The following is a 144179-nucleotide window of genomic DNA, read 5'->3' as shown; positions in this document are numbered from 1 at the left end:
TCCCTTGGAAAGGGGATGTGCTCACAGGGAAACCATACTTGGGAATGCTGGATCATTCCAAGTTTTGAGACTTTTGATGGCATTGTCTGCAAGGGAGTGGATGATCCATCTGTGTGCAATTACAGCGACTTCCTTTTGGTCTCATGACAGACAGACACTGTGTCACAGACCTGTCACAGGCTTTCCCTGGGTGGAGGAAACTTATTTACAGGCAGGATACAGATCAGGCTTTGGCTAGTGCATTTCATGGGCCTTTTTCCTTTTTTCTTTTTTTTTTTTTTTTTTTAGCAGTTTAGGCTGCAAGCAGCCCCTGGTGGTTCCAGGTCTCACCTCAGCCCATCCTGAGCAATGTGCTGGGGGCCACCCTCTGTCAGGTGCCACATGTCTGCAAGGATGGAGGGGCTCCATCCCTCTGATCAACTAGTATTGTTAAAAAAGCTAGCAGTTTTCCTAAATAGAGCAGCCTTGCATCCCATCCACCAAGAATCTTCCTTTACAGTCTCCTTGCATTTATTCTGTGAGGAAGGAGAGCAAAGAGTTAAAACAAGATTGGTTTTAAGAAATCCCAGACTCAGAATCTGGGACATTCAGAGCTCTGCCAAGCTCTGCTGCTGCTCCTGCAGCCTGCCCTGAGCACAGAGCTGAAACCTCACTCACCCAGCTCACCTCTTCCTTGTGAGTCAGCCCCATCCTGTTTTCTACAGCAGTGAGAACTGGTTTTAATTATTAGACAGTAATGAATGCAAGTAAATATTACTCTCAGGATTGCTCATGGACAATTCCCTTGGAATAGTCACTGGTTGGGTGTAAGCTTTGTTGGCTTTGCCAAATGATGTCCTTTCTACTCAGCAAAGTTCTGGACACAGGAGTGTAATAAATGTTCAGTATCAAACAAGTCTGTTCTGGCAGAGTATTTGTGAACAACCATTTTGTGCTAACACCAATGGAAGCTGTGGCATCAGAAAGTCCAACTGCCATTCAAATATTTGCAAATAATGAATATGTGATCCCACAAATAACAACAAACCAAGCTGGTTGCTTTCATTGAGGAAAATGATTATGAATCACTGTGTACTGTGGGCTCAATCCAACAACCACCAGCGTCAAAAGAAGTTTTTCCACAACTTCAAACAAGCAGGGAGCTGAGCTGTGTTTGCTCAGCTTTACCTGGTGTATCCAACACTCTCATATTGCACCATCAAATAATAGGATTTATCAGGCCAGTAAGTATTTCCTAGAACAGCCAAGAGTGGGCACATTTCACCTCCTGACTGAGAATGTGCAGCTCCCACTGATGTCAGCAGGGTTATGTATGGGCAAAATGAGGTCAGACTCTGTTGCCCTACTTTATGTGCCCTGTGGTATTACACTCAATTAAGTTTTGTCTCCCAGGACACAGCCTCTCTCCCACTTAAGTCACCAGGAACTTTGTCACTGCACAACAGTGCAGGAGGAGGCACGAAATACCAGTCTTTGATGCAGAGTGCAGTGAGTTTTAACCCGTGTGTTCAGGAACTTTCAGCTGCACTTCAAAAAGGGAGGGTTAAATTCAGTAAAAAAATTATTAGATCCATGAAAATCCAACATGGGGAATCTTCAGGAGAAGGTAACAGCTTTGCAAACTCACCCAGAGCCTTGCAGAGTGTAGCAGACTCAGCAAGAGCTGCTTCCCAAGGCAGCAGTGCATCTTTCCTGCCCTCTGCCAACAGCTCCCCCTGATCCCTGCAGAAAGATCCTGAATATCATGGGCAACACCTCTTAGGCAGCAGAGAATCAGTCACATCTTCTGTGTGGGTGACCACATGCTTGACTACTTTGAAAATATTAACCACTGCTTATGAACTGAAACTATAAATAGCTGTAGGAAGGAGAAAACAGTAAAAAAAATTCCTCATTGCAGACAAACAAGTTGCCAACAATTCCAGACTTTGAGTGAAGCAGGTTTGGTCCTTGTCCCTTTGATGGGGTTTCTTCTGATTTTGAGCAAGTAGCTTGTTGTCCCCTTGGCTTTACCAGAGATGGGCAGAAAAAACATTTCTGAAGATATTTTTCCACAGTCTGTGGGGCCAACATGATGGGAAACACAGTGGATCAGATATCAGATATCTACTGCCCATGTGCCACTCTGAGGGTTCTCCTCTGTGGTGGTGTGCTTCTTGCCAGTGTGCTTCCTGCCAGATTTTTAATTCCATTCTAAATACCTTTGGAAAAGAGGACAGATGATTTTATACATGATGCTAAACTCTGCATTACATACATACATCACAAGGAGGACCAACAAGGCTTTAGTCAGATCAAGAGTAAGAAATAATTTTGGCTTCTGATTGTGTCTCCGCCATGGAGAGGAGGTCCCTGCTGACTGGACAGGATCTCCCTGGACTGACGAGTGAGCTGAGACACCAAGAGCTCACAGAGAGAGTTGCAAATATGTCTGAATGTAGGTGTCCTAACTTTGCTTCTGAATTCTCCCTAAAATGTCATGTCAGCCTTCTGCAGAGGCTCCCCATGGAGTCCAGGCTACATTGGGAGCATCTTGGTCTCATCCAGTGGTCCTCATGTGAGGTGCATATAGACTTTCCTTAGCTCTGCACAGTGACCAAGCTCTGGGCCCACATCTTCACCCCTCTCTGTTCTGGGCTGGGGTAAGCCCAGTGCAGCCCAAACCCAGAGCTTTCTCTGCATCTGGCTCTCCACTGAGGGATTAGAATTTCAGAGAGGCCACAAACCTCAGTGCCTCTCTTTCCAAGAGCAGGGCACACTTGTTCAGCCTTGCCTGTGTAGGTATAAACACTGTGCACATACAGCCCAGTTAATTAAAAACTATTCCCACTCAATTCTCCCTCAGGGGAAGGAAGGGAGAAGATAGATGCTCATGGGAGGGGTGCTCATCACATTGCTTAATGTGATTTGGAGTGGGACATGCTGTGCTGTGGGGGGCTGAGGGAACACCATGGAGAGCTGTCCCTGGAGAGAAATTTCCCCTAATCTCTGCAGTGTGGAAGGGAAGGAGTGATGTGTTTCCAGGAGAGAGAGCAGGAGACCAAAAACCTGCTCCCCAAGGCAAGGAGGCACGGATGGAGGCTTGCCCTGACATTTACCCAACACAGGATTCTTGCTTGGGACTTTTGGGGGTCTTGGGAACCTCCCAAGTTCCCAGGTTTTGGGCAGCTCATGGAAAGGAGAGGAGAAATCCCCAGCACCTGAGTGTGGGCAGGACACAGCCTGGTCTGTGCTCTGGTGTGTCTGAGTGGCTCAGCTCTGCCACCAGGAGCTGTCCTGGGCACCAGACACAGAACAGCCACAGCCACAGCTCTCCACCCTCTGCTCCCAAGTCACTCATGGGAGTCACTGATGGACACTCCAGGAGACACTGGGGACGCACCAGCAGTCACTCACAGACACACCAGTGGTCACTGATGGACACACCAGGAGTCACTGATGGACACTCCAGGAGACACTGGGGACGCACCAGCAGTCACTCACAGACACACCAGTGGTCACTGATGGACACACCAGGAGTCACTGGGGACACTCCAGGAGTCACTGGGGCCTGACTTAGCGGTGTGTGGATGTGCAAGGGCTCCCAGGGAGCAAGTGCAGATGCCTCAGGAGCTCTGGTGCCTTCCAGCAGGTGCTGAACAACACCAGGGGCAGAAGAAAAGCTGCAGCTTTGTGGGATCTGCTGGCTGCAGCCAAAGTTGACCTACATGCACCACCAAGGTTCTGGGCATGCCAAGTGTTTGTGCCTTTCCCAAACCAGGATTAAACCAACTGCATTTAGAAACAGGCAGGATGCTGCCACTCCTCAGGGCAGGGGGATGTCTCTGTGCAGCCCCTGCCCCACCAGGGACTCAGCATGGAGACATCTGGACAGCAGTGGTGCCACTCCTGAGGGAGATGTGCCATGGGTTCCACACCTGGGCCTCAGGCTCCTGTGAACCTGTGACTAAAGAAGCTTGCTGGGTAGGGCCAGAGTGTTCCAAATGTTCAAAATGAGAGAAAAGTCATATTTCATCCTATAGGTCCCCAAATTGCTGCTTTACAAATGTAAAAAAGGCCAAGTCAGGACTCCCTTTTGAGTTGCTCCTTGCACCAGGGAAGTGTTTTGTCTGATCACAAGATGTTCCTTTTTAGGGGTGTTTTTTTCTCTTAGCAAGGAAATACCTGAACATTGTTTATCAACTGAAGCAAGGAATGAAATACACCTAAACATTTCTTCTCATTTGGGTGCAACTGAATATGCAGGAAAATTGGAATATCTTCCTGCAGATTATACATTGGAGCTATTTTTTTCCTATTTATATGGATCTTGACAGGACAGAACTCTTTATTGAGAGTTCAATAATGACATCTGCTATCAGGAATATCAAATCCAGTAGAAGATGTTTCACATTAAAATAGAAACCCATGGCCAAATTTCCTCTTGATGAATACAGACACGGCTTTATAAACTTCTTCAAAGTTTCACTCTTTGCACCAGAATAAAATTCAGCTCAGGGAGTTTCTATGAACACTTATCCACATGTGCAAAAAGAGTCTGCTTTTAAAAAGTGTCTCACAACAACAACAAGAAAAAAAGGCAGAAACAAACCCTCAGACCTTTCAGGCTTTGTTGCATTAGGTGGAATCGAAGTGACCTCTAGTGATTCCCTGCTAACCGTGCAGCTTGGCAGCTGCCTGCGCTGAGCTCAGGGCTGAGAGGGGATGTGCGCTGCTCTCTCAGCTGGTAAAAATGCAATCAATACCTGATTAATGCAAAATTACGGCAATTAACAGCCTTCACAATAGCAATTCTTACAATTCAAGTGTAGAATGTTTTCCCAATCTCTACCGTTCCTTTCCATGCAAGCTGTGCATTGTTAAAAGGAGTGTTTTTATCAGTCGGCTTAAAAATCAGCAACACAATGAATTTATTAGTAACTTATCATCCATGTGTCTTCTGGCAGTGCTGACATGCTGTTCTGTAGGAATAGACAGGATAGGAAGTGCATTAGATTTGTGATTTAACTCATTTGTTCCTATTTTTTGGAACAGTCACAGGCTGATCACAAAATTATTACCAGTTGTGTAGGGAGTGTTGCTGTGGGGCTAAGCCATCCCCATCCCCAGGTTCAACCAGAGATTATCACCTCTGCAAGGTCATCTTCCCTCTCCCAGACTATTAAGGGTTTTTTTTTTTTTTTTTTTTAAAAAGAGCATAGAGAGAGAGGATGTTACAATTCATCAGCGGTGGGGGAAATGAAAATTGTGTATCAGCCAAATTATGTCAGTTTACCACGAAAATCAATACCAAAGGGGGCTAGAAATGGGATGTCATCATTCAGAGGCAATGCAGGAGAAGATCTGTCAGCAGCAAGACGGCTGTGAGCTCTGTCCCTGCATTCCCCAGGGATATCTCAGGGTTGGGGAAGGCAGAAAAAAATCATTGATTCCTCTGGCACAGGAGATTGGGATGGGCACAAAGGAGATGCTCAGGAGATGCTGAGCTCTGCTAGGACTCAGAATATAGATATTTAAAAAAACAAGCTTTCCATAGATCAGATGTGTCAATCTCTGAATCAGAGCTGGGTGAAAACCAGGACCCTATTCCTACCAGAAGAAAACCCACTGAGCTGCTTTGGTTTCCTTCATGTTTTGAAGAATTAATCTCTGACCTCTATTCTTTCCTGCCCTATCTCTACGTCCATTAAAGACCATGAGGTGTGATATCTGCAGAAAAGAGGATAGGAACGCTACTTCTGTCTTGCTCTCTCTCCCTGCTGTCAGCTCTCCAGAACAAAATGCAATTTAAATCATTCCCAGGGCTGATTTTGCATTCCCTGTAATTTTCATGGAGGCTGAGCCACAGCCACTGCAATGGAATGAGCTCCCTTGTTGGGGTCAGTGCTGCACTATTTGAGACATTCCTCAGACACACTTCAGAAGGACTTCACATGGAAATGAGGAGTTCTGCAATGGGAGCTTCCAGACTCACTGTCTCAGCCTGACCCTCTGCCTGCCCCACCAGCCCTGTCAGGGATTCTGGGGACCCTCCTGCCTCTCTGGGGTGTCCATGGTGTAAAACCAGGCTGTATTCCCAAAAACCTTCTGCTTTCTACTCCCAAAATGCAAGGCTGGACCTGAGTGTTGGGCTGTTGGGCTGTTATTGTCAGACTATGATTTCACCTGCCACTGCTCAGGAGCATCTTCTGAGTTCAGCCTCCTCCATCCTGAGGCATGAAAGAACTAAAATGATGCATGTGTTTGTCCAGGGCTAGAAATCAGCCAGAGAAAACCTATTTGTCTCCCCAAAATGAATCCAGCCACCAGAGAGTGCCAGCCCAAGCTCTGCTCTGCCTGGGCAAACCTGCAGAGCCATGACTGGGGCCAAGCAACAGGTCCCATCCACATTTCTGTGTGAAGGCAAATATGGCTCAATCTCTGTTTGCTTTTAAGGCTTAGAGACTGAAGGGAAACATTTTTATTTGTTGTGAGCAGCAAAACAAATAAAAACAGGTGGATGGGAAAAAGCAGGGGGCTCAGCATGGGATGATCTGGTGCTAACCCTGAATTATCTTTTAGGCTGAGGCATCTTTATTGGTGTTAAACCAAAACAGAATCTTCTGTGCATCAGCTAATTTCTTTCACAAAGAAACATGCACATTTTATTAAGCTCCTTATAAATTTCATTTTCATTTTGGATTAAATGATATCATTTTAATGAAAGGCAGTAGCTAGAAAAATGCATTTTGTCTTTAAAGAATCACTTTCTGGTAAAGCACCATTTCCTATTTTTTAAAGCCAGGACTGTGATAATCCAAATACTTGCATAGCCTTTGGTTACCAGCCCTGAAAGCTGTAAAAATATGATTTATTTTACACGTGCATGCTGTGGGTTTATTTTTCCAGCTAAGGAATGAGAATACAGAAGCTAGTTTCACTTTTGTGGTCTAATAGGTCAGTGCAGATTTACCATTTTAAACATGTGCAGCCATAAATACAAAACAAAACAAATTGTTGCTGCTGCTGTGATTCAAACCCCAAATTAAAAACAAATACAAATTAGAAATCCCCTTTAAAACCTCATCTGTCTAAAGCTGCTGAAATATTGTCTTGATGACAGAACTTCTCACATAACAACACTGCATAATAGGTTGACCATTTAGAGTATTTTCACTAAACTTTTGTTTGTTTTGAATATCCTCAGAGGCCTTTTCAAATTTGACTCTGTGAGCATATGTTTGCATGTCAATCCCAGATTGTGTTGGTTTTTTCAAGTTATCTTCCAGCCTTCATTATCTTCAGCAAAAATGTTAAACATGTGAACCTCAAATGTTAAAAAAAAAAAATAAAATAAGGAAATTTAGATAAAACTTGCTCATGTATTTATGTCATAGTAAAGTTTGCACAGTTGAAATTGGGATCAGGAGATGATTCAAAAGTAGCAGAGTGGAACATTTAAATTTTTTTATACTGGAAACCATAGAAAAGTGTAAAGCAGCCAGCTGGGTACCAGCCCACCCAGCTCAGCCTGTTCTCACCGCAGCCCTCCATGGGCACTTGCTTGCAGAAGGAGAAACACAGTGAATATTTGGAATATTGACATAGTGAATATAATGAATATTTTACAAAAGGTTCACTGCTGCCTGAAGGAAAGCTTTCCTAAGGGAAGGAGTATGACAATCTGTTCCTTAGAAAATACCTGGCTGAATTCATTGGGACTGGAAGCAATGGTGGGTGCAGGATCAGAGGCTGCCCAAACAGCCTGGAGAAACCAGTGCTGCACATTGTGCTCCTGCAGATTCCTCACAGCCATCTCTGCAGACCTGGCTTTTCTGCCTCGGTAGCCCAGAGTGGATTTAGGAATGCCAAGGGAGAAGCAGGAGAGAGGAGGAGCAGCCCTGGGGCTGAGGAGTCCCCTCAGCTCCTCCCCAGCATCTCCTGCAGGGCTTTCCAAGGGGAGGAACCTCCAGACTTCCCTCATGCCAGAGGGAAATGAGTCAAAATGTTATAACTACACAAGGTTCCCTGGGCCTGGTGGGGCTGCACAAGCTGCCAGGGTCCAAAAGCAAAAAAAAAAAGTTACCAACAAAACCTAACAGTGATGAAAAGGACAATGTCTGAAAGCACAGTGAACGCCTTTGAAGGTGTTGAGATTAATGGCTCTTCTTGCTGTATCTTCCTGTGATTTAGCCAACATTCTGAAAGCTGTAAAATGTTGAATTTTCATTTTCAGGCCCCCTTGCACAGGGCAGAACCTGACACATGACTGCAGGCAGACCTCACTCCTGGAGAGCAGCTGGAAAGCCCCTGAGTAGCAAAGAAACCAATGTTTTTGGAGTTTCACAAGGAAAATGACTATAAACCAGATTTTGTAGCTCGATTTTGCATAGGAATAACCTGAAGGCTGTTGAAATGTCCAGGTAAAGATGAAGCTGTGCAGGGAAAGCTTCATTCACCCTGCAGAGAGGAGCAAGCCAAAGCTAACTGAAGCACAGCTAAAAAGCACTTTGCTGTAGCTTCCAGGAAAATGCTGATACTGGACAAGGGAGGAAGAGAGAAATGGCTCATGGATACATCTGGAAAATTACTGGATCCACCACAGAAATTCAATTTGTCCCTTTAAGCCCTTAACCAAGCTGCTCTGCACCCAAAGCAGATGGGAAGCAGCACTTGGGATGACACATCCAGAGGGGATGATGTTCCACAGGTCCATCACATCAGCTGTGCTGGCAGGGCAGCTGGGAAAGGAGAAACTCGAATTTGTGGTAGGAGCAGAGTGCCTGAGCAAGCACAAGCCAAATGTCTCGAGCTTGGTATTGTACAAAAAAAAAAAGCCAGAGCAGGTTTTAGGTGAAAAAGGGATCAAAGACTGAGAGCCAGACAGAGAATGGGATTTATGGTACCAGACTGGGTCAGTTAATGTAGAACTGTTCTTTGATAAAGTCAGCGATTTTATTTTTAGAGAGAACAATTGATCTCAGGTGAGTTTGCAATGATGTTACATTAGTGTGTGCCACCTCAGCCTGGGAGGGTGGAAACAAGCAGGGCTGATGTGCAGGCTGGGGCTTGGCAGTGAGGGGCTCTGCAGAGCTCACTGTGAAAATGGAAGGAGGAGACAAATGGATTTCCTCACACATTGTTTCACTTATCTGCTCCAATGTCCTGGCAGAACTTTAGGACTGTGTGAAGGTGGGTGACAAGAGCTGGCACAGTCAATAAATGTGACCAAAATACTCGCCAGGAAGCCTGAGACTACCTTGACCAAATAATAGAAATTATGAAAAAATGATAATCAGAGGTGTTCCTTGTGAGTAAAAACAGTTATTCCTGTTATAAATGCAAGGCAAGAAGGGAGACCAGAGTCCCTCAGGCATTAACCACATCCATGTAACCATCAGGAATGCAGCATGCCTGTGCAAAAATCCAGCATGATGCTAGGAGGTGTCAGGTGAGGCATTTCCACCAGAGCTGGGGGAAAGCTTTGGGAAGAAGCACATAGGCACAGGAAAAAAGGGGGGTTGAAGTTGAATTGTTTTGCTTAGAATTCAAGTGAGTCTGATGATGATAGAGATATACTATACTATAATTATATTACATTACACTACATTATATTATATTATATTATATTATATTATATTATATTATATTATATTATATTATATTATATTATATTATATTATATTATATTATATTATATTATATTATATTATATTATATTATATTATATTATATTATATTATATTATATTATATTATATTATGGAGATATAGAAGGAAGTCAGGGGTTGTGTGCTCTGAAAGAGGAAGGATTGGAGAAGGGCCCTCTGCTGGAAGACTGCTCATCTTTATGTACATTTACACTGGTCAGTCACACCACCCATGGAAAAACAAACATTCAGCAACATATCACATCTCTCCAGGAATTTCAACAGGTTTCACACCTGTCTCTACAGCTAATTATTTGTTACTTAAAGCAGTGATTTTTCACCATGATATTTTATGAAAAATTCCTTCGCCAGGATTTCTTTTCCTGGGAAGCTGGGAAGCTTCAGCTTCTCCATGTTTTCCTGTTTTGGAATGTGATTTGGAGAATTGTTTTTAATTAATAACCGATCCCAGTCCAGCTGTGTCAATACTCTGGTCAGTCATGGGTTTTTATTACTCATTCTTGTCCAGCCTTCTTTAGGTATCCTTTCTAATTCTTTAGTATATAGAACATAACATAACATATCATATCATAACGGTGCACAGGGCAGCCACTGGTGCAGGGTCCAATTTTGGGTGATTCCTTCATGGACAGATTGCACAGCTCAGAGCCAGGGCCCAGTTTCTTCCCAGTATGATGAAGGGACTTTTGCCTGGTCAAACTTGAAGCCCACACCCAGCTTTTCCCTTGTCCAGTTTGGTGCCCAATTGACTATTTCTTATAGCAAATTTCCTTCAATATTAATATAATATCAATATAATATTAATTATATATTATAATATATATTATATATTATAATATATGTTATAATATATTATAAAATAATATATATTATATTATTGTATATTATAAGATATAATTTCTATTTGATTATACATAAAAATATTTATATTTATAATTAAATACAAATGAATATATCTCTTTAATATATCCACAGTTATGATTGAACTAAAACCTTCCCTTTTTCCAGCTTCATTGCAGGTAAAGAAACTGACAATTAACCTGATTCAGTTGTGAGTTAATTCATTTAATCTCCAGGTGCCCTTAATCTTGAAATTAATACCCCTAAAACATGGCTAAGTAGCATTCAACCTTCTTCCTTTAATTATGTGTATAATGAAGCTCATTTAGAGAGCAGCCAGCAGTATGGAGACCACACTGCAGGTGCTGCCCCTCTTTCCCACTCCAATCCAAATCCCCTTTTCCAGGTTAGTGTGAGTCAGGACTTCACTCAGCACCAGCTGACAACATTGGTCCAAAAATGTCTCACATGGCACAAGGGCTTGGTGAGTTTTGGTCCTGTGAAATATGAAGAAGAATCAATCTCAGTGGACCCACCTTGTGGAATGTTATGGTTTTGGCTGCCCTGTGACAGCAGGTAAAGAAGTTTCAGTGGCAGCAGTCTCGTCCTGCTCCTCCCTGCATTCATCTGCTCTGCCACCCTGGCATCCCTCAAACACTGCAACTGAGCAAGAAACTGGAGTTAAACTATTGTCTTCTACCTGATCTCCTGAATCTGGAGGAAAGGAGGCTCAGGAGAGACCTTATCACTCTCATAGCAGGTGGGAGTCAGTCCTCTCCCAAGGAACAAGTGATAGGACAAAGGCAATGGCCTCCAGTTCCACCAGGGAAGGTTTATATTGGATTTTAAGAAAAATTGCTTCACAGAGAGAGCTGCCAAGCACTGGAACAGGCTGCCCATGGCAGTTGTGAAGTCCCATCCCTGCAGGTATTTATAAGACATGTAGATGTGGCACTTGGGGATATGGTTTAGTGCTGGGCTTGGCAGTGCTGGGTTAACCTGGACTTGGCATCTTGGGGGTCTTTTCCAAGCTAAGCCATTCTGTGGTTCTGTGACACTTTGATTTACACCAGGAGGAGGGCTGGCATGGCACATGAGCATGGCAGGAGTTGTGTCCTGCAAGGAGTGCCCTCCCAGCAGCCCAGCCTGCAGCAGGCTGCCTTTCCAGAGCTGCTGTTCCCTTGCCTGTTCATTCTGCTCCTGTCTAGAGACTGCTGGGGATGCCAGGAGGAAAAATAAATAAAAAACCCACCCAAAGCACTGGTAATTAGTTCCTGTAAATGGGTTTCAGTCTGGTTACTTCTCTGGTTCAGTCTGATGTTAAGATTTTTTTCATGCCCTTTCCAAAATCACAAGTTAAAACTGGTTCTTTGAGAGTATTCTGGGACATTTGGTATAAACAATTCTGATGTAAAACTGCAAGAAGCTGTTCTTTGGGGTGGTTTTTTTTTTGTGTATTTCCTTAGGGTGCTTCAAATCACGGCACAAGGACCACACTCCTGTGGGAAACATGATCTTGCTCTCCCTGGGCAGCTGGGCAGCTCATCCAGCACTGCACAGCTCCCAGCACACCTGGCACCTCTCCTGGCACCTCTGGGCTTGGCATGGGCAGCCAAAACTCCAGCACAACCAACACCTTGTTCAAATCACTCCTCCCCATGCTTGTGCCCACCCCATCACCCCATGTGGGCCCATGTCCCTCCATCACCAAATCTAACTGGACACAGGAGGAGGAAGGGGAAGGTGAGCTCTACCAATGGATCTCTAACCATAAAAGGGATTAGAGATGGGCACAGGCTCTTCCTGGGTCCCTTGTGAGGTGGGTCCAGGCTCCCCATCCCTGTGGCTGTGCTGGCAGAGGCAGCACAGGTTGGGTAGAGGGTCAGGGAGGGGACTGGGAGGTCCTGGGGGAAGAATTTCTCAGGGAATTGCATCATGGATTGCTGGCCTGGGGATGGGCAAAGGTGTGGCTGAAGGACATACACCAGAGTTATTTAATTTTATGGGGCTGAGGAAGAAGAAAAGCCCTTGTGCCTTCATGCCCAGCATGAGCTCTGGTAACCAGGGCCAAAAATATCACAGAACCGGCAAAAGTCATTCACTGTGTCACACTGGCTCATCCTCCTTCAGATTCACTCACAAACATAAAGAAACCTAAAAAAATCTGGGGACTTTTGTGATACTTGGCTTTCATGTGTCTTGTCATGGGTAACTTCTCACCTCCACTCAGGAAGCAACCCCAAATATTTTGTAAATAAACACCACCTTCATGGAGAAGGTTCCCATCCATCGTGTTGCCCTCTCTGCACTTTTAAATGAAACCCAGGAGATTTAACTAGAATGTGCCAGCATTTTTTAAATTTGCTTTGATGTTTCTGCTGTTTGAAAAATGCTTGCCTTCAATACCTTGACTCCATGGCTGTAGCATTGTGTGTTTTATACAGGTTTTGTTGTAAAGTTGGTTATTTTTTATAAGTTGAGATTATGGACCCTCGGTTTCCCCCATGTTCTCCCTCACAATGGCTTGTTCCTGACTTGTTTGGCACCACATGGCCTGCAAGGCCTCCTCACCCTCCCTCAGGTCTCCTCCTGATCCTTCGGATGAGCTTCACCTTCAACAGAGGCCTCCCTCACCCTCTGCCCTCCCTGTGATGGACACCCAGGCTCTGGTTTGTCCCCTCCATGGTAAAGGATCAGCTGCAGCTGAATATTCCCGAGTCCATTTGGGACCTGCTGGGATTCATCCTGGAGTTCAGCAGGAGCTGCCAGATGTCATGGCAGGACCCTTCATCTACCAAAAGTCCTGGAAGTCTCCCCTGATGGAGCTACTAAGTGTGAAAAAGGTGTGTGAGGGAAGGCCCAGGGAGCTACAGGGTTCAGCATCAGTTCCTGGAAAAGTTATGGGGAAGATTATACTGAGTGCTCCTGAAAGGCATTTCAGGGATGATACAATCACCAGGCACCATCCCTGTGGGGAAATCCTGTCCTCAGTGCTCAGTTTGAGCAGACAGTGAAGCTGAGGGAGCTGCTGGGCCACGCTGGTGAGCAGGAGCTCGTGAGGGGCTGATGGTGGGTGGGGAGGCTGAGGCCTTTCCAGGCTGGGGCTTTTCATTTGATGGGTTTGCTTGTGGGATTTTTGGGTTCTTTTAGGGTATTTTTAGGCTTTTGGGAGTATTTATTGGTGCTATTTTGATAAGACAAGTACTTCTGTGCTCAGTAAATCACTTGCTTAAGTGCCATGAGAGGAGGGGAAAGTGAGGATGCAGCAGCTGCCAGGTGTGAAGTGCTCAGAGGATGCTGCCTCTGGGCTCAGCAATCTCTCACACCCTGCTCTGTGTGCCCACCCTGTCAGGACCAGGACATTCCTCTGGCTGCCCTGGATGGCTCCAGACCACGGCAGGGGCTCAGAGACCTTGGCATGGAGTCAAAAACACCTGTGCCTTTGATTTTAGCCCTTGGAAAAAATTATCAACTTTGTATGAAGTGTTACAAGCCACAAGAGTTTGAGTAGAATGATAGTGAATTTATCACAGGGTGAAAAAATAGAATTTTGGGGTTTTAGAATGGGGGTTCAAGAGGCAGGATGGAGGAATCTGGGCATGTCCTGTGCCACTTCTCCTTCTTGCCCTCCATCTTCTGCTGGGATGGTGACACTTCTGGATTGGTTTAGAGTAGAGACAGACTGTCTAACATAAGTGATGGTATTGGAAAATTATTGTAAATAAAGTACACGTAGTTTTTAGTATTAAAATCTAACACCACCCTAAGGGCAGACACCCTAAGGCCACAACCCAACCTGCTGGACAGACCTCAGCAGATCAGAGAAAGAATGGAATAGATCAGAGAAAATAAACAACCTTGAAAGGCAGAGCTGAGGAATCTCGATTTCTTCAGTCAGGGGGCTGGGAAAAAGAGACCTTCTAACACCTCAAAAGTCATCTCAGCCACAGAAACCTGAGACACCCCCCCCCCCCCCCCATCTCCTTCTGAGGCCAAATGAGGGGGAGAAGTTGAGAAGGCAGAACCACTGAGCAGGAGGAACCCAAACTGGTGACATCCTGCACTCACTGTGACAACCCACAGGACCTCGGACACTTCATGGGTTAAATTCTCATCTCAAAAGGCAGAGTCTCACCAGAAACAGCCACAGGAAAGAGGAGCAATGAAACAGAGACTGATGCAGAGCCTCCCTGAGCTGATCCCCCACTGCTGAGGCTCCCTGAAGCTCTGTTGCACCACAGTGGCTCATGGCAGCCAACTGGTGAGCACAGCCACCACCTCTACAGACAGGAGAGGGATGGCAATGACAGGGACAGAGCTGCCAGCAGAGCCTCCTCCCACCCTCCTGAGCTGCCCTGAGATGGTGCCTGTTTCCCTCGGGCAGCACAGCACAACCCTGGCTGAGCTCTTGCACAGTAACAATTAAATTAGATTTCAGATATGTCATTTTCAACATATCCAAAGCGTTTGCATTGTCATCAAACCAGTGACAGAGCTAATAAAACCAGGGAAATATAGAGGCATTCAAGCCATTGCCATCATGCTCTTGTGTTTGACTTCATGTTTCTTGCACACTCAAAATATTTGGGGTTTGGTGTGTGTGTTTTAAGGCTCCAGCACAATTAGTGAAGATGCAGGTTTAAGGCTGGAGCACCACAAGCTTCCTTTCCTCTTTCCTCTTTCCTTTCCCCTTTTTCCTTTCCTTTCCCCTTTTTCCTTTCCTTTCCCTTTTTTCCTTTCCCCTTTTTCCTTTCCCCTTTTTCCTTTCCCCTTTTTCCTTTCCCCTTTTTCCTTTCCCCTTTTTCCTTTCCTTTCCTTTCCTTTCCTTTCCTTTCCTTTCCTTTCCTTTCCTTTCCTTTCCCCATTTTCCTTTCCTTTCCCCCTTTTCCCTTCCTTTCCCCCTTTTCCCTTCCTTTCCCCCTTTTCCTTTCCTTTCCCCTTTTTCCTTTCCTTTCCCCTTTTTCCTTTCCTTTCCTTTCCTTTCCTTTCCTTTCCTTTCCTTTCCTTTCCTTTCCTTTCCTTTCCTTTCCTTTCCTTTCCTTTCCTTTCCTTTCCTTTCCTTTCCTTTCCTTTCCTTTCCTTTCCTTTCCCTTCCTTTCCTTTCCTTTCCTTTCCTTTCCTTTCCCCCTCTCCAACTTTCAAACAAATGCACCCATCATATCTGTTCCTTGCAGACAAGAATTGGACAAGAATTAAAAAAAGCCAGGTGCTTTCATATTTAATGCACATCTCTGCAATAAGAGATTCTCTTGCTTTGAAATAAAACAGGCTGAGAGACACTTGCCAGTTTTAATCAATAACGCAGGGAACATCTTTGCTCTGGACTCATCCCTGCAGGAAGTTGTGCCAGGGTTTTGAAGCTCCCCGGGAGCAGAAGGGCAGGAGGGATGTGCTGAGTCACTGAAGAGCATCACCCTGTGCAAGGAAACCCTGGAGCAGGATGCTGGCGCGGGGCTCAGGCTGCCAAGATGTGGCACAAAATCTGCAGAGAGGATCCTGCCTGCTCCGGGACAGCCCCTTCATCAGCAGCATTCACAGAGCGAGGAGCCATTTCACCTCCCTGAGAGGGGTAATTATTTCTTGTCAGTCAGACTCAATCACTGAGCTCCCCACAGCTGGTGGCAGAGAAGCATTTAGCCTCATTTACCACCCTGATGGCCTTTTAGCTCTCCCACACTTCACACGGGCTCTGCCATTTCGCCCATAAATTCTTCTTTAAAAAAAAATCATAAAAATGTATGAGGGGGGGAAAAAAAGGGCAGAAAATGGAGGCAGCTAGGAGAAAAGGTACTAAAATTTTCAAATGAAGATGAGGTTATGTACCCCCAGCTGTTTCAAGTGCAGTGATTGAGGGGCTGCCTGATGAGGGATGATTACATTCCTCCTGCCCCTCACCCCCATTAGAAGCAGTGTGCATCCTCCCCCTGGATAGGCTGATTAACAGTAGCACAGGAAAGCTTGGAAACAACCTCATCTTCCCCATTTTGATGCAATCCTTGAATTTTCCTGACCCAAATTAACAAACACAAGCCTTTTGCAATAAGCCAGCACCTTTAAACAGTCTGAAAGGTTTAAAGCAGGAGGAACTGTGGGTATCACTTGGCAGAGAGACCCTTTTGTGGCAGTATTTTAATGGAAAATATACAGAGAAATTATCTTCTCATCAGTTAATTGGGATTTGGCTTCCAGGACTGGTTTTGCCACACAAAAGTCCAGGCTAGAAGCAGAAAAGGACATAGTTACAATTCTAGGTTCTCAAACTGCATTTAGTCCCCAGGACTCAGATTTTGCATCCAGCTACTGTTTGCAGAAGTGCCAGTTTCAATAATAATGTTAATAATGATAGCTATAATAATTTTTTTAATAAGCAAATTATAAAAAGTGATGAAGAATTGACTGAGGGCTGAAAGAGCAGCCAGGCATCCCAAACCCCTGAATATCTTTTGAATCTCATCAGAACAAATGAAAGAGCTGCCTTCCACTTTTTCCTTTGAAGCTTTTAGCTATTTCCCCATTTCTCAGGTCCTGCAGTGGGATCCATGATGATGAAGGCTGTGGAAGGCACCTGACTCACTGCACAGATAAATGTAGGAAAAAGTCTCCCAATCCCCCCTCCCTCTGCTCTTACTGCAAGTAAAGATTGTGTGCTGCTGTACAGGAGCACCACACTTACAGAAGGCACAGCCTGATTTGTTTGAGACCCTGGAAATCAGGATTGGAAAAGGCTGTGGGGCTATTCAGTCCATCCTCATGCTGTCTAAAAATCCTTCTTATGAAAGGAGAATCCTCTCATCAGTAATTTAATGAAAAGATTGTTAATTAGCTAACAATCAGTGGCATACAGGACTGGAATCGGAAGAAACAAATGCTTAATTCCCATGTTCTCCCCACAGCATCCCCAGTGCCAACAGCATCTCCAGAGAACAATTTTCCTGGTCAGCATCTTTAATTTTTCACCAGTTGAAGGCACACATTCCCCTGGGATCTTTTCAGAACAGCACAGATGGGTGAAAATATTGAATGCATATTCAGCAGTTACCAGAACTGACATCTGAACCCAAGGAGCAGTGGCACCGTGTGACCAGTCAATTCTCATTGAACCCAACTAAGGATGTTTTCTGTAGCTTAAGCCCTGGTCTTTGAAAGGCTGAATGTGTAGAGCAAAAGCAGAGGAAATCTTTGATGGATGAATCATTCAAAAAAATCTTCCCAAAATAAATATTCACGGGGTGTTACTACTTAGGGCTGTAGGGAGGTGGTTGATTGGGCTGCAATTTTTGAAGTCCAGCATTAAATCTTCATGCCACACATCCACATGCTAATAACTCAATCCTGGAAGTGCCTGATGCATCCAGCCTAAAAAAGCTGTAGTCTTTTTCCTCATAGATCACCCCATCTATAGATCAGATATCTGCAATTAATTCACTGCTCTTCCTCTTTTCCCAGTGACTCTTACAGCAAAAATCCTTATTTATTAATACCAGAGTGCATCACTTTGCACTTTGCAAGATTAAATTTAATCTCACCTCTATTATTCTAATTCTCCACCTCATCCAATTCCTCTAAGATTCTCTGATCCTCCTCCTCAGCTGAGCCCTCCCTGATCTGTCTCCCAACACGTTTGGTGAGCACACTCCAGCTCATCCTGCCCAAATCATTCCAAATTAATTAAGGCTAATCAAGACCAATTTCTGAAGCACACAGCTAGGCATCTCAATATTTGATTTTAAAGGTTTGTTTGCACCTCCCTTGGTCACTCCCTTTTCATCCCCTCAGTAACCATTTTTTAGCCATACTGATTTCACCCCTCTCTCCCTGGCTGTCAGCCTTCCAGCTCCCAAAGAACATCCCCACATGAATCCTGCAATCCTAAATTACAAATTAATCGGCAGCACAACATTTTAACTTCTGAAGACCAACAGACTTCTATGCCCAATCCTCACCTGCCCCCTTGAAAAGGGACCTTGTTCTTCCTCTGTGCTGTGCAGTGTTCACTCATTCAGTTTAGGGCAGGAGTGAACAGGAGTCATTGCTCAGTGGTGCTTCAACTTCACTAAAACACAAATTCCTGCCCCAAGACTACAGACTGACAGAGGCAGAGGAAAGGTGGTCCAAGAAAGTGAGGAGATAGGACTCATTAAGTTTGGGTTTTGAGGGATTTTGGTGAGGTTTACTTTGGTTGGAGCCTTGTCCAAAGGAGGAGATGTGGAAGAGGTGATGCTGCAGTCAGATATTTACAGTGTGCCCCTACTGCTAATACATGACAAAATTAGGCTGAAAACTAAACTGTAACTTTGCTCACAAAGGTGACTATTACATATTTATTCTGAATTCCCTATTTATATCACTGAATCAGAGGCAATTTTTTAACCCTGATGAGTCCTCTGAGGTCACTGTGTGCCCTCCATCAGGCTACCAGCAGAACAATTTGGGGTGCCATTAGTCTGCCCATGTAACAAGGTTCTCCTGAGACCCACCACAGTGATTCTGTGACAAGCTAGCAATGCTTCCATGGAAGTGTATACACTGATCACAGGTGCCACTTGCAGTGATGCCAGGATATTTACATTTAACTTTGTGAATAATGTTAAAAAACCCCTATGAAGTGCAAAACAGCTGATTCTGACCTCTTTTCTGTAGATCTTCTCTTGATCTCCAGCAGACCAGTGGAATTAGCCTCCATTTATGTTGATATAAAAGTGTTCAGGAAGTAACTGATGGTTACCAAACTGGGCTTGCTAAGAGCTCCTCTTCATGTCATGAATTAAGATAAGCAATATTTGAAAGTAGGGATCTTTCATTAGACATGCCAGTATGGCTAAAAAGCATCAGAAAAGCTGCAACACTCACAGGCTTTCCTCCTGTACGTATGTTATCTCTAAAGAGAGACCCCTTTTGTTTTCCAGACCCTTTGAACCAGCCACACAAGCACAAGTTCTTTTTACCCTCAGCCACTTTTGTTTCCATGTGCGGCACCTTTGCACAGCTGGTGAAGAACCCTGTGCTACTCTGCTGATGTAAAAGCAAGCCCAGAGATGATGCCATAATAAAAATGGTCAAACAATCCAGTGTGTGAAGCCTTTTTTGACAAGTTTGAAGTTGTACACGAAGCAACAACAAGCAGGAAATTATAAATATCAGGTTTTATTGACATATTTTAGGTACAATAAATATGTTTACATGTTCACATTTCAAAACATTGAAATACATGTAAAAAAAACTTGTACAGGAGATCATCTTTGTGTTTCCATTTTTACATTCACCCAAATAGGTAAGACAAAGATCTCTTATGCAAGTGGAGGATTTGGTACAGTCCAGTTTTACACTCAAGCAACCAGCAGTTGCACACCTGGTGCAGATGATGCTGTAGGAAACATGAGGCAGATGCACTCCCAGTGCAGTCAGTATGATACAGTCGGCTGCTGAATTTATATCCTGAACTGCTAATAAACAAACTCTGCAATCCAGATTAGAGCAGTACATTTGAAATGATTCTCAAAACTCCCAGATACAGATAAATATGTATCTATATATATTTATATACACGCTGCTTAGGACTTTACAGGTTAGGAAGGATCACATTCAGTAATAGTAATAGGAGGTAGAATCGTGTCGACAGTGTTGGTATTTCTACGTGGCAAAACCAAAAAGTGCTATTACTATCACTGAATTCAAGAACAGAGCTCCTGAAAAAGTGAAAAGGATAAAACAGTTGTTAATCCTGTTTAGCCTGGCTAAATGCTCAAGCATGTAAAGGAAATGTCTACATTCCCCAGCATGGGTAAAACTGCAAAGCAAAAGTGTTAAGTGATGCTTCTCCAGTGCTCTGGGACGGGCAGCACGGCCTAAGGGGTGACACCTGTACCAAAGCAACCTCAACTTCAGGCACCAGAGTCTGCAAAGGAAAGTGTGGTAGGGTGGATTTCAGGGCAGGATAGCTTGGGTTCAATACCCTCAAAAGAGCTGGAAGAACAGAAAACAGAGCAAAAGACTGAATGCAATGCACTCAGGAAAAAAAGCAGAGAGATGAACAGGGAATGAAAAGGGCAGGAACATAACAAGGATACAAACGGAAATGGAAAATGGGAGCAAATGAGATGAAAATGAGGAAAAGCATAGCAGAGAGGCAAAGGGTACCACAGGAAAAAGGAAAGTTGACTTAATCCAAGGGCTCCTTTATAAATAAAATTATATGCAATGGTACAGAAGATCAGCTGTGAATAAATAAGGGTTAGCATCTGGTCTCTGCTGGATCTGTAAGTAAAAATGTCTATTAATTAGAAGTTAAACTGCTGAAAGAAGTTTCATCATCTGAAAAAGAAAACCTGCAAACAAATGGTTTTGTTATTCTCAAAATAGAGATAAAACTGTAAGGTTCCAATCTCAGCCTGACAGACACTAGGAAAAAAAATACCATGCACATTAAAATCCATTAGATGCACACAAAGAAAATCCTGAACAAACACAACATCAGTACAGCAGTGTTGGAAACTGTGATCTTCCATGTGACTACACACAACATTGCAATACAGCTACATTTAACTGTACACAGGTTCTTTTACAAAGTACTTTTAAACTGCAATACTCTTTAAAGTTTAGATGGTAAAAACCACTGAACAAAAGTGCTGTTACATAAAATAAAAGCAGTGTAACCTGTTGAAAAAGTGTATCTATAAAGCCCATTTCCAGTTAGAAAAATCAGTGAACCAAGAAAGCAGAGAGCAACACAAGCACCTAAAAGACCCTGTGAGATTTAACTTTCACCTCGAGGTTTTCTTTAGTGCAATAAGGACCACACTTTCCACCAAAGCAGAGAAATAGAAAAGGGAGTTTGTTTGTTTGTTTGAAATTAAAAAACCCAACCCTGCCAAAAGCAGCATTATAAAGAACAAAATGATCCTTCCCAACCATATTGTACCAGAAGTTGGCATACCCAAGGATCCAATATGAATCTGGTTTTGTACACAAGCCCCTGTGCTCATGTGGACAGTAAGTTATCTCCATGCTTAAAAATCAGGTTACAAAAAAACCTTACAGAAAATCCTTAGGATTTGATACTAATTTAAGATAAAATACTTTCAAGTATTATGGTTATGATTTAATTAGAGGACAAGGCATGATTTAAGGTAACATTGAAACAAAAACTCTATGTTACCCTAAATGACCTTTATAACACAGCTAACTTTCTGCAATGTGTTTAGGATTTGTGTCCTTCACAATTAATTTCTCATCTATCATGACGCTAAAAAAAAGAAACAAAACCAAAAGCACAAAAAATGCATTAAAAAAACCCAGGTTTATGTCTCTCTGAACAAAAAATGCCTTTTTGACAGTGAACAGGTGACACAGATTTCTACCTTCAAGTACCTTGACTCGAATCACAGACACAGTACTACACAAAGGACAGGAAAGCACAATAATACTATGCCAGAGGACAAATCCAGGGTATCTCCCAAGCAGACAAAAAAAAAAAAAAAAAAAAAAAAAGAAAAAAGAAAAAAAAAAAGGCAAAAAAAACTCTCAAAAGAACCCCCAGAGCCTCCCACCCCCTCTCAGCCCAGGTACAAGGGTGACACACCCACACACACATACAGCCACACAGATAATGGGTGCAGGAAGTGCCTGCAGCAGCTTCCAGGGAAACTGCATCATTTCAACCTACACAGATAAAAAATACTATGTTTAAAAAAAGATAAAAAATATAGCACCAAGTAAAAGGTTTTTTTTTATCCCCAGTAGCTGACGTTAAAAATAAAAAACAACTCTGAGGACCTCCAAGGTTATTCTGAAATAACCTTCAGTTTCACTCTCATCCGTGCCCTTGCAGAGGAAACCTAACATTAGTGAATTAAAATGCTCAATCTGCTTGGCATTTTAAAGGCTAGAAGGACTTTACAAAAAATCAGAAACCTGAAGCAAACCTTCACATTTAAATGGGGGGAATAAAATACATATCCAAGGATAGCATGCAGAGGGGGTGCCTGGATCCACTCCTCCTTGCCAAAGTCACACTGGGGATGTGTGTGGGCTGAGGACAGCACCCCTCTGGCTCTGGAAATGCTACAGAGCTGTCCTGGTGCCCTGCCTGCAGCAAGGACCCTGAGCACCACACCACAGGCTGGTGTGGCACTGATAAGGGGTGGCACTGATAACACTGGGATGCACCAACGTGCCACCAACCTGCCCCACATGTGAAACCCAAACTGTGCAACCAAAACAGCCCCAACTTTTGAGGACAGTATTACACCACAGACCTAAATTTGTACCTGCAAACAGCACAATGGAACAAACCCAGAGAGACCCCGTGCCTTGGTCTGACAGCGTTTCCCCTCAGAAGTTAAAAGGACAGAGCTGTTTTAGGGTTTTTTAATTAAAAAAAAAAAAAAAAAAAAAAAGTAGAACATTCAACTAAAATACCACAGATCATATGGGTACTTCAATATTTTAGTCAAGGCAAAATATGAATAGTTATAAAGTGAATTTTCCAGTGGTACAAGATGGAAATGAAATAATTAAAAAAAAAAAAAAGCTGACTTCATATAACCACCTACTGGAGTTGCCTATTTAAATAATTATAAAATTATGCTAATAAAAACTGAACAAATAATACACAGATCAGGATATATGTATTGACTTACTAGCATCTTTATAAAAATTTGAAGATATACACAAAAACACATCAACATTTATGGAACCATATCCATTTAAATTTAGATAAGACAACACAAAAAACTAACAAATAGCTAAGATGTGGTTGACTGTCAGCACTTTGAGTAGCATTTTAATTTTAAAAGGTCAATATTTACATACTACATTAAATGCCTTCTCTTTTTTTCCCATTTTGCATCGTATTGTGAATTCACTACAAAGAAAGAACAAGATAATGGTTGCAACAGATCTTCCAAGAAAGTTAACTTAAAATGCTCAGATTTAACTCTGTGCTGGAAGAGAACACATCAAGAACACGTCTGTCTAGCTTTACCTCTATTTCCTTTGGGTGTTTTTGGGAGGAGACAACAGATGAATCTAAAGGAGCTGTATCATCCAAACCAATCAATGCCAAGAAATCCACTTTTAAGTTATGATTTGAGAAGTAAGAGAACACAAACATTGCAAAAAATGCCTCACCTAACTGCTACTTTTGCTACTGAGTTTTTTAGGACATTAGAGAGAAATGGTGACAACACAGGGTGTGAGTATGTATGTATGTGTATAATAAAACAAATATAGACATACATACATAAGGTAGGTTTACATGGAGGAAGGTACCCAGGAACAGCTGAATTAATCCCCAGCAATCCACCCATACCCTGTCTATGCACAAGCATAAATCTTCTGCAACTGCTGTTAGAGAGGATGCATCTACTCATTAAACAGGCATTGCTCACGTCACTCCTTCATTTAAATAGATATGAGGCCATTTCATGCCTTTATTCCAAAGCCACACATTTGTCTCAAAAAAAAAAAAATTAAAAACCCAACTGAATAAAAATTTTTAAAACTTAAGTTGGCTGAACCTCAGGCTCTTTGGGATGGATTCAAAACCCAAAGCAGGAGTGTTTCTACAAACTTCTTTGACTTTTGAATCAAACCCATATTCTTAGGCTCCAAGAAACCCTCTAACCCCAATAATGTTTGCTTCTGACAGGACAGCTGATCAACTGCAGATGTTCCTAGTGCTGAACTCAGCTGCTGGCCTGTCTGGAGTTGCATTTATCCCAGATTTCCAGGCACGCACTACTGTAACTCTGAGATGTCTCCTTGTCCTGCTCACTGCAGAGAAGCTGCTCCCTAACAGGGGATGAGCAACTGTTCAATGCCTTGTTTTAAAGATCACCAGGTATTTCTTAGCAATAAAAGTGACATAACCTGAGGGGGCAGTGCAGGGGTCCCAGAGCTAATGGTGTGAGGAGTTAAACAGCCTGGGGCTGAGCACTCTGCAGGCCTTTGGGGCTGGTCCCACTGGGCATTTCCTACCTGCAGCTCTGTCCTGGGCTTGGCTCTACCCTGAAGCACTAACAGCACTTCATGTACAGCAGCTGGGGCTGTCATTAAACATTATGCATGAATTATACAGGTGGCTGTAAACTCTGCCTCCATGAAAAGATTCTCATTCTGCTACTGTGTCTTGTCACTAAGTTTGAAATGGACTTAAAGAATATTTCCTAAGCACCATGTTATTCTAAATTATTTCATTGAACAGAGAGCAGGTCTACCTAGAAGTCTTTTATCAGTACTTATTCCCTCATTATTTTTGGTAACTTTTACTTAATTGAAAATCTAGACCAAAAGTGGAAGAAAGCCAATTAGGTATCTGTGCCATTAAATAATAAAAAAAAAATACTATTTTAAAAAGGTTCTATAAATTTGCTTAGCTCATCCCTTCCAGCTTGGCATGCCTACTTTGGACCCCATTTGCAGATCTTTTATTTCATACCCATAGCGTTCTTCTGCAGTCACTCTGGTAACAAACCTACATTTCTGCAAGTCCCCCCCCCTTCAAAAAGTAGGTGGAGTGCTTAAGAGTATTCCTAAAATAAAGCATGAAGCAAAACATCATGGTCTAAAACTAAGGAAATGTTCATAAAAACTGGAATCCAATATAAAGATGACATTTGAATAAGTTTATTCAGAAGTAACTGAAAAAATTGTTACTTTGGGAACCCCGTCTGGATAGTTCTAACCAAAAGGATATATTATGAATTTTACTTTGAATAAAATATAAGCTCCTTAATGTTTTCATGGCATTTTTGGGAACTGACACGTTCATCAGGAGATCCACAATGTCTTTATAGTCCTTTATGTATCAGGAACACCACATTAAAACAAGTCCCTTCAGTGACGGGTTTCTTATGGTTCAGCATTAATGACAAAACAAATCTCAAAGAAAAAAACCTGATCAAAACAAAACATGAGGCAACCACTAGGCCAGAAGAACTATCAGGAATGCACCACTCTTCCTGCATAACATTTTTGAAGTGACCCACCAAATACTTCTTTTTCCTTGCATCTGACAAAGTTATTTAAAACAACCTAATTACAACTCAAGAGTTCACTACCCCATGACGCTACTGAAGGGTAAATCCTTGTTTTTAAAAACCAAGGGAAAATACAGCAGTGTTATTCCTCCTACACAGGGTTTTATAGAATAAGTGGAGTTGGAAAGAGAAAATGGTAGTCTATGTTGGAATAGAAAAATGCACAGACTTATTTACAAAGATCAAAACTACAATTTTCCAGTGTCACCTCCAAAGCTTCTCAGCAAACTGCTATTCAGCAAAGCAGACCATGTTCAAATCTATGCAAGAATACCTTCTGTGCTCTCAAGTATACAATGCAACTAATTTGTTTAGAAAAATGAGTTTTCATTCAAATACCTTGCACTGAAGATAAGAGCAACCATTATCAAATATTCTTTGCTATTCTTTTGAAAGTTTTTCAAATCGTTCGCTGTAACCGCTCTCTCTCAAGTCACTGTGGTCACACAGTAGGATCCTGAAGAACAATGTCTACATGCATCAAAAGCATTTTGGGAAAAAAAAAAAAACCCTCTATAATTCCATGTGGTTACAACAGAATGTGAAGAAACTGAACACAAATTCCACCTTTGCAGATCCTCTCGAATTCACCTCTCCTGGAGGTCACCTTGGTGCTTTCTGGAGTTCAACAGAGCAGTCACAGACTGAGCTGACAGGGTTCCAACCCGATGGATTTTCCTCTGTGAGTCTGTAGCTCCACAGTACACTGAGGCTGGTGCAGGGCTTCTCTCAGCAGACATCACTCCACAATCAGTGCCACGTTGATGTGGGATAGATCTATCATGTGCCTGTTAAAAGAAAGTTAAATGTGGTGCTCAGACTGATTCGGGCATGGAGCTTCCATGAAGGTCACTAATCAACAGATGCTTGATTGGATTAAAGAAACATTGAGCCAGAGGAGACTGATTTTATCTTCTGAAAGGAAGGAAGGACCCATGGTGGCAGCAGTGCTTAATTATTTACCTGTGGAATTTCTGTTGAAATGCTAAAGCATGTGCTGGCTCCTTGAACTTTGCTATGGCTTTCCGTTGCTGAGGAAGCATCTGTAAACTCTGCAGAGACAAAAGAGCCAGAACATATTTTTAATATTCAAGATCTACTTCACAAAAGCCCCTTATTTTGCATGAAACAGACTGCAATTTTGTAATATCTTACAAATAAAGACTGTACTCTTTATTCAGAAACATATTTCTGTTTTCTTTTTTTTGTGCAATAAAAGAATAGACTGGAAAGAGATTGCAATCAGGGTCCCAGCTGATGGTGTTTGAGTTGGTGGTTTAAAACCTGGAAAACCCAGACTATCTATCACTTGTTAAGCAAAGGTGACAACTCTTCACTTCAATCCATGCAGATGAGACAAACCCCACAGCCAAACTCCCACCAAGTAAGAAGCATTCAACTGGTCAGAGCTCAACTGCCCACACAGCACCTGGAGTCATTTACCAGATGTACATTAAGGGATCAGGGCTCTCCACAGGTTAGGCAGGGCAGAAACAGAAAAAAGTGGTAATTTCTCTCAACTGCACATCCTCATGCTGTTTTTATAAAACAAGTGGCCAGCTTTTGGCAGACACCACCACAAAACCCCACTGAGATGGGTTAGGTCACCACACCCAAGTCCTCCACACAACACACATCTCCCAGACAAGTCCATCTGACACTGCCTCCCAACCATGAGAGCAGCAGTTCACAAAGCTCCAGCTTTGACAAACCCCCTGCACAGTACTGAGCTCTCCAAAGCTCCAGCACACCTCAGGCAGGACTCTGCAGAACTCCTGTCCTGATTCCCTGCTTGCAGCAGGTCAGGCTGACCCCAGAGAGCAGCCCTGTGGCCTTGGTTAAGAGGTGTTATCACACCTATGAAGTTTAAAGCTTATGCTTTGAGTTAGCACTTCAGTTATAATAGAAAAAATTTCAAAAAGACACTTGAGAAATTCAAGAAGATGAAGATTCACACATTAAATAGCTACATATCCAACAGTCAGTGAGAACATCCAGCAATTATTCAGCATCACAGAATACTCAGGATGGAAATATGATCCTGAAATCCTGCTGCCTGTGAACACAGGCCAGAGATTTCAGAGTAATGAGGTTAAAACAGATCTGAAGGCTTCAAACAAAATTTCACAGTACCACAGTGATTCCAACATCTCACAGAAAGTTCTGGATGTTTAATAGCCTATGCTGCAGTACATTAAAGACAGAATTGTTCTGATTCAACTTCCAGTTGTTCTTACAGCTTTGGATGCAGAATAAAGAATTATTAACATTCCACTTTTCTCTGAGTTTCTACATAATGGCAATAGAGTTTTACACTGAGATATACATATACACACAGACACAGAGACAAATGCATATATATGGACACCTTAAAACTGTTCTACATTATGACCTCCTGATGGATAATATAACCATAATTCTTTACTCCTGTATCTTGCCTGGAACTCAGCTGCATCCCCCACACTTGGAAGATTCCAGCCCTCTGATGGTCAGTCTTCAGAATTTTAAACTTTACCTTCAAAAATTCTGTATCACCATCTAGACTGTTAAAAAAGCACCACAGATCTTTGGAGAAAGCAAGGATTTCTTGTGAAACAACATACAACCCCACTCAACACATTTTGAGGGTGACACACTTTGGTATCTCTTAGTGAAAGAATTTTTAATCCCACTAATCTGTTCCCTGTTCATCCAATCTAATGGAGCATTTTAAGCAAGATGTCATATGCCTAGATGAAATTTGCTATTAAAATTGTCTACTTCTACCTTTTTTGAACACATAAGACTCTCTTGGTAAATGTGTATTTAACAAGAGCCATGGCACCTGATAAGTCCAATTTCTTTGTATCTAAGCCTGACAATTCAGCTTTGCCAATTTCTGTAACTTACCTATCTGTGATTTTGAAGCAATTAATTTTGCACCTTCTTCTAACTGACAGGAAACTTTCCTCTCTCCAGCAAAATCACAGATGTCTAGTATTTCCACCAGCCTGTGATTTCAAAGTGAAAGCTGAATAAAAGTTAAAGGATTCAGCAAATCTGATAAGCATCAGAAGGTTAATTTGCATTTTATAGTTTGTGGAAAGCTGCTATGATGAAAAGGTACAGCTAAGTCACTGCAACTTCTCCACTTCTGAGCTGGTAGAAATAGGATTTAGCTTTAAAAAAAAACACTCAGAGGATGATCTTTATTTCTTTTAAAATCAGAATGCTCTTGCTACAGTTAAGCACATTTTACCAACAAGAAGCTCAATTCACCTGCAGGTTTATCTGCAGGAATAAGTGACAGAGATGCTGAAGTTTGTGTTCTCCTCCCTTAGGGATCTCACTTTTTTATGATTTATAGAACTAGATCTTAACACATGTTTTCTTGACACAACTTTTCTTGCTAAAAAGAAACCACCATGAACTAACTAAGTCCTATCACTGAGGACTATGCTTTGAAGACTAAAAATTAAACACAGCCTTAAAGTAAGATTTGGAAAGAACAAACTTTGGGAGTTGCAACAAAAATATCTCTGAATTACAGCTGAAAACAAACAAAAAATCTGTTCTGTTTAAAGAAGTCAACACTTTTAATGAGAGAAAAATCTGTTTGAATCACTGAAAGGATGAATATTTCAGGGAACAGTTCAACAAGAGGAGCCGTACAAGGGCCCAGGGATGCACCCTGCATGTCCTGCTGCCAAACTGATCCTCCCCACAATGTCAGGTCTCACTCAACCACCACAGCAGATTCTCCCAATGCTTTATGCTCCAGACTCCTGTTGTGATCAACTGAAGAAGAGAAGCTGCTTTTTTTTGGTGACTTTTCCCACAAGAACTGAGATATTATTGCATTAATATTCTGGAGAGGCGCAAAAGTAAAATTTGATTTTGCAGTTTATACAAGCATGATGATGAATTATTAACAAGTTTCTCAGTAATTAGCATGTAAAATTTGACTAAAGGAAGACATTCTGGTGTAACACAGACTTATTAACAAAATTAGGCAAAGCATCTAAATATCATTATAGATAACTTATTTATACTTTCTTATGAATTAATAAGCCTTTCAGCTGACTAGTTTGGGTACTGTGTTCTTACACTGCATAACTGCTTTATTTCCAAAGCAAAAAAAAAGCCTCAAAAGCAATCAAAACACTAAATGCATTTTAATACTCAACGGCTTTGGCAACAAGGCATCAGTTCTTGGGTAAATTTACTGAAAAGCATCTTTATGAGATTTAATTTCACTGGTCAATACAACTATGGAAACAAAAAAATCTATCCATGTGACCCTTCATTGAACTGCCCAAACACAACCCATCACCCAGCCTGGGGTAAGGCAGCATCTCAACTGCTGCAGTGACACATGCCTAGATGTAAGACTGAGAATTAAGGACTGCAAAACAAGGGATAGACTAATACTGTACTGCTCCAGTTGGAAACTGTCTGAAAAAAAATAATTTAAATGGGTTTTACACAAATTCTCAGCCTCTGCTACACTCAGACTATGTCAGCAAAAATGATGGATGATCACTTCATGTTTGTTAAGGTACATGAGCTATACACACCTTCCTTGGGCACAGATAAAAAACCCTTCTGGTTCTGTTTTAACAAGAGACAATTACTAAGCCAAGTTTCTCTGAAGATGTGACCATGATCTGAAATGCCACCATCTCTGCTGTGTTTTCAAACAAATCCTCATCTATCACGACTCACGAGTGTGAACTTTATGCATCCAGCTAACAAAGATTTATTTATGTTCTGATTTTGGGACAATACCTTCCTACTCACTTAACTACCTAAGCCCTGACTTTTATGTTTTAAGAGCATTGATGATAAGGCACACAACACATTTACCACAGGTGCAGGGCTTGAGCTGCTGCCATTCCATTCTGAGTAGACAGGCCATGGGCTGGGCACAGAAATTAAGAGTTCCACTTCAGCAGAAACCTGAAGTTAAATTATTGCATTCTCATCCTAATGGATTATTTCTGTCTTGTTGAATTTGGGGTGATCTGCAGTTTGGAGCTGATTCTACATTTGGATGATGTTAACAGCTACAGTCAGAAGAAAACTCTCCTTGTGTACCCTGTGGTATTTTATTATCCCAAAATATTCAAGGCATTATCTCAAAGACTTACTCCATCAGCTTCTGCTTTTGTTGATTCCAAACAAACAAACTAGGAAAATACATCCCAAAGTTAATTCATTTTACAAATCTTAATCATGTTTCATGTTACCTAGCTAGTTTAACACACCTAAACTTATTCATCCTTTTTGAATAATTTGGCAGCTGTTTTGTTGGTTTTTTTTTTCTTTCAGTGATAACACTCAATAGCCCCTCTCCCTTTTTGAAAACACATTATTATTTGAAAACAGAGGCACAAACACCACTGCTGATGACTCAGCTTCAGGCAGTGCTGGGTCCATCCTGGAGTTGGTTGGCATTGGCTCAATCACACACAGGGGAAACTTCAGGCAGCTTCTCACAGAATCCACCCCTGCAGCCCCCCCACCACAAAAACACAGCCATGCAAATCCAACACCCATTTCTCAAAAAGTAATTCAGTGTGTTGTTCTTAGACCTGAGGCAGCACCACACACAACTAATGCCAGCTGCTCTCTCCTTTTCAAAGAACAAACATTCCTACAGCAATCCTTGGTCTATGATCTCCATTGCAATGACAAAACACATGGTTCTATGTTTTCCAAAGCATGATACCTCAATAAGAATTTGATCAGAGTTTGATATTATTCTGTGACCTACAGATTTTGAAAGGCCAGTGGTGGGAGGTAGGGTGGATGCAGCTCTGCCTCTGGAGACCAGCTGGTTCTAGTGAGCATCACTTGATTTACTGGGAGGGCCCTCACCCTTCCTCCACAGGAGACTTCCCTACTGCAACACCAGAACCTCCTATCATGAGCCCCTAAACTGAAATACCACAATCCTCCCAAACGTCACAGCTCTGAGAAAACAACTTCATTCACATCTTCTCTTTAAGCTGACCTAGTCAGATGTTCACCAGAGGATGAAAACCTCTTCTGGGACCCACTCAGGTGGAAAGGATTGACAATACACACAATAACTTCCAAAGGATTTCAAGTGACTGGTTACTTCACAGATTTGGCTGTACAGATCTACTGGGCAGCAGTTCCTGATAGCAGCCTGAGGTCACAGGGATTCTGAGCATGTGTGACCCTGGAGGACAGAGATTACATTGTGACATATTTCTAGCATTAAAAATAAACAGCCAGTTTAGAGTGAGGAAGAGTATTTTACATGGAAGGGATTTAGGAAGCACAGAGCTCATATTGATCTTGACTGACTTCTTTTTCTGCTTAGGAACTGCCATGGAAAGATGCAGATCTTAGGCTGAATAGAAAATTCAAGAAGCCCAGTATTTCATAATCATACTTTTGATTGAGAGTTTGCTTACAAGCAAAACCAATACATAACAATACAATACTATGTTTTAGAACACACTATTTAACTCAAAATCTTAAAAAATAATCAGCAGCTCTGGCTTTTTCTGCAACTGAACTACTACCAGTGACTAAAGCATTAATATCATAAAAGGACCATTTCCTCTGAAGGTATTTCCTTAGGCCTGAAGATCTACACTGCCCTCAAATTTCTCCTCTATCCAAGGTCTGTAATTAAATTTGCACTTACTTGTACAATACTGAAATAGTCAATATGATCAGAGCAGCACATTAATGTCTAGTAAAGCTTCACTGCAAAACCAAGGGCCCTGAGACAAACAGCAGGACATCCTCCAGTGCAAAGCAGAGACTGCAGAAAGCAGGACACCAGAACTCAGAGGTTACACAGAGAGCAAGAAGTGAAAAGGGAGATAAGAGAGCACTGAGAGATGGAAACCAAGCAGGTAGGAATGAGACTGGAGCAGGCACTTGTTTCAACCATAGGAGACACATGGAAATGAAGGTTTCCTCTTTAACTTAATTTCTCTCACTGAAGTAAATGTACTGCCCAGCAGGCCACACTTCCAGTTCACCAGTGGGTTTGGGATTAGGGATGCCAGTTCATATAAAATATTAAAAACCAGGTCTGTGCAAAAAGAAATCAAACTTCCCCAACCAACACCATCTCCAGTGTGTGATCCAAGCTGTTCTGCAACAAGTCAAACAGCAGCACAGCAGGCACTTTCTGAACAGAACAACCAGATTCTATTTTTTCTTCTCTCCCATCAGTAAATGCAGACATGTTTTTATTGTCCTCACAGTCTCCTGATACCTGAAGCATCTTTCCTGGCAGTGACACTTCCCAGCCACCACCAGCAGGCACAGAGGCTGGGACAGAATGTATTTATTTCACCCTCAGCTGTTGCAATTGATCTCTTCCACCTTCTGTTCCTCCCTCCTTTCTGCTTTTCTGACACCTTTGACTTCCCATTATTTGCCCTTAGAAGTACTCAGCTTTCTTTTTCCATATGCAAAGTGTCATGAAGGGAAAGGCTGTTCTGTGGATGACTGATTGATGATTTATGATCATGGTTTACATTTTTGTTTGGTGTTTTTGGGGAGGGGTTAGTTCTGGGGTGGTTATGGAATGATGATGATGGTTGGTTATTGGTTTTGATACTAGGACATAGAGAGGAAGGTTAATTGAAAATGTATTGATGATAAGTGAGTTGGATAATGTAGGGATATATGGTTTAATTGTTTAATAAAAAAATTAAAATGTCAAGATGAAAAGAAAATGGTATGTGTAAAATAGGATTTAAAGGGCTGGCTGGGGCTGCCTTTACAGCAGCTCAGCACTAGGTAGCACTGTCACTCCAGGAAAGCCAAGCCAGGCACATCTGCACTGGAATTGCTTTTCCTTTCCCAGACCAGAAATGACAGTGTTAGCAGAGCAAAATCCTCATTTGTACAACTACTCACAGTACACCTACAATCCCAACACTCTCCTCACCTCTGATATACAACAGTGTGCTTTCCCATTTCCTCTTTTTTTAAGCATCAGAAATTATAATCTTAAATCGTCACATATACTGAGATTTTGTACTGATGCTTTATGTTTGCATCTATATGATGTAAGAAAACACAATCTTTAATCAAAGATTATGATGATGATGATGGAACACCTCCATAAAATAATTCCCTCAGTACTCAAATTCTCGGGAGATCTAGAAAACAGTCTACTCTATCTGCCACCATCCCAAAAAACCTCAATTCATCTGAGGGTGGCAATGACTAGCTGAACACAACTCTCTTTAGACAATATAAACATTAAACCTGAATTCAAGAGCACAAAAAAAAATACAAGTGCTGTTTCTCATGACCTTTGCAACTTATTAGTAATCTACTTTATCAAGTGGTTCTGGATGGATGTGCATTGAATGTCACTGCTCCACCACCATTCTCAGGAGGCTTTAGTTTGGTGATGTGCACAGAAATCTCCCGAACTTTCCAACACTACATAATTTTATTTATAACATGTAATTATTTTAGAATCAGCAGTGAGATTTTACTGGAGGTACATTATTTGCTTCTGAAAGCCCATCCTCTCCAGAAAGAGTGTAACAGCAGAGTGTATGCTGGAAGGAAGCACTTCTGCTAATTTCATCATGTTTGAGTTGTAAAAGGCAGTTGTAACAAAGGGGATGTTCCTGGAGCCCCATATAAGATTTTCTTATATTCAATATAAGATTTTCTTATATTCAATGTCTTAAGAATCTTAATGGTATTTTTTTTCCTATGTTAATAACAGAGCACATCTAGTGAAGCAGGGATGAGAATGGAAGAGTTTTCAGTGATTAGGCAACAGAAGGTATTTCAAAGGTTGTACATGGGAAAAGGTAATTTTCTCCATTTCTAGGGTATGGGAAGGGAAAAATGTCAAATTTCCAACTTCAACTCTAAGTTTCCCCCATCCTGTCTTTTGCATGTCCAGTTATTCCCAAACTGTGACTCACAGACAGCTCAATGAAAGCTGTCCCAGCTGACAAAGCTGGGAGCATTGAACATCATAAACTGAGGGAAGTTTTTAACTTCCCATCCCAAGGTTCTTGTACCTTGAGAGTGATACTGACAAGAAAAAGCTAAAATAAAACCCCAAGGCCTTTTGGACCCAGAAAAGCAAAGTAATCTCTTCCTCCCTGCTAACTCCATTGATAGATTATAGACTTTTTCCACAACTTCAAACTCTTATGTCAGCAAAGATTCACTTTCTGAGGGAAGATACACAGGATGATCACACTGTAACAAATTCATGATATTTGGAACCAAGAGCTGGTGTGGGATCAGTTGCTTCACAGATGCCCCAGCATGGAAGGTGAAGATGAAGCAGAGCTCCTCTACCAGCAGGGACATGTGCTCATGGTCTGTTCCTCTTGTGAAAGAGCAAGGAGCTCCTTGGATTTCTGCCTCCTCTCTGGGAGCTCTGTCTCAGCCACTCCGACCTTCAAATCTAGACTGCAGCAGAAATTGATACACAGATTTTCTGAGCTGTGTCTGCATGCTGCTTTAAAGCAAGGAGCTTGTTTAACATCAGAGGGGCTTGTTTAACTATGTCCCACACTTGGGGAATCCTTACCTTTAATCAGGCATTTGGGGGGTGGATATGTGTCATTTCAAGACACTATCCAGGCATGAAGAGAACTCCCAAAGTTTTGATTCAGATTTAAATTCCCTTTACAACCGCAAAAAATAACTGTGAGTTCAACACACTTATTTCCCCTGAAGACAAATCAAATGAAAATCTTGATTTCAGAAGGACTCAGCTCCTTAAGGAAAATTTTGGTGAATATAGTCAACAGCTGAAGACAGGATATTCTACATCTTAAAGACTGAGTCAGATAGAACTGACTCTCCTTTCCTTTCCCTTACTATTTCTTCAGCTCCATCAGCTGAAGAAACCAGCTAAAAACCTGGGCATCTTGGCCTAATTTCAAAAAAAGCAGCTAGAATTTCACACCTTGCTATTTTCTCACAACTGCCATCTCCCCACATCCCTCCTATTTCAGTCCATCAAGCTGCAACACTTCATCTTAGAGGACCAGAGCTGTGCATATCCAAGATCTGTTTGTGTGGTCCATGCCTCCCACACACACTGTCCTCACACAGAAACCCCAAAACCTGCATGGAAAGAGCTCTTCCAGCCACTGCTGGGCTCTCCTTCAGCAGCTCCCTTCAGCACTCCTCCCTGCAATGTCCCTTACATGAAACACATATTAGAGGAAGAATGAGGAAATAATTGAGTCTCCCTTTGCTATCAGAGCCTCCTGACCCTCCCAGCTGCAGAGGATTTTGTGCAGCACTGAGCACAAACAGGAGTTAAAACATTAATTTACAGCCAGGAGAAAATCCACTTTTGTACTTCAGGATATTGACCTCTCTGAAAATCTAGCACCACCTCTATAAAACTAATTGCTGTGGACAGTAACAATGCAGATTTTCAAACATTCTTGTTTTCCATTCTTGTCCTTCAAGTCAAATTGTTACTGCATTCTCCTCATTTGGTGCATTAACACTTCTGTGGTGCCACTTCTCAGGGTACCATTACAAAACAAAATCAAAAAGCTAAGTATTACAGATGGTGGAACCAGTCTCATATTCTTCCTACAAAAGCATCCATTTTTTCCCGCATATCTCACCATTTGTACTTGTGAAACATCATTTAGTCTCAAACAAGCCAGGGAATTTCCAGCCTTCTACAAGTCAGACTTGAAATTCAAGTGCAGAATTAGCACAAAAGCTAAATTCAAACATCTTGTTGAAGCACTACTTCTAGATTTCTTGTAAGGAAAATGGATGATGATTCAGAAAGCATAATTTCCAAAGGTACAGTTGACGCTGCTGCAAGAATACAAGTTCTGGAGGGCATAGATATGCATCAAATCCCACTAGAAAATTAGTCACTGTTTTTTCTCCTGTAAGTACATCCTTCTAAATTGGTCTGTGACATTGAATTGAGAGACCAGGGCTTGGAGTCTGCTATGAAACAGCAAGTACTGAATAAATTTTTTAGCACATTCTCAATAACTTCTCTCAATTGTGAGATTTCATTGCAGGGTTTCTATTAATCTCCTTCTAATATTCTCATGCAAGATTTAGCAAGTAAACACTGAATAAATGTGCTTTGGAACTGTATGAATAATTTCCTAGAGTACTACAGAACACAAAGGCACAAAGTATTTTGTGAGGCTAGTTTTGCTTTCCCAAACAAATTAAACCTCTCTGAATTGATGACGTAAATAATTCAGCATTATTCCATTTACTAAATCAGGAACAAGTGAGGCAGAATGTTCATTTTTAGGAGAGCAGTCTGTTTTGCAACAGAGAGATGATCCTAGTAATAAAGAATTCTCACAGAACACCTCCAATTCATGCATTGCATTTGTCTGAAAATGTTGTTCCTGTCAAAAGGAAAAAAATTTCTCACCTGTATTTTTCATTATTCATTGAATGATATTTTTAAATGCAGTAACAATAAGTCAGAGAGGGCCTCCTAAGCCTTTCACTGCTTTGAAAACCTCCTGCTTTCCTCAAGTCATTTAACTGACACATCAGTTCCAGAAGGCAGTTTGTGAACAGAAGCTGCACAGCAGATACAAGTGTGTGCATGTCATAACCTTGCCCACAGGCCCCTAACGAAGAGAACCTTCTAAAAAATTAAGGATCAATAAAATCCTCCAAAGAAGACCGAAAAAGTAGAGGATGCTACACAGTATAAAGTGTCCTCTGGGTCATCAGGTGCTTGTACCCCAGGACTGCAGTGACAGGAAAAGGTAAATGTCAAAAAGGAGAGTAGGTGCAAGTCAACAATAAACAAGGACAGCACCCAAAATACATCTGCTCTGATATGACCATCTGGCTTCAACAACCTCACAGAATGGACAGGCTTGTATTGGCTATGAAAATAACAGAGGAACTCCAAAATGAAGGAGAATTTTGCAGCAGGAATGTGATGGTTAGCAAAATCCAACTGTGCCTCCTGTGCTGCAATATCATCACGTGCTTGTCTTTGCTACCAGGTGTAGCTTGTGTGGGTGGGGGTGCCTTCAAACATAAATTACCAATAAGCACGCATTGTACTTAGTGTCAGGGAATTAATTGAGCTTTCTGGAATGAAAGCCTTTTGGCACAAAAATGCTAAACCAAGGTTGACCTACCTGAATGGGTCCCACTGACATCAGCAGGTTTTTCAGTTGGACATCAGTAGTTGATGAAGAAAGCCCTTCAACTGACACAATACAGGGCTGAGGTTTGCACTCCACCACTCGCAGGTTCTGTTTATTTGGCATCAGGCGTCCTCGGCCCATCTGGCCTGCTACTCCTCTGCCTCTGCCGTGCATAATGACCTGCCAACAACAAAAGTAACAGTATTTTGATTTACTTACCCACTGACTCTGTGTGCTGCACTTGACAGAGGATATAAAAGTTGGCTATTTGCTTGAAAACTTGATTAAAGTCTTGATTTAAAACAGCTTGTTGCTGTTTGCCAATTTGAAAGGCCACTTACTGACATATTCCTCCACTGCTTATGCAAACCTCTTTTAGCAGGATAACAGGTTATATATACTGCATTCATCCTAGAAGCCTCAGCTCTAGCACAGTTTGATCAAGCACGCAGTGGAGGATCTCAGACAAAAATATATAACCTAGTTTTCAACACTGATCACATCAGCAGCATGTGTTCAGCTTCCATATTTTGAGTATGGATTAAAAAACCCAACAGGTGATCCCTCTCCTTCTTCTATTCTTAACCCATAGTTAAATTTAATGTACTCACAAGATCAGCAAAGTGCTTCAAGCACCTTCAATCTCTACTGCTACCAACTCTTGGTTTTATTCACATAAGGCTAAATAACTTTAAAATAACTTTTTTCAAAGTTCCTCTCCCCTGTACTCTGGAGCAGAAAACACATGGATTTAATTCTTGCAAACTAAATGTTGAACAGTGAGAAAGTGGAAAAATAACAATGAAACAGAGTAACAAACATTAAACAGAGTTAACACTGAGTCAACATTCAACAGAGTTTCTTGATTCCTACTTGGAAAGGCTATGATGAGTAATAACTTTTCAAAGACTTCAACATCTGCAACAAAACTTTATCCTTACATGAAACAGGAAGATTATGGCCAACAGCTGAAAACCAAGAACTAACTTAAAAGCCAAAATACCAGCTACCTTCAAGGAGTGTGCCAGCTTGCAAATGCAGAGAAGGAACACACTGCTGCCACCCTGACCCTTTCCTGCCTCCTACCAGTGTAAGATCAGGGCAAAAATCAAGTTACAAGATCACCAACTGTTTTGAGTGATACCAGCTTTGGGGATCCAACAAAGAGCATCCTGAAACAGCTACTGTGTGCTCCTACATAAGCAGGAAACTGCCAAAATGAAATCTTAAGCACAACTTCAAAAACCCGCTTGGTTTTAAAGCTAAAAAGCACACTGGTTACCATCTCCTCCAGTAGCTGTCTCGGGATACATGCACTTCCCCAGGGAGTGCTGAGCTGGCCAGAACATCAGCAGATGAAGCACTCTGCAGGCACTGCCAGCCTGTGCTGGGTACAAACAAATCTCTCTAGATTAAAAGCTTTATATGCAATTATGCATCTCCTGGGTCATGCAGCCCTGCATTAGCAGTTGACAAACAGAATGCCGGTTATTAATAGAGCAACACAGCTAGACAGTGAAACTTCTAGCTCCAATATGCGTCTGAAAATCACCTTTTTAGCTTGATGGATTCCCTGGATGTTTTTGACTCCTTGAGGAGCTGGTGAATGGATCTGTGCCTGCTGCTGCTGTTGGTGCTGCTGCATTCCCTTTGTCAATGTGACCTTCCGCACTGGCGGCTGTTTCGGCTCCGGGGGCGGCTGAGGCCGCTGGGGTTGGCCCTCGGGGTGAAAAAAGCCAGCATCCTCTCCCCCCTGCTGAAATCAACAACACAACAGCGGCTCAGGGTCCAGGCACTGCACACCCTTGCCCTGAGCAGGCTCCTGCCACATTCAGCTCGTTCAGAGAGTGTCCAGGGCTCTGCCTGCTAAAGCAAACTGGTGGCTGTGGTGTGCAAAGGTTCAGCCTGGAAATTGCACTTCAGCCTAAAATAAATCTGTGCTAGCTGAAGATCAGTTTGCTTTTTTCAGGTTTTATTATAATTACAATGCTCAACCACGTCTTTTCATGCTTTCACTTCTCTTTCCAAATAATTTTTCCTTCCAGGTTACATGTGAACTATGGTGTGTGTTAAATTTTTATTTCTTTTTTTTTTTTTAATATAATTAGAGATATGCACACTGCAGAAGGAGGAGCAAACAACTATGGAGGCTAGAAGAATCAGGAAAATGCTCTGCTCATCTTTAAGCCTCCAACCCCTCTTTAGTTAAAAAATTGGTACTTATTTTGAAGTGCATACTCCTTCTTCAACTTCTATACCAGCAGCTTTTTAGGCAGTCCTTTTCCTTGGACACTGTCTGTACTTGAACAGTTCCTCAAGGTGTTTTTTTGTTTGCCTTACAAAGCTCTTATATTTGTAACCATAAACCAGTCTCAGGTTTGATAGTTCAGTAGTTCAGAATTTACACCTCAAAATCAAGGCCTGTGCATGACAAAAGTATATGCAGGCTACAACTTCTCAAGAACTCAAATCCCAGACAAATGAGCTTCAAACCTCCTTGCACTACAACTCAAAAGCACAATCTGTCACAGGGAAAATCCTAAAGCTCATCATGGCATTTGTCCACAGTGTCCAAAGCAAGAAAGCAACAGAAATGTGCATCTGTCTTTTCCACCTCTAATCACAAACAGGTTTTTTTCTCTGCTGAACTGAATGGCACCAAGTCTTCATGGAACGTTTGGTATATAAAACTTTAAGAGCAGCAATTAGTGAGAAATTACAAACCTTTCCCCTCAATTTCTCTTCAATTTGTATTCAAAAATACAATAGCAAGAGCACTCCTGAAAAACCCAAACATATGCACAAAACCTTACCAGCACTAAATCCTTGTTTTAATATTAGTTCTGATATCAACACCACCATAAGCTCTATGCCTTGATCAGATAATTTCTTTTATTCAACCCTACAGCAGCTGGAAGATGATGAAACTAAAAGGAACAAAAAAAATTCTAGGAGGAATTTAAATGCAATAACTGGGAGTTAAAATCTAATCTCTGCTAAATGCCTGCTGTGAGAACCGTAAATATTTGCAACCATTTCTTTCCGAACCAAAAAATGATCCCAGCACATCGGAAGAGCATCTGAGAGCAAAGCCCTCAGGTACAAAACACATCCAACATGCTCATTACAGAAACTTCAAAAGCAAACAATCATTTCACATAAAAGCCTAGGATGGCCAACAACCACCCAATATTTAACTACCAAGCTCAATTATCACCAAATAAAACTGTATAAACTGAACAGAGTCAAAGGCATTAGCACACCACATTGGTTTGCACTGATGAAAAATCTGAGGGGTTTGTTCCCTGCTGGGGTCTCAAATGCCACCACTGGTCTTTGCTGCTACCAAGATGCTTCTGTGAGCCTGAAAAGGTGGAAAGCTCTGGACTTTTTAATGACTTGCTCCATTTCAGAAGAAAACCTTCAGAAAACAATAAAGAAAAGGGATGGAATGAGTTTTGCTTGTTCCTGCAAAAAGAATTAAAGGAAAGGCAACTGGATCAAGTAATCCTTTTTTTTACATTACTGCTCTGAACATTTACTGGTTTTGAGATGACTTGAAGAGAGGAAGCAGAGACAAAACTACAGCACTACTACTCCAGAGAGGTCTGTGAGTCAGACAAGGTGCCCCAGGTCTAACAGAGCTGAGCAAGTCAGCAAAACATTAATTCCTGTTCCAGGTAGTCTGGCTTCAATTGAAGATAAAAACCTGGTGGTTTCCTTAAGAAATAAAAACCAAACATGACTGCTAAGTGACATGTGGCAACAAGCAAAGTGACCCAGAAGAAGCATTTCAGCAGTAATTCCTTTTTCAGTGGTTAAAGGCACAACAGTGCAAGGACAAACACTATCCAAGCTAAAATGAACAACCATGTAGTGGTGAATTACTCTCACCACCACCATCATTCTTTAAACTTCCATGCAAGACAACAACAAGTGGCTTTTCCAGGTACAACAATGAAGAAACCAAGTCAAGCAAAACACCTGAAAAAAAGCTTTTTAACTTCTGGACTTAAATTCACAGCAAATTACAGACAAGCAGGTAAGTCCACTAAAGCTCTAGTAGCTACCCCAAATCATCTAAACCACAGAAAATAAATAGCTAAGATCTAATTGCTAACATCTCTCCTACTTAAAATGTCTCAAGTCTAGCTCATCTTAAATCAATTATTGCTCTTCCTAAAGACAATTTCTGTATTGTTATTTTTAATCAGCTTACACCACTGCCTTCCCCAGATTTAAATATGCAGCAACAGAGGGATGTATTAAAGCTTTGAGCCTTCTCATGTCAAAATACATTTTCTTTCCTATTATTTCTTTCCTAGTATTTCACAATTTACAGGGCTGCACTAAATTTTTCAGAGATGCATCTATTCATCATCATGGCCTGTCTCACATAATTTGATGTACAAAACGCTGAGCCCAGGTAGAACACCTTATTCAACCACAGAGACCTGGGACAGACTGATACAAGCCCTGATTTTATACTTCAAATTTCCTCTAAACTCCTGAGCAGAAAATGAATTTTCATTCGTCTGCAAATCAATCACAGAAGAATGCTTTCCTCTTATTGTTTACTACCTAATTTCTAGATTATAAATTTTGAAGTTTTACAAAGGTTCTGCCTTCCTAAGATCTTGCCAGGAAAAGAGTTCTCTTAAAAGAAACTTCTCTATTATTCAATTAAAGCTGGAGTAATGAAAATGCCTTTTTTTTAAGTTGCAGGAGTTCTGTTCAGGGGAAAGTATAAAAAGTGTCTTTCAAATTTCAAGTACTGAAGGATTGTGAGCAGCGCCAAAACAAGTTAATTTCAAATACTGTGTATAAACAAAGCTCAAAAGATTGAGGTAAAAAAATTTGATTTACATGGTGAATGTTTTTCAAACCTCTGCTCTGGAAAAATGTGCAGTTTGACCTGAAACTAGACTAACAAAAAGAACTGATGCCATTCAGAGGCCATGATTTTAGAACCAATCCACTGATACCTATCAAGGCTGGTTTTCATCAGCCTCTCACTATACAGATCTATATATAGTCAGTGTTGTGTTTTGAGCAACTTAGAAAGAATTCTGTCAAATATGAGATCACAAATTCTACAAGCAGAATTCTATGAAGGACTGCTTGAATTTAGCAAGTTGGAACATCTGTCATAACCATTATGACAGTTTTATGATGAAGATGAAGTTTATTTGCCACCAACATTAGCAGGACAAATTTATTTATAACAAATGCTTTAAAATGTACTGATAAAAATGCCTATTGATACTGTCAGAGCTGCTTGCAATTTGACAGATCAAATCTTATTTTCATTCTTAAACCCCATGAAGGAATGGTATCACCAACTTGCATTCTGTAGTGAGCAAATTGATTAATCCCCCTCTATAGAAATCTCAACTCTTGATTACACCTATCAGACGTTAAGCAGCATTATTCTAGAGTGACAACACTTGACAAATTCCCAAACCATTTTTCTCAGCCTTTGTGGCCCTGCTAGCTTGTATTAACCCTGATGAAAAATTAATTTTCCTTATCTTCTGCTAAACCCCAAAATCCAAATCCGCCAAACTGGCAACTCTTTCTGTAAAGGTATTATGAAAACCTCTAAAAGATTAATTGCATGTCTTCAGGTGACATTAAATTAATTTCTGTACTCGTGACAGACATTTGATACTCCGCACTGAGAGGACAGATAACATTGTCAGGATACACAGAAGGACAGTGGTGCAGTGTCCCAGGGCAGCCTCTTATGAATTCTCCTTTCGATAAGGCCATACTTCACTGTCATTGGCACTGTTAGTGATCTTGCAGCCCACAGACCTCACTGCACAGGTTTCTATTAACCACCACAATGCTGGCTCTATCCATGTAATCTTTATAAAGCTAATTCAAAATTGTCCAATGGCAAAGGGATGTGCATGCTGGATAAGGGAATAAATAAACTCTGGTTGATTTGTGTAAAAATAACACAGAGAAGCAAAATGTTGTCAGCTTTTCTGAGATGCTTTACAACTCAAATTCTCTGTAGCACGATGAAGACTTAAATCTTGTAGAGAAATCTCAGTCCAAAACTGTACTGTGATTGATTTCTTGTAAGAAAGGAGAAATCCTTCATCTGTTACCAGATCAAGTCAATATTTCTAGAAATTAGTACCTTTTAAGTATCACAGCAGTTGGGGAAGGAAAACATGCTTTTGGTTATTAAATTTATCTTTACTTTCAGGAGAAGAGAAATTACTATTCCTGAGCTGTATAGGTTTGCATAGGCAAACTTGCTTTTTACTGATACTGCAGATGACTGTAGTGAAACAGACAACTACAAAGACAGCTGTGATCCTCACATAACAAAGAAAAAAAAAAAGGCAAAAACCACATAGAACAACAGTGATTTTCATCTAATATATAAAGTATTTTTTCACTATAATTATCAGGAACACATATTAGAAGCAAACCCCTAATAATGAGCTATTTCTCTTTGACTGCTGCTCCAGTGCTTTACCACTTTGATACAGCTGGCTGACAGACTGGGGACCTGGGAATAGGAAGCCTAATCACTTGCCAAATATCCCACAACCGAGTGACATGACCAAGCACTGCTTCTGAACAGTTGAAGATCTGTTTTCAATCTGTCAAATGCCAATGAGAAACACCTGGAGACCTTTTTTTTTTTTTCCCCAGGCATTCTAGGACCTTTAAAAGGTTTTTTTTTTTTTTTTTAAGAATAGCGGTAGTTAAGAAAACTGCTCTCCCACCAGGCTAGAAAATGCCACTCTATCAAAGAGACAACTCATCATTAATAACTGGTTTAAGACATATTAAGGGGCTAGTTTTGACTGAAAGTACACACAGCAATAAGCTACATCAGACTACAAAAGTGATGAAAGAGCCAAATCATTCCCAGTTCACACCAGAGAAAAAAGACACTTCTGACGCTGGTCAGTGATTCAGTTAATTTTTCCCAGCCTAAAATTTTTTTATAGGCTGAACTTAACCTGAGCAAGAGCACCCAGACTAAGCAATAAATAAATATAATGCAGAAATAGTTCCCCTCCTGTGATAAAAGGACACTGTTACACTGCTTCAGTGAGCCATGATGTGATGAGCATCTTCTGTGCCTAATGGTGTATGAAAAGCCAGAACAGGAAGAAGAAAACATCCTGCAGAAAAAGCAGCTAATTCCATTTAATCCCATGTACTAACACAATTCTCAACTCAAGTAGCTCCTCCACCTGAAAGGAGAACCAAGGCACGGAGAAGGACTGGCCAAAGAGAGTCCCAGCCACACACCTATGTTTCATGAAGTTTCACTGGGAGTGGCAAAAGCACAGCTTGAATCACGCTGAATCAGTGTTCAATCACAACTACATGGTTTTTAGTTAAAGCACCCACCTGCTCATTATGAAAAAATAAAAACTATATGTTAAATCTACAGCAAAATCAAGGTTCTGAATGGGCATGTCTACCACTCTCAGAAATACCTCAATTTTTATGTGTCATCTGCAAAGTACATAGTATAGATAAACAATGTTTTAAGCAAAGTTTCCTGGTTCACTTTTCAGCTGCCAGTCTGAGAGGTCTTTGTACAGAGAATTTTAGCAAAGACTGGGCATGCAGAGAAAGACCAAGAGAAAAAGCTCCTGCTGGAAAATATCAGTGATACAAATCTTGTGATGGCCCAAAGCTCCAAGAGGAGCACTTCCCAGCTACGGCACAGAAAGCCAGTACTGGATATCAGAAGCCTGTACAATTAGAACTTCCCTTCCTGTGCTGTGTCTGGCCTTTCTAATTCATGTTCCTTCAAGCCTGAAACCACTGGCAAGTCAATTCCCTCTTGTGTCCCGCCTGAAGCTCCCCGTAAGTCTTAACAAAGACAACCCCATTCCCTCCCACCCCAAACACTCCTGACTCAAGGGCCAAACCTCTGCCCTGAAGGCCTGTTCCAAGTGGTCCAACTTCTCAACAGAGGGATGTGACTTCTCAAAATATTGAACTCTACAACTCTGCAAGCTTGCCTCCCAAGTTAAGAGACTGCATTTTCACATTAAATCTGACTTTCTCTTTGTAAAGCACTTTAGTGGAGTCACAGCTATCTTCACCAGGAAACTGGGCTCCAAGACACTGTAACACCAACATCTCTGTAACACAGACATGAATTCTGCACTGTAACATTTACCATGGCAAAGAAACTCTCCTTCCAGACTTAACTAGAGTGATAAGCAACAAAGCTCTGCTTTCTGTGGGTTTAGGAGCAAGCTGCACTCTTCAATATACAATTTAAAAGTCTCCTGTGGAAAAGGAGAAACCTGTTCTGCAGTCTACAATAGAAAATACTTTACTGCACTTTAGATCCATGTTATAGCATAGTCAGATTCAATTTAGGTAAGTACCTCTTCTCCCTTGCACACATTTTATGAGAAGCCCATAAAATGTACTATCTGTGTCTGGTTTGGCTGTCACCTTAATTCTTACTTTCTAAGTCTGCCCTTAGGGACACATGTCCCTTTATTTCCTTTTCCCAGTAATCAAATATGCCCTAAAGAGCAGAGCACACCTCCTGACCCCAGTGCATGAAATCAGAGACTCTGTCTCTATAGGGACCATCGTCCCTGGAGGTCTGGGAGGACACAGCTTTTTACTCATTTTCAAATGTTCCTGCCATGGGCAGGGACACCTTCCACTAGACCAGGCTGCTCAAAACCCTGTCCAATCTGGCCTTCAACACTTCTAGGATGGGGCATCCACAGCTTCTCTGGTCACCCTGTTCCAGCTCCTCACCACGCTCACAGGAAAAAATTTCTTCCTAATATCCAATATAAATCAACCCTTCTTCAGTGTGAAGTCATTGCCCTTGTCCTGTCACTCCATGCCCTTGTAACAAGTCCCTCTTCAGCTCTCTTGCAGCCCCTTTAGGGAGGTTCTGTAAGGTCTCCTTGGAGCCTTCTTTTCTCCAGGCAGAACAGCCCCAACTTTCTCAGCCTGTCTTCAGAGGGGAGGTGCTCCAGTCCCTTTACCAACTTTGGGGCCTCCTCTGGACACCTTTCAACAGTTTCATACAACCAAGAAATTAATGTCCACTTGTGAAACATTTCCAGAGTGAAATCTTGCAGGTTATGGCAGGCAGAGTCCTTCTTCAGAGCTCATTTGGCCACAGAACCTGGGCACTCAGATGTGGCTCCTGCAGCTCCCCCAGCCCACTCCTAGGCAGGCACTATCCATGCCTCCTTCAAACTCTGGGATACAAATGAACACTAAAGTCATTCTCCTGTTTCTTGAAAAGTTATAGGACTGTACAGGGGAAGAGTTCCTTTGTCAAGGGTTGGGGAAAGGGCTTCATGAACTTCCCACACAAATGCTGCAATTCCTGTGTTTGCAATTCCTGACATATTTAGATGAAAGGCGCTAAAGAGCTTTCAAGTCAAATATTTTTAATTAAACTTGAACACATACATGCAAGTAGAAACAAGTACAAACATTAAGCAAAGTTGGTTGATAAGGTTACATTATCAAACAACAATCATATCAATCTGTATTTTTTTCCATATTTAGAACTCCATATTCATCTCACACTTCCCAGTTGCTAGAAATTCGACCGAAGTTGTCTATCTTCCATTTCCATCTTGTTTTTGCAATCCGAGGACATTTTTTTGTGACAGGCTTTTCAAACAGAAGAATTTGCCAGCTCTTTTTTCAAGCTTTTCATACGAAGCATTTCAGGTTTTCGGGAATTAGGATCACTTACAAGATACTGCTTGTAATGCAACAGGGAACACCAAGATTTTACTGTATTTTTATCTATGTATTTATGAAAAAACCCTCATTGTGCAGCCTTCCACAGAGACAAAGATTGGTGTGTTCTTGGTGCAGCATAAGAACCAGCATTTTCAGGCCTTTGGGACAGACACACAGCTCTCTGAGCATGGCAGGACATTTTCTGGCTAAGAGAAAAATCATCCAACAACATAAGATGACAATAACACAGAGATTTTATGATATTGTAATTTACCACAGAACCTCCAACTAAATAGACAACATGTTCAGCATGTGTTTCATATATCTTTAGATATCTAATATTATAGATGGTACAAACCTGTTCTTCCAGGACTGAAAAAACTCTGAATATATTGACCGAATGAATTCAATTACATTTAGTACTAGAACTCTTAACAGACAGATTGATGACAGAGAGCCCAAAGAGCAACACAAACAGTCAAGGTGTTAAAAAACATGACTCATCAAGAGAGAATCAAAGATATTAGAGCTCAGAAACAGTTAAGATATGCTTAAAACAAGAGAGAAATTCTTCCCCCTCTTCAAGTATAATACACATAGTCAGAAATTCAAAACTATAGCAAGAAAATGTAATTTGGTCACTAAGAAAATTATCCTAAATATACACATTTGATACTGGAATAGATGACCTGGGAAATCTGCAATAATGAGATCTCAGAAAAACACTGGACAAAATCTGTCAGGAATACTTCAGAGTTCATCCCCTCCTTTCAAGATAAATTACTTCAACAGTCTTTTCACCCCTATTTTCTATAATTTTATGATCACATTTTCAAGTGATTTATTAGGGTGTTTCTTTCCTACACTCTCATTGACTTTATACTTACAAGTAACTTTAGGATTGACTTCAGGCTCCTCAGCAAGCCCAGCAAGTCTCAGATGCTTTATTAGTAAAATTTACAAGTATGAATGCTCAGGGAATACACTGAGCTCTTGTATCTGAAAAGGACAGCTCTGAGGAAATGCCACAAAAACAAAGCACACTGCATTCACTGAAAAGTATCTGGGCCTCCTTGGAAAAAATAAAACCAAGAATAAAACCAAAACCAAAGCAGCAACAACAACAACAAAAAACCCCCTCAAAAATTCCCAAAACCCACTCCCCTTCCCCGCCCCCAAAAAAAACCAATCCCGCAACAACAACAAAAAAAATCCAAGTCCGTGTGCTAAACATTGCCTATTTTTCCAGGAATGTAACATTTAAAGAAGTAATTTAAATGGAAAACTATTCACTTTACTGCCATTCCCATATAAATTATATGTATATTAGAAAGGGATGGGCAAAGTGTTGGGGAGAAGGTGAAGGGTGGGATTTATTTAAAAAATAAAAAAGCATCAACAGACAAAATCATTACTGACAGTACCTAACATGTCACCTTGATACACAGACTTAGTCTGACATACTGAAAATGCTGAATCATTTTCTACTTTAATTTTCCTGAAGAACAGAAATTGTAAATTAAGGCATCTTATGTGTCAAGAAAGCTGAACAAGTTAAAATATTCTTGGAATTTACATGGTAATTCTTAAAATTCCAAAAGTAAAATCTTCTCACAAAAGAATATTGCAGAAACAGATGAAAGACCATTTTGTTTTTTAAGGACCCAAGGGATATTTCTACCTACAGGCCAGAGATCTTCAGTAGCACTGCTGTGCCCAGCAACACAAACAGACAAAAGCTCAGCCTGGTAAAGACACTGCCCTCAGGAAAGGAAGCCATTCTCTTGTGACAGTGTTTGTACTCCACAGTTCTCACCAACACACCACACTGCTTAAATATTACACAAAAAACATCAGCAGCAGCACCAAAGCACTGAATCCTGGTTCTACAGATGATCCTACTGAATTAATAACAGTCCTTGTAACCAGGTTTTGGTTTAGGCCAGCTTGGGCTAGAGAGAGTGAGTTAGAACAGCTCTGGGCTGGAGCAGCTCCTTCAGCTGGAGCTCCCCTGTGGGGCTGCCAAACAGGACAGACTTGAACCCAGGAAGCTCCAAAAGGGAACCTGCATTCTGTCTGATCATGAGCATCTCACTTGTACAAATTTATTCAAAACAGCTCTGCACAAAAGAGCCCAGGAAAGGAGAAGAGTACAAGGACTTACAGAGAGAGCAAGGCCACGGATGCTGAGCTGCAGGACAGAGCCAGAGCATACAGGTAAGAGATGCCAGCAACCCTTTGGCCAAAGGCAAGGAGTAAGAGGAAGCACTATCATATGCTAAGGAGAATGGCCAGGGAAAATGAGATTTGGCTTTTGCTTTATATTTAGTGCTCAGGCAAAAGTTGTGAAAATAAATTAAGCATGTGGCAAGACTAAAGCAGTGAAAACTAAGAACAATCTCCAACTGTGGTAGTATTTGGAGCCCAAGCACCTTTTAATTCTTCTTTTAAATCCTGTCAGAAATGGACTAGATGACTGTCTGCCCTGCTGCTCAATTTATATTTTTTTCCTTGTGTGGTCAAAGAGATAAAGTCACAGATTCAGTTTGTCACTAACTGATTAAAAATTAATCAATTATATTGATCAGTGTTAACAGCTAATTGCAATGCTTGCTTTCAGTCTCCCATAGCTGGAAGGAAACTTAAGAAGTCCGTGGCGACATGAAAAGAGTGACAAACGCTACATGTTAAGAACCTGCTCCACCTTGCTGAAACCTCAGTATCTGAAAGTTAAGGAAGACAGAGTAAATCTGCTTCTCTACACAATTAAAGAGGAGTTACACATGCATTTAATCAAGCTAATTGCTCTTGCTTACCATCACACTTATCTGAAACAAATCATTAATGGTCTTCTGAAATGGAGCATGTGATAAAACCAATTTCATTGTGGATGCTGCTGTGGGCACTGATAACTATTTGTTACAAGGAGCTCTATACAGTTGTGACTGGCATTGTTTTGTTTCATCACATAATAAAAGAAGTTGTGCATGACTGCTTTATTCAATTATGCATGAATCACAAACCTGTCATACCTCTTGCAGGCCACTGGGATTCCTGCAGACATACTTATAAATATTTTTAGCTTAGCAGAATTAATTTCTTTCAGTTTCCTGTACTTTATTCTTCTGTACTTAAGTTACCACATCTGAGGAATTAGAACTGACAACAACCTGACCTGCAGGATGTCCATGTAGTCAATAATGCCCTGTATGTTAATATTTGGAAAGACCATACAGTCATTATGCTGTAATAATTCACAACTCTGAGTGCATAATTCACAACTCTGAGTGCAATTAAGCTTTATGAACTGTAGAAAAACATTCATAAAAAGTAGTTAAGACTGGTTTTTCAACTTCCTCTCCATTTCTACAGAGTAAAGCCTAACCTCCAAGGCCTTGTTCAGTCCCTGTTACAACTGTTTTGTTTTCCCTATAAAATTCTCCAAATCATGTAAAAGCATTCTTGCAGAAAAACACCTCCAATGTGCTCCTACATCAAATCATTCTTTCCTCCTCAGCATAAACCCAAGGACAGTCTTCAAACACTGACAACATGATCTCCATGTCCCCTCATCTTAGTTTCTTTAGAGCCCTAACAAATTAACTTGTCTTTTCATTAAGACAGAAGAAATTTGATCAAGAGACTTTCTCACCAAAACCTCATATTTTAAACAGGCACACTGTCCTTAAGACCATCACTGTGAGTCCTCCACACCAGTGCTCAAGGGACACACTGCAGATAAAAGACCCCTCATCAAGAGATAAGGAAATCTCATTTAGATGCAGAAGTGAAATGGTAACGTTTTAAACCCAGCCTGTAACAGAAAACACCCCCCTCCAACACACTGCTTAGATCAGTTTCATAACATGCTTCCTAAGAAAATAAAAACCATCTTCCACTGAGTAGAAACCATACTAAGACCAACAACTGCACACAACTAAATTAGGTGGCCTCACTTACCAAATAAGTAGGTCCTCCAAATAAGCAGGTCCTTTTTAACCAAACCTTAGTTAAATAATTAATAATTAAGTCACCTAAATTCTTTTCTCTGAGCAATTATCAGACCTATCAACCTTAAGCAAAAGGAGCTCAACTGAGCAGTCTTTGAGATTTCAGACTCCAATTTACAACTTAAAAGAAAGGAGTATTTCACTATGATGTCATTGGTAACTGCCTGGCAGTAAAGTATTACAGGAAACACTAATTGTTGAATAATTGCTAATAAATTACAGTTCTGCAAATATAATATATAGACTATTAGATATGCTAAACCTGTCACCTCCCTCACCATCTCAGGCCCATCATTTATTTTGGGATTCCACAGAGTCAACCACACAGAAACAAACCACGAGGAGACACAGAGATGAGATGAGCCTTGTACACTTACCCCTCCTGACAACTTAATCACCCTGACTTTGCTGCCTCCATGGGGCCCATCACTAGCACTGTTTGTCCGCTGCATCACTGTCCTTTTCACGCCCGGCTTCTGCTCCTGGGGCCGGCCGGGCACCGCGGCCGCGCGCGCCGCCTGCGCCGTGGGCAGCGCTGCCGCCGTGGCCGCCTTGCTCGGTAACACTTTGGGGGCTGCCTGAGGCTGACTCGCAGGGATCGTTCTGGTTTGCCTCAGCTGCTTCACTGGCTTCAGCTGCTGTCCTTGGTAGGGGCCGTCCCCTGCGCCCTGGGGGAAGTCTGTGGGTTTGGGGTGGATGTTGGCCACTACTGCGTCTTGTTTTCTAACCAGGAGTCTGCTCTTCACGTTGTGCCGGGTCTGCAGGCCGGAGTGGGGGATGTAGGGGCTGCCGTTGGTGGGGAACTCGGAGGAGTCCTCCTCGTGCTGCTGGTAGGGCTGCTGGGAGCAAGGCTGCTGCTGCTGCTGCTGCTGGGCAAGTCTCTCCAGCAGCTCTCTCTTCCTGGCCCCAGCCTGCTGCTGCCGTCTCAGCTCCTTCTGCTTCAGGATCTCCTCTCGCAGGCGCTTCTGCTCCTCTATCTTCAAACGGTACAACCGAGTTTCCTCATCCTCGTCTGGGTACTACAAGGGAAAAACAAATGAATTTATGGAATTCTAAACAGATGCCAGCTTGGCCAAAATAATATGAAATTAGTTCAGATGTAGAGCTTTTTACATTTTCCCTGATACACTCCACTAATAGCCTTGCTTTGGTATCTGCTGCTAGGGTTTATTTGCTATTCATTACAGACAAACAGCTCAAATCTGGTTTAGGACTTAGATATACTACTTCCTAGACAGAAAAGCTTTAGTACCACTTGAGAAATCTGATCAGAATACTAAAAAAAATAATAATAAAAAAAGTTTGACAAATTGGAATTAATTTAAAAGTTTCCAAAACCAATTAAACTATTAATATAATTCAAGATATCAAAATATGTTTCAAATAGAAGGTAACAATACAGAGGCAACCCACTGTCACACAGGTTTTATCTTGCTCTTTTCTGACAAAGTAACAAAAGGTAGGGTGGTAAATGACCTGAAAGGCCCTGATTAGAACTATTGATTTTTCTCACAGAATTTTAAGCCTGATCTCAAACTCATTTGTCACACAATAATTGGTTATAATGAACAGCACAAGTCAATCTCTGTGACCTTGAACTCATGCACTCTCTTCAGAATCAAAATGTTGCCAAATGCAGTGCTGGAATATTAATGGTATATAGAGAATGCCTTTAATATTCCAGCCCTGGGCCTCTCTGAAAGTACTACACACCATCAAATAACCTTCCTAAAGATTGTTCCACTCTGGCAGAAGGGGTTCTTATGAAAAGCTGTATAAAATGGGCAAGAGGCAGGGAAATTCAGATTCTCATCACCCTGGAAAAGCAATCAAATGGCTCTTGCAATAAAACCACATATTTTTCAAAATTAGGAAGAATACTGTTTTATTTTATTATTTCTCTCTTTTTAACCATTTGAAATATTAAGTTAGATTTATAGAGAATGCTTACAAATGGTAATGAGCCCAACATTCTACCTAGAATGTATCAACCACTCCTAAAAACAGCCTCCTGAAGTAATGATACTTTGCATGCTGGTAAATTAATGCATGAAGAGTGCTAAAATATTTCTCAAAAACGGGGAATCTGTGACAAACCTTTATGTATCTTGCAGCAACTGGGTGCAAACTGTTTTTGACACAACTGCCATTTTTTGAACAGATGTAACCCAAATGTATGACTTGAAGGTTTGGGCTTTTTTAAGAGCTTTTAATCTTAGTGCACCCTAGAATCCTTCCCAATCCAAGAAAAAACCCAGCAGAACAGATTCAGCCATAATGTTGATTCATGGATGCGAGAGCCCAGCAGAGTCAGATTTGCACTCACAGTACCCAGATGCACAAATCCTGAATGTTTGTTTCCTTCAGCTGTAGCTGCTTCTTCCCTGAGCAGGTATTGACAGGGATTATTCTCACAGTCAGTAAAACCAGCTCACTGTCTCAAATTAACAGTTCAATTGCAAGCATCTAATCAGCAGTCTAATTAGAAGCCAAAACAGTTACTAAATAAGACTAACCAAATTGCATTTTTAAAATTTGTATTTATGTTTTAAGTATGGATTGTAGTTCAGGGATGAGATCTAACACAGTTCTTTGCATGAGAATGCTACATGCCCCCAAAAGTTCATATCTTTATCTATACTTTGTAGAACATGATGATGGTGACTAATAACCACTGTGACAACTAAATTAAAGCTCTGTGTTGATAGGTGGTACAGAAACATACTTCTAGAGGAGGAAACACAGATATTTCATCTTGTATTGACTACTGGAGATGGTGGATTGTAGCAAAAAATAGAATTAGAATTTATCCTTAAATTTACCCCAAAAAAATAGAATTTATCCTTTTGAAATACAGGGAAAGATGAAGACCCTTAAGAATACTTTGCAAAGGATGAGAAAACATGTAAGCTCCAGCTAGGAGGAGGATGTGCTGTTATGCAGATCCTGTTGCAATTAATAAAAATTTCAGTCATTTTCAGAGACACTAAATATCACAATTACTACAGTTGTTCAGAGGAAAAACTTAATGAATTTTCACTTAATGAATTAGTTTATTCACCTGCTTTGGTTTAGATTATAATAATTTATCTAAACAAGCCTGATGGATGCCATGAGCCAATACCAAGTTTACTTTTGGAGGCAGTCCTGTAATTTTTTTTCCCCTTATGTTCAATCGGAACATTGCAGCGTGAGTCTTCAGGAGACCACTTCTATCAGTGCCCTTTATTATGAGGGATTTGCCTGCTCATTTTATCACCTAACAAGGTCTGAAGGCCTTGGGAGACAGATCATGGTGTGGCAGGCTCAGAACACCAACTCAAAGGTTGCACATGGCACAGAGATGTGTGCTTTGCAGCACACTCAAATGAGCCCTGCCAGCACACAAGGAATGGACATCCCAAGGGACTCTGACTAATACATCCCTGCCACAGCCCTTGGACAGACACACTGATTCCAACTATGCCAGAATTAAACACAGAAAGATGACTGACATAAACTAGACATAAACTTTACTACCAACACACATGCAGTTCAAAGAATGCTTAGTAGAATATTCAGGCAATTTGATTTCAAATATAATCTGAAACCTTCCTCTCTAGAACTTGACTAAGGAAATTAGTAATGATCCTAGGAAGTCAATCCCTTCTTAAAAGTTAAAATCAATCATCAAGAGCCCTGAGGTTATATGACAACTGCAGATCAGTCTGTTAACAGGCTACAGGTAGACCTAAATCCTTCAAAAGCAAGGTACTACTGTTACTGTTAAATTCTAAACAAAATACCCCCACAGCTGGAGGAAGATAATATAAAGACCCTGTGATGATTAACAAAATATCTCCATTAGAAGTCAGCTTTAACTCAATTTAGTTGTACAATGGCCCAACAGCACAGAGTGAGAAGGACAGCAAACTCCTTGCCAGGATGAAAAGAGGGGCAGTTAAATCCCCTCCTCCTCAGCTCTAAGAGCACCTTGTATACACCATCCTAGAGAGTGGGGGTATATTTGTGATGTATAGTGCACACAAATGACCTAGAGTAGGTAATAAGGACATTCAGCATATGGAACAGGCAAGACAGGGTCAAGATGAACACAGGACACAATGCCCATTGCTAATGACTTCCATCCCACTAGTTCAGTAAGCCCAGTATAGATTTTTCCAAAAAGCAACAGCACTGCCAAGGAAAAAAAGAAAAAAAGCCAGGAAAGCAAGCATTCTGCCTACAGAATCAACTGGGAGAAAGTACACATCCTTCAAAGTTCAAACCACTGTAATTTTCACATTCTGGGTCTGGAAGCAACATTATCTGTAGGTAAAAAAGCAGAAAAACATGGAGCAGCTTTTTCCCCAGACAAATTATTAAGCTTCATGTGATCTGGGTAGAAAACTCCCCAACATGAAGAAATGGTACACTGTAAATGTATATGGCACTTGGTTTGTGGGGGTGGCTTTTTTCTGCCAGGTTTTAAGTTTGTTTTCTTTTTTTTTCTTCTCTTTTTAAAGTGGAAATTCTCATCCTGCTTTGAATAGCTTTAACACAATGCATTTCACTGAGGTTTGAAGGAAGACTGAGCCTTAGCTGCAGGTTTTTCTTCTCCCTTAAGATCCAAGGCAGTTTTGATAGGAAGCACCAAAAGAAAACATTACAGGCTGCTCTCCTGAATCTAGCTGAAGAGCACCAGCAAGAAAGAGAAGCAGCAGTCCCACATCCTTCTGGGGATCCTAGAATCTGTTAACTTAGGAAAAGGCAGCAGGGACACATTCTAAATCAAGGGATTAAACTTTCTACTGAAATTTAAGTCCTAATACCAAGTAACTTGTTTTTCATGTAGTAAATTAAAAAAAATAAACCCATACCTTTTCAGAAGTCTGCAGGATTAATTGCCAATTAATAGAACTAAATGCTGAGTCATAAGAACCAGACACTGTTAATGTTCTGGTAGGCTTCCAAGGAGCAAAAAAGGAATCATGCAACCAGGATCACTTATGTGTCCCAGTAAAATGGGTGCAAGAACAGAACATTCAAAATGGTTTGATCTGTGGCATAAACACAAACCTATTCAGCAGACTTGTCTTTACTTTTTTAACCTGTAACATTAAAAACATAAACTAGAAAAAAAAAATAGGCACCACTACAAAAATCTGGAAGGGAAATTATTTAAACTGGAAGAAATTCTACAATTTTTCAGGGCGTTCATACCCAAAAATATTAAACTATTCAGATAGATTTGATCTAGTAATTTAGTGCAGCAACTTTTTTCCATATTGCAAGACTTGTTAGAAAAGACAGCAATGTAAACTCCAACAAAATTCACAATTCACTGGATTTGGAAGAATGGAATACAAAGGTTTTCTTTCAGTACATCAAGGATATTATCCCCAGTGTAAGTACTAACATCAATACACTGATGACTGCACAGTGCTCTACTAATTTCCCTCCTGCTCTGAGCTCCAATATCCATTTCTCCTAAAGACACATCACCTTTCTCCATTCTCCCTCTTCTTTAAACTCAAAAATGCTTAATACTGCCTAAATTGCTCTAATCCTAAGATGACTTCAACAGGAGCAGAATTAGGCCCACAGTATCCAGACTTTCCTATTTCAATGACAAAGTGATGTTTCAGACTAAGGACATACAATTGAAATCCTGGGCAGTAAAAGCTATTCTGAACAGGCATTTAAGGTCAGTATTTTGCAGCCTCACAGGAACACAAGCATTCCACTAATATACAGTTTTTAATCTCCTCACATTGCAAACCTTTCAAATATCTATATTTAGGGTGAGCAAAACCTCTAACAGCCAATACTGCTATTTTTTTTTTTTTTGGTGCTTCCTGAATGATAGGCCACTCATAGAGCCACTGACTCTTTAGGAAGAAAGATGCAAAGAAAAGTCTTAATTTTCCAGTTGAAGTCACTTGCAAAATAACCTGCCCAATTTAGTTATGTGCCATACAGCTAGAAAAGGTGACAGAACTTAACTCTTTCTCATCATCATCAAAAGCAAAAGAACAGGATGAAGTCACCTAATTACAAGAAAAACACACAAAAAAGACTGTAAAACATTACAATCTGCCTAAGGAAAGATATGTAATAAACTACATTACACAAACAGTGAAGGAAATTATTAAATGCTTGCAAATGAACATTTTTGGTGCAGCATTACCATCTATAAGTGACAATAAGCAGCAGCAGTGACCAAGACCACTGCAGTGGCACAGCAGAAATGGGACAAAGCTTCTACAGTGTTTGCAGCACCAGGCTCTGTTCCAGGTGTGCTTTGGAAGGACAAGGTTCTCCTAATGCCTGCCAAATATAACTACAAGGGCTTCACCAGGACACTTCATTTGTTCCAAGACAACCTTGGTTTTTTATCCTGCTTTGCAAAAACTTGCATGAAACAGGTATCAGAATTTTATTTCTGTCAAAACTGTCATTAATAAAAAGAAAGTTTTATTTGTAATATACTAAGAATTCACAAAGGTAAGATTAGTTGGTTTGATAACCAACTAGAGCATGTTTAAAATGTAAAATGGAGAAAACCAGATGACTGCTTTGGGGCTGTTTGTTTAGCTTTCTATTTAACTAAAAAAAAACTTTTAAAATTCTTATATTTTTTCTAAATACTGCCAGCGATACTTTGGAACTAATGCCTGAATTTTCATAAGACTACACTACAGAATAACTTCAGGATGTTTTAGATGTGGAGGCCTGCAGCTGATTTTTCAAGACTTACCTTGCTACTGGCCTGAAAGAAAAGGCTTCCCTATGAAGCACTGCATTTTACATTCTCTGTGACTGAGATTATTCCAAGAGACTGAATCAAGGGGAAAGAGATTACTAAAATATTTTTTCCAAAAAAAGGTGAAAATTGAAAGCTAAAAAAGGATTTTTTTTTCATTTCCATTGAAAAGCAAGTGCACAGGAGGTCAAACACTGATAGCTTTGGTTTTCTTTTGTGCCTCATTTATGGAAATTAGTTATGACCATCCCTAATCCAAGAACAAGATGAAAAGCTAATCATGAGCAGCTTAAAAGGAAGACAGCATTATCACAATTAAAGCTTTCAATGGCTGTTGAAGAAAACCTGGTCCTTGAGACAAGATTCATGGTTAACTGTAACTATGAAGATTTACAGTTCTTCACAGAATAGCCTGACAAAGCACACAGGGTGCATTTAGCCATCATGCTCAGGATATAAAGAGCACCATCAGTCCAATCCTACCCACTCTCTCAAAGCAACAGAGCTCATGGAGACTCTTCTCTAGCTTCCAGGAGATGTGCAGGGAAACGGTCATCTGTTCACATGACACGATCCAGTGGAGCTGAAAACACTGGCACCTGATTTTTCCAATTGTGCAGAATACCAGCAGAGCAAACAGTATCACCTTCTCCAAAATGGAAAACTTAAAAGCATCTCCTCTTTTCCCTTACATGAAAAGGTTTCATAAAAAAGAGAATTTCTTTTTCAGGAGCAAGAGCAAGAAGCTCCATGGACAGCACAACTATGATCTCCTGCAGGAATGCTCAAGGCCTAGTAGAGACTGAACAGCCTAAAGGAAAACAGCATGAGGAAGACAGCTCTCCAAATAGCCTCTATTTTTTGCCTTTGAGCCACACAGCATCATGCAAAATGACAAAGAGGCTTTCAGACTTAGAAGAATATGATCACCTGAAAATAAGATGTAATTCCCAAAGATAAAAATGGGCAAAATGAGTATTTCAGAGACTTGTATCACTGATCACCTTCACTCAAATTCCACCTGTTCCTAGCAGAAATGACAACTCCTCCCACAAAACAAATTCACCACAGCCTTGCCAACCTTCCTGACCTTCTATGTCAACGGAGACTATTTCTGCTGTTACAATAAAAAAGTGCAATTCAGAAGGGAGGCCTCTAGTGGCACCGAAAATATTTGATGGATAATACATTAAATGTGCTTTCTATTCATAAATCAGACTAGAAAAGTCTTTTAAAGGTGGGAGTTTTGTGGTGGGAACTTTGTTTCTCGTTGTTTGGTTTTTGATCTTTTGTGCAGGAGTATCGGAGGGTAGGACAGTCAGGAGGGACAGAGACAAGAGAAGCCAGATTTCTGAAGCCAGGTTGTGGAATTTGGGGTTTATTGTAAAGGGTGTGGGTGCAGGGCCCTGCTGGGAGCTGCCAGCCACAGATCAGAGCAGCTCTTCTCTCACAGCTCTTGAGAGAAGAGAGTGGCAAAGAGGATGAGAGAGAGAGAGGGAGTTAAAGAGGATAAGAGTGTAAGAGAGCGAGGTTCTCTTTACAATACAATAAATCTTCTGTGTTGAATATTTTACTTCTCACTAATTTAGTACAAAATTATAAGAACCATTACATTACTATACTGTGTTACATTTTAAACTCTAAAAACTACTTTTTGGACTCCTGCCAAGCTAGTAGGGTCTGCTCTGATCCTTGGACCTGTCTGCAAGCAGAGGGTATTGTTTCATCAAAAGGGGATTACCCTTCAGCCAGGCACACCATTGTTTTCCAGTTGTTCAGTAACTCAGGTATCTCAAAGCTTGCTTTCATATCAATCTTATAGTTTCCATATCCTCAAAATCTTTTGCCAGGCAATCATATTGATAAGGCTTTCCTGTTTCATCTTCCCCAACACTTTTGTTTAAGCAAAACAAAAAATCCCTTACCTCCGGTTCACATTTTCCTTCCGACTTTGCCTGGCCCACTGGGGTGATGGGTTTAGCTTTCATCTCAGGCCTCCCCTGGGAGTTGGCAGCAGCAGTGGCAGGCTTGGTGGCAGGCAGGGAGCTGGGGATGGGTTTGACCTGGGCAGCAGGGGCGGAGCTGCGGCGGGTGCTGCCCATGTCCAGGGCGTGGGCCGGGGCGATGGGCAGCTCGCGCAGGTTGCTGTTCCTGGGAGCCGCCGCCTGCAGCTGCTGGCTGGAACGCTTGACAATATTCTGGGATGGGGTACTCTGGAAAGAATAAAGGAAAAGAAGTGCTGATTTACACCACAAAACAAGCTGAAGTGATTCTGGTTTCACATTTTCCTGATTTAGTTCAGTTTGGGAAAATAAGCTTTGTGAAAAGGCACAATATTTTTAATGTCAGGGAAAAAATACAGAAATGAGAATATTTTAATAACCTTTCCTAATCAAAGCAATTATGCTGAACTGTAGTTATATTGTCTTGAGCACTGCTCCACGCTGTTGTCCTACCCAACCTACCAAGCAGCAAAATATGCTGCATTGGAGGAAACTCACAAGACAAGAGAGGCATTATCTGAACCAGAAAACTGATCAGCAGTGGTACAGAGAGGCCTTCAAGAGTGTCACAGAAGTGGGCTCCCACACAATCACAGACTACCAGCAGTTGTAAATCCTTATAAAGCAAACCTCTCCTTCACCCCCCCCTTCACCGCTAGTTCTTGGGCAACTGCAACATCTCCTCTATTGGACCCAAATCAAAAACAGTACTGAAGACCAGAGGAGAAAAGAAAGATACACATGGTATTTTAAAATGTAGATTATAAAATGATCAGGGCAGAAAATGAGCAAGAAATGATAAAAGAAGGGGAAAGAGCAGGAAGCTAATAAATAGAACAGAAAACTCACGCTGGTGAGTTTTGAAATTTGTGCTTACATGCCTGCTACTCCTGCAGGGCACTGCTGTATGTGGTACTTACATGCCTTGGCTTCATTGGACCCTGTCGTGGCTGACACTGCATTCTGTTGTTATTTGGCTGCTGCTGTGTGGCTTGCATGTGAGGTCTGAACTGTGGCTGGTTCATGGGCATCAAGGGCTGTGGAGGCCCTTGGAGATGGTGATGCTGCTGCTGCTGCTGGTGATGGTGCTGCTGTTGCTGCTGGTGATGCTGCTGATGAGGCTGAGGTTGTGGCTGAGGCTGTAATGGAGGATGCATGGGACCCTTCACATGAAAAAAAAATAATTTTAGTTTCAAGGTGATAAACTCCAGAAAAGCACCTCCAGCCTCCTGAGTCCTAAGATCTTTCTCTTCAGTGTAGCTGAAGTACTCTTTTTCAGAAGTGCAAAATGCTAGGTCTCTGATGCGGTCAGAAAACCCACTGTAATGAGTAAAAGTGAATATATATCTCCATTCCTGACTGGTCTACCTTGACCAAAATAGAGAACTATAAGCAGCTATGAATCAGGTTACACTAGGAAAGAGGAAAGAACAGACCAACCAGAAGATCATTCTACTCTTAAAATCTGTGTACGGCAACAGGTGAAGTTAAAAGAAAAATACGAATTCAAGGGTTGCTGTCCTCTACCCCGTTTTCTAACGAGGTTTACCCCAGCCCTCCGCACATCCCCGAAGCGCTGCCCCGCTTCCAGCGGCGGCCGCAGCCCCACGGCCCCGCTCCGCGGCCGGCAGAGGGCGCTGCCGCCCCGCGCCAGCACCGAGCGAGACCGGACACGGCGGCGGGGGAAGATCCCTCAGATCCAGAATATCCATCACCCTCCAGGCACAGCAGCGATGGCACTGCAGGGCCATCCCCCCTCGGAGCCGCAGTGCTTCGGCCCCGTCACTCCCCCAGCGCTGTACCTGCATGCTGGGCTGCGTGTGCGGGGCCAGGAAGGGCTGTCCCGGCGCCTGCAGGAACTGCTGCCGCGGGGGGATGAAGGGCCGCGGCGTGGCGGAGCCCGGCTGGTTGAAGTGCAGGATCCCCACGGGGCCCTGGGGCTGCATGCCGGGCCGCACCGGCCGCTCCCGGGGGTACACCGGCTGCTGGCCCTGCTGCGTGAAGGCGGGCCCGGGCGGGCTGAAGGGCAGCGGGCTCTGCGTAGGAACGGGATGGGCGCTGTTCAGAAGCGGGGGAGGCGGTGGCGGCGGGGGACTGCGCTGCTCAAACAAGGGGTGACCCGGGAACCTCGGATCTGCGGGAATGAGAGAATTGATTCGATTGCAGCCTTCCCGGGACACAAACACATTTCAGAGACATAGAGCTCTAGTATGATTTGGAAAGTAAACTGAAATTTGCACAATGCAAAACTCTATGGGAGGTTTTAATTATAAGAGCTACCCTCAAGGTTATGTTTCTCTTGCTCCTGTCATTTGTGTATAAAAGGAATTGATCCTTGAAAGACCAGCACAACTGGTACTCTGCTGGAATCAGCAATATCTTTTGGAAATTCTACTTTAATAAAATCAATTAAGGATTCCAGTGAATACAGTTTAAACCAGAGAAGAACTCATAAAGCACTGACAACATTTGCTGACCAGGTATTTAGCACATTTTAACATACTATACATGTGCAAAAATATTGTGCGTCTGTGTATATATATACGCATATATATATATATACATACACACACATTACATATATGTGGTATAAGTATAACTTACCCTCTCTTTTGTTTGCTAGGCTGTATCATTTTATCTAACCTTAACAAACACTACACACTCGGTCCAGGCAGTTTAAAGAGTTACAAGAAATCCAAGTGTACGGAGAGTGTTTGTTATCCAAATTACAACAAAGTGCAACAATTTCATTGCAATAATCACATAGATATTAATTATTCTTGTGTATATATAAATATCTGGATTCATGGCAGTTACAGGTGAAGACATTAAAAAAGTAAAAATCCACATCAAAAGAAGTAAAAATATACTAGACAACCAGAATTTCTGGCATGGTCCAGCCTGACTCCATCAAATGGGATCTTCCAGCCTTCATGTTCTTCTGAACACTTCATGTTGTGGGATATGCAGTGACAGTGCAGTCACTTTACAACAGGTTGGTATTAATTATTAATGGGATTGAAAATGCTCACCTGCTAAGAAGAAAGGATCTCTGTCCTGAGGAGGTGGAGGAGGGAGTGGTGGAGGTGGTGGGGGTGGCCCTCTCCACTGGTCCTGGATTGGCAGCCTTGGGGCTTGGGAGAAGTTGGTAGGAACTGGTCCAGGTGTATGCTGCTGGAAGTCTGGAGGGCCCTATTTAATAAGGCAGAATTAAAATTAAGGCTACCATCCAGAAATTTATGTATTGTCTGCTATAACTTTTTTTCTCTCAAAAATACAATTGCTGTATAAATTATCTCCTATCACCTGTACAAAATGACAGCCCTTACTGAGTCATTCCTTCACAATGGAAGATATATTAAACCCTAGTACAGTATCTTGAAATGGATTCACAATGTTTTAATAATCACTAGCACCACAGGAATGCCATTTCTTCTCAAGCTTATTTCTGAAATCCATGCAATTATTGACCTTCTTTCCCATTAATCCAAAAAAATCTGAATGTCTACTTTAGAAGACATTCCTGACATTTATCTTCATAAACCATACTATTCTTCATCATCAATTCAGCACAATGTAAGCTACAGGAGGGAGCAGCTTTACTTTAAAAAAAAAGCGGGGAGGAAGGACAATTTATGACACCCAGAAAATTAAAGAAATAATCTTCGTAAAAGAATTAAGAGCAGAGCAACATTTCAGGCTATTCACAGTTTAGCATCTGAAGCATTTTAAGAAAGAAAATTTTGTACTCTTTCTTCCAATAAGGTATTGGATTTTTTTCTTTTTTTTAATGCCTTTGCATACTGCAGGAAGCAGTATGTTAATACAAAACCAGAACTCTGCAGAAGACATGTTTAATTGAGTAATTCACACTAGAAATTTTTTTTTCTATCAAAAGTTGACAAAATACATTCGCAACCTCTAATATACAGAGTAAGCTTTGCTTCACATAAATTATATTCTCAACCATTTCCTTATTATGTGAGTAAATCAAGTAAGTAACAAAAATAATCTGTGAACATCCTTGCTTTCTATAAAGATTCTGAAATCAGTGGTGGGATCTGTTCTGTCTACATGTGATGCTCACCTTGAAACTTCAAACCTACACTGCTGAAGACAAGCTTTTCAAAACAGATGCCAGACCAAATGCTCCCTGCTAGACTGAAGTATTGTCATCAGGAAAGGACCAAACAACTCAGCTGCAGTAGCTTATCTTTTATCTCTTCAGTTGGCCTCACCAAGGGTATGCACAGTCTCACCCTATCATATTTGCACTGCACAAAGACTGGAATTTTAGGATAAGAATTTCTCACACAGCAACAATGGCTCTGGAGCATAATCACTATCAAAGCAGCACAAGACAGAGCTGCTTTTACAGCCTTCTACCAGCACAATACACCTGGGATTGGCAAGGCCCAAATAAGCAAATGAGAAGCACCAAGGATCAGATCCATTATTAAATCTGTGCCCTTCCTGAAACACCTGAATGGGGATGTGTGAGATACTGAAACCTCTTATTTGGGACCAAGACTGTGACTACTTATGTCATTATACAGCCATCAACTGTAAATACATTATATTCCCAGAGATTAAAGGGTCTATATCCCCTTGCTTCCAGTCAGCCAGTCTCCTGTGGGTATTTCATTTAGTGAAAAGACATTATATTACACTCAAGCATGACAGTCCTCATAACATACACACTTTGTAGGAGGAGCTCTACACTTTTGCAAGTTAGCAGTCACAACACACAATACTCCTGCCACCTTGGAACTGACTAATGCCTTTGAATTTCACAGGCTATCTGCAAACAACAGCAGTTGGAGCAAAATGGAGCTGTTTGGGATGGAAAAAAGTGACATTTATTTGTTCCATAAAAACCTTTTCAGGTTCAGCTGAACAAGGATGTTGAACTGCTTTGCCCCTACCCTGGTGTTGAGCAGGACAGCGCTGGCTGCCTGCCAAAAGATCAGCTGAACACAAACCTTGAGGATCCTGACCCTTCACTCCCAAACCACACCTCCAGCACCACTGCACACAGGAGCTGCCACAGCTACTTTCAAAATAAGGTTAGATGCATTCCCTCAGCTCAGAAGCTTTGGTGACAAAAGCCTATTTCTCAAAGTATTGCTCTTACAGCAATCCCAGGGAATACACACACAGCCCTTCCACATGCTGCACATCCCTGAGGGAGGCACCCAGCAGACACACTCATTTTTAGCTAATCATATTTTAGCTATTTAGTTATTAGTTTACCAGTGGATAATGCATAAGGCCATTGCAACAGGAGCATGGGAGAACCCAGTTCAACAGGGCACTTGCACACAAGATGGTTTTAACCTTGCATCTGATTTACAGCACATAGTCATGCTCATCTTGCATCTCAGGACAGAGCATGGTCCTGGACAACCTTCTTTCCCCATTTTCAGAGAGCCTGACTCAGAAGCTCTCAAATTCCTCCTAGTTTTCCCTAGACATATGCCTACACATATCTTAGTCATTTGTAAAATAGCCAGCAAAAAACAATTTACGTGGAAACTTACTGAAACCTGGGCTAATAAATTTTAAGTGTCACATATCTGCCACCCGAGCTGAAGAACTGGCAGCAGCAAGAATCTGTCTGGGCTTGGTTCCAAGCACCAAATGGCAGTGCAGTGATCATGGTCTCCTCTACCTGCTTCTTCCAAACTCCATGTATTCTGCCCTGGTTGAGGTAACAGATCCTTATCAGTCTCTTCTCTCACTCCCAGGCTTCCGTTTTAGTGCTAGGCTGAAGGGAACAGGCTTAGGCTACAAACTAAGCAGCCATCTCTGCTTCTCAACCACATTTGTTACCTGGTCTCATGCATCTTCCTCAATATTAATTCCTTGCCCAATTTGCCTTTTTGTTCTCCTGGTCCTGCTCACTCCTGCAGATACATTCGCTCATCCCCATCACGTCTTTCACTCTGGCCACTGGTTCCTAAGCCCAGCATGGATCCAGATCCCAGCTTCCACACTCCAAGCTGGTGCTCTTGTGCTGTGGCAGCTGGTCAGGAGCTCTTACTTGCCCCCCTCAGCCCCTGATTTCCTTGTCTGTACACTTACACCAGGCCAACTCCCCTCTTTTTCCTTTCCTTCCAAGGAAGCAGCAGGCACAGGTTGAAAAAAATCCAGTATGTTTATTTTAAATAAACAATTCTTTGTACCAGCCTTCCCTCTCCTGCCAACCTGTACCCTCATTATTATGCCCAGATTTGTCTCCTCCTAAGGCAGCCCTGAATTGCAAATGCATGGAAAGTCCTGCTGAATTTCACACAGCCCTTATGTACTGAAACATCCTCTCAGTGCAGCCAAATTCAGTTTTCTTCCTTGGAAAATGAGCAATAATAAAACATTTCTAAATAACTCACCTGGACACAAAAGTATTTTTCCATTATTTCAGTTTAAGAATTAAAGTACATTTGGAAAATCTCAACCAAAAGGATTCAAAATGAGGCCAGCAACCAGCAGAACATCTTGGTTTAGGCCACCAAAGTCTGTTAGTATTACATGCACTGAGAGCAGCTTTGTATTTCCCATCATAAAGAAACAAACCTTTATGAAATAAGCTTTAGGTAAGTTTTAGAACTGAGTAATACAAGGCCATTTTAAGTCTAAGGAAGCTCACACTTTAAAAAAAAACCAACCAAACAAACAAAAACTCCACAAACCAATAACCTGCAAGACATTTTACTATTAAAAATAGTAGCAATGCTGATTTCAAGCTCCCCGTGATCTTTTGTACCAAAGGTGTCCAGCCATCTTAAGAATCAAAACATTTAGTGTCCTCTAAAAATCTGCACTGATTTAACACAAAATAACAGGTATCCAACTGTTATCCAAAAGTTGGTGTCAAAAAATCCCAACAGATTAAGAATTTTTTCCTCTAGATTGCAGTATATGTCATGTAAGTACATACCACAACACAAGCTTGGATCAAAATAACTCTTAAAACAGTCCAAGAAAGAACAAGAAGGAAATATCTGGAATTTGGAACTCTTCCTATTGGCCTCTCTTTTTTTCTGTCCCTAGCAGTGAAGAACTCTGGGTTTTTTCCACTTTTTAAGATTCCAGATTCACTAACAAATATCTACTTATTTGATTGCTGAGCAGATTTTGTGTTTGACATTTTGAAAAACTACTAAATTATGACTGATCACATTTCTTGGCTGATAACCAAAGGCCAATCATGCAAAATTAATTGCAAAGACATTTGTTATTTGCTGAAAAACGAATTACTAATGTTTGCTTCTAAAAAAAAAATAAATTAGGTTGACTCTTTCCCATCTTACAGTCATGATAAACTGACCTCCACTTCTTTCCTAAACCAGCTTTGCTTCTATATGCCTAAAGATAAAAACTTCTGCCATAAATAACAGTATAAACAGGGAGGGGGAAGCTTGTATTTTCATATCTTACATTGCTGAGATTTTTCTTCAGAAAAAGTTCCAATATAATAATAATTGGATAATTCCAATAGGAATTCAGTTGTGCAACTGATTCATATCACACACTCCATGTGAAAACTCTAACATTCAACTACTCCCAGACACACACTGATCTTTTTAAAAAAGAAAATACATAAACTATGATGGGTATTTTTCTAATTATGAGGTCTTTGTCTGTTATTCTCAAATAACATTAATTTTTTTTCCAATTCAATAGAAATACAACAGAACTACCAGTACCACTTTTACTTACGTCAAATTCAAATTATCCTAAAAAGTAATATAACAGTTTTCCATTGCTTAATGCTTTTGAGGATGGGCTTGTTTTTTTTTTTTTGGTGGGTTTTTCTTTTTGTGTTTAGCAGTAGTTAAACTACAATTTTAGTACTGGATTATTTTACCATTAATGTTAAACTCTACATTCAGCAAGTATTTGTTGCTAATAACCCCCAAGTGCCCTCTGGTATTTGGTGGAAAAGACCACTCAGAGCTATTTAACTTCAAAAATTAATGAAGAGCAGGTGCAAAAGCCAGGTTTCATAATGGTCTATTTTTGATAAAATAAGCATACTGTAACATAGATGCATAATAAATCTTTATATGCACAGTAGTTACTCCCATTTTTCATGGTTTTGCTATCCGGACAGTTTCAAATTACACCCAACTATTCAGTACACACATCAGCAGGAGTCCCTGCAAAAAACATTTTAACTATTACTTCACCATTATTAAATCTTTCAGGAAACTTCCTTACTCACTGTTCAGAACACCTATTTTTTCCTTACTCAGTGTTCAGAACACCTATTTTTAAGCTAAGAGGTTCCAACTTAAAAAAGAAAATTGCCAATTCATACGATCCAGCCATGGCTCCAAGGTTCTACATCTCAGTCCAACATTGGGGCCAACTCTAACACTGAGGGAAAGGACAACAATTTATGTGCCTTCCCAGTGAGATCCCACAAAGTTGGTTCACATTCATGCAGAAATGGTTACCATGACAGTTACCAAATGTCCATAAGAATGACCCAGCAGACAACAGTATCTTTTCCTGGTTTTAAGGAAAGCTCTGAACTCCATAATTTAATTTATCCTCATGCAATTTTATTTTGAAAATGCAAGAAGGAAAATAGTTGGTACTTAAGAATACAAGACCTGAGGTCTAGAAGGAAATTACACTGGGATTCTGTGTAGATTTCTTAAGAGAACACCATCACAGACATTTCAGAAATACTTTAAAGGGAATATAACACCACACTGAAGTGCTACTGACAGGTATTTTGTCTTAAATGTTTGATTTTGTGATGTTTACTCTTACCAAAAAATGTACCCACTCTTCCTCCCACACACACCATAATTTACTGCACTTCAGACTGACATTTTTATACAGTTCTGAATAACTGCATGTTGTACAATTTCCCCTTCTACTAATTTCAATTATTCAGTATAGCTAAGGCATAACCTACACCTTATCAATCACTTTTGGAAAAAAAAAAAGGCAATGCAAACTTGTGTCTACAATTCATTAGAGTTGTGAATAGCTCATTGAACATGACTTTCACACACTCATGCAATCCCACCTTCTGAAAGAACACGAGATAAGGTTACTTTAATCCTTTCAAAGAACTGCACTATTTTGCCTTCCTTTTATCCCTTTAAATATCCTTCCTAGTTAAGAAATTAACATTTTCTCTCATACAATTCTTACACAAATTGTACTTTTACTTTTCTGCATCTCTTGTTAATTACATGATGTTATCTCCAATAATCTATTCATGAAGCACAGATAACTTTGGTTACCAATAAAAGGGAAAACTTAGCATAAATTGCTTAGCACAAAGTTAATCTTATAAAGCAAGGAATAAAGAGGATCTAACAGCTATTGTATGATTTATCAGCTTCTCTAAAAGGGTCACTCCACTTTCTTCATGAGACTAATTAAATACCTTAAGAATGTCATTGAAACATCATGAATCTTTCAATAAAATACACCCTGCCTCTACAACATGTTTTCATTTATTAATCTCACTTAAAATGCAAAGAACTAGGAGAACCCCATTGACAGTTAAGCAGGGCCACTCAGTTAATTCTTCTTATATGGTTTAAATGCAAAGAATAATGACCACTATAACCTATGACAATTAAAACTATAGCCATCTGTCACAAGATGTTAATCCTCTTATTTCAGCAGCCCCCAGACTTTTTGAAAAGCTTTCCTAAACTGCCTACCTCCTGTGCAAGAAACTGACTTTTCATCCTCTTGTGTAGGAAACCCTGCTCATATATCTTGGATATGGCTCAAAAATTTCCAAGTAGAAATATGTATCCCTATCTTCCATGAAATATGGGTCTTCAAGTTTCACAGTATTTTTTTTTTAGTTTGCACAGCATACAGAAAGGAATGACTCATGGAAATTTGTAATTATAAAATTCATTTTGATACTTTTCAAATACAGTTTCAATGATTCAGTATTGTGCTTCTGATGTCTATAACAATCACATAAGTCTATCAAGGTGAAATAAAACCTAACAAGCATCATGGTTTTCCCAAAAGATTTAGGAAAATCTCACCTAATATAAAAGACAAACCTTGAATTCATGCCAATCATGGACAGAAAAGTTCAGAGTGCCCATAAACATCCAGACAACAGTTTTTTGCTACCTACATAAGTATTTTCAAAGTTTCTGGAACATATTTTCTGAGGGGAAAACATATAGAGATAGCCAAGCACTGTTTCAAGTCTGTGGACTGCACAGATCCTGGCACTACAGGCACACTGAGTCACAGAGAATGGGTTGATATTCTCAACTGAACTGGAAGTAATTTTTAATATTAAAATGTACCACACAACTTGGATAAGCTCCTCTCTGACACTACACAACTCCAAGGGATAAGAAAGTGTTGGGAGGCTTAGGCAGAAGTCCAGGTCATCTCTAAGAGAAATCACCAATGCCCTATTTCTCTGTTTAGGGTCTCAAAGCAGAATTCCCACGTCAGCCAACATGGTAAACCAGTACAAGCAAGGAGAGAAAGGCACGGAATCCCCTGTTATTTAAACCAACTCATGCTCAAATAGCTAAAATAAGTAACACAGGCAATGCAGACAGAGATGGGTATTCCCAGCAGACTGACAAACCCTAACAGCTCAGGAGACTAAAGCTGAAAATTTTAACTGTTGTATACTAAAAGTGTCCCTTTTCAGCAAGTTTCAGGGCATCCCCACAATACATCCAAGCAGGAAAAGATTCATGCTGCAAATGGAGACAAAACCAGTCCCAATTTCAGTGTGTTTCTCAGAGAAGCACCAAAGCAGATGGGCCCACAAGGAACCACATCTTCACAGGAGAACTTCTGCTTCAGAGAGTCCTTAATGAAATACAGACAATGTACTGGTAACAAGATCCCAACTCTAGATTCAAATTCCTAATTTGAAGTGCTGATGTGCAAACAACCACACTCCCATCCATCTATTTGGTATGGATGAAGGAAGAGTGCCCCCAGCAGAGACAGGCCATAATGAGAAACAGTGTGACAGACAAGCTTCTGCAACCTGCACAGACTGAAGGGAAGAGTAAACCCAAACCTCCCAAACCACAAACCTAAGGAAGTTGTTCAATGCTAAATTGTTACACCAATTCATCTGGAAGATTCAGTTTCACTTAAGTTTGCAATCCTCTGCAGGAGAGGGGTGTAGAAGAGTGCATGATCATTTTTGTTTGGTGCCCTCTAATTTTTAAGGTAAAGTACAACACAACAAATTGGAGAAAGAGTGTAAGAGACATTAATGTCATTTAGAACAATGAACCCTCCCTTGAAAGATGAGGATTTCATCATCATTTAGTAAAAGACAGTAAAATCCTTCTGCATACATTTTGTGCTGACATCTAACAGTTTTATGGATGTGTAAAGAATTAGGAATCCCTCCTGTTCCCAGAACTAATGAGGTAAGATCTTCCCCTTGGACTTTGCAGAAACTACTCCACAGACATATCATCATGGCGTTTATGTGTATCTTGGTGGCCTGCAAGTCACTAACAATTAGCACAACTTGAGGCTACAACTAAACTGGATCATGAATATTAAATTCAAGATTTCTACATTACACTCCAAGCTTGAAGTTGCAGTTACAATTTATTTAAAACAATCTCAGAATCTCAATGAGACCCGGGGATGATGCTTCTCTCTTTAATAAGAAATGGTGAGGTTGCTACAAAAAAAAAAGTCAAGAAGCAGCCAGCTTTACAGAAAACAAAAATGAGAATTGCTGCTAACCTGGACTTTGAAAAGGACCTGATTACTTAGTAAGCAAATTACTAGATTGATGGCATTTAGTTCTGTTGGGAAATCTCATTTCTGAGACGTTCTGCACATTTCTGACCTTACAAACACATTGATGTGAGAACTTTACATACTCAGAGTTCCCAATATACCTGCAAGTACTATTCATGCATTGGGTATGAAGACCTGAATATTTTCATCATTTTACAGTCAACCCATAATATCTCTGAATTGCCTTATTTTATTGTAACAGTAGTGACTTACTGCTTTATAATAAAATGAAGCATTTTCACTCTCACATTCTAAAGAATTAACAAGAACTGAAGACACAGAAGGTGAACAAACACCAGTTTATAGATTTACTTTTTCATATTGTGATGACACAAATGTACTGAGTTATCTTTTAAAAGCACATTTACTCATCTCAGTGAAATAGCTTAAGATAACTTTACTATCATCTAATACTTTCTAGTATTATAATAGATACATTTTAGTTCTCTATTCAGTTTTTAAGCTCTAGATTACTCTTACTGTATTGTACTCAGCAGACTGTATATTTTAATTGGATTTCTTTATAAGTCCTGATTTCTGCACAGTAACTCTTTAACAGTGCTTAATTAACAGCAAAATAGCACATCCATAATACTTTTCCCTCTGTGCACTGACAAAAGTTTTGTGCTTTGCTTACAATGGATTTTTTAAAAGCTTCAAATTTCATTCACAGAAATATACAAAAACCAAAGTACAACCTATATATCTCGATAAACAAAAACTTTTTACTGTAAGGGTGCCTGAGCACTTGCACCATCCTTGGAGATATTCAGAAGCCATCCACACGTGGTCCAGGACAATTGGCTTCAGGTGGCCCTGCTTGAGCAGGGGGATGGACCAGGTGACCTCCAGAGGTCCCTGTCAACCTCAGCCCTTCTGTGACTCTGTGTTTAGTACGTACTAAAGCTGAGATTGAAGAAAATCTACCATCATTAACACAGGGGGGAAAAAATCTGCAGTACTGGTTCTCCTTGGCTGTGCTAAACAGCAATCACCTTACAGAAAGATAAATGACAGTAAAATATAAATGCACAAGTTTTCTGCTCCATTTTACTGCCTACAGAGCACGTGCACACAGGAGCCAACATGACAAGTTAAAGGGTTACTGCATTTAGAAACCAGCTATTTCTCTCTTATTTAATAGCTGTTACCATCATGTTTAGCTGCTGCTGCTCCTCCTGCAGATGGGAATTCACTGATATGATTAAATTTGATGGTATGATAATGTATGGTAATCGTGATTAATCAGAAGCCCACTAGCAAATGGAGGATGTTGGGTATTATGTCACCTGCATTTTAAACTGCTTTCCCTCCATGGCAGCCTGACAATACTTGACAGCTGGAGAGATCTCATGCTGCATTTGCTTGCTACTACTTATAGATCTGATAAGAGAAAGTGCCCATCATTCCTTCACTATCTTAAGTGCTGTAATTATAGAGCTTTGCAGTCAAGTTGTGAAAACTGTACCTGTTAAAAACCAAAGCCTTTTGCTAGCTGCTGAACAAGCTCTGTCTCACATCTGCAAGGGCTATAATCTGAAAGAAATGTAATTTGATGCAGCAGTCTCATTCAAACATGATTTGCATGAAATGCTGTGTAAAGCAGTATCCAAGAAATGTCAATCAACACCACCTGATACCATGTATTCTGTTAAATGGAAACAAAATGCTTTCTACACTACCTGTGATCTGCCACTACTACACAGCAATAGAGGGAAAATTTCATTTACTGTTACTCATTACAGTGAAGCCATAGCTAAAGCAAAATAATTGTGAGGAAGTAAGAGAATCACTTTCACAAGTGGCTTTTTATTTCCATTAACAGTTTGTCTCCTACACACGTACTGCTGCAAACATGTACAGGTTACTAAATATCAGTTTAAAATGACTGCCTGTAGTCAGATGCAGGACTCTAATTTGTCCTTACTACGTGGACAGTGAGTCCACACTAGTAACAACTGCTAACAAACCCTTACTCACATGTAGCAACTCATGACTGAATTTGAAAAAATGGGGAAAAAATTCCAACCCTATTTGCATTTCCCACAACACACAACAAACAATTCTGCAAGGACCTTTGTTTTCAAAAGCACTGCAAATTTCTGCCTCTAAATCCTCTAAGAGGTGGTGCAGCCACAGACCCAGGCCCACTGTAATGCCACTAAGCCAACCCATGTTTGCTAAAATAATGGTGGGGTGATCCATGACAGTCCAAGGATCACCTGGGAAAAATAAGTAATGTACCTTTTAGAATTAATTTGTATAGCACTAATATACTGCTTTTTTAAAAGAAATGTTTCAAACAAATGACCATGAAGGACAGCAACTTCTGTTTTGAGCAATGACTAGTCACTTGTTTAAAAAACCTCTCACAGATGAAATCAATAAAGAAGTGCTTAAAAAGAGTGTCAGGAACACAACACTCGAAAACTCAGAAATCAAACTACTGATTCCAGAAATGATGGAAAAATTAACCAAAACTGGTCAACTACCCTTCACAGCATCCATTTGAGACACCACCTGATGTGCTGGAGATCAAGTGGAAGCACATTGAATGAGAACATGAAGAAAGTCTACTAAGGTTTTTGCTGTTTAAGGAAAAAAATGTATTGTTTGAGATAAAGATTATTTTAAAAATAAGTCCTGAGTTCCAAAAGCAAATAATGTCAAAATCCCCTGGGAATAAAACAGACATACAACATTGCTATTCACAAGGGCCTGAGAGTAAGTCACCCTGACAAAGTCTTAAAAATACTAAATAAAACATGATTTAGGTTTTACAATTCAGCTTCTTCAGACATGAATCCAAGAGTTATCTGAAAGACACCCACCCAGTGCACTAAGATGTCCTATCAAGAGAGAAAATCTTGGTGCATTAAAAAATAGCAAAGCCTTCCTGGCACAACTTAGTCAGGGTAGACATTGGTGCCACTTCATCTTGTGCTTGGTGCCTCTTCAGACTGTTGCCAAAGTTGAATAGTCCTTCTTCTCAAAGAAACTCAAGTTGACCAAAGATGTCTGTGGGCTGGGCACCTGCCCAGCTCACACCACACCCAGGGTGACAGCTTAAGGAGAACAGCTAAATGAGAACTGATCCCAAGCTCCTGAAGCTTTCCTGGCCAAAGACACAGCTCCATTAACAGGCTCTGCTCCATCTGCAGCAGCTGCAGAAGAGGATCCAGGTCATGGACAGAGGGGGAATGGCCTCAGAGCTGAGGAACCCCTCTCTTCTGCCTTCAGCAGAGGGAGGCAGGGTCTGCCCAGCTCCCTCTTCTCTCCAAATGCCCCACACTACAGTCACAAATCTGGATGCTAGAGATACCTCACAATTTCTGGCTGAAGAACAGAGACCTCCCTCTGCCACATTCCATCCCAAAGTGGGCATGACAACACTTCCACTTCTTTATGTCCATAAAATACTGCACATGTGTCTCATGTAGTATTATTACTTCAGTGTTCATAAGTTAACTAAATGATGTTTGAAGCCAAAAGCTTCTACACATTTTACTTCAGGCAAACAATGAAATATTTCAGACATGGAATGTGCTGGTGGACTCAGATAAGCAGATGGTCCAGATTTTTTCATCCCTTAACTTCCAGCTTCACACTCACTAATGCTCTGGCCTCTGTAACAGCCAGTTAGCAGCAGTCTTTAGATAATAAAAAGAAATACCTCTTGCATTTTCTATTGAATCTCCTCTTCCTTATTTTATCCCATCTTTCTTCACACATCATAGGAATTTAAAGAGAAATTAGCCAAGATAACAAACACTGCATGAAGGACAGAAATCACAGTGGTCCCTCTTGTGTAATATAAAACCCTCCAGCTCCTTCCCCTGCAATGGGCCATCCACAAGAATTAGTAAATTGGTCCGAAAACACATGAAAAGTTCAGAAGAGCCACATAAGCAGTCTGTGAATAAAATCTCCTGTGACATTCCTGTAAATGGATCAGTTTGCAAAGTAGACTGCTGTTTGTGAGATACCAACTGTGACACTGGAACAGGAAATCTGGAAAAGGCCTCTTAACCACTTTAAAGCAAAGGCAGAAGATAAAGCCAGACCTTATGTTAATCTATTCTTTAAACTGTTTAAAGAAAACATGTAGTTGGCACTTGCACAGGTCCAGGTTAATTCAAACCATGTTTTCAGACTGGATTACTGTGAACTATGGCCACAAGCACTGTGCAATTCAGACAAACAGAACTCACATCCTTAACTCCCAGATCCCACAAGTGCACCCTGTTTCTCAGCTGTGACACGCCTCAGATCCACCATTCATTCAGTCCTTGTCAGTTACAAACAGCTCTCCAAAACCATTCACACCAAGCCATCTCAAATGCTCAGAGAGTAACAGGTAAGACAACTCGATTGCTTGATTCAAGATTACTGTAAGTGCTAAAATAACTCTGTGTACACAACACAGATTCATTCCCTTGTATCTTTTCCAGTAGTCCCTCTCTAAACATTCCAGGAGTTAAGTTTTAAGAAAGAAATAACTGAACAATGAGCTCTACCTTGAAATACTAAAATTGAGATTCAAGATTAAGGGAATTTAATCAGCCCCCACTCTAAGCAGGCTCAGTCCTGATCAACACTAGCCTGACACAGCACTACATTATTTCCTATAATTCAGGTCTCACACCATATGTTAACATGCTCATTACAACTTTGTTCAACCCTTCAATTACATCCTTCTGCAGAAGGTTGTAAGAATTAACCATTACATGGTTACAAAGTCATTTCATCAGCCCTAAATTAACAACACCTGGTTTCCAATAGATTTAGGACTAGCAATTGATTAGCTCTGATTGAAGTTGTTCCCATATTTGGAGCACACAGGCTCTCTGCACTGAGAGGTTTCTCTCCTAGATAAGATAGAAACTCAATGACAAATTTTTTCTTCAATTATGGCATTGCCCACTTCTGGTCTCTTCTTGCAAGAATTTAATTACTCTTCATGTTTCCACCTCTGTCACATTCAATGAAAAGAAACCATCCAGTTCAAAGTTCAAGGGGAAACCAGATTGCAAATATTTAATTCTAACCCCACTATCTTTTAGAAGCAAAGCAATCAGAGAAATCAGTTAACTGTTATCCTTTGATTATGCAATCTTAAAAACAAGAGCAAATTCAAGTTATTGCATATCCAGAGATTCTTTATACAATGAAAAAAAGGCTGAATGAACTGTACATAGTCTGGAGTAAGTCTTTGATCTTTTTCAAATGGCTTGTCAGAATTGTCTAACCACTGCTGCATTGCTTTAAGTCAACATTTATACATAAACAAGTGAATTAGAATAGCACAAAGGCATCTGACATGTAACAGCAAAAAAGGTAGTTCTGCAAGATAAAACGTTAGTCAGAAAGTAAATTTGTCTTCAGCTCAAGAGCTAACATACTACATTTAATAAAACAAACATGAGGTATGTACACAGTGACACTTAATTCCTAATCCTAATATGACTGATAACCCATGCAAAATTTATAAAGTACTTCATAGGGGAAGTCCACTTTATAACCCAGTGAGCCATGCAAAGATGAAGCAACTTTCTCAGGGTCATGCAGCACCTTACTGCTGAAGTACAAAAAAACCAGGGCAACCAAATGACAGTGCTAGACCCTCACAGTTAAGTCAGCCCTCCTCCTCCTCCTCCTTATGAAAATTTAATTATACTGACTCTTCTCTGGTGCACTGCTTATACAAATAAAAAGACTGCAAGCAGTCAAGTTTTTCCTTAGGCTAAGGAGCAAAAGTCTGACCAAAAAATGTTCAGTTTACTTTATTCCCTTTTAATAAACTGCTGCATTTAGATCAGTTAGGTTTGCAATACTTCTCAACTTGCAACCCCAAAAGTGAACAGAACTAAAATCTAATTTCACACTCAATTTAAATAAAAATTAATTTCCAATTTTTCTACGCTGATGTAAACACATTTCAAAGATGCCAATTGCAATGCCTTTACAGATATTCCTTATCCTCCAATTTCTTTTCCATCCCAAATTGTGTTTACTGGCAAATCAACTTAGTATCAAAGGAAAACAAATGCATGACACTTGTTTTCATAAAAAATAACAATTAAAACTACTTTCAAAATGTAAATAACGTCTCCCCATAATACTAAAGTGAAGAAACTACTTCATCTGGAAACCACAATATTTTTAGTTTTTAAAAAAGCTCAAAAATATTTTCCTTAAGATACAGCATGAATTTACTTAATGAAACTGTGGGTTTACAACTTAATTTTTTAAAACTTCACAGAAGAAATGCAGCAATGTAAAGACTGTTTCTCTGCAAAATACAGATACCACAATTCCTCAGCCATAAGTCATGTATGAAAAATATTCTGCATTAAAAAAAAAACAGGTCTGCACTAGGCAATCAAAAGTCACAGAGGGTTTCTGAAATTTGCTTCTTTCCAGTACATCTGATCTTTGTGCCTGAGATACCACACAGATGTTCAAACATCTATTTTCCTCCTTCAGCACTGCACACATCAACGCATTTTTTGTGTGTTTTATATATTTGGGAAGTATAATATACAGGTTTTTACTTGAAAATACTTTAGGTAATATTGCAACCTAGGTCTTTTGCTTATTTTGATACTCTGCTAACCATTTCAACTAGAAATTTAGTATAACAAAATTGAAATTATGAGAAAAGTTCTAGAAGCATATACTGTTTCCATTCATAGAATTTAAAATAATTATGAAATAATTATGAAGTGAAATTAGCCCAGTGAAGCAGCTAAGTGTCTGGTTGGTTTTCAAAATTAGAAACATAACTGGCATTGCATGACCTTGCTTTCTTCTATGTTTTTTATATAAAAAACATGAGATGTTGAAATACCTTTAGTAACGATAAAAATGACTGCTGCATTTTACAATAAATACATACTACTGCTTTTTAAGCTTAGGGATTATTTCACATTGCCTTTTATTATATCAAATAAAATAAGGATTCTATTTATACAGAAAGAGTTGAGTAATAAAATGAAGCCCATATTCCTTAAGACAAGATGCATTCATGCCTTTCCCACTGGAGAGACTGGTTCAACAATTTTACAGTTAAACAGAATTAATTCTACTCTCAAAAATCCATTGACCTTAAGCTTTTAACAAACATTTTCAACTGCAGAGTGTATTGTCAATATTTACAAATCCTTAAAATTATATTTCACTAGAACAGCTTTTATTTGCAATATTAATATTTCCTTGCAAATGTATGCTTATCCATATCAGAGAAGAAGAAACAGCTGCTACTCACAGGAAATCTCTGGGGTCCTACAGCAGGTCTTGGCTGGGCAGGAACTGGCAGCAAGGGCACTGAAACAAGAAGCACCTTTTAACACCATTTGTTTTACCTAACAGTTGTTGTAGTTATTTCCAAAAGCATTTGCAATAAAAAGCCATGATTAAAATCTGCTACTTTTACTCTCACATGTCACAGTTCCTACAATTAACTTTGAGCAACCGTTCCCTCCCCTACAACATGCAACAGGGCAATTAGGATTCTCCTAGTTAATTTGCATAATTTAGTTCTGCTTTTTTCAAGAATTAAATTGCTCCTTGTTGCAGGAAGGCAAACTAGAGTAGTTATTCAGCCAAAGACATCCCTTAGACAAAGCTGACAGACACTAACAATAATTTCACGTTTCCAATAGAAGGATACATGATTAACTTGCCTTCTCAACTTCATGCCACTCAACATTTCCAAAGCATCTCCCAGTCTCACCACCAAACTACCACAAGAAACATGAACATGAGAGACACTAACTGGTAAAAATCACTGCTCATGAGGGTAAAATGAAGCAGGTAGCTGCAATTAACAGCACACAAAAACTACTTAGTCTGTCTGGCCTTGCCACCACAGTGTGTGTGTGTGCAACTGTGATCACAGAACTGCTGATCTCAGATGAAAGACACTGATTGCACAAAGATACTAAGAAGAATTAGGAGACCTTTTCCTGAAAAAATAACCTCTAAAACTAGTATTTCAGGGGGATTAACATGGATGATTTGCCCTTACAACTGCACTTTGAAATGCTAGGCACAAAAAGCTATTTCCCAAAACATTCACTTAATCGTATGGCAAAATGCACAAAGTGCTACAGCTGGATCACCCTGGGAACTGAGCCTGTATTCCAATCTCGAATACAAAGTGTAACAACAATTTTCCTATTTTCCAGAGCACTTTTTGTTTCCTCTCACAGTTGTGTAAGTGGTTAAAAATACAAACATTTCCACAATAAATGAAAGGCCTAGAGAAGTTCAATAAAGCATTTCCAACCACACAATGTGGTTGCTCATTTACTAAAAGCTTTTAGTAAGATTCTTCTCCAGTTTGTTTTCAGCACTTCTGAAAGTGAGAGGGAAACATTTCCCAGGCAGGGTTGAACACTGACTTTGCAGACAGCTCCTGTGTTACACTGCAGAGCAGGAAATATACTAAGAAATTCTTCTAGTTTGAGAGAGAAGTTGGGTGCATTTCCCAACATAGAGCTGACTAAGATGCCTCAAAAATCCCTTTTCCCTTGGTAACCAAGGCACAAGAACTAATGCATTAGTGTTTTTTTTTTCCAGTTCATGTCCATGTCTGGCTTCCATCCACTTTCATTAAGTACTTGTGGTTTGCTGGTTCAGAGACTGATGGGGTAAACTAATTGCAGCAGTCTTTCAGCATGGGAGGACTGTGTGCAAGCTTTGTATCACATTACACCAGCAAATGACTGCAAGAGCTTCATCCTGGCTTCTAATGAACATCTGTTGGTATCAAACAGCCATGGCCACACAGAAAAAAATTGGTAAGATGCTCTTGACAGACCTAGTCCTAAAATAGTTCAGGTATTACAGGTCAAAGAGGCACTGAGAAAAATGGCATAAGGTGGGAAATGTAGAGAAATGTCAACTGAACTAGAGTCTATTTCAGTATCCTGCCTCCAGCAGTAGCATAGATATTCACATATTTATATATTTTCAACAAATTAATTTAATTCTCATGAAAGATAGTAGTTCAAACTCTGTGCCCTTTCAATCCTTGGACACTTGCTTAAGCAGCAAAGAAGTCTCAAGCCCTCATTTACTTGATGTCAAATATTCCATAGGTGTGAAAAGTATGTTTCCAAAATAATACACAGCATGTTGTAAGACACTATTTTAAGAAGATTAAATTGCTTCTTGCTATAAATTCCAACACTATACTGGAAAAGATGAAGAAGCAATTCCCACACTGATTATTCAGGAGAATTACAACGTGATTGTTCCCAAGACACCAAACAGTTTTCAAAAGGTAAATGGCATAGTGAGCTGCCATAAACTGCTCATTAGTTCATGTCAATTTTGGCAGCACCACAGGATCCCTGAAATAGTTACTGGTGGTGTAAACATTTAAGGGGAAAAATGCAACACCTATTATCACAGGTTAAATCAGTACTTTACAGTGCATCTATGTACAGCTGTCCTCACTAATAAATGGATCATACTCAAGTTTGGACACACATTCAGCAAAAATCACTACCTACAACTCAAAAATAATTTGCAGAATAGGGCACAAAAAAAAGATACGAGACAAGACAATAATAGATATGGGATTCAAATGCCACAGGAGGCACAGCTGAACACCAACTGCACAGTACCTGCAGCAGGTATCCACAGAGCCTCATCTTTTAGGGGCTTGATAGTCCAACTCCTTAATCATTTATGAAACTTCAAAGACAAAAAATAGCAGCAATCCATTTAAAACTGACTTGAAAGTTACTGGTATTTTCAAATCAGGATTCAAGGCTGGGCAGGGAGATGGTGGCCACTGTAAAGAGATTTGCCTTTGAAACATCAAAGGAATAGGCCTATGATAGGATTCCTCAACAGTGTTTCTGCTCCTTTTCAGGCTGAAGTGGCTGTCTAGTAAGAGCTCTTATAGATGGTTTTTTATTCACATGAAAATTTTGTAGCAATTTACAGGAGGTTTGAGTCTATTTTAGAAAATATTGATACACTCTAAGCATTTCAAGACTTACTGAAACCAAAAAGATGTTTAAAAAGTGTATTTCTATGATCTGCACTTAGGAAAAGTGTTCCTGATGCTGACAATTAGAAGCGTGTGAGCTTTATCCTGCCATAAAATTAGAGAGGAAAAAATGCCAGTCTACACTAAAACATGACAGCACACCATTAAAATTACCAGAACCTAAGTGTGCATATCATGCACTTCTAGACATGGCATTTTTAGCTTCCAGGCATCACATTTTCAACAAGAGAATCCCAATAAACTTTGCACCTATCTGACTACATTCTCTAATGTGTAAAGCCCCTCATGTATCTGGAAATATGTTCAGCCAACAAGGGGCAGGACATCATCAAGACCACAAAGTCAATCTGATCTTTCATCCTTCCCATTACCCTGAAAGAAATGAGGCTGCAAGTGGAACACATCCTTTTGTTGCCAACCACCAGTCTCTGCCTACTGGAGCTTCAAGCAGATGGATTAAAGGAAGATTTTTTTAAGAGGAAGCTTGGAACAGCACTTCCTACACTGGAATTTCTATCTACCACTTGACTGCAGTGACTGCTTTAAAATTCACCTTAATATGCAAAAACCATTGAAGATGTTAGAATTACATTCATTTATCTACAGAAAGCTCCTAATTTCCAACACATTTTCACATTTTCCTTATGTGTGCAAGTGTTTACTTTCATGTGACATAACTGTACTGCTACAGATTAGGACTGAGATGGCCACTACTCTCAGTCACTGCAGGAGACTCAGCTTCCAATAGATGCTCTCTAATCAAGAAGATGAAATTTCTACAGTGACTTAAAAGATCATATTTAATAGTATGCTGCACACCTATTAGCAGAAAAAATTCAGCAGTCTTGCCAAGGACTCTTTCAGTAAAATGAATGGCACAAAGGGATTTCATATGAAGCAGCTGCCATCAATACACAGAGCAAAGAATGTCCTTGCTGAATGCAGGTTTTAACACCATTCAACAATCTCAACTCACTCTGCAGGGCAGCTCAGTCTAAGAGAACACCTGAACTTTTACAAGCCAAGAAATGAATGTGCACATAAAGTCAGCAGATGTAAGATGTTAAAAACCCAAGAACACCTTTCCTTTTACAAATCCAATACTGAAGATCTCCTAACCTGCAGGAAGTATACAACTTTCTGGAAATAAGGATGTGCATAAAGATTGAAAAACTGAACAAGATCAAGCAAGAGACCTGCAACAGCTACAGTGCCACAGACATAGTGGCAAAGCTGAGAAGAGCCTGAAGCTGCCCAGCAATGTGAAAAAAAGACTCCTCAGACAAAGGGAAGAAAACACATTAAGATACTTCTGACATTAGGCAAAAGCACAAACTCTCAGTAGCCATTCCCAGGATTATGATCACATTATTGCTTACCTAGATAGAAAAGATCTAGTACTGTTTCACAGGGACAGAGAAAAGGCATCTAGAATAGTCTAGAAGCAATTTTTGCTTCTCATTAAACAGTAACTTACTTTGGTAGTGCTAGAAAAATGCACAGAAGGTACAAATCCACAAGTAAAGATTCTTTTGGAGTGTTTCCAGATAATCTGTCCTGATGCATAATTTTGTGGGAAGCACCACAGGGAAAAGCAAAATAAACTCTGACAAAGCCATATGTGAGCAGCAAAACAGACCTCTATACTTTGGCAATATTCTACCCTGCCAAATTCCTGCTTTTCATTGGTCAAATCAATGAAGCAAAGATAGCACTGGCTTGGAGTTCTGCTGATGTGAAGGGGGGAAAATACAGAAAATCTAATGGCAAATATGTATAAATATTGATGTATTTTTTTAGGCTGTCTTGTCCCAACATAATCAGAAATCAGAGCTATGCAGGTATCTTTTTTTAACCCTCTTTGGGATTAAACACTTCCTAAATAAGCAGCAGTATGAACAGCTTTGCTGAGAGCTACCCTAAGAAATGTAGCTCAAATGCTTGTGTTAACTTAGAGAAAACAGTATTTGCAAATCAAAACAATTACAGATGTGCTTCTGTGAAAGGAGAATTGAGGGCATGTATCTTGTCAAGAAAGGACAGCAACTGGTATCTTTCACAGAGCAATTACATGGCAAGGAGTGCCTCAGTACCCTCTCACCAAAACAGGTAGATTGTCCTCGGAAATTCACAAATTATAGTACTTTCCTAGTTTTGAAAAATGACATTTATTGTTTTTTGAGAAGCACATTCTCTTTTCAGTTTCCATTTTTCCTGCTCTTCTCAGGCTTTACATCAGAACAGCAAACATGGTAAAAGCTGAAAAGGCTTTGCTTGTTCAGCTGGCCACAGTCCAACAACATTATGTCTTACTTCAGGCAAAACATTTGTTTCAAGCTTCAAGAAAAAAACCCAGCAGTCTGAAGAACATTTCCATGAAGTGATAAACAAACAAATTGGTCCATCTCTGGCAAAGAATGAGCTGAGTCACGCTTGCATGACTGGCAAGGTGTTCAGAGATCTCACCTTGTACGGGCGTCACCACGGTCCCCTTGAAATGCGGATTGATGTGGATGTTCTTCGGCTGCTGGGGGGTCACTGGAGGGGGAGTCATCATTATTCGAGGTGTTTCTATCTGAGGGGGCATATGTAGCCCTGGAGGAGGAGAAGAATGATGCTGATGCTGTAAAGGAAGCAGAGATTGTAACTGTTGCTGCTGCTGCTGTTGTTGCTGCTGTTGCTGTTGTTGTTGTTGCTGCTGTTGTTGCTGCTGGAACAGACTCATAACAGGTTGCTGGTGTGTTGGAATTAACCTCTGTGAGTGAGTCTAAAGTCAGACAAAAGAACAGAGTCACTAGGCTTTAAAGTCAAAATATCCTGACATAAATGAGCACAAAACCAAGACATCTCTGGAGAACAATTAAGGCCAATTATGAACAGAAAAAATTCTTTTCCCTAAAATCAACTGGATCCACCAAAAACCATCAGCACAGGAAAGCAAAGGAGCAATCAAAAACATTCAAGTGAAGAAGAAAGCAACAAAGAGCAAAGAAGCACAGGGAATGCAGACACATTCACTCATTTTTAACAGTGAAACCATCTGGTTTCATATGTAGTCAGGGCTCTGCATAGGTCAGTGTTATTAACTGCAATAAGGTTTATGTGGAGATCACTAGAAATCTGAGTCCTAGTACCAAAACAAATCCACTACCTCTTCTCTCATGTATACAAGAGCCTCTCTCAGATAACAGACCTAGCACTAGCAACAGAAGTCAAAATACAAATTCAGGTATCAGTGCAGCACAAATTCAACTACTCTTCAATATCAGTGCAGCACACCTAACCATACTGCTTGAAGAAAAAACTCATTTGAAGATATATTTCAAAGGTCTCCTTCCAAACACAGAAGAAAGTCTCTTGCTGCTCAACTATTAGAAAAAAATGGCCAAAATCAGTGCTAATAAATAGTGTCTCTTCTCAGAGACATCCTTCTGCCCCTCAAGTCACTGTTACTAGATCTCAGTCCTACATCAGCAACTTCCAAGAGGCAGTGCAAGAAGAGGCCCAAGGAGGCAACCTTTTAGCAACAAAGGTGCGACAGACTTTCTTGTTTCTTCCAGTGTACATAAAGCACAGAACTACATAGTATGCACAAAAAGACACTGTGATGAATACAAAAATATTTACATTTAAAATCAAAATAGCTTGCAATGACTGCAGCAAAACAGAAAAAAATATTCAACCTTCACTGCTTAAAAAGCACAAAATTTAATACTGCAGGGCTCTCAAGCACTGAGATATCCACCGACTCCTGCCAGTGACCAGCACCTACTTACTGCTGTTGGAAAAAATCACCTTTGTTTAACACAGATGACCTTGTCCTGCAAAGATATATAAAGACTTTGTTCTACAATCTCAGCTTCCAGTATATTTTATGACAGTGAACAAAAATAAGTGATGACCTCTTGATCACTTGCTGGAGATGGTTTTGGTTTTCATAAGGCTTTTTTGATGGGAAAAGTAAAGTCTTAATATTGTGATACAAAGCACAGCAGAGAAATAGAAAAGAGCAACAAAGCTAAATTTCATTTGAAATCCCAAAATAGTAAATTATCTAGTAATGAAGTGCTGATTACTGTCCTCAGCTTTTATTTACCTCCATAGTAGCATAGCTTATAGGCAAACAGATTTTTTAAAGAAGTATCAGCAAAAACATTACCTTGACAGAAGCCAAGAAGCATTTTACAAAATCATATTTTTTAAACTACATTATTATAAATAATGAAGGATTGAACATGTTTCCATGTTGTATGAAGACTTTTCAGAGGAATTCAGTTTTTCCTCCATCCTCATGCTAACCAGCAGTTAAGTCTGACTGTGACTCATCAGTCAAAATGCACTTTTCATTTGGAGGTCTTGAGATTGCTCAAGGTGAAGCCAGTAACAGGACTGAGCACATACTTTGCAATCATCACATCACACAAAGCCCACACTGCCTAAGAGTGCCCAGAAAGAGCAGAAAGTCTACACTGGAACATATATCCCATCTTTGCAAAGATTCATGATTTAAAATACATTTCTCTACAACTTCCTGCAAGGATGCTCAAAGAATACTAAGGATTGAAAGGTACCATTGATGGCTGGTTTGGCAGCAGTGCAGGCCTGTGATCCTTCATTCTTCCCCTGTCATTACTGTCTCTCCTTTGGTCTCCCATTCCATGGCACATGACTGAGCCTCCTCTTCTCCCTCCTCTCCTGGAGCCGTACCGCCCCTGCTTGAGCTGCCTCTCCCTCTCTTCAAACTCACGTAGGGCTGCCTGGGCTTCTGCAGAAAGCTCTGTCGAGACAGGAAAATGGGGAAAATTATTTTAGCTTCGTGCTGAAAAGGTGGAAAACACAATGACAAATAAAACACTGCTAGAACTACAGAAGAATCCCTGCAACTAACAAAATTTGTAGGCACTTTGATCTCCTTTAGGTGGCATGTTAACATTTTGTTAAAACATCTTTAAAAGGGAAAAGCACAGATACTTCTGTCTTCTGCACAGGCAAAAAGCAGCAGATAAATGAAACAAACGAACAAAAAGGTTTGGTTGTTTTCTTTTTCAAGATGGTATTGAAGTCTGTCTTCTGCTCTAAGAGAAGGCTGTGGCTCCCCTCAAAGTATTATCTTTAACATCTCACTTATCTGCAAATGTCAGGAAAGACAATGAACCTGCAGTAAACTTTACTGTAAAGGATCTGTTGAGTCTTCCATATAAACAGATTTTATGCACCACTCTTCTGCACACTGGCCTACTCCAAAGAAGGACATCCTGCTTGCTGAAATGTTTCAAGTACATAACTAAATTTTTGTTTTACTGTATGTGGTTTAAGAACCAACTGTACTTCACAAGTGGTAATTCCACTGAAGAGAGAGCACACATTAAAATCTGTGCTTAGCTCAAGCCAAACACATGGCTGCTGGTAACACCCAGCCAACTCACATCATTGGGTTGGCTGTGTTGAGTAAACACCAGAAAACACGTGGTACTTAGCAAAGATGACAAATTTGCTTGAAGCCTTGGATAGTGCTGACAACATTAAAATGATGCAGTAATAGACCCAGGTAACGAAATCACTTGAAAATACAGAAAAGGTCTACAACAGACTTCAGAAAACATACCATGAAAGTATGAGCAGAACCACTCACCAGGTTTCAATCACTTACAAGGGGTAATAAACTTTAACTCAAACATGCAGCTGAATCTTTTGCCATGTGCTAGTCAGATCCTTTGTTAACCCTAAATTGATTTCTGCCTCTAACACAGCAAAATTAAACTACTAAAAACAAACACACTCGTGACAAATAAAAGCATATTTTGAACTAATATGGTATTTACTTGTCAATACTACACACAGTGGCCATAATATCAGAATTACAGTAATTAGTATCTGGCAGGAGACATTACAACTGTCTCCACACCATGAGATATCCTCTCCCAAGAATACATAACTAAATCAATTAGAAAACTCTAACAATTTCTTGTGAGTCTAAAGGCCAAAGCTACTTAACCCACCTCCATCTTTAACATCTTCATAAGTAATCTCTGTTAGTCTTTGAAGTTGAGGATTGACAGAAGGGCAGAAAAGGGTGAGCACTGAGCATTCCCTCTGCGGCAGTTGTTCTTACTTTGCTACAAAAACTATCTGCATGACTGAGCTGTAAAGACTGTCAATTTGCATGTCCCAGTTTACAGAAGTATTTAGCACCTCCACAAAGCAGGAGCTTTTCAATTTTTAAAAGTTCTGAACTTGCTGATGGCCTGTAAGAACACAGCAAACATGACAGACTTCTAAAAGCCCAGGATCTGCCCAGGTTTCCTATTTTATTTTTGGACATTGGTGATGAGAAGTTTCTTTACCTCCTTTTCTCTCCACTCTGACACCACAACTGAATGGCATAAAGCCTTAACAAATACTCTTATGAAATGCTACCTTTGCCCTCAAGGCACTGCAGAGCCCAAGACAATCAGGCTTTATGAAGAAAATTTTACACAATGCTCACAATGAGGGAAGAAATCACAGTCCCTCAAGTCTTAGTATGAAGTGTCCATTTCTAACAAAAATTAAGAGAAATGTACTCTTGCCCAAAGCAATTAAAAACATTAGATGCAAGTAACACAACTGCCATAGTCATTTCTGGCTGCCAGGGATCAAAAATGCTGGTTAGATAGGAAAAACTATCTAGCTCTTATTTCAAGTCTTCTTCCTCTCCACACCTGAATCAAGTTGTGTTTCTTCAGAAACCCACAAACACTGAAGGGCAAATGTGGGCTTTGACCTGACCTGCCTGAAAGACAGACCCCTACTTTCCATACATTCAAGAGGGAAAATAGTGCCACTATGCTGCAAAAGAGTGTCTCTATCCCTCATCCAGAAATGATCCAAGTCCTGCAGGGCATCCTGAGCGTTCTGCTGCTTGGACAGATGTTTTGTTTTCCCAGGAATAGGACAGGGAGGGCAATTTCTCTGACATCTTCCACACTACAACCCTGAACTCAGCACTGGAGTCTGGAAAATAAAGTTCAGTCATTGCAACAAGTACCTACCAATGATGGTGAAGTTCCTATTAAATAACTTTGATCACATGTGAGGAAGGCAATTTTTAATGAACCTGGGAACAGAGCTAGGCTTCCTAAAAATCAAAACTATGGCCAAGTCTCTCAGCCTCTTGAGCACACACTGAAGGACACTGAATAGAAACAAGGATGGGCTGCTCCCAACAAAATTACCTCAGAGCACTGTGCTGATAAAGCTTGGGGAGGGAATGACAGCATCCATGCAAAGTCAAGTTTGTCAATCTTGGATGTGCAGAATCACTCCCTTTAAAATACATAAATTGTTTTCCTCCTCACTTTACACAAAATTTCTCAAACTTTTAAGGCCATGTCCTTAAAGGCACAGCCCACACTCTCAGTTTTTCAGCCAGAGTAGGGACCAACTTTGGAAAAAAATCCCAAACAAAACCACACAAAAATTCACATACATACTACACCTATGACCACAGAAGTACAATATAAAAACTGGATTTTAAAAATAAGACGATTACATCAATAAAGTAAATTTCCTCCACAACATGCCACTGCTTAGACAAAAGTGCAGGTTCAGAACCCTCTTGCAGAAGTTAAGACCGATGCCATGAGCACCTCAAGTGCTGCATGTAGCTACATATCACCCACCACACATCAAAATATCATCAGCTCTATTATGAGGGGGCTGCATATTGAATTTGAGAGCACTGTGTCCCATACACAGATCAAGCAGAGGAGAAGGCACGGGAGATGGTTTTGCAAGGAGGGAAGCAACAGAAACAGTCCCTGCTTCCCTGAAAGCAGCCTCAGACTGCTCAAGAAAAGAGGGGATGAGCAGAGGAAGAAGAGATTCTCCTTCCCTCCCTGGGCTCTTGCAAGCACAGCCAGGTGTTCATCCATATGAACACAGCTCCTCCCTGGCTAAGAACTCGTGCACAACTACAAATACATATTCATTTACATATATAAGCAGTATGTTGTCATTTCTCCTCATCATCCAGATCTGCAAACTGATTACACTCTGTGCTTCTGGACACAGAGCAACTGGACAAATTTAGAACACTTCAACTTCCCAGGCCTGCCTGAAATCTCAGACATGAGGCATCACAGTGAACATAAGCCAGCTAAGCAGGGCATAACAAGAAGTACTGCCACATCCAAAGTGACCTTTGTTAGCACTTTGCAATTGGTTCTGCAGAAGTCTAAGGGTTTGAGTTGTGTATTTTTGATTAGATAGAAAGGGAATACTTTAATTTGGTAATACCAAAGACATTTTTACTCTTCACATTCTTTAAGATCTGATTACATCCAGAGAATAATTACTATTCCCACTCTGAGAAGGCTTCATGTAATGGCACTGAAAGAAGATAATGTACTTCTTATCAAAGGTGACAAACTTGGTATTGCTAGAAATCAATTGCACAGCTGTCCTATAATACCCCTCTTCTGAACTTTGAAAATCCATTCTTTACATTATCTGGGATGAAGAATTGTTTAGGAAAGATCTTAGCTACATTACTGAGAAGACTGTATTTTTACATCTTTTTTACCAGCACACACTTGGTCTCATCTTGACTGTACAGTTCTCACACACAGTTAATGCAGTGAATCAGCAATTATTTTTCCAGTGTCTCTAAGTGTCAAGATTAATTTCACTATTGCTGGTAATAAAATGGTTTCAAATGACATCTTTAATCAGTAAGTAAGAATGCACTCCTCCAATAGAGACAAGCTGTCACAAAAGGTCACCAAAATGTGACAGGATGGAAATTACGTTTGTAACTTCAACTGAAATGTTAATTCCTCTTTAAGTGTTTTCTGAACTATGTTCATATTTTAGAGTAAGGAGATGTAGGTCTGCAATGGAATTTCATTTTTAAACCATAGCAGCTGTAAAAATTTGCTCTATAATCTTAAAAGGAAGCAGTTATTTATATCTGCAAACAGAATTTTTGTGGTTTAACCTTCTACCACATGGTCAGTTATCTGGTCTCTATCAACAAATCATTAAGAAAAACTAGTATATGAATAGAAACCATTTCACAACAGCAATATTGTGGTTTTGCCAAACATTAGTTTAAAAACCTCTTTATAGAATCATCCACATGTGCACTCATCTTTTCCTTCTATCTCAGAGCTACATCTCAGATTATTTAGAATTACATTTGGAAGTCTAATTCAAATCACTGTTCCCTTAACAGTCATGCTCCACTATAAGGTTTTCTCCTTACTGGCCGGTCTTGTTTTTATATTAAACTAAATCCACAGACAGATGAAAACAAATGCAATTGTCCTTTATCTTGTAATTATGCGCAGAAATTTAGTTATTCCAGTGCACTCTTGTTTTTAAATTTTCTGTTTTGTCAAGCCACCAACACCTTTTGTATAAACAAGATACAGTTTCTGTGTGGTTTGTAGAAATGTGGTCTCATGGTTGCAAATATATTTGGAATGCACCTGAGCTAAAACACCCTTTGCCTTTTACTACCACTCATTACAGCTCTGCAAAACAATCCATTGCCACAAAGCCTCACCCAAAGTTTCTGGAATGTTCCTCCTTTCTCTTGTCACATCTGAGAGCCTGATGATGGTTCCTTCTTTCCGTTCGGTTTTGAAACGTAATCGTCCGGACTCTTCATCATCATCCTCCTCCTCATCAGACTCTTCTTTTGTTTCTTCTTGAAGTTCCAGAGACCCAATAGCTGCCTAAATCACAAAAACCAGAGGACATGTAGCCTCAAAAAACCAAGTCTCTTATAAACAGTATCAAAAGCAAGCTTTCTTTAAAAGCCCCTTTCTACAATTTTGCTGGCATTATACATTGTGTTCATTATAATTCAGGGAACATTTAAGAGCTGGTGATTTTTTTAAAATAAAAATACATGTACTACATGATAAATAATAAAGTAAAACACATTTAGAAAATAAATTTGCTGTAATATTTAAGGGATTATTGAAACTCCAGTTAGAACCTCCATCTGATTAGTAGGTACTTCTGCACACAGATTTTTATCACTGAATTGACTATGATGCAAACTTTGGTTACTACCAGATTCAAATAACAGAACAGTAAAATCCATTTTTTTTCATCTTTTAACAACTGTCAGTACCATGCTGTTAAAAAAACCTAACCAAACAAGATAACCTTGTATCTCAATCCCATTCCTCTAGGTATGTATGCCTGTACCTTGCTCCTCAAATACCTCCCAGTTTCAATTCAGTAATTGATGGGAGAATAAGAATAAGATTGGATAAAACTGGAAATACCAAATTTATATTCTGGGTGCTATTGGAATGCTTCTGGAATTTACTTTCCAGTTCTCTCTAGAACATTTATTTAAATAAAACAATGTTCCAAATGAAAATGGATCCCTCTCCTTCAAATGAATAGAAACTTAGAAAAAGATTCCATTTTCACATGTAGGCCTGATGAAAATGTCCAGAGTGTTACACAAGTTATACTGGATTTCTACAGCATTAGAAGTGTTCTAATATCATGTGATTCTCCATAAAAATTTTTGGTTACTTGATTATGTGGTATTTGATTATTTCTTGTACAAGCCTACTTGTCCATTTCTTAGAGCCTGTTAAATTAAAATGAACATGCATTTTAATTCTATGCAAAGCCACTAAATACATCTTAAATTTAATGCTGCTTGAGGACAGTTAAAAAATGAGCCAAATCTAACATGTAAAAATGGTTTAATCTTCTAATTAACCACATCAGTGCAGAAATTTATATGAGAAAGGCACAGCAAGTGTGACACTCAGGTGGACAGATATTAAATCACAAATCAAGAAAGAATTAATAGCATAATTGTGCAAGAGACTGCAAATTTCCCTATCTAGCAACCTAACTGCATTCATAACCAAAATAAAAATGAGTGAAGCAAGATCAGAGACAGGGTGACCTGGCAAAACAGTTTCTGCTTTAAAAGACAGCAAACCTGATGAACTCAAGCTCAAAGCTACTCCAGCTTTGGTCTGGTGAATAAAAGATCTGCATACTTAGTTACAGGGCTTTAATGGGCTACTGATCCCATTTTATCCATTCCAGACAAACTTTTAAGCCCTCCATTTCCTGACCTCACAAAACTGCTTTAAGATACAACTAAGAGAACAGTCAAATTTTACAAAAGATTTTAAGGCTTTCATGTTACAAATATATTTATTTTGGTATAAAAACTTAATCATATTAAAAAAAAAAAAACAGGCAAAAACAACAGGGAAAGCAGGAGGAAAAAAACACCTTCAACAAGACTGAAAGAAATCCAAACCTCAAAAGCAAACCCAACTGAGCACAACTGGTCTAATTAACATATCCACATATAATCAAAACACCTTTGAGGGCAAGCATTTGATACTGGTGGAACAGAGGAGGGATGTTAGCAAGGAAAGAGATGCTAACATGGTTTAATGAAAACAAACAACACCAAGAGAAAGACAGGGCTGACATTTTACTTGAAAAGAGGGACTCCCAAAAGAGCAAGGAGAAGCAATATCTCTATTAAATCTGCTTTTCATAAATATCACAAACTCCATAATTTTACTGTCTGACTTCTTCCTTTTAGAAACTTTTCCTTGAGGATCAGGATTTGGAAGTCAGAACTGGAGCAGCTGTTTTGCAAGACATGCTTACTCTACACCGAGCCTCCTGCTTTACTCTAAAGCACAAACCCCAGACACATCTAGGGCCCTTAGAAGCTACATTGGAATTCTGGTTTTTATTAATCAAAGACTGGTCTCAGTCATGTAATCTCATCTGTGAGTGCTAAACTTAATCATGCAAGGCTCTATGTGTGGCTCAAACTTCAGAATTGGGACTAGAAAGAATAATGAAGTCTACATTGTCCTGAAAACTTCTGCTATGTTTTAATGAAATGCTATTAAAAACCCTGAAACACTCTGTTGCATTTTGACAATTATCATTCTGGAAAAAAAAATCTATTCTAAAAAGAAAATATAAGAAAACATCCTAATTTCTGACAGACTATCAGACTTACCTACAGAACAATAAAAAAAAATTCCAAACTTTTCTAGACTAGCATTATTCTACTCTTACCCACTTATACCAATTCTGAAGTCTTGGTCTGACCCACTTTATTCACCAGCATAATGCTCATGCCACCCATTAACCAGCAACAGCCATACAAGCATTACATATCAAAGACAAAAAAAATATCAAAGGAGTTAATGAAAAAGCAGGCACCAAGGCAAGGCAGTGCTGGAGAATGGTAACTGACCCATATCCAAATCTGATTATTGAGGGATTTATGCAATGGAACACAAACATGTCTGACAGCCACCCATGAGTTCTCTCCACACAGCTCCAGGAAAGGCTGGCTGAGCAGGGTAGGAGCCCACATCCTTCCCCTGCAGTTTGTTCTGCACTTGTAAAATGCAAGATTCCTGCAGGATCATTTCCACCTTCCAGCCAAACAGAAGCTGCTTTGCCAAGATACAGCATGAATGGATTCTATGTTTCAAAAAAACAACTGCAGACACAGAATTAAGCCATATTGTTACTTACAGGATTGGCTTTAATACCTGCTAATCATGAATATCTCTGCATAGATTTTAACAGCCCTTGAATGGCCACTTGAGGTCACTGCACTGGACTCACCAGCCCAGGCTTCCCAAAGGGAGCTCTACATTTCCCACTATGACACCTTGCACAAAGCTACCACAGAGCTTTGCTGACCCTTACACAGAAACAGAATGACCTTTCTGGTGCCACGAGGTCAGGGGCTCCTGCCATCCTCATTCAATAACTGTGCCCTAAATCCCAGCCACTGAGCAGGGCTCCTCACACTGGGTTATGATCTGCTGTGGAGAAGGGCTGAGTGCTCCTGCCCTGAGCAGCTTACAGGAATGGTGTCAGACACAGCCCAAGGGATGCTGCAGAAACACTGACACAGCATGATCCTCCCAAAGATGGGATCCCCCCAGACACAGGATCCCCCCCACACACAGGGTTCAGGAGAGCTTTGTTCCAGATATGCAGAAGATGTGCAAAACCAACTAAATTAAAGGTGAAACAAAGAACTTCTACTAATAAGCCATAAAAAAGGAAGTGGAGGCATCTGCTACAGGTAAACACTGAAGAAGATGCACTTGCTCAATCCCAGGGGATCAAAAAATAACAGGGCAGATAGGAGGATATTATACCTATTCCAAGGGCACCTCGATTCCACAGATGAAAAATGGAGTCAAAAACCAAATCTAAGTGCCTTATAATATGTTTAAAAATTGGCTGTTTTGATTTGCACTCTTTTCACCACTTTCCTCCATGCTGGCAGGTCGTGTTTTCAAACTTGAACAACAGAACTAAAGTGCAGAAGTTTTGGCTAAGCACAGATGCAACATATCAGACATAATATGTTATTTTGTCTACAAAAAAAAAAAGAGATATGGGTATTTTTTCCCCCAAGCCTTTATTCTATCAAAAGAAAAGCAGTATGCAGCATTTCTTCATGAAATGCTTTCTTGACTAAAGTACTCTTCACTTCTTATCATCATAACCCAAGACACAGTTTAAATTATGCAATGATAAATCCTCTATCATTGACTTCACAGATAACTTCCAATATAAAACAAAGACATTACGAATTCCAATTTCATGAGATTTAATTTTTATGAACACTTCACAGAAGTAATTAGTGATATTTTCCCTCTAAAATATTTAGGACATGATATATCATGTGGCTCTTCTGTCACACCTATTTGCTGCTGAAACTTCTGGGTGTTGGGTTTTGCTTCATACCTTAGGAAGGCAAAAATATTTTCTGAAGCAATGCTACATTTTTGAATGAAGCCACACAGAGTGTTGTTTATTTATTAACCCAAGTTCTCAAATTTTAAGCACTGTTTCAAAAACAAACTTTACCTGCCTACTCCTCACTTCTCCCACCTGAATGCCACTTGTAACAATTGTCTCCCCTCCCTTATTCACTTCTTTCCCCCATCACGTTCCAATTCCCCAGCCAGTCAGATTTTCTCTTGGTTTACAAAATGATTTCTTATTTCTTCATGCAATATAATAAGAAGCTTTAGCTGGTTTTAATGTAACTGCTCAAAATAAAACACCACCCAACATTCTCCTCTGTTACTCAGATGCCAAATTTCAACCAAGAGATAATAATGCTCTTTCTTTGTACCACATCCATTTCTTTGTACCACATCCATTACAGCTCCACTCTTGTTGCAGGAGAATGCCAACCTTTACCCCTGTTTACAAGCACTGAATGTTATGAGATTTAAGGAAAAGTGCTGTTACTTTACACTTGAATAAAGAACAGAACTCTTCAGAGCTGGAGGCAGGCATCTAACCACGCAATGAACAGAAGTGAATACTCTACAAAGGTTCCCTCCCATTCTTCAGAGAGTGCAACTGTGAGCCTACTGCCAAATGGAAGTAAGATCCATACAAAATGACAAAGGAAAAAAAGATGGTACTGTTTTGGAGAAAATAAACCTGTGACAATCTACAAACAATGAGAATAAAGCCAAAATGTAGAGTAACTGAAGGTATGGCCAAAACATTCACCGTATATGATGAACAAATTCCATAAAAGCTTCCTTTACAAAACAAATTAAAAACTTGCATCAATGGTACCTTTTGAATTAAACACATTTATTTCTGAATTAGACAAATTTAGACAATGTGACTATTAGAGGATTCTCACTCTGGAGTTCATGCTCCCAAAATGAAGCTGTGCTTTTACAGCAGTAAGTTTGGCACTGAATCCCAGCTATGCATTTAATTTTACACGATGTGCATCGTGTCCATCATCTCAGACTGCGGCTGCAGACACAACAAATGCATCAGTTCATCTCCAAAACACCACAACAAAAGTGTGCATCATCAATCCAGTGAAGGAATAAAAAGTGTTCAAGGATTTCACAGCTCTTCTGAAGGGCAGATTTAACATTTGGGAAGTAGGAAATTAATGACATGAATGTGTATTTGGTGCAAGATGTTTTGCTTGCAGCAGTGGAAGCTGAAGGATGCAGGTGGTCCCTTTCAATGCAGATCTCCACCTACCAAAAAATGCTGTTTTACCAAGACAGGTTTGATACAACTGGAGCATCACAGCACACCCAGTTGTGAGAACTTCATACAGTAAGGCTGCTGTGTCTTTGAGGAATTAATTTCCTGATGAGTTAAAGCTCCAAAGAGGAAATACACTCTGACTACACTTCTCAGCAGGTAATCCATTCAATCCTATTTAATTAAGAACTGGAATAAAAGTAATATTAAAGCAGATTCCTGGTGGGGAAAGGAAAAAAATCTTCCATTAAAAACTTGCTGCAAATTAAAACCGGTTGTGATACTCTTCCCTAATAACAAAAGGGAAAACCTTGCAACACAGTTGAAGTGCAAAAATAAAAAAGCGACTTTTACGAAAGCTTGCAGGTGCACAAAATATGGCATTGCACATGCATGACACGGGATTTCTGTTATTTTTATAAGGTTAATTAATCAGTTTATCTAGCCAGTACATCCAATAGGAAATCACTTCTGTCAGTAACCCAGCCCTGAGTCAGCTGGTCCAGGGGCTTCCTTCCCTTTTTTCTTGTTATGTCTCTTAGGTTCTGGTAGAGCATAAGATGTCCTTGTCAGGAATTATCTTCTTAAGACTAAACAGAATCTCAAGAATGTAGAGTAAAGGCTTGTTAAACTGTGATAGAGGGCAGGAAAAATACTAGAACCTACACAAATATGTATTAAAAATATACAAGGCTGTAGATATACATAAAATATATAAAAAGCTAAAAAACCTTTAGGCATCACTACCAGGCTGTAATTAGTGAATGCATACTTGGCAGACTTTAGCATAAGCTTTCTTATTGCAAATGAAGGAACTCTCCCTTTTCCTCACTGAAGAAGATAAATCTCACAGGAATTTCAGTCTCAACACAACTTTCAAAACAGCAAACTCTTTGCCTGTCTAAAATACCAAACCTTCCATGCTTACAATCTCCCTCAAAGGGTGATACCCAAGAACTGTGTGTACATCCCAACAGCACCAATGATCCACCTGGAAAGGGAAGCACCACAGCTCTGGGAGACTGAACAGACTGTGCAGTATTACTGTCATCTCCTACCCAAATGGGCCCCTGAAGTTTCTAATGTTGAAGCCAAGACTAAATATTCACATTTTGGGCTTTCCCTTATGATTCTAATCCCAAGGGAAGGAGGGGATCTGATGTATCTGACAATATAGATGCTATCACAATTCATTTTATATATAGAGTACTACCATCAATAATTCAACACATGCAAAGTTGCATCAATTCATACCCAGCACAATTCCATGCATAATTCTATGTACAATTCTACAAACTGTAACAGAACTAGTTATTTAAAGTTTCCAATAAATTCATGACATACCTCTTCTGATTCATTAGCCATTGTCTGGGTTTCTTCCAACTCCTCATCAGCTGCATACTCTCCTTGTTCTTCCATTGCTGGCTCATTATAGGATTGCATGTAATCTTCATCCTAAAGCAGTAAAGAGGAGGCAAATGAATAGGTGGGGTCTGACTGCATTGCTGCAGCTTCCACAGTGGAAGAGAAGTATTGCATCTCTGGGAACAGTCAACTATAAGTGATATGGCACACTACAGCATAATTAGCAGGGTTTTAACTAGACAGTGATTTCAAAATTATCAAAACCAAAACAGTTTCATTCATATCCCAGCAATGTCATCATAAAGATCCCATTTAATACTATTTGTCCCAACTACTTCTATATATCTGCATCCACTGATTACAAATTCATGAAGCAAACACTGCAGGACTTTCTGGCCATAGCACATATACATTAACATCAGATTTACCCATCAAATATAAACATTCTTAAAGCATTCTGCAAGGGCTTACATATGAGTGGGTTCAACTCTGAAAAACTATGAACATAAAACAAAAGCAAAATCTTGCTTAAGTCTGCTTGTATTTTTCCAACACCTCACTGATCACGTACAGTTTTGATTAAGATTAAATCATTTCATTAACAATTAAAGTCAGTGCATGTGTTCTAATATGCTGCTTAAATTATATTGAATTATGCAGGTGACATTTTCTGAACTAACCTCCAATCTCTTTATTCAGGTTTAGACAGCTCTCAGTTACAAAAAGGATGAACAAGCAGGACATCAATCACTTTGGGATATTAGCACCTTAAAGATGTCTTTAGCAGGTCAATAATCTTTTCACCTTGGAAGGACTTTATCAGATCTTGTCTAAAGCCTGGATAAAAGCTTTTGCATTAAGTACTTGTAACAATTGGCAGTGCATCTCCACCACACAAAGCAGTTTTCTTCCTTAAGGATACAGCCCTCAAGGTCACGATTCTCAACTGCTTTCCAGCATGACAAAGGAGCATTACCTACCGCCAAACAAGCTGTCAACACAAACTTTGTCACAGCCTAGATAAAGAAACTGGCAGACAGTGATAATAGGTCTAATTTCCCCTCCTCCCCAGGGAGGTAAACAGATTTTAAATCAGTCTAAAATCCTATGCACGTGAAGCAATGTTATCTCTGACGATACAATAGAAGGAAACTCACTGGAAATTCATCTAGGGGTTCATTGATTTCAAGGTCTAGCACTTCATCTTCTTCTCCAGGCTCTTCCCCATATTCTATTTGGTCTTCTGTCAGCTCAGGATCATTGCCTTCATAATGTCCTTCCTCTGCATACTCTGAGGCATATTCTTCAGGTGCTTCAGATTTGTCATAACCAATTTCATCTTCCCCTTGGTCATATTCAGCCTCGTGTTCCAGGGAGGGGTCGTTGATGGACTCGTAGGATGCCAGGATGCCAGGTGTGGCATTGAGGCTCACTGTGACACCTGGAGAGCTGTGGGACAGGGGCACAATTCAGAGGCTCAAGTCTAACTGGCAACTACTCACAAAGATTCAGCAAAACAAAGCCAACAAATGTAAAATCTCCAAGTTGGTGGATAGAATTATAGCCCATATACTGTTTGACTCCATGCCATGTTCTCATAATGCATACTAAAATGCAGCTTATCACCAGCTGCAGGCTATTTGACCAGGGGAATCAAACCAACCAGATGGTTTAGCAGGTCAAACTGGCAAAAGTCTTGCTTGGTAGCCAAAGCCGACCAGACTCAATTTTAATTCCAAGAATAACAAAAAAAATACACCAAATTACTATAACTGCATCTGTTTTCCCAATCTTTCAGAATACACTAGCAAAACATTTTTTACTAAATGTATTAACATTGTTCATTCTTGATTATTGAATTCAAACTTGCATTTTTAATGATAGATTTAATGTTCTACATAATATAAAACAAATAGTCAAAACTGTAATGCAAATGTTTAATACATTCTTAACTAGCACAGACCCTGAAAAAAAATAATCAATAGAAAAACTGCCAAGTTTATAATCTTCAGGCAGGCAAAGCAAAGCTCAGGGTTTACTGTTTACAAAAGTCAGTGTCATCAACACAAAAAAGCAACTAACCAACAGCAGACTAGCTCTTGATTTGAGAGCTCTGTGTATAAGGAAAACAAAGAATTTTTTTTTTAAATAACATTCCTATTATTCTCCATTTTCCCAAGTTTGGGGGAACAAGACCCAGGCAGCTTTGAGCTATCTGCATCTCTAGGAGAGAGAAGATTTAAAACAAAAGTGAAGACATTATGCAGGATTATCATTATCCTCCCAACTACAGAAACATGAGGTTGACTGGAAACATAAGGGGAAGGGAAAGGCTCTCTGTGGCAATAAAACTGCTAAAAATGCAAAACTTGTCTACAGAAACCTGCTTCCACTGAGCAATATCATCACATTTGAGATAATATCAAATTGGTTTTATCACTACTGTGTTTGGTCACACAGCCATCCCTGCCATCTAGGAGTCTCAAGGAGGACATACAGCAAAAACCAGCCAAGATCTCTAACTGGGATTCCCCTTTTTGAAGGGAACAGTCCCACCCTCACTGCATGGAGAAAAATGGCAGCCAATGAAGAGATTGATGGTGGAGCATTTTATCACACCCTCACCAGTCCAACATAAGGACAGGAATCCTTATCCTAATTACAGCTAATACAGAGATCTCAGAGATGGAGATTCCCCTATGTATGTTATACATATAGATACATTCACAGCCCTTCAGATGAATGCCTGGCACAGCATGCAATAAGGGAAGCAGGAAAAACAGGCCAGTGAAAGCAGCAATGGCACTGCATCACTTTGGCATTACAAGCACTTTCTCTGCTACTTTACTCCAGCTTGAAAAGCAAAAACAAGACATTCATTTTGACTTGTAATGCCCAAAATTCAGCTGAAAAACTGTATTACCACAGGGTATTCACAGGGCAGGATTCTCAGTAAACTCCCATGGAAATATCTTAATCCTATTAAGTCTGTTCAAAATTTTCTGCTGTGTAATTGTAGAGAAATGTTTAAGTCACAAATTCCCCTCCTCAGAGTCTGAGGAGGTAAGACAGAGTTTTAAAAGAAATATGGCAGAAAAGGACTATATAGGAATGATGCCTTTCCCTTGGTCCTAAAAATTAAGAGCCAGACACAATTAAGGGATAAAGGGTTTTTACCTTGGTATTCAATAAGGATCCTTATGGTGCACCACTTCACCAAGGTGGAACATACAAAATGCACACAACACAGGACAGATCCCATATACAATTTATAGACCTTACAAATCAGCATATCTAACAAAGATGCCCCAATGAGAAGACTGAATGAATAGTGTGATATCCTCCCACCCCAAGCAACTCCCCCCTGGCTGGGCCAAATCTCCAATTTACAGGATGGATTCTAGAGAGGACTTTGGCTTCCCAAGATAGTGCAGGGTTTTCCAGCCTCCTACTACGAGGCCTTTAGGATGTTTGGTCTCCTGGCCTAACAGAACACTAGGATTATGATAAATTATCAGACTTAAGGAATTACAAGTATGCATGCTAAGTGTACTGAGGATACATAAAAGTGATATGATATACAAAAGGCAAAAAATCATCTGGCATCAGCAAGCAATACTGAGGCAGTAAAGCAAGCTCTGTAAGTGCTAATAATTAATTCTATATGCACAGCAGATGACACTATTTCTTCTTATAAGCTTTTTAGAGACTTGAAAAAATTTATTAGATCAAAATAACAAAAAAATTATTTTACTGAAATGTTCACAATGCTACTGTGTACATTATATATACATCACTAAATAGCTGGCTATGTAAAAAGCAAAACTATTTTAAGTATATACCAATAACTTTAGTTGAGTAGTTATTAATTATCAGTAACAGGAGTCATTCATAGCTTTGAGTTATCCAAGACAAGATTTAAAAAGAAATACCGAAATTCTTGTTCCTCTTCATTGTCACTCTGCAGAAGATCATCATTCAGCTCCTCATCTGACAAGTCTGACTGATTCTAGGTTTCAAAAAAGTCAATCATGAACAAAAAAGATACAAACTTAACTAAGTATTGAAGGCTAAATATTTTTCATGAAGAATACATCCCAAACTGAGAGCATATCTTCAAAGAAATTACATAATTCAATGAGAAAAAACACACAACACAAGATCACAAATCTTAAAATACATTTTTGACAATCCTAAGGAAATTTACAGAACTCAAATTTGCCTATCAACACTATTTTTTTACTGATGTATTCTCAAATATGGCCAAAGATGACAACTCACTGAGGACAGACCAGGAAGGAAGAAAGGTAAGCTCTTGTACACAGCCTTGTGACCTTGATGCATTAGACAAGTCAAGAAAACACATGAATTGCAATTTCTAGGGAGAAGAGACAGGAGACTGGAGCAAAGGATATGATAAAGAAAACTGAAAAATCATTATTACTTTGTAAGAGAAGAAAAAACCTCCTAATTTGTCTCTCAAATTAAACAACTTTCAGTTGTTTCTTTTTTTAATAATTACCCCCTAGGGAGAGATAACTGCAGTTCTGCTGAGCAACATTTCCAGCCTCTAAAGTAATAGGGCCAGAAAGGTTACACAAAGATAGATTTATCTAAAAGTACTGGGATGAGATTAAATAGAAGGAAGTTTAGCCTAAATAACTCAGGGAAAACTTTCTAAGAAATCTAAGAAATTATTACCCCATTACATGGGTCCATACTCACAGGTATTGCCCTGTAACATGGCAAATTAAAAAGAAGCATAGAAAAAGCACCAAAAAAACCATAAAACACTGGAGAATCAAGTACTGGTTAGTATTCACATATATAATTTTTAAATATAAGTAGCTTTATCACCTCCATTCAATGTTAATTGCTGCTGGTTCTGGTAACTGTGTAACAAACATCTGCAATCATTATCCTACTACAATTTTATTTTCTTTAAACCAGCACATGAGAATAAGAACTTTCTATCTTTAATAAGAAATGGTTACAGAAGCTGTAATAATTTCAAGAAGCTAACTTCCAACACTTAGAAGATGGTTATAAAAAACTACAACAAATAAAACTCAACTCTTAATAGAGCTAAGTTTCTTAACAATCTATTGATTTCCAATTAAAACTTCAAAAACTACTTTCAAAATTAGTTCATTTACAAGATAAAATATAGAAAGAGGTCAATTTGATTTCTCAAACTTAAGTCCCATCTTCTCCTATGGATGTCTAGCAAATCCAAAAATACATTTAGCTCTTTTCCCAGAGTTCAATCCTGGAAATAGGTACCAGCAGGAAGAGTCTATAGAAGACATGGGGAAAACTTGTTTATGCTCCCCAGTTTTAGCTGCTGCCATATTTTTCCCCTCACTTTAAAAGGGGAAATCTTCTGTTTACTCATCAGGCAATGACCTGGCAGATCATGCAGATCATCACAGACAGCAATGACTGCTTTTGTATTTACTCTCTGGTAAATACTACTGGTATTTTGGCAAGTGATTTTTAATAGCCAGGAAACTGGGACTTGGATTAAATTTTCCATCATGCTAATTAGCATTCAGGAGACCTAACTGGGTTGAAAAGAAATTTTCCCCTAACTTTTATTTTAAGAAGTCACACTTGGAGGTATTCCACAGAAGGAAACAAAGCCTTGGGTGCAGAATGCTCTGGCAGTAAGGCAGACCTCAGGTACCTGTGGCTGTGCTCTGGGGGTGACTAAAATACACAAGGTCAAACCAAACACCTGAACTGTCTGAGCTGAACAACATTCACATTTTAATATCTGCAATTTTAATACATAACTCTTACCTTTTTTCCAGTCAGCAAATCCTCTCCAAGCAAGTCGTCATCAAGTTCACTGTAAAACAGTAACAAATTTAAGAAGCTGAAATTTACAAAGCAAAACCAAAAACCTTACAGGGCATATGCCTTACAAATTTGCCTCAAGGAGAATTGTTGCCAGGCCAGCACAAAGCATATTTTAGCAAAGCATTCAGGGAATAAAAGGTTTTTACTTTTCAGTGAAACAACAAATCATACCTATTAAATAAATCTGTACTGCACAGGCATTTCATTTCTGTATGCTCTCCTTTCCATATCCCCTCCACTAAACCCAACACAGGAACAGGGACAGCCAGCCAAACCCCAGCCATTCCAGATCCTTCACTCCAAGGCCATTTGGACACACTGCCCAAACTCCAAATTGCTGATTTCCAGCTCCCCAGGGAGGCCATGGGACAGGAATGTCCTGTGGGCAAGGCTCAGTCCACAGGTCCCCATGTGGCCCACGCTGCACCCAGCCAGGAGCTGAGAGCCTGGGAAGCTGCCTGGCTTGGGAGCCTGGACCTGTCCTGAAAGCCAGCCTTAGGCCTTCATCTTGCATAAATACTTCATTTCCTCCTCCTCAGGTTGAGGGTAAGGGCAAACATACATTTGTAGGGTGACAAAATCAAATGCATGTTTCATCAGTTCTGTATTTGTGCCCAAGAATTCAGGAAGCACAGAAATACTGGCTTACAACACTTCTGCCATCACAGTGCAACTGCCCCATAAACACAACTGGGTGCAAGGAACTACATGCAAGGTGAGCTAAACTCCACAAAAACTGCTTCATTTCATTCCTCCTTCAGTGACAAAATTATTTAGTGACAGGGATGACCAATCCCCTTCAATAATAAACACCTGTTACTGACAAAAAAACACGTATTAGAACATGCATATCAATACTACAATGAGATGTCAGTGATTTGAAATATGAGCTGTACTTTCAGAGGAGACTATTTCTACCTGCACACCTTAAAAAAAACCAAAGAGAAACAAAACCCACCACCCCTTAGGTAGTACATAAAAACCAAATCATCCCAAGTGAGAACAGCCTGTATGAACTGCAAAGGAATTTGTGTAAGAGTTGCTTAGAACTACATGGCAAATGCTTGAAAATGGGGACACAATCCCAAAACATAGATCAGTTGGTTTGCATATGGATCAATCTCTTTCAGAGCCAATTACTGTACAGGTAACATAGGAGGGAAGGGGTAGTGAGGGTTGTAAAAATCCTCTGGGCTAGGAAAGAACAAATGATACACCAAATAAGCCCTAAATAGGACACTAACGTCAGTATAGAGCATTTATCCACTGTTACTGATCACAAACAGGTCCAGGAATGACTGAACATTAACAAATAGCAATTGTTTTGTGCTCAATGTAATATTAAACAAAAATTAGGGGATAAGACATATCACACATTCCAAAGAGCAAACTGACTAGAATTTCAGCCTTTTCTTTCAGAGACAGACTCTGTGGAACAGAAATGGTTGCAGAGAATTTCCTACTTCAATTTTGTCTCAAAAAAAAAAAAAATCACTAATCTTTTCAACTGTCAGTAATCTGACAAATGCACCAAAATGTTTGAAAATATTTCCCAGCACTATGGCCAACCATTGACAGCTTTTAATAAAACTGCACTAGAGAAATTCCAAGAGATGGCAAGAGCATATGTTGCAGCAGCATTCAAAGATAAAAACCAATTTTGGGTAGCAAGAAATTCAAATTAAGGAAAGGAATGCAAAAGAAACTGAAAGATTAATTTAATTATCTAAACATACCTAGGTCTACTTACCATATTACTAAAAAGCACTCTTGATGTGATTGTTTAAAAAAAAATTAACATTTGATCTCTAGAATTAACTGCAAACATATTCTAGATTTTCAGAAACTCTAACCTATTGCCTGACAGTCAAAAAAGCTGTCAGGATATAAATAAGTTTGTATCAGAAGCAAAAAGTAGTTCACAGGGTGCCCTTCAAAACCTATTAAAATATTCAATATCATTCAGTATTTTTATTGATAAATTAGAAAAATGACCATGAGTAACTTTTTTAGTAAACAAAGTAACAGTGAAAAACCTGCACAGGAAAGTGGAACTATCTCAAGCTCCTTTATAAGCAGCCAAATCTGAAGCTGTCTATAGAAAAAAGAACCACAAGGACTAAATCTGACCATTAAAGAACAAAGCAAACAAACAAAAGAACCACCAAGAAAACAAACAGAAAACCCTCTGACACTGACAGATCTTAGGCTAGCTGAGAGAAATAGACAAAAATTAATGGCTGCAATTTCATATAACACAAATCCACATAAAATAAACTGGAATAAAAGTACACACCTATTCTAGATCCAAAAGCATCTCACGCTTGCCATCATCAAGACAAATGTCTTTCCAAAACGACAATACCAGGAAATACTGGGTTAAGATAATTTTGGGTTTGCTGCTCTCACAAGAAAAAGACGGATTTTCCTTCCCTTCTTCAACTCTCAATACCCAACATTTTCCTTACTGAATAAATTTAGCCTACTCAAATAAGAAAAAAATAAAAAAAAAAAAATTAAAAAAAAAAAAAAAGCAGACTAAAAGTGGAAAATTTTCAGCCAGCATAGAGAAATCAGTAATCTCAAAGAAGGGTCTGAACAAGTGAATTTCAGCAAATACCAGCTACTAAATCTGCCCTGTCACCTTGAAGGAGAGCACCAGAAATGCAGGTTTTTCCCAAACCCAAGCTTTGGGCTACTTAATGAGATAAATGTACAAATTAATGTGATAAAGACATCAGACTGGCCCTTTCAAGTCTCCAATTTCATAAGCATGCCTCATTAAACATGAGCAGTAGCAAGGACACAAATGTTTCAGGAAAAGAACTTGGACAAAATGGGGAAAATTCTCCAAGAACAATGTTACATTTGTACTCCCAAATAAGTGGGGCCTTCCAACTCTCAGTTAACACCCTCCAGGGTTTGAGAAATGACAGAGCTCTGAAAAATCAACATTTAATTACAAATAAAATAAATATACTACTAATAAATCTATATTATTTTGATTATTTAAGTGACTGGGGGATGGGACTCAGCCAAGTAACAACACAGCAGCAGGAGCTGATGTTTGATGAAGATGTGTGACTAACACAACTCCTTCATCTCCCCCTCCCAAATGATGCTTCAATGGAAAACAACACATGAAAGATTAAAACCAAGATTACTGTGTTCATCCAGCCTTTTTTCCATCTTTGAGAAACCATGTCCTACACTGAATTAGGCCAGTAGGTAAAATCCCCAAACAATTACATTAGGCAACATGTCCATGTACAGCATTTCTAATTGCCAAGACAACTACAGAACTCAACACTTACAAAGAGAACTTTGAAATTCGAAGAAAATAGTATTAACCAAAATATATTCCAACACATACAAATAGTATTTTACTAGATACAGCTGTAAAATAAAACTTCTGAAATGATCAACAAAATAAAACTCCAGAATCTTCTGCTCTGCACCTGAAACCACTTCCCTCACAATTTCCCTACTGCATTCTGATCATCTCTCTTTAATTGAATACAGCTAATAATAAACACATAAATTAAGCCATTTTTCTAAAACTAAATCCTTGTATACTTCAAAGTCTCAGCTCAGTGAAAATACTCTAAAACTGTCAAGCCCTATTAAAAGCAGCTTTGCACAAGCAGTTTGCCACTGGGTAAAAGCTTCCAACTTCTGATGTAACAGCTGCTGCTTGACTCTTTCAGATCTTATCAAGTGATGAGCTGGGCAGCCAAACCTGAACGTGACCAGTCAGCAGCCAAGAGCCCACCCATTTATGCACCAAAGGCCAAAAGTTCAGAAAATATTCTAATACAAAACATTCTGCCTGCAATTTTAAGGTTTCTGAACAGCCAATCCTGGGTACAGGAGGCAGCCCGGGAGAGACCCAGGCTGAGCAAGTTCTTTAATTCCACTCCCAAAGCAGAGCAGCTCCTTGGTGCACCTCAGCATCCAACCCTCAAACAGCTGCCCTGGGCTGACAGAGAGCAGGCACTGCTCATCAGCAAACAGAACACCCTGCATATACCAGAGCTACTGCCCAAATTCCTCACTCACATACTCCCACTCAACCTAGCAGAACACCAAGGAAGAGGAAACTAATGCCTCTGGAATGACAATAAATGTAGAGCAGTTGATTTACTCCAAAGGCTCAGCTCAGAGGAAAACTACTTACAGTAAAATTTGTTTACTACAATCACTTGAGTGATTATTAGAGAACACAGAAATCTACTTGGAATATTTTCTCCCTTTTAGAGTGAAAACCACTGGCAAAGTCTGAACAAGTCTATTACTAAAAAGGAATCACAGAAAAATAACAGAAATAAGTTATATGTTTTCTCCTAGAAAGAGCAGATCTGTGCAGCCAGCAGCTTGATTGCTGCCTCATAAAATAACACACATTCTCCCCCAAAATAACCCAGAGCACACACACTTCTCTATCTTTAGAACAGTCATATTGTTGAGAATGCCCATGCCTAAGCTCTCCTCCTCTCCCCCAATTTAAAACAGAAGTAGAACTTAAGAGGATAGGGATTTAAAGATCAAAGTAAAATAATTTAAACATGAAAGTAATTTAAACATTGAAGTAAAACATATTTTAAAAATTAAGTTGGGCAAATTCAAGTACTAGCAAATTCTATTTAAACCACCTAGCTCTATTAAATATTTAAAAGCAAAACCAAAACATTAATTGCAAAATTACACACCACAAATACTTTGTATTTATCCAATTTTAAAAGGCATCTCTTCACAATGCTCTATATTCCTCAAGGCAAGTACATGTTTGGCACAATCTAGCATTGGCTGACACATGCAAAACAACATCTTCATTAGAATCTAAATGTGCAGCGCTCTGAATGTTAGAATACAGAATGCCAGAATGGGAAACAGAACAATGCAATTCAGCTTACAGAACTGAACATGGAAATATTCCACCTACCTGTCCCAGTCGTCATCTCCAGCTCTTCTTCTCCAAGACCTTTCAGCACCAGGCTTATCAAACTGATCAAAGTCATCATCTGTAAAAAAATGTGACTGCATTAAATAATCCTTACTGAAACTGAAGCACAGAATAGAGCTCTCCAACCAGTTAAGTCAGAAAGTGCTGTGTTCACTGACAGCACTGGGCACACTTTAGTAGTAACTTCCCAAAGATGTGCAAAATTCTGGCTCTGGCTCTCCATTTATCCACAAAAGTCTTACAAATTCCTATAATTACCCAATACACATATACAAATGCATTACCTAACCCCACCTACTCCTGCTTCCTATATGAGTCCAAAGTTCTTTTTACACCTGCACAGTCTCTTGGTTGAATTGAGTCAGTGGGCTTCCAAATGGGTCTGTGGTCTTCTGAGATCACAGTGACCTTTTACTCCTGCCCTGCTGGCAGGCTTTGGACCCCCTGGCTGTAGCTCAAGTTTCAGGGCCCAGCTGCAGGTCACAGTTTCTTCATTTTCACAATAGCTGCAAATATTTATCCTGCTTCTTCAAACACAGTAAGACAAGTAAGTGATTTATATCTTAGCCTTAACCACTCTATCTGCTAATAATTAACTATTCCCCATTAATTCTGCTCTTCTTGGTATACTCTTAATCACTATAAATTGTTTTTATCCTCCTAACTAAATCTAGCTAAACTCTTAACTCTTTCAGTTTCTTTAAATCTTTGGTTCAAAATGAAGAGGTTGCCAAAGCAACCACACAGATGGCATTTTCTGGGTGGGTGTGGGGTGTGCATGTTGTTTAGAAGATGCAAAAATACCTTTTTCTACTTTTCAATTAGCATGTAGAAAACAGACAAATACCAGCACAGAATTACAGAATCATTAAGGTTGGAAAAGACCTGTAAGATTGCCAAGTTCAACTACCAAATTCACCATTAAACCATGTCCTCAAGTGCCATATCCACATGTTTTTGAACCCTTCCAGGGATGATCATTTCCTTTCCCTGGGAAGCCTGTTCCAAAGCTTTACAATCCTTCCAAACATGCAATCTAAACCTTCTTTGGCACAACTTGAGGCCTTTTCCTCTCATTCTGTCTCTTGTTACCTGGGGTAAGAGACAGACCCACCTGGCTACAGCCTCCTCTCAGATGGTCCTCTCAGAGAGATAAGGTCCCCCTGAGTCTCCTTTCCTCCAGCTCCCTCAGCTGCTCCCTGTCAGATTTGTGCTCCAGACCCTGCACCAACCTCCCTGCCCTTCTCTGGACACACTCCAGCACCTCAGTGTCTTTCCTGAAGTGAGAAGCCCAAAACTGAACACAGGATTTGAGGTGTGGCCTCAGCAGTATTGAGGAAAAAGGGATGATCACAGCCTTTGCCTTGCTGGCCACACAAACCAAGATGGCCTTCTTGGCCACCTGGGCACACTTCTGGCTCATTGTCAGCCACTGTCAACCAACATCTCCATGCTTCAACAATAAAAAAAACCCAGAATGTACTACACAGCTTTGCCTCTTCTCACTGTTGCAACCAGGATCACCTGAAGGAAACAGAGCATGAGCTAAATCACTGGCAAAATCTGCCAGTGAAGGACATTCCAGAAACAGCAGCTCCCCAGAAATGCATGGAACTGAGATGCAGTGGAGGTGAAGATAACATCTGCCAAATCTCTGCTTGCCTTGGAGGCCACGAGCTCAACCACTAACACTGAGCCAGCAAAGGCACTCTGAAAATAAGAGCAAACCTCAGGACAGCACAGGGCAGGTCAGCAGCAGCACAAGAGAGAAGTCAGGTGGAAAAACCATCACTCATCTCAACTGGGGCAGCAAAACCACCAGAAGTCACTGAAGCAGGTTACACTCTGTACCTAAACATGCACTTGCCTTCCAAGAAACAACTGCTGCTCCACATTTCTCTCAATAAATACCCTAATTTTGCCCACCACTTCCTCTTGCACAGCTTAGTTTGCAAATGACAGTTTTGCTACTGAAATATGTACAAACTTCCATTTCTCAGCAAGAATATGCAAAGGTCACTTGCTCTGTTCAGACATCATGTCTTGTCACCAGGAAATGGGAAGCAGATACCCTCAATCTCCACTCTCCCCCTCTCTGACTGCAGCCCAACAGAGACTGCACAGCTGGGTTCACTCTCTTTCACACATTTTAACAACTTGGGTAAGAATCCAACAACTGGATTATGCTCAACACAGAGGGAAACCTGCTGCAGTTGAATGGCCTGCAAAATACAGCAGGTCAAGCAATCCAGTCCTTGCAGTGTGACTCTGAATTGGGATTGATAAAATGCCATAAATCCACTTACCCTCCTGAGTCTATTTGTATTCAACTCTTTGACCAAGTACATTGCCAAGGAACAACTGTTTTACTCAACTGGGTTTTCTTGTTTGGTTGGTTTCTTTAATAAATCTCCAAAACCAAATCTGTCTTCAGCTCTTTAAACTCAGCTCAGTATCCTTAAGTGAGTATTTCCCATATGCAATGACAAACCTATTCACTCCTCACTTCATCTTATCAAAATATCAATGTTAGTGACTGATGGAAGTTTACAAGAAGGTAAAAACATTAACAAGAGAAAATCCAGATCTTGCAACATCACTATATTAAGAATATTCAAAGCAGAAATTTCAATCATAAATAGCTACGAAAGAAAGAGTGCTCAGTAAGAATTATGATGCAACATGAAGCAAGTGTAGCAAATCTTTTATTTTGAAACAGTAGCTAGAAATAATTCTCCTTGATCAGGTTCTCTCCTTTACTATCAACAGATATGTCTGCATTTTAATTTATCTTTTATATTTTAACTGACTTGCATAACCTAAAGCCATTGAAAACAGTTGTTTTACATTTCTCTGCTCAAACATCTCCATATTGCAACCTCCTATTCCAATTCCTATTTCACTCACAGAGGAAAACCAAACAAATACACAAGTATTTCCCATCTTCCTCTTGAACACTAAATTCACTAATTCTGTAGTCTCTGTGGGGAACAAAAAAGGTCACATTGCTCTCTTTATGGTCACTCAAAACCATGCTGCAGTGCCTTGGTGCACTGACATTTAAGGGCATGAATATCCCACACTGACACTATTCTTACAGCTGGATTACAGTAATCCACTCACTTGATGTAGCCACCACCACAGGTTATTTTTTAAGGTAAAGCAACTGGTTTGGCAGCAACCCAAATAACAAGTGTCCAAATATTGCCTGAGCTCAAGAAAATGACCACCATCAGGAAGACTGCAAGTTCTTTTTAAGCTATTCCTGCTTGCAAGATACATTTTTCCATGCCAGGCACCCCTTTAGCACTAGAGCTGCATTATAAACCAGGAGCACTTGAAGATCTGAGCTCTCAGCACACAATCCTTCCAGAGATGGACCTTCACATCAGCCAGGTCTAAATCTAGACAAGACAAAACTACATACCAAACCCTTCTTCTCTCCACATATAATCTCTCCACAGCACAGTGAAACACTTTTTGATACAACTCATGGTTGACTTTTCCACCCAGATATCAAAGTTTCACAGCCATAAAAATATTTCAACCTATTACTGCTGCTAGTGAAGAAATTACAGCAAAGGACAGTCCAAGTTCTGGCAAGTTTCTGAACCTGGCAAGTGCGGACCTGAACTCTCACCACTCAGCCAACATCATGAACCTCTATGCTCCAGCTCTTCCAACCCCTCCAAATTCCTCATAACTTATTTCTTAATTATGAGCAACTTCTACCAAAATTCAAAAGCTGAATCACATCCAGCAAAGCTCTTTTCCCAAGTGCCCTCTAGCAGGATGCACACAAAATCCTCAAAAATGACTGGTCCATTTGCCTGTAGTGACCACACCTTGCAAGAACTGCTCCACACATCCCCTTCAGCTCCCTGTTCTCATCTCAACACACATGATATAAAGATCTTTGGGACAGAAGGAGACAGCTTTTTTTTTTTTTATGCTTATTTGTTCTGTGACAGCTGACACTGAGTGTTACAAATTATGCCATTGTGACATTAAGGACTGTCAGAGCCCAGAGCAGGTTGTAACTTTCCTTATAAAAGAGGTCACAACAGTTACACACCTACAAACAGCATTCTGTGCCAGCTTTATTTGAGACAGCAGCTCTGAAATGGACTCAGGCCTTGCAATGTGCTGTGGTACCTAACACACCTCTAGAGGCATAATTTTTTCTCCATTTCTGAAATCACACAGACATTTATTTTTCTTTGACTTATCTAGGCAATAACATTGTAAAATACCAGTAAATAACAATCAATTTAACATTTATAGCTCCTTCTTGAGAAACTTGTAAGTCAATGTTTGCGTCACGGGTGGTTAAATGCCTGTAAAACATTAACTTGTGCAGAAATAAACCCACTCATCATCAGCAGAGTTCACAACCACTGACAGCAACAGCCAAAGTTTTTTGGTTTTTTTTTTTAAATAATTCTCAGTATTACCGTGAGGAAGATAGTAGGGAAAAATGGATGGTGGAAATCCATGAAAATAGGGTTTAAAGCATTCAAATGTCTATGGCAGGAAGAAGTTCTGTATCTCTTCCAGCACCCGTACACAGCAACTGTTGCTAAGGCACAGCAGGCACTGGCCACAGCTCCTCCTCCAGCAAAGCTCACCAAGATGATGTTTGTGCATCAGCTGGGTACCAACTGGAAAATGCTGATAGGTGATCTCTAAACACATTAAGCCCCCTCTGATTTCCAGGCAAAATCAGCAAGTAAAAAACCCCACAGCAAACCAAGAGAGATCTATCAAACACCATAAATAACAGTAACTGAATAAGGAAGCAGAGCAGGCCAGTTATACAGGGAAACCCAAAGCAATCCTCCACTTGGCTCTTCCTAAAGTGGCAGGGAAGTTTCAGGATGCCGCAGAGAAGGATCTGACTTGTCAGACCAGCCTGCTGTGCAAGGCTCTGGCCAGCTGTGAAGCACAATAAACACAAACACACGTGGGCCCTGTGGCATTCACATTCTCTGGAAAATCCCTTTGCTCAGGATTTTTCTCCTGGCAAGCTGAGGAGAAAAAGAAAACAATTCTTATCTCATTTGCTTCTCCTGTGTTTTGCTCACGTGGAATGTGTTTGGAGATTGTTTACCCACAGGTGATTGTTTCATTGCATTCTGCTGAGAGTTGTTTTGACTCTTTGGCCAATCAGGGCCAAGCTGTGTCAGAACTCTGGAAAGAGTCACAAGCTTTCATTATTATCTTTTTTAGTATTTAGTAAGTATCCCTTCTGTATTCTTTAGTACAGTTTAGTATAATATTCTTTAATATAATATAGTATTATAAAGTAATAAATTAGCCTTCTGAGAACAGGGAGTCAAATGCTTCATTCCTGCCTTCATTGGGGCATCTCCAGCAAATCCAACAGGCCCCACACTAAAAGGTTCCTCTTTTATTGATCTTTACCCTGGTGCTGCACCAGCAGTGCTGCAAATTGTTCCATACAGCTTATGGTTTTATAATATATGGTCAAAACTGGTATCTTTTTTCCCGTTCAATGAGAACAGATCATCCACCCCAGAAATGCACAAAATACAAGCCTCATTTCTTCTCTGGCTGTGCTGATGGCAGTTTCCAACTCTGTGGACACCCCTTCAATAAACCCTCACTAATTATTTGTGCAAAATGGAAGTCTTAAGCTGCACAGTCAAGTCTCACAAGCGTAGGAGGTGAATCAGCAGAACACTGCAGAGCTCTTAAACATCTTCAAATGGTACCAAGAGCCTAAAAAAGCAGTCACACATAGCAACTGTTGCTACCATGGAGTATTTCACTGCAGTGACATGGCCAAGACTTCTGGAGTAAGGAAAACATTTGACAACTGCATTTTCAGTCCTCCCAGACCTACATCTGAAAGCTTTCTGGAACACTCACCAGGTGCTGTCTCACAAACCTGAACAATTCAAAATTCTGTGCTCTGGTTTGCTTCAGCATTACACTTTCATGAACATTAAGCTTATTATTGTAGTTTTAGGCACTGAAGACTTCTGATGGAAACAAGATGGAGATGCTACAATGATCCTAAAATTCAATGGATAAAAATGTCCTACATACTCTTCATCCAACAGGTCTCTCAATGAAGTGACTAAAACTCACTGCTTTGGGGCAAAATAAACCAAATATGATTCTTTGATAGGTAAGGGAGCCAGTAAAATAAAAAAAGAAAATAACAGAAAATTAGAGAAGAAAAGGTCATTTACAACATGAAAAACACAATTTCTCTGTTTTTCAAATAATACTGAATATAACAAGCCTATCTTGCTCTATCCCATTCAAAACACTAAACATGACAACTTGGCAGCATTTCAAGAGCAAGACTCCAGCTTAAAAACATTTTACCAGATTGTCTTTATGTAATAACATATTTCTACAAAATATTTTTCTGCATGTCTCATTGTTAAAGGTTACAAAACAGATAGGAATTGTAAAAGCTTTATTTTCTGCACCTGAGTACACCATGTAAAAACAGCTAAACAGTGAAGTGAATTTTGGTAAGTCTTGCTATGCAACACAAAATAACAGATTTCATGAGCAATGTGTGTGCTTGTAACACAGGCTGGCAATGTAACTGCACTGTTAACATCAGTTTAACAAAAACTTCTGGTAACAAATCCTGACAGCATCGGGCAGGAAAAAAAACATGAGGTTGATGCCGAATTTTGCCCCAAAAGGCAAAGAATAACTGCTTAAGAGACTCAGCCTAAGTCAGATAAGCAGGAGGTATTTTATTGCGACGCGTCGGAGAAATCACAAAATGGATTTCTGAGTCTCCCGTAACAAAAGCAGGCTTTTATACAGTTTTGAATATAGGATTACATCAGATCATATGCATAATCGTGAATATTCATAGGGGGCGTGTTGTAGGCGGAGCATGGGCAGGGACACCTCTCTTGAGGATCATCTTGGTGGTCATTCCGGTTGCCTTCATCATGGGCTGGGGTCTCCTGATGGGTCTTCCTCTTTAAACTTTTGAACTTCTTTCCTAATTTGGTCAATTCCCGATGTACTTGGCTTGGTCTCTATGGCTTGGCAAAGTTCTTAGGGTCAGTTTGACATTGTTGGCTCTGAACATGCTTAGCCCATCAGTTCCCTACTCCTATCTCTCTTTTCTGTCATTGTGTTTCATGCTTTAGCTGATTTATTGCTTTATGTGTTTCCTAATGCTATGCTTTCTTCAAATGCCTCACATTCTATGATTTAACTCATTATTTCTTGAAGGCTATCTGTTTTGGGGTTTCATTCCCCCCTTTTTCTTATAACTTACGAATTCTTTCGTCAAATTTTAATCTTATAGGGCGTTGACATGCTCGTACCATAGCCCATCTTGCTGTGAATCAAAACAGAATGATCAGAGAGACTCATGCAACACATTCTCATGCAAAACATTTTTCAAACTCTTCACAATCATGGCCTGGCGCTAAAGCGAAAGTCTATAGCTGCTCTATTCGGCATGATTAACACTTTGCACACCTGTAATTAATAAGCCTAAAACTTCTGTCGTTTTATTTGGCCCATCTTTGGCCTAACATCTCATTTGTTTAGCTCACTAGCTATAATACAACTGCAGCAATGAAATGCATCTCGTGTAGCTTTCACTTTTTTTTTTTCCTTCTTTCTTTTGAGTTTTGCTGTTCCCCACTTTCCTACCTTCAGTCTCTGAAGGTTCTCGATGCACTGACCCAATGCTTGGTCAGGATCTCCCTCAAAGGGCCCTACCACAGATGTTTGGGTCAGTGGGACTTGTTGTCTACACCGGGCAGCCACAATGTGAGAATTTCTCTTTATTTCTAGTCCTTTTAGTTCGTGAATCAAACGCCACCTCACAAAAGCAGTAATTATCTGTTCTGCACTCTCATACAAATTAAGTCCCTCTCTTCCTGGCAAACTTGTAAATTTACTTAACGCTCTAATCTAGCTATGTTCTCTTGCTCATTGGCCATGACACCTCTAACACCACATTTGCCACACAAGTGCCTGATCATACCAGTAAGTATACCCACACCTAGCACACTTTAGAGCAACTCAAGCACAGCAAAACAAATTACTACAAGCACAACAGGTTGTACTATTCAGTGGTTTGGATTCATCAAATTGCGTGGTAAGAACCCTGTTTATCTAATCTTGTGGTGGGTTTGTTAGGGCTCTGGCAGCTGGTTCACTATATTGCGCGAGACGCTGGAGGTCTTGCTGTACATTAAAGAAAAGCTTTCTCAGCAGTCGTCGTCCTTCATCTCTTGCTGTTATTCTATTCCACTACCCGACATCTCAGATACGTAAGGCTTTATCTATTTAGCAGGTATCTAGAGAGTCCCTCGAGAACTCAATGATCAGAGTTGTAAAGGTTTGAGGTGGAGTCAGAATTATAATGTCTGCTCCTCTTGTTTGTTCTCTGGAGCTTTCTTGACTCGTGGAGTGGATCTACGTGGTTTGCTCTTTGATCTGAACCGCAGTGAAGGTAGTCAGCAGCACTTTGAAAGCTTCCTCCCACTTCTCTTGTAGGGGTTCTCTTAAAAGATTCTTAACATACCCAATCACCAGGATTAAACTGATGCAATTTGCAATCAGGTTGTTTGGGTTGGTGCTCTATCATCACAGTAGCATTTTTATCAAACTGTTTCTCCACCGTAATTACATAATCGTAAATGTATTGATTACCGATTTGGTCTATGGTGTCCCCATTTACAACTTGCATAGCATAAGGTCTACCATACAAAATTTCAAATGGGCTTAACCTTTCTCTTGATCTCGGTTTGACTCTCAACCTCAGCAGAGCAAAATTTTGGCAATTTGCTGTTTGATAAGATGATTCATCTTTTCTACTTGCTCACTGGCCTGTGGACGGTAAGGCGTGTGTAATTGCTATTTGATTTGTAATGCTTTACTTATTGCTCTCACTACTTTTGCACAGAAATGTGTACCCCTATCCGAAGAAATGCTCTTCGGTACCCCAAACTGTGGAATAATTTCATTCAACAGTACTTTAGTTACCTCTCTTTCCTTATTTGTCCTACAAGGGAATGCTTCAGGCCACCCAGAAAATGTATCAGTTAATACCAACAAATACCGAAACCCCCCTTTTTCTTGGGAGTTCAGAAAAATCAATTTGCCATACTTCACCTGGGAATTTACCTCGATTTATGGCCCCTTGGTGTACCTTGGTTCTCGTATTCGGGTTGTTTTTCAGACACCGCTCGCACTGGGACGTAACGTGTTTTACAGTAGTAAATAATTTTGGTCCTGCTATCTTGGTTTGCAAATATTGGTAAAGCGGATCTAGATCCCAGTGGGCCTTCTCATGTTCTGCTTTTACAAACTGCCACATCACATTTCCTGGTACTACTAACTGTCTTGTTTCCAATTGACCCCAACTATTTATTAGGGCCACTATTTCCACTTCCCTAGTTCTTGTGGCAGCCAATTTAGCTTCTGTATCTGCCTTCCTGTTCCCTATTTCTGGAACAGTGTCACCTTTCAGATGTCCCTTACAATGCATTATGGCCACTTGTGCTGGGAGTTGCACCGCCTCTAGCAATCGCAGAACCTCCTCTGCATGTTTGACTGTTTTTCCTTGTGTAGTCAACAGTCCTCTTTCTTTCCAGATGGCCCCATGAGCGTGTACAACGGAAAAAGCATATTTAGAGTCTGTCCATATATTAATTTGCATGTTTTCCGCCAATTCCAGGGCTCGAGTCAGAGCTATCAGTTCTGCCTTTTGGGCTGAAGTCCCTGCAGGCAAGGGGTTCGACTCAATTACCCTTTCTGTAGTAGTGACTGCATAGCCAGCCATTCTTACTCCTCGCTTCACGAAGCTGCTGCCATCCGAGAACCAGTTGTCCGCATCTTCGAGCAGCTCTTCTTTGAGATCTGGGCGACTGTAGTAGACGGCTTCAATTGTTTCCAGGCAGTCGTGTTCGATGGGTTCTGCTGGGGCTCTCCCTTCTAGAAATGAAGCTGGGTTCACAATGTTAGTTACCTGAATGGTTACATCATCTGATTCAGCCAGGATGGCCTGGTATTTTAGGAATCTGGAAGGCGACAACCAATGGTTGCCTTTCTGTTCCAGCACAGCCGACACAGTGTGAGATACTAACACAGTCACCTTTTGACCCAACGTGAGCTTCCTGGCCTCCTCTATGTTAATTATCACTGCGGCCACTGTCCTCAGACAGCCTGGCCATCCTTTACTTACTTCATCCAATCGCTTGGAGAAGTAGGCCACAGCCCTCTTGTGTGGTCCCAACTGCTGTGCTAAGACTCCTAGGGCCATCCCTTGTCGTTCATGGGAGAACAGCCAGAATGGTTTTAATACATCTGGGAGACCTAAGGCCGGTGCTCTCATTAGCTCCAGCTTCAACTTCCTGAAGGCCCCTTCTGCCTCGGGAGTCCAAACTAGAACGTCCTTAGTTGCCTTCAACAAATCATACAGTGGTTTAGCGAGTATTCCATACTGGTAGATCCATAGCCGACACCAACCTGTCATCCCCAGAAAGGCGCGCAGATCTCTCACCGTCTCTGGTTTAGACATCTGGCAGATGGCCTCTTTCCTAGCTGCTCCCAGGGATCGCTGTCCTCTGGAGACTTCGTATCCCAGGTACACCATTTCTTTTGCACCAGCTGTGCTTTCTGTTGAGAGACTCGATATCCACTTAAACCCAGGAAATTTAACAAGGAAATAGTCCATTCAATGCATTCTTCTTCTGTCACTGTTGCTATTAGGAGGTCGTCTACATACACTGCAGAAGAGTGCCATCTCCCAGCGGCCTTTCTCACTGTTCTAAGGCAAAAATCTTTTGACTCTCGGGAGCTAAGGGAAGGCAGAAGAATGCGTCTTTCAAATCTAATACGGTGAACCAGGCCAAGTTGTCCTTCAGTCTAGTTAAAAGCGTGTATGGATTAGCGACTATCGGATGTAATGTCTTGGTTATTTCGTTTACTGCTCTCAGATCCTGAACTAGTCTATAAGCTCCATTAGGTTTCTTTACTGGCAGGATCGGTGTATTAAAATCCGATTCGCATTCTATCAATGACCTCAGTTCCAAAAACCTTTTGATTATGGGCTCAATCCCCTTCCTTTCTTCTATCCTCAGAGGGTATTGTTTTCTTACCACTGGTCTTGCCCCAATCGGTGCTGCTTGTTTTGATTTCAGGGGGAATTGTGGAAGGGGCTAGCAGCGGGCCTGTTAGCTAAAGGAGCGAGAAGTAAGAAGAAGAGGCTGATAAGGAGCTTTCTCCAAGGCCTTGGCAGCTTTTCCAGAAGCTTCGGCAGCTTTCCTGGAAGTTTTGGCAGCTTTCCCAGAAGCTCTGGTAGCATGCCAGGTAACTCCCTTGGCATCTGAACTTTCTTCACCAAGTTCCCCATCAGAGCCCCCTTCTACCTCAGCCCCCCCCCCCCCCCCCCGGTCTGGTATCAGCCCCGACTCTTCGTCCGCATCTTACTCAGTTTCTCTCTCTATTCTCCATTCCTTTAAAGCTTCAAAGAGCGAGTTCCAGGTTACTGCTAAATCAACAGCTGTTTTATCTCCCGCTCGAGCAGTAGCCCAGACTAACGGGTGAGTCTTGCTCAGGATTTGCTCGAAATTGTGATTCTCAGGTTAAGGTTCTACACAGCTGATTGTTAGGCTTAGAACTAGCTGTAATCAGTCGTTCCTCATTTACTTGAAATTCTAATTTGTCTTTGTTGAATTTTATTATGGCTCCCAAGTTCTCCAATAGGTCTCTTCCCAATAAGGGCTTTGGTGAATTTGGTAAATATAAGAACTGATGAATTCCCATTTGTTTCCCAATATTGTATTTAATGGGTTTTAAAAAGTAAGGCTTTTCTGGTTGGCCTGTTGCTCTCACAAATTGTACAAATTCATCACTTTTAGGTACCAATTCCTGATTTAAAACCGAAAAAGTTGCTCCCGTATTAATCAAAAGTACTGTTTGAACTGTGCTTTAACCCACTAAGTTAATTGATCTACTATAATTAACAAATATTTCCACCAACCTACTTTAAGCAAGTCTACAAAATCAACTTGGACCTTTTGAAATAGCCGTTAGGCTGTTTTGCATCCTCCAGGGGGAGGGCTTTTAAACACCTTTTTATTTACCTTTTAACAGGTGAGACACCCCTGGGTAATTTGCTTTTTAATTTCAAATATCCTCATACACTCAAAGACATTTTAAAAAGTGGTCACAAAAGGCTCTTGTTTCCCAGTATGTCCGTCTGTACAAGTTATGTAAAATCAAATGTGCCACTGGTTTTGGCATCATAATTCTATCATCAGGAAAAACTCACTTTTCTTCCTTAAATGTTGCTCCTAATTTCCTTATAGCTGCCAATTTTACTAGCGGAAAGGAAAGAGTCTCCTGCTGAATTTCTATTTTTTTTTTTTTGTAAAGTCATGATTTCAGTATCTCCCTTTCTTAAGGTCGCTCTTTTTGCTTCTTTACCAGCCAAATTATTTCTCTGACTCTAATATCCCTCTCCCTCTGGTGTTTTTTTTTTTTTTATATGAACTATCGCTTTTTTTTTTTTTTTTTTTTTTTTAATTATCAAACCCCCATATATTAACCCCTTCCTTTGAGTGTTTATAAGTCTCCTTCCAAATTTCTCTAAAAGTATGTACTACACTAAAAACCTACTTTGGAGTCTGTATAAATAGTCCCTTTTTGCCTTTTTAAAATTCACAGGCTTGCGCTGACCAGGAGGGACTAAGGGGACTAGACTCCTTCACCCTAAACTTTTTCCCACTTCACCTGAATGCCAACTCATGTCATTAATTTCTAGATTATCTTCTTCAGGTAAAGAATGAATTTCAAGTTTTCCTTCACAGGGTTTTATCTGTAAATTTAGGGCTAGTATTAGATCTCTGCCTAACATATTCTCCTCGGCCTCTGGTATCAACAATAAATCATTTACTCCAAATTTGTCATTTGTTTCAATTTTCGCTCCTTTTATTACAGGAACAGGGAAAGCTTCTCCTGTGATTCCGATTACTGAAACTCGCTCACAACTTATCTCACATCCCTGGGGTAATTTTGTCACTGTTGACCGAGAAACTCCTGCATTTACTAAAAAGTACAAATTCTTCACTCTGAGGACCTACTCTTAGCTTTATTATCAAGGGCTCTTCTAGGTGTAATTCGGTCCTCTTCGTTAAACAAAACTCTTGCCCTCTCTGATTTTCTTGAGAAGTTTTCTCATCTTGCTGTTTCTTTCTGCAATTTTTTTGCAGGTGCCCCTTCTTATGACAATAAAAACAGGTAGGTCCCGCACCCTTCAAAGTGGGGCAAGAATTTTTAAAGTGTTTTTTTTTCTTGCCGCGGAAAAAAACGCACAGGTCTTGTGTTCCTAAAAATAGATCCTGAATTCCACTGTTTGTCTTTCCCTGCAAATTTTTCTGTATTCAAAGCTGCCTGCATTTCTTGAACTGCTGCCACCAAAATTCTGGCATCTGCTTTCTGCTTTTTCTCATTTCTACTACATGCATCACAGCAACGTTCCTTAGGCTTTGGACCCTTCTTATCCCTTTCCAGGGCTAGTAGAACAGACACATGAAGACCACCAACTAATAGACCAGACAGACACATGAAAACCACCAACTAACAGACCTCTCTCCCATTCTCAGAAAGCAATCTTAGTTCTTGACCCTTAATTCACAGTATTATAACATTAAACACAATGTTAAAAAAGTTTCCCACACAATAAAAACAAACTAAAGATACCAAGATAAACAAATACTCCTTCAGGACTTTAACCTGCGTTTCTATTACCAGGACTCTAACCCAGTAGCAGGACTCTAACCTGCGTTTCTATTACCATGCCTCTAACCCAGCTGGGATTCTTTACTGGGGCGTCCCCCAGCTTTCCCTTCGGGCGGTCACGTCTGACCCCCGTTTCCCAACAAAGCGCTTTATCCCAAAACCAATAAACAATTCAAATACCTCTTAATTGGAGCAGGAGATGCAGGGAACCCTTCGTCCACCGAAAGCGCCGGTCCGGGGGGGAAGTCTCTTCTGACAAAAAATTCGTCAGGGGCGCCCAGAGAATCCCGACCCCGGACTCGGCCCGGGAGGACCTCTCAAGGCCCGGATCTCCTGTCTGGTCCCATCTGGGTCGCCAGAACATGATGCCGAATTTTGCCCCAAAAGGCAAAGAATAACTGCTTAAGAGACTCAGCCTAAGTCAGATAAGCAGGAGGTATTTTATTGCGACGCGTCGGAGAAATCACAAAATGGATTTCTGAGTCTCCCGTAACAAAAGCAGGCTTTTATACAGTTTTGAATATAGGATTACATCAGATCATATGCATAATCGTGAATATTCATAGGGGGCGTGTTGTAGGCGGAGCATGGGCAGGGACACCTCTCTTGAGGATCATCTTGGTGGTCATTCCGGTTGCCTTCATCATGGGCTGGGGTCTCCTGATGGGTCTTCCTCTTTAAACTTTTGAACTTCTTTCCTAATTTGGTCAATTCCCGGTGTACTTGGCTTGGTCTCTATGGCTTGGCAAAGTTCTTAGGGTCAGTTTGACATTGTTGGCTCTGAACATGCTTAGCCCATCAGTTCCCTACTCCTATCTCTCTTTTCTGTCATTGTGTTTCATGCTTTAGCTGATTTATTGCTTTATGTGTTTCCTAATGCTATGCTTTCTTCAAATGCCTCACATTCTATGATTTAACTCATTATTTCTTGAAGGCTATCTGTTTTGGGGTTTCAAGGTCAACAGGAATTTCTGAATCCAAGTCTGTGCCACAAACCCAGCACTTCATGAAGCCCATTACGAATCCAGTCCCACTTACTACAAAATAATCAACCCTTCTACACCATCACAAAAATCACGTTCAGCCTTACTCCCACATTATGCACAAATACCCCACGCTCAAACACAAACAGTTCAGTTTATCTGTTCAGGGACAGACACCAGACAGCCTTGGTATTGGTAAACAATTACTCACAGAAGCTCTAAGTACTTGGTGACTAAGTGTAACAACCTAATATCTGCCTAACATGTTCCTCAATTAGTGCATTTCATGTTTTGTTTTCAAATTATTTCTGTAGACAAAGTTTGGCTTCCTCAAAGACATAAAACAAAAAGTAAGTTATACAGGAGAGAAATTATTTGTATCTTCTTATAACCAACTTTTTTTTTAGAGTTTGTATGCCAAGCAAGTCATTAGCAGTATGCAAGATCAGAACTAATTATGATATGGTGTCTGGAATTGAAATTTTGTAATCAATGCTTGAAAGAAACAGGGCCTCTTCCTTTTTTTTTTTTTTAATTAATAAACCACATCTAAACCCAAAACCACCAAGTCACAAAAAAAATACTTTCAAAGTCTGATTGAACTAGAAAATATATTTGCTTTGGAAAACCAAAAGCGCCATAGTCTTTGTATTACAAATGCTGAGCAGTGACGGAAAGCTGAGAGCTTCAATGAAATGCACACGAGCTCGGTTCCCAAATGGATTTGGACACTGATGAGAAACTGCAACTCTCCAGAAACTCTCCAGTACATTTCACAGCAAACAAAGTTATAGTTAAAACTGAGGCTGCAGCACAACATAACACAGGATGAATCACATCACTTACTTGGAAGTTTTTTGGTCAAGCCTGTGAAAGCCATCATCTTAACTTATTCTGACAACAAATTCTATGTGATCTAAAATCTGAGGTTTAGTATTTGATACAAAATAGTTTTGCCTGGCTTTTGTAAACTGATACTAAGGCTAAGTTTATTTCATATGACCTGAAAAGAGATGACATTCAGAAGAGTTAGACCTTATCAAAAAAGCAGAGATTAAGCATTGCTGTGTTTAGAGGACATCTCCCTGCCTCAAGCACGCTGAAGTTTTTGGCACTAGTTTTTAGTGCAATACTACATACAACACAAGTGCACTGGTTCTTGGTACCTTGAGCATATTATTTCATGAACTATGAACTCTTTAGATCTCCAAGACATGGAGGAGTTTTAATGTGTGCATCACCCAGGCACAATGCAGAATCTGTTTCCAGTCCCTGGAGGCCACTGCAGAATAGCCTGAAGCACAAGTTCCACTGAATCCGTCACCCTGGACAACTGCTGCATCCCTGGGCAGAGATCCGCCCCACACAGAATGCACCACACATCACACGGGCTGTGCCAGCAGCGCCAGCTTTGCTCCACTTTTTATCAACTGCTTCACAAGAGGCTTTTAAAGCCCTGACACTGCTGGGAGTGCAAGAGCCAACCTCAGACATGTTCACATGAAATGAAGCTGCTGACAGCCACGGAGGTAAAGAAACAGCCATTCTGCTTCTCTCCATGCAGGACTTCCAGCAGGAAGGGACACATCTGGCAATGGACCCTCTCCAACTCCTCCTCCACCCCATCCCATGTCATGACTCACAACCCCAAGACATCTCCACCCAAAGTCTTCCTGACCACTGATGTTCATCAGAAGTAAATTAATCTGAACATAAAATTTACAATAATTTTCCCTTACTGCACTATGGCAGAAAATGAAGAGATTCTCCTTGCTTTGTTTTGAACATGGTTTGTTGTTTAACCTCTCCCTAAATGAGACTAATATCTAGCTGCACACTGACTGCAGTAAGTATCAAGAAACAATGTCAGCATTTATACAAAATGGTTGTTACCTTATATGATCATTAAACCATGTAATAGTCCAGGTTTGAAGGGACTCTCCAACACCACCTGGTCTCCCATGAAAAAGGGAGCCTAGATGAGATAATTTACCTAGCATCCTGTCAAACATATCCTGAAAGTCTCCAGTAACAGAGGTTCCATCATGTCCCTGAGGAAATTCTTCCAGTGAGTGATTACCTCCCTGTTAAGAGTCTTTCTTGCAGCAAGTGAAGCCTCTCCTGGTGCAATTTGTAGCCACTGTCCCTTGCCTGCTCTTCACGGACCCTTGTGAAGAGAAAGCCTCCATGCTCTCTGTACTCACTTCTAAGATTATGTTACTCAATATTCAGTGTTTCCTCTGGTTCTGTTTGTGTGTGTAAAATTGGAACAAAGTTTGGGAACCAGTCCCTTATCAATGAGCAACTATGAGCCCTCAAGGTCCCATCACCAGCACACCCACCTCAACTCCTCCTGTTTCAACATGCAGCCATTCTACAACTTGAAGCAGGCTGCATCAGGCTGATCAGCTAAAGAATTTGCAAGCTGTTATGCAACTGTGAATTACTCCCAGAGACCTCACAGACCATCACTGCAAAACTTTCTAGTTTGTGAAACCCAACACCAAAAGAGCCTTAACCTTCATCCTCAGAAAGCTTTGCTGCACCAACATATCTGGTCACAAAAGTACTTGTGAATGATTTATTCTGAAGAATCACATCACTTATTTCCCCAAAGCTTTAAAAACTATCAGTGAGCAATGAGTCCATGCATGCTGTCCAACACCTTCCATCAAATACGCTGAAATGTTCAGCCAACACAGACATTCCACATTTCATTCTCAGTCCTGTAACACACCCTTACAGAGGACTTAAACTTTAATCTGCATCCTCAAAACCAAAACTATCTAATTTTGTCAGCTATCATGCTACAAGTCAAATTAACACTAATTTGTATGCCTAATACCTATTCTGTACTATTTTAGCAATCATTAGCCTTTTTTTTAAGAAAACAGTGGGGTGCTGTTATGCCCATAATTTAAAGTCTTTTCCTCACCCCCAAAATTTAAAAACTAAATCCCAAACATTAATTTCTATAGTCAAAACTTTAAATGACCAAAACTACTTAGTTCAGAGCTTCTTTCACATGCTACCACTACTGACTTTAGAAAGCAGTCCCCTTCCAAAACCAGCTGCATATTCAATTTCTGTAAGTCCTAGGCTTTCTTGACTGGGCTTTAAAAGTGTATTTAACAACCTCACCCAGGAATTGTCCCTGAGTAGTCACAAGGACCACATAAGTGTGTGACCTGTGGGTTCCTCCATTCAGCAAGTGTTGCACCAAGAGCAAACAAACACTTCTATATGGGGCAGGGCTCATATTTAAGTGGCCACCATTTACTGATGAGCACAGTGTGAATGATGAACAAACTGCTTATGTCCACTTAAAACAAAGGGATCCCAATTCACCCTTGAACACAAATGGAATGCCACAACAACAAAAATCAGCCTTGAAATGGCAGTTTTACCACTTTGTTGAAGGTTGCCTGCTGCAGAACATGAAAGCACGTTCATTCAACTTGAAGCAGTTTTAAACAAGAGAAACAAAATGCTTCACAAGTGAAACTTTCCTTAAATTACTCCATCCTCACAATACCACAAAAACTTCCACCTAACACATGAAGAGCAACCTTACTTCCACATGACAAGTGGAACCACAGACCAGAACCACAGAAATTAGCACAAAGACTTTTGAAAAGTAACTCCAATATTGCAGTATATTTAATCCTATTATAACAATGTTCAAGGTATTAAACAACTTGCTGTCTCACCAGTAGTGCTGTCCTTTCTAGCCTTCTTCCCAAATTCAGCTCCTAAATTTGGGAATTTCTTTGTAATATTTACCTTTATGTGTGGCAAGACTTCCCATAAAAATGCAATTATGGGTAAAAATGTAATTATGGTTATGTGCCTTGTTACCCACCAAACGAACCATGGAGCACAGTCAGACCCCTCAGCAAAGTGAGCACTGAACCAACCACCCCTCTCCTCCTCGACAACAACTTACAGACACTAAATCACCAAAAACTTTCGTACAGATAAGGACAAGTGGGTCAACTGACCACTCTGATCAGTCTGTAAACTGCTACTCCTAATGAAAGCAAGTACAGAAACACACAAATCCTCTCAACTGTATCACTCCTGAAAACTCTGGAGAGACTTCTAAAATACTTTCCTTTAATCACCCAACCAAATATTAATATTTGCTTATATTGCAAATATTGCTTAATCAGAACCACAGAGCTGTCTATTAAAACGCTGCTTGTAGAAGTATCTGTGTTCATGCAGAAGCACAGCGGAACAAACACCTGAGAGTCTTGGAGTCAAACACTGACTTCATTTTACACTTCTCAAGTGAGATCCTCCACTTCTGCATAGTCTATGAAATAAATTAAACTACACCGTAAAGACGTGTTACTCAAGCCACACACCTGTACCTGTAAAATCTATGCGAAAAAACACCAACCATCCCTAGAGGCGGAGGTGGCACTCAGTACCGCGGTTTAGTTGATACAGCGGTGTTCGGCCATAGGTTGGGCTGGGCGGTCTCAGAGATGTTTTCCAACCTAACAGATCCTGGAATGTCTTTCACTAAAACCCACCCACGTCCCCGGAAGGCCCCGCGCCGAGGCCGCTGTCCCCGCGGGCCGTGCCCCGCCGAGCGGCCGCAGCCGCTCCCCGCCATGGCCGGCCCCGGGACCGGAGCGGCGCTGCCGGGACCCCGCGATGCCAGGGCCGCTCCCGCAGCCCCGATCCGCGCCCCCGGCCCCGGCCACGCGGGACGCGCCGCCCCCAGCCGGGCCCGCGGCAGCAGCGGCAGCGCCTCCGCCCCGGGCGGGCCCCGCCGAGCCCGCGGTGCCCTCACCCCGCCGGCCGCGCCGCCCCGAGCCGGCCCCGCTCCCCCGGGCGCGGCCCCAGCACCCACCTGCGCCTCCTCCCAGCGCGGCAGCCATGGCTCTTCGGCCGGCCCGGGCGGCGGCGGGTCGCGGCAGCGCCGCGGTGCCGCCCGCCGGAGCGGCGGGTGCCGGTTGCCGCGGCGAAGGACGCGGGCGAGGGGCCGGGAAGGGCTCGGATTCAGCGCCCGGCGGGCCCCGCTCCCGCCGCCGGAGAACAACAAACTAGCACGACATGGCGGCCGCCACCGCCGTCGCCGCCGCGCTGCATGCCGGGACGGCGGCGGACCTCGGGCCCTCCCTCCGCGGCGGGGGCGGGCGGGCGGCGCGCGCCGCTGGTTGGTCAGGCCGGCGCTTCCCGCGCGTGCGCGGGGCGGGAGGGCGGCGCGCGTGCGCGGTGGAAAGGGCGGGCGGGGCGCGTGCGCGGGGGCGGCGTGAGGGCGGAATGGCGGCCGGGGCGGGGCACGGGGCGCAGGGTGCGGGCAGTGTTCGCTGTCCCGGCTGCGTGCGTGGCGGCTGAGCCGGTGCTGGTTCCCCTGGCCTGCGCAAACAGGGGGAGTGGGAGGGAGAGACTCTCTCATGGGGGTCTGTGCGTGTCTTTTGCGGACGTGGGTGACTCCTCGTAGCACCGCTGAAATGCGCGGCCCGCACTGAATCACGGGCTCAGTTAGGTTGGGAAAGACCTCTGAGATCATCGAGGCCAGCCCGTGACGGAAGAGCGGCATAGCAATTACAGCCCGGCACTGAGTGCCACGTCCAGTCTTTCTAAATGCTTCCAGGAACGGTGACTCCTCCACCACCCTGAGCAGCCCATTCCAGTCCCTAATCGCGCACTCTGTCCCACCTAAACTTCCCCTGGTGCAGCTCAAGATTATTTCTTGTCCTATCGCATATTGCTTTAGAAATGAGATCAGCTCTCCGCTGACCACACCCTCCTTTCAGGTGGTTGTAAAGAGTGATAAGGTGCCCCTGAGTCTCCTTTTCTCCAGGCTGAGCGGCCCCAGTTCCCTCAGCTGCTCCTTGCCATTCTTGCACTCCAGACCCTGCCCCAGCTCCGTTTCCTTTCTGTGGAGCCGCTCCAGCAGATCCAATGTCCTTCCTGAATGGAGGGTACCAGAGCTGCGCATATGGGGCTGCATTGAGGCTTCAGCTTGAACCACCGAGTACAGCTGCCTGTTGGGTGACAAAACACCTCACAAATCATTAAATACACCATGAAGGGGATGGTCAAGGTGTGTTAGGGAGATCTGTGGTCTCCCATCTTTCAAGGCTTGAGCATGCCTTGAATTAATAACCCATGTATTAATTGAAGAAGTTCAGATCCTGTGGCTCTTGCTTCCCCACTCAAACCTCACCTGAGTTCATCTCCCTTTACAGGTTCAGAGTTACAACACGCTCACTTTAGTTCACTGCATGTTGTGAATCCCTTCCTGCTGGCACTCCAAGCACTGCCCTCCTGGCTGCTTGGCTACTTGCCCCCCTCTCATTTTCACTGTGGCTGCTGAGTATATCAGTTTGGATCACTGATCAGAAAAGTAATTACCAAAAAGTTTTCCTTTCAACTTTTCCTTCCTGACTTCTCCAAGTTTTAACAGGGAAATCCAGACTTCTGCACAGGCCAGCTTAAATGCAATATAAAATTGTGCCATGATATAAAACAAACTTCTAAGTTATACTACTTGTAAGGAAACCAAATCTGACCTAAAACAATTTAATGGAGCCTACTATAACAAGACTAGTTCAAGTAAATGGCAAAACTTTCCCAGGTGGACAAGTCCTCATGGAAATAATTAACAATGTTAGTATTTAAATTATCAGCGTTATCTGATTAAACCCTCGCTAGGAGAATAGGGAAGTTCTCATGTCACTTTGTTCTGTGCTCCCTGCAGACTTGTCTCTACATTGCATTTGATCTCATTTTTCAGGTTTTCTTCACAACCATACAGGCAGAGGTTTATTCTTTATGTATTCCTACAAACTCACAGCCAAATTCTGCTTTAATGTGGGAAACAGGCCATCAGTGGGTGATGCTTGCTGATAATTTAATGTGTAGTCCATCAGTTCAGCCCTGACTGCCTGACATGGGAGTGATGAGTGAATACAACAATCACCAATGGTAAAAACCCATGAGGATTTCAGTGGGGGGCCAGGAGTTCACCAATTGCTTCTTGGTATTGATCTTCCTTTCCTGAAGCTGCTTTGCAGTACAAAAGAGATTCCTGGCAAGGGAAGGAGTTTCCTGGACCCTTTAAAGGCTGTGCGGGGCAAGACTCAGCCAGGCTCAGCTGCAGCCTGTTACAATTCACAGCTCTCCTGTCAAAATTCTCTGTATAATTTGTTTGATGCTGGAAAATTGTTAAACAGTGTTCACAATGGGCAGCTTTGTGGAATTCACATATGTAGATTTTATGGATATTTTATACTCTATATTTTTGCTCATTTTAATAACAAATTTTTTGACTGACAGTCCAAACAGAAACCAATTACCATTTTCTTAACAGACCAGTCCAATGTTAAAGAGAAATAACAGGACACTTAACTATTATTTTGATAATATACAGACACTTTAGCCATTTTGCACAGCTCTGGTACAAAAAAGTGGCCATCTCCAGGTGTCCAAACTTCAACAGATGTGAAACAGGGACCTAAATGGTAATGACAGAGACAGGTATGGTGACTCTACTCACCTTCACTCAGAATTTTCTATGAATTTTCAAATTCCAGGAACTGTACTTGCTCTGGATTCTGTATAAAAAGCTCCAACTTTTTCTCTGCACTGCCTACACCATGCTATAAATGCAAATGTGCTTGTGTCTTTTCAGTAAGTTAACATGCAGCTTCTGGAACCCAGGAATTAAAATTATTGTATGTGAATTAATCATCAATTAAAAAAATACTTTTGAAAGTTCTGCATAAATTACATATTTGCCTGTGCATCTTCCAACTAAATCCTGTTGTAGTCAGGAATGCAACAGATTGTCTTGCAGTGGGATGAAGTAAATGAGAGAGAGAGAGAGAACTCAAGATCCAATAATCCTGGTTCTGCATTCACTGCATTACTGCAGCAGGTTGCTTTGCATTTCCTGCCTCAGATTTCTTCTTTTAAACTTTTCAGTTAAAATTGTTGTGTCCTAACTCCTCTACATTAACCTATTTCTGCAGTAATAGTCATTATCACTTTTATTTACAGTGGGTTTGGATGTTAACATTTTCTTTTAAAAATAATTTTAAACTTATTTCTGGAGCAGAAATAATCTTTTTAAAAATCTTTTTTATACTTAAATCATTATTTATTTTTACACTCTAGAATGCTTAAAAATCAGCCAGAAATCCAGTACAGCAACCTTGCAAGTTTAATTCCATGAAACACTTGGAATTAATATGAAGGTTTAGAACAGTGTTGGTTCCTAATTCCAAAGACAAAATATAGTTTTTACTTGCTTTTGAACCACAGTTGCCTCTTTGTGTGCTTGCTTTCTAGTCTGGCAAAACCAGACTGCGTTTTCACAGCATGGCAGGCTGGCCCAGATGGGTGATCCAGTCTGGGTTTGGTTCGTAACTTCCTCGTGCTGAACCTCTCAGTGACACCTGACATCTTCCATCCAAAGTTAAACCTGTCTTTGGGTGAAGTCCTCCAAACCAGAACCTGAACAGTTCATGGGTTATTTCAGCAACATCCTGTGATGCAGCATGTTCTGTCACACCTGACAGGAAATTTTGGATTTAAAGTGTACAAATGAGGGGTGCCAAGGCAAATTTGCTCTCTTGTAGGTGTCACTGGGCCTGATCTATGACCTGCTGGCAGTGGCAGCAATCATAGGAAGCAGCAATACTCTTGAAAGAGAGACACAGGTGAAAGGTCCTTTCCCTTTGAGCCAGTCCCTGGAAGGGCAGAGGCAGATTAGGAAATGACAAAGACTTAAAAACTAATAAATGTCTTACTTAAGGGAAGAGAGCAGTATGAGGATTAAAACAAAGTATATAAAAAACACTGGTGATAAACCTTGAACAGAAACATTTCTGAGTGTGTTACAGCCCCATGACTAACTGTAGTTTCAGAGCTGCGGGCAGCGTTCATGGGTATCCAATTTTGGTTTCACTGTAATTTTTCTTTCTGTTTCCTCCTGCATTCTCGGTATGTATTTATCCCCTTGTTGCAGCTTATCTACCTTGTAGTCTGCAATCCACTTGATGCATCTTATTTCAGCTGTAATTTCTTCAGAGTAATGTGACCCTGAAGCAGCTGTGAGGATGGGGAACAGGAGAGCTTGTGGGCTGAGAAATGGCCTGAGCAAGCAACATGTCAAGTGTGGAGTCCCTAGAAAGCTGGTCAACCACCAAAGACCAAAATATCAACAGAACACATATCTTGTAGTGTAAAATATAAACATTTTTATCAGCTCCAACTGGGCTGTACTTTGGGTTCTGAACAGAGAGCAGCACTCAGAAGCCTGGGTAGTGCTCTGGACCCCAGTGATTGCAATATATTTTAGGAATCTAGTGAAAAGAAATCAAGAAACACCAAGGAAATCAAAGTGTTAAATATTTCACAGTGTTTTATTTCTAATTGATTTTTTTCAGTCTGGATGCTGGAAATCTTACTAAGCTTTGCTTCATTTCACCAGGATCCCATCTGGTGTCAGGGTGTCAGGGATGGCATGTGAATCGGGGTGAAGTTGACAAATGTAAGGCAGTCTTTCCTTTCAAGAATGACTTAATGTAGTGGATAATGTCTAAGATCCCACATTCTTAGGTAAAGGGAGTGGTATCCCATGATAAACACATCAGAATAAATAAAGGTTAGGAGTGTTTCCCAGGATTTCCTGACAAGGAGCCAATGTACAGCTCTGTTGGCCTTGCCCAAGTGCTGAGCTTTGGGAAGAGCTTGCTTTCTCTGGACACAGGCCAGGCTGTAAAAGAGCAGAAGGACATGTGATGGCTCTAGGCAAACCTCAGGGCATCACAAGGAGCTCCTGTGGCTCAGATTCCTGTGACCCACACCTGTGAGCAAAGCACAGTGCTCTGTGGAGCCCCACTGAACGCTGTGCACAGGTAGCAAATGTCAGCAGTCATGTACAAACTTCCAGATCCGAGCTCATGTTCCTCAGAACTCCTCGTGCCAGAAGGCTATAATCCCCTTAAAAGCCTCTGGGAACTGCTGCAATGCAAATAATAGTAGCAATAATTAGCTCTGCTTTAATTGATACTGTGTATTCCTCAAATGTCAGTGAAAATTTGCTTTGCTAAGCCAACAACTTCTCCCCTGGAACTCTGCTGTCTTTACCAGAATTACACGAGGGGTGAGTTTGGATCATTGTAGGTTCCTGGCATAAATTATCAGCTGTTGATTCCTTGCCCTTTAAAACTTGGCAAGCATACAAGAAGAGTTTGCCAGACATGCAAGAACTAGATCTATGCATTTATGGGTAAATCCTCTGGGACTATGCACAGAAAGGAGTACAATTTGCTAGAAGTAGCCAGCTGTGAAATCCAGGAACTCCTGCACACAGCTCAAGCAACTTAGAGCATATTTAGCCTGGCATCAATACCAGCAGTTCCTGGAAGCAGTTTTTGCACCCTCAGCTTTATGAAAGCAGAATGTGATAGCAATAAACCCTGTAAATGTGTGGAGATGCTAAATTTACAGAATAATCCTAATGGAGGTGATTTGGAGTGGCATAATCTAGAGTCAGTTTATAGTTTATCCCAGTGGCTGGGAGTTGTCTCTGCTTGACATTGAGAGTGCAGGTCTGAGCACATCATTGGCTAAATTAGTAAAGATAACACACTCCAAAGCTCTCAACATTTTCAGCCTGAATCATATCTTCATCTGCACCTTTTGTCTTACTGAGCACCTGAGAATTTTAATGTCCTATTCTTCACAGACAGACGCCTTGTGCCACTGGTACAGCTCCACGATCAGATGCTCCTCGGGGCTCCTTCTAAGGGGAGGATAAATGTTCTCTGCTCTGGTTGTGTAAAGGTCGGAGCTAAGCTCGTTGTGTAACCTCCTTCACTCAGTTACATTAGATGGGCTGGATGGTTCCTCTTAGCTGTGGGAGACCTCTCTTGGTCAAAGTGAAGGGAAATAAATCCCAGCCACAGAGTCTCTATTTTTATAGCACTGAGCAAGGTTAGTGCTGCAGCAGATTTTCCATAATTTTCCACATTTACCAGGGCAAGACTCCTGGCTTGGAGAGCTTCACTGCATTATTACAGAACCAAGTAATATCTGTGTTTGCTGGGCCTAATGGATAGTGGGTTTAGGCTATAATGGGGTTCCTTCAAAGACTTGGAGATACAATGCACCTGATTTTATGGGTTTTCCATATGTACAAAAGTGTTGTTGCCAAACAGACTCGGGAACAGATCACTCTAGCACATTACTAATAGCCAATTAGTAAAATGAAGCATTGCAAGTATTAGACTGCTTTATGCAAATATGTTTGTGTGGAAAATAGAATCATTTGAACTGGGTTTACATTCAGGAAGACCTTGCCAGTATGATATGTGGTGATAGTTGCTATAGCTGTTATTGATCAGTTTCTCTTTTCATCCTCATATGTGCGGATTCAAATGTAATGAGTGATGTGAGCCTTAATGAACACAAAGATGCTCAGGATTTAGACCTTATCATGTTTTTTTTTTTCAGTAGCTACATTTGGGCCACAGGTTTTGCAACACCTTCTAACATTAACTTTGGTTATACTATTTCCCCAACACAGTCAGTAGCAGAACCAGTATTTTATTTGGTCCAAAATCCAGAATTTTTTAACATTCGGCCGAATTCTTTGCAAGGAAGAATGATAGAATTAGGGCTTATGTATCAAATCAGTTTGATTTGGGAACTTTAATTTATCTAGTTGATCCAACAGATTTATTTATCACAACCTGTCCACGTTAAGCTGGGTCCCCTTTATGTAAAGAATTCCTGGCAGCCCAGGAGCAGGTTATGGAACATGACCCATTGCAGTGGGCTGAGCTACAGGGAACCATAGAGATGCTTTATCCAATGCACAGGCTGAAGTGCTATCTTGTATAACAAATTATTGACTTCATTGTACATAGTACTAGGATTTAATTAAGCGATAAGACCCATCATAGTGGCCCTTTATCTAGCAGATAAGGATTTACCAAGCTTACCCAAGAGGTCTTTATCTGAAAGATAAGAAAAAGGTACATAAGGTGCCTTCTGCTTTTAAATCTTTAATTGAAAAGACCTTATTTTTTTAAGTTCTAGGTTGTTTTTTCTTCATGACTTAGTATTAAAGATTCAGATGGATTTTTGTGAGGGAGGTTGTAGTAGGGAGGAATGTTACCAGTGGCCTTCACTGTGTGAAATTAATAGGATTTATGTCATTTTTATTCACAATGTACCAGCTTTCAGATGAAGTAGAAATTCAGCCTCTGATTTCCAGGAGATTTTCTAATGACTTCATGATCCCATGGCCATAAAAGAGATTCATTCATTGACAATTTCGGAAAGTTGTAATTGTGATTATGTTGTGAAGTTTAGAAAAAAATGTGACTTCACAATAGACAAAAATGGAGGAAAAATAAAGACAGTTCTTTTAATAACTGTGTTGTCAGCTAAGCTAAATGATGACTAGTCCTTTACCTATGTGATGTAAAGATATGTAAGCAGAAAACATATAAAGAAATTAAAGCTAATGCAAAGAACTGGCACTTAGAATGAGATTAACACACTGGAAAACACAAAATAATACTACTGCTAATGCTCAGTAGAGAAAAACACAGAGTAAATTCCAGAGAAAGCAGAGAGGAGCATATGTTTTTTATGAGAAAGGCACACATAAGGGCCACTGCATGGTTGAAAACAGGACAGGATCTTTGGATTTAGCTGATTTAATCCTTAATGTTACAGACACTTTTTAATAGAATTGTTTCAAAAAGGCTCAAGCCCTTTTTGGGAGTAGCTGGGCTGTTGCCTCTCCCCCCTTGAAGGAAGGCTGTTGTGCAACATCCGTACACTCATAATCACCTGGCACCTTCCAGTTTACAGTGTGACTGTATCCCTGACTAGTCCATACTTGTTTTGTCTTCCCTGCTGATGCTATCTTTTAGCATAGTGACATTTCTTCTTCCTTCCCAGTGTTTTTCATTCCCATCCCCATGTAAGCCCAGACATCAGTCAGCCTTTACCACAGCACATGGGCAGAGCCCTCCTTGGGCCATTCTGTCCTTGCTGGTCCAGAAGTGACAATCATCAATTGACTCTGTGCCCCTTCTGGGACCAGGGACATATCAGACTCACTGTTTGTTCCACCTCAAGTTGCTTTGGGTATGCTCTGTGAAATTCTCCTGAATTTCCAGGCATCCAAGAACCTAAGCTGCCACATACTGGAAATCCAGTAGGTTACTGCCCAAAGCAGTTGTCTACCACATAAATTGATAGCGTTGGCAGCTCTGCTTGTGAAAGACCCCCTGTTCCCCAGATTGTTAATCATCCTGCTCTGCACCTGTTCCAGCTTGAATTCTTCATGCTTGAACAAGGGCAGTAAAGCAGAGTCTGAAGGGATCAGATTGTATTAGAAGAGCTTGGAGCAATTCAAGCCAGGACTGAGCAGCAATTATAATGAGAGATACCCTCCAGGTTACACAAGAGGCAAATTGCCTCAGCGGTGAGCAGGAATTTGTAGTGCTGCTTTGAGCCTGTTTGCTCAGGAACCAGGGGATTTCATTGCCATTGTTGACAATATGACACCTTTTAGGGGCAATTGATTCCCATTCTTAAAAACTATCTGGCACTGAAGCAATAAGTGAGTGGAAAGGTGTGAATTAAAATATGTACATGGCTAAATATCATCACTCAGGTATTTGCTTAGATCTGAAATTACAGCTGCAAAGCTGATATTATTCTCTGTTGCTCCAACTACCCTCCAGTAATTGCCCCATGAGCAATTCTGCTGTGTCTTTTATTTATTTATTTGCAATTTTGAAAACTGATTGAGCTTTCTGCCTCTGAAAAGCTATAAGTAGGGTCCCTTCATTTTAATGTACCCACATGGAGTCCCTTCACACTGGTGTAACCTCTCATGCCTGCAAGTCTTTGTAACAGGTTTTTGCTGCCTCATACTCCAGAAAAGCCAATGAAGCTGCATCCACTGGCTTCAGCAGAATAACTTTCCCACCACACACTTCTCTTCATGTTTATTTCATTCAGAAAAAGATTTTGTCTGAGTGTTGCTCACAGGCACTTCTGCTGTCCTCTTCTTCCCTGACAACATGGGAACAAATTCAACACCCCTTCACTTACATGTATTCAAAAATGAAAATTATTTTGCTTGGTACATTTGAATGGTATCTTATAAAAAGGGATATTTCTTCCTTGAAATCACACTCCAGCAGGAGCTGCCCCAATCAGCAATGTGTGCTCTCTCTCTCTCTGTAGTTGTTCCATTGAAGTAGTGTGAAAGCTCCAACTGTGTGTCCACTGTCATTCTGTGTTAGAAGTCAGGGGTAAGGTAATGATATGCAAGGCTGATCCATCTGTAATACTTTCCTTGGAAGTACAGTTCTGCTGTTTCTGCTGTCAGCCTGCATTTGGAGTGCAGAGAGTGCTGCATGACTTGAAAGCAGCAGTAGGCAATTCCCAGTTTAAGCCTTAGATATTTACATATTTATGCTCACTTCAGCAGAGTAAATATGCTATGAATAAATCCTATTATGTTTGAAACTGTACTTACAGTATAATAAAACCACAGTACTGTGGTGCAATCTCAGGTTTTATTTTGGTTTCAATATGGGCACAAATTTTGTAAATTATATATTGTTAACATTACAGTCATCATCCAACAGTAATTAGAATACCTTGTATAATGTGGGAAAATAAGGAAGAAAAAGTTCTTTAATCTTTAAAAAAAATTTAAGGAAAAACGTTGCCTGCAGTAAAACAGTTCTGTTAGAAATGTCCAGTCCACCAGGGATGACTCTATAGCTGTTACCTTTGTTATTACTGGTTTTTAAGTTGTGTGTATCTGAATGAGCCATCTATTGCAAGAGATTTTTTTCAAAGGGCATTGCCAGGTATTGCTGATACAATGCCATGATGGTACATGTGTCACAGCCTTATGCTGGTGCTGAGTTCTGGGGAAGAGATCATTTGATACCTACCAAAATTTCTTAAGTTTAGGTTCTGGAAAAGGTGGCTGGCTGCTGCTTGTGTTTGTGGGATCCCTGCAGCAGTTATTGCAGCATTGTGCTAAGATGAGGAATCCCTATTAGAAGAGAGGCAGTCTTTTATTGTAACAAACACCCCAGCCAGAACATCTTGTTTGTGTTCTGAGTCTTGCTACCAACCTATTCCATGACCTTCCTCAAGACGTGACACCTTCCTCTGCTTTTATTTCCTTCCCATCCTCCATGTGTATGTTATGTACTCTTCGTATTATTACCATCCAAAGGAATTTTAAATGCTGTCATTACATCAAAGTACTGATTTGTGTGCATGTGTGTGTGTGCACAAATCTTTAACACCAACATCTCACCTGGTAAGAACCAAATGAGCTGCTCACAGTAGGAAGCTCTGTGGTGGACTCCACATGGTTACTTTGCTTTGACAGCTTGACCCCAAATCCACTGAAGTAGAAGAGTTTCACGTTATCTCAGCACAGACAATCCCCTAATGTTTGCCAAGAGCCTTTTGGTAAATTCAAAGATCAAGTCTTGCTCCATCTGCTAGATGGTGTATGAAGACTACCCATCCTAATTGGAATAGTCACAGGATTTTCCATGGAGTATTTGACAGCATCCATCTATGCCAAAGCTTTCACATTGCAGAGGGAACTTCCAGGTCAGAAGCAGACTCAGAGAAGCTGAAAGTGTAACACTTTTGTATATGTTCTAGTGCAGGGCACGAGGAGTCTCTTACAGAGAACCTGAATGAAGGAAAAGGAGTTGAAGGAGTAAGGAGAGTTGAAAAATAAAAAAGGTGAGGAACTATGAAACCTGTAAAAAGAAGAAAATGTATCTCCAGCTAAGCACATCAGAACTTAAACAATAGATAGTCGTGTCAGGTTGCTGTTGATAATTCAGGCTTTGCTGGACACAGGGATTTGGGCTGAATCCAGTAATGTCTACTTGTCAGAGAAAAGATAAGAATATCAATGAAACCTTTTGAAATTTGCCGTTGAGACTGACATGTTCTTCTTAACTTTGAGGGAAGAATGAAAAACCCATCTCCAAAAGGCATTTGATGATTTTTTCAGACAAGGTATTATCTCTGAAATTTCCAGGTGGAATACTTTTTAAGAAAGGCTAGTTTTAATAGGAGCTGCAAAAAGAGGCTCCAGGCAGTGCAGTCTGCAGCCTTGGACTGTGTGTTGAGTGTGTGAGGGGTAAAGAGTGGCTGTGCTTATCTCAAAGCACTTCATGGAATGCTTAGGTGTCTGTGCCTAGGACATAAACCATGGAACTTGCTTTCTGTGGAGTTGCTGTGCTGTGACAGTGGCCATTTCACTTCCCATAGCTGCCTCTCTGTTCCTTTATGATCCTTGTTCCTGTGTTTTCAATATATTGTTCTTACTGCTTTTTATGTTTAATCTGTGAGTTCTTTGAGGTAGGGACACTCACAAAAGCGAGGAGAAGGCAGATGCTATTCTCAATAGGAGAAAGAAACACAAAGATCTCATAAGAGCATCACTTTGGTCAGAACTTGAGGAAGATTAGGAATCAGTATGCAGTTCTACTTTGAGCAGCTACTGGCAAAATTAGCTCAAGGAACAGAAGAAATAGTTTGTGCACTGCCTTTTATTGATGTCTGGATCAGATTTGCTTATATTTCTTTGCAGTTTGGCTTAGGGAAAATACAGATTTCCTTCTGTTAGACATCAATATTGTGTTATTATGACATATTCCCAGGCCATTTATTAAGCCAGCACAATCTCAGGTGCTGACACTCTACTATCTTACACTACTCACCACAGGACCATTATTTAAAAAGCAAATGTGTCCTTCTATTAAGAGAATAGTTAAACCTGTGTTAGTAAAGAGATGACATCAGAGGTCACCCTCTGGTCCCAGGATGAATGGTCCAGCTCACTGAACTCTTGTTACCCCCAGAAGAGGGTGGCCAGGCTCTCCTCACCACTATTATTACCATTTTAAGATTAAGAATAAAATGCTACAGGAGAATTAAGGGTCTATAGAGACATATGAGCTACGTCAGGAATTGCTGAAGCCTCACGTCACAGGAATCAAAGCTCATTTTCTAGACTTCTGGGGTCTGTGACCACAGATACTCCCAGGGCTGCCATGCACTCAGGGTAGGGATGCCAGCATGGCTGTTTGGGCCTGGCTCAGGAGCAGGAGCAGAGCAGTGACGTGCAGACACCAATTCACCACAGTCACGCTGCTTCCCAGGCACAGCCCCACGGACCTTCACAAGGATGCTGCCCAAGATCACACAAGAAGTTTGATGTTGTGGCAAAACTGAATTCCTCTGCCCTAATTCTCAGCCTCATACAGGACTATTGGGTCATTGTTCCCCTCTTAGGAGGTTAGATTTCATTTCTGTGGCGAATCAAACACAAATCTCCAGAAGATTGTTGTTCCACAGAGCACAGACTGCTGGCAGTTGTTCCCAGACTCGAAGGCCCATAAAACAAATTATGGGGTTATTTACTGAGAGAACAGAAAGATACTTTTAAATTGTAGCAAATACATTTCTAAATTGAGTCCATTAGGGTTGTGGTGGGTAGGATTTTTGACATTGCTTTCAGTGAATAGAGCCCTGAGAAATCTGAAAGCATGAAGACTCGAGTTGTTTTTATTTTAGAAAACATGAGAAATGGTATGTGGAGAAAAGTTTTGTACAAACCACAGTAACTTGACAGATCTTCTGCTGAGGATAGAGTGTGCCAGAGCAAACCAGTATGTCTTAATTAATAACCCTGTCTACTCAGTACAACTGCAGTAATACTAATCATTTCCCAAGTAGTCTTGGCTGAACACAAAGGCTTTTTAGACTTCTGTTTGATTTGTTTTTTTCAGAACTGTAGTGTTTTGAAGATAAATAAAAACTGCTAATGAATATGTATATGTTTCCTGATGCAGAGTATCTCAGTGAATATTCTAGGACAGTTTTGTAGTCTGCAATGAACATGTTCCTTTGAAGTTTTTACAGATCTAAAAAGGCAGTCATTATGTTTGGGTCACACATTAGTTTACTGATCTATTTAGACAAAGAAACTAAGCTTAGACAAAATATTTCAAGACAGGTACACTTTTCAACTTCAAACCACAAAATACCATGAAAATTCTTCTCAGTAGCTGCCAGACAATTAAAAATCGACTTAACAATATGGAATGAGTTTTAGTTCTGCCTCTGAGGAAAAACCCATTTTCCACGATTTTCTCATTGCTTAAAACAAGAAAAGGGAATGAATTGAGAGGCTCCAGAGGACTAGTGTCCATATGAAGGTTGTAGGGATACTGTACTGTGAAGCACCTGCTGTCCAGACTGGTGGCTTTGTGTCCTGCCAAATAGTTTCAGAATGAACAGCTGTGGGAGCATCTTTCGATTTGTCTTGATGGGAAGTGAAGGTCTTGATGGAAATGAAGTCTTCATCTCCAGTCTTTCCAAAGCAGGGGTAAAAAAATGAAATTTCCATTTCCTGTTTGTGTTTTCAACCTTCCAGTGTCAATCAAAAGACTGAAGCAAGAGCATTGTCCTGTTGCCTAAGGTACTGTAAAAGCTCCAGGCAGCCCAGCCACATCCAGCCTTCTGCATTGAAGGTTATTTTGGAAGCATCATTCACCTTTGCCATGGGATGAGGGGACTATGCTTATTCTGAGAGCATTTATAAGGATTATAAGAATTTATAAGAGCTGAGCAAAATTGAGATTAGCTTCTTGGTTAGAGCATGGTGCTAACAAGGTCAGAGACTCGATCCCTGTGTGGGCCATTCACTTAAGAGTGGGATTCCATGATCCTTCTGGGCCCTTTCCAGCTCAGATTGTTCTGTGATTCTGTGACTGCAGCAAGCAATGCTGAAGCCATCACAAGCTGCCACCCAAACCTCCTCATAGCCCCAAAATCCTTGCTCTAGATCTCTCTGGAGAACATGCTATGTGTGTGTGTGTGTGTAACACTCCTGTGACACAATCAACTGGGAATTAGTGAAATCCTATTTTAACTGATGACTTAAAGCAGGATGCAAATTCCCTGAAGGGGAGGGGACAGATCCTGCAACCATGATGCTTAGATCCTGTAAGACAATTAGCATTACAATCAGCTTTACTGCACCATCCAGAAATCCTGTACTAAGTCTCCAGTGAGGTCATTTCACCGCAGGTGCTTTGCCAGGAGAACTCCAATCCCAGCCTCACCCTGGCCATGGCAGGCATGGCAGGGGCTCTGCTGCTGAGGCTCCCTGGTTCTCCTGGCTGCTGTTGTCACCTCCCAGAGTAGTGGCAGCAGCAGAGAGCCCTCGGAGCAGACCTATGACATACCAGCAAAGTGCTGTGTCTCTTCAGTGTAGGTGCCAGATGGCAGATGCCAATGGAAGGAAATGCATTTATCCATCAGCCTTGGGCTCTGAATGAGTGCAGCCTGAACTCAGCTTGGGCTGCCTGTTCCCAGATGGAGGTGGTGGGTTTGAGGAAGGTTTCAAATCCAGCTGATTAAGCTGACAGGTGTCAGGCTGCAGCTGCAGAGCAAAGGCTGCTCTGTGATGGGACCTGCTGACCTTGTTAATCTGGGGAGATCTATGTCCAAGTGCTCTCTGCAGGTGGAAATTTGCAGGGGAAAATGCAGCGTCTTTCACCTGCTTGATATTTTGGCTGCGTCAGGTTTGGCACCCATTTAAAAACCAGATTGATTTTGTTGGACTTTTTGTTGACAAATATTTTGTGTTTAGTTAGCCAGAAGCCAAGGACTGATGGTTGCATTCCTCTCTTTCCAGCAGGAGCTGTGCTGAAATGCAGGTTTGCTCCCTGTCATGGGCCTGTGCTGCCTGCTCTGGTACCAGTGGTGCTGACTTTGCATTGTACCCCCCAGAACCTGTTCACCTTTATATTTACACTAACACAAATCAGCTCAAGAGCACATGTCAATGATTGCACAAGTACCAGCTCATGGTGTATCCTGAAGTGTGCCCAGCAGCTGTGGAGTTGTGTTGAACAGATTATTCCAGAAAATGCTTTTGCACCATGCCAGGCATCCCACAAAGAGAATAGGTCAGCAATGCTATTTAGTGCCTAAATTTAGCAAAAGGCATCTTCTGCAGCAAGCTAAGGTAGTGCTGCTATCACACTTTTCTGAGTTTGAAAGCCTGGCTTTGTTGGCCTAAACTTCCTGCCTACCAGTTTGGTCTTGTTCCAGCAGTTATCCCAAGAGCTGACATCCATGTGGAGTTTG

The 144179-nt window shown here is 40.6% G+C and overlaps 1 protein-coding gene across 3 annotated transcripts; it reads right to left on the bottom strand.

Moving 5' to 3' along the window:
• Positions 1-23110: 23110 nt before the first annotated feature.
• Positions 23111-125283, bottom strand: RBM33 (RNA binding motif protein 33). Of its 3 annotated transcripts, XM_059469303.1 has the most exons (19): positions 123166-125283; positions 109198-109276; positions 104196-104244; positions 102326-102402; positions 99551-99842; positions 98373-98483; positions 91513-91684; positions 86537-86742; positions 84432-84732; positions 79206-79264; positions 63178-63337; positions 61948-62279; positions 61066-61308; positions 60068-60355; positions 51775-52416; positions 39214-39417; positions 37653-37841; positions 26491-26579; positions 23111-26315 (listed from the first exon to the last, which is right to left on the bottom strand). In XM_059469303.1, exons 1-19 carry the CDS (start codon positions 123347-123349, stop codon positions 26267-26269), a joined length of 3726 nt encoding a protein of 1241 aa, XP_059325286.1. In that variant the 5' UTR covers positions 123350-125283; the 3' UTR covers positions 23111-26266. The 3 variants fall into 3 exon arrangements, with proteins under 3 accessions (XP_059325286.1, XP_059325292.1, XP_059325301.1); XM_059469309.1 differs by lacking the exon at positions 39214-39417 and having other exon boundaries at positions 123166-125282; XM_059469318.1 differs by lacking the exons at positions 23111-26315; positions 26491-26579; positions 37653-37841; positions 39214-39417 and adding an exon at positions 47111-47593 and having other exon boundaries at positions 123166-125282.
• Positions 125284-144179: the final 18896 nt, after the last annotated feature.

Source organism: Ammospiza nelsoni, chromosome 1 (assembly GCF_027579445.1).
Source record: "Ammospiza nelsoni isolate bAmmNel1 chromosome 1, bAmmNel1.pri, whole genome shotgun sequence".
NCBI lineage: Eukaryota > Metazoa > Chordata > Aves > Passeriformes > Passerellidae > Ammospiza > Ammospiza nelsoni.
Note: the sequence above shows the minus strand (reverse complement) of the source record. Positions and strands in the feature narration are given on the sequence as shown.

What these genes read in the sequence shown, in the direction of transcription:
- RBM33 (XM_059469303.1), bottom strand. Translation starts at nt 123,349, where the DNA reads ATGTTCTGGCGACCCAGATGGGACCAGACAGGAGATCCGGGCCTTGAG. An exon ending in ATTTGCTGACTGGAAAAAAG is followed by an intron (nt 102,403 to 104,195) that starts GTAAGAGTTATG and finishes TTTGAAACCTAG; the next exon opens with AATCAGTCAGACTTGTCAGA. An exon ending in AACCCCTAGATGAATTTCCA is followed by an intron (nt 98,484 to 99,550) that starts GTGAGTTTCCTT and finishes TTACTGCTTTAG; the next exon opens with GATGAAGATTACATGCAATC.